This window comes from Colius striatus, chromosome 1 (assembly GCF_028858725.1).
Source record: "Colius striatus isolate bColStr4 chromosome 1, bColStr4.1.hap1, whole genome shotgun sequence".
Taxonomy (NCBI): domain Eukaryota; kingdom Metazoa; phylum Chordata; class Aves; order Coliiformes; family Coliidae; genus Colius; species Colius striatus.
This window is the reverse complement of record NC_084759.1, coordinates 87,210,971-87,348,245: the sequence shown is the minus strand read 5'-3', so window position 1 is coordinate 87,348,245 and position 137,275 is coordinate 87,210,971. Positions and strand designations below refer to the sequence as shown.

At 43.6% G+C, this 137,275-nt stretch overlaps 1 protein-coding gene across 1 annotated transcript; it reads right to left on the bottom strand.

Moving 5' to 3' along the window:
* Nucleotides 1–19,189: 19,189 nt before the first annotated feature.
* Nucleotides 19,190–124,145, bottom strand: TSPAN7 (tetraspanin 7). The gene is made up of 8 exons (XM_061988606.1): nt 124,064–124,145; nt 39,231–39,419; nt 36,237–36,311; nt 34,654–34,749; nt 32,683–32,838; nt 27,893–27,976; nt 20,515–20,587; nt 19,190–20,184 (listed from the first exon to the last, which is right to left on the bottom strand). The coding sequence occupies exons 1-7, from the start codon at nt 124,142–124,144 to the stop codon at nt 20,519–20,521; spliced, it is 750 nt and encodes a 249-aa protein (XP_061844590.1). The 5' UTR covers nt 124,145; the 3' UTR covers nt 19,190–20,184; nt 20,515–20,518.
* Nucleotides 124,146–137,275: the final 13,130 nt, after the last annotated feature.

The following is a 137,275-nucleotide window of genomic DNA, read 5'->3' as shown; positions in this document are numbered from 1 at the left end:
GGCATCAGACGTATCACCACGAGGAAAACTTGGCAGGTTTCAAGTCAAGTTGTACCACACCCTACAGGGTTGGTGAACTGTGAATAATACCAGTTTTAATTTTACATGCTAGCACAGGCTCTTGTGTCATCTACAATTCAAATCTTTACTTAGGAAATGATTGGATTTGCTGTCAAGAGAGAATAACAAAGAAATGTTTGAAGAAAATGTGCAGTGAGATCTGGGTTTCTGCAGATTCATGGCTTAAGGCTGAGCACCTAAGAGAGCTCTGTACTATGAATAGCAGTTATGCTCACGCTGTACCCTTTGCCTCAGCTGGGAATATTAACAGGGTCTTTTCCCGCTTTCATGCAACAGATGGGAAATTTCTATCTTGGACATCTTTGGCCCTCTGTCACATTTGGTTAAATTGCCCAGTGAATTTAAAGACTGCTGAGGTTACCTGCAGTGAAAATCAACCAATGGATTCAATTAGTCTTGCTTCCTTAGCAAACTCAGAGCTAATCAACACAGAGTTGGAGGGATGAAGACTTCAGCCTTCAACACAGGATTGAATTGAAAGCAGAAAGGATGACCTTTTTTTGAAGCCAGGTCAGTATTTTCATCATTATCAACAACAATGACTAATAAAGTAATAAGAATTGGCCTTTTATGTAATAGCTTACATCTCAAAGTGCTTTTCAAGCTTTTGCTTTCCGCTTTTAGAGTGATTTTTCTCAAAATTTATTACATTTTTGCAGCATTGCTGAAGTCCAGTCCCTCCTTGGATAGGACAAAGGCAATCACATGGGTCATAACACACCATCACATGTCAAAGGGAGGAAGAGGAAATTTTAGACAAAGACATTCAGATAGACTCCTGCTCTGACACAAAATGTCAGAGTTTCTTTTGTACTAAAGCAAGGAAGCCACGACTTGAACAGTAAATGTCTTGTTCAGTGTTTTCTTGGCTAGACTAGGCAAACTGTGAGCATTCATGTAGGTAAGACACCCCAAAGCCAATTTCTCATTGATACAAGGAGCAGAGTTCAGATCGGAGTAGTGCTGTGAATGCATGAGCAGAGATGACCTGATTTAACGAGTTGTGCAGTGATGTGCAATCATACAGATCCTATGAGACACAGAGCACGCACCAGTTAATGCCTTAGACCCAAACTTGTAAACACTGCTCTTCCAAGGACTTGAGTGCCAAAAATATGTTCAAAGGCAGAGAAGTGGCCACCAAAAAGTCTTTGAAATATTTTGTCTGAGCTGCAGTCCAGTCTAACTTTTGGGCCAGGATGGGCTATATTTGTTTGCATTCTTACAGAAACATTAGCTATGGAGTCTCTGTGTGTATGAGGGTATATACACAAGGAGAGGGAAAGAAGAAAATACTGAAAGCTTCATATTTTACTCCTTAGAGATTCTAAAGTTGGTGGTAGTTATATATTGAGAGGAAGCTGATCTCTCATTACTCACCTGCCACCAGCACACAGACATCAGTGTTTCCTCTACTGTTTGGCAAACACAGAGAAAAGGTATTGTAACAGTAATGAGTTTCTCCTTACAGTATTTCATTAAAGGTATTATTCTTCCAACCCTACCATTCTATGATTCTGTGATTATTACTGTTGTTGTTACAATTTTTATCCCAATGAGCATGCACAGAGAATGACTAAATAATCTGGACAGACGGAGCATGATTGGGAAAGAAAAGTGTTTCTAAGCACTTAATTTCCACCCATCCTGTTCCCTCCAGCAAGAAGAATGAAATCTCATGGTTTTCATGGGAACCTTGTGCAGGAGACAGGCAGCAAATAATTAAGCATTCCTTTAAGACAAGCCAGCTTAGGCCTTGTCTGCAAACACACAGATAACGCTGCTGCAGAAATGAGGTGCTGGCGGCTGCAGTAGCTTACCCATATGCCAGTATATGTAGAAGAGGGCTGAATGCAGGCAGCACTTGCTCCCTGAGCAGTGTAAGAGAGCCTGTGCCAGGCATGGCTAAAGCCTGAAAGATGCGTGGAAACAGCAAAGTGTAGTGGGCTTGTACAGGGGTCAACACCTAGACGAACTCTACAAGCATTAGAGGGATAAAAGATTGGCATATCTTTAGCTTTCCTTGGGTTCATATGAAAGCATGTTAATGACATAATCCACGTCCATCTCCCTGAGACAGACATGAGGACAGCTGGGAGGTGCTGGAGCGACTTTAGATGCAGTAAGCCTACATTAGCTGCTGGTGTTTTGTCAGCTGTGACATGCTGAGCATGAAGGTAGTGGAGTAATGTGCATGGGATCCTGACTATCCAGCTCTCTATCCAAATAGTCCCCTCTGAAAAAGGAATTTTGGATGGCTTCTTTAAAGCTCCATAGAGCCACAGAGGCTCAGTTATCTTTTGGAAGGGCATAGGATTAAATAATGGATGCAGCTGGAGGTGGAACTGAGGTGAAAGATGGGTAAAGTGAGGTTTCCTTCTGTATTGTATACATGCAAGCAGCACAGATAGCTAAACTGAGGTGTAGGACTTCAGAGAGATAAAGACAGATGAGAGAAAGGCTGAATTGCTTTTCAGAAGGGTTGAAACACTTTTCCATATCAGTAATGCTATGTCAGGAATGCCCCTTTTTTTCCCCCCAAAATAACAATATGTGAAGTTGTATGAAGAATGTTTGATAGGAAACACTAATTGTGTGTAAAGCTACTTCTGAAAGTTCTGTATATGAGCTTTTCAAGCAACTGACAGGGGTGAGAGGTCAATTTTCATTCAATTTCAATGGGATTTCTGCATCTGTTGTTTCAGTCTTGAACAAAATTCTATAGCTGTTGGTTCTCACAGCAGCAATACTTAACTGCTTTCTTCATACTGTAGTAAAAAAACATCAAAGTCCTTCAACTACAAATCGATATAATGGACAAAAATTACCATTTGAAAATTGTAGGCCACTATATTCGTTTAAAGAAAACATTCTTAATTTTGCTAATCCCTACTCAAATAAATCCAGCAACTATTTCAAGAGATATATAATGATCTAATGTACTCAACTGGCTCTCTGCCTCCTTGAATAACTCAGGGGAAGAAAACAAAACAAAACTCCAGCCAATTGCCAGACAGGGATATGGCACAACTTAGTAAACTGAAGTAAGATGGGAGACAGATGGAGGCCCTTTCAGAAGTCACATTTTGGTAGTTAGGATCATAGAATCATAGAATGGTAGGGGTTGAAAGGGACCTTTAGAGATCGTCTAGTCCAACCTTCCTGCAGAAAATTCCAGCTACCAATCACCCAGCACAGGTTGGACCTAAAAAAGCCATGAGTATCCAGGAGTCACAGCTTTACATTAACAGTCTGTAAATAGTTTAGTTAACTCACCATCTCTCCAGTGCCTGTGATATGAGTTATTTACACAGGAGCATTACTGGGTTACTTTGGCATGAGCATTGCTCATGGTGTCCTGATAACACAAGGAGTAGTGGGGATTTAACAGCACTGACCTGAGCCCCTCAGTCAGCTCCCTTGGGGTGAACAGCCCTCACTTGCCTGCCTTTCAGGGTAGACACAGAGGTCCTTCTCACTGTCCACCCCTGGACCCCAGGCTGTTTTCTCTGCGTTTCAAAGTCAGCGTGTGGAGTCATTGCAAAGCACTTTCCCACACTCCCCCTTGCATGCTTTCCTTTTCAGCATCGTGGGAAATACTCTGTCCACATTTTCCATGAATACTCCCTAAATGACTGAATGTTCATGTGGGGAATATGTAGGGGGGTTGATTACTCCATCCTTTACTTTGAGAGTATTTCCTCTTTGGCCATGTTACTTTCTCCAGTCTCCCTTTTTGGCTGAAGATCCAGTACATTAGGCTTTATGATGTTCACATGGAAGGCTTCTGCTTTCTCCAAATCATTTGACTGGATCTCATCAAGCTGAACACATTGACACCAGTTATCAGACTGGCTTCTATTTTCAGTCAATACTATTTTTCTTTCAAACTTTCAGCCTACTTCCAAAGGCACTCCGGGTTACCTGCCAGGGTTCTACTCCCTGCCTTTTCCTTTCCTGTGGCAATATGGTAGTTTAGGAGCATTTTCTACCAGGATGCTATAGAGCAAGAAGATGATGATCAAAAAACTGCACAGCAATTGCCATGACCCAGCGCGTCTTTCCAAATTGTGTCCCCTGTCCTTGTTGTGCCACCTGCGAAGGCACTGCTCACTACAGACCTGTATTTCTAGGGTGATGCACCACCTCTCCTCCCTTTAGTTCTACCTGTGGATATTTTGCTCTCTTTCAGTGCCTTTTTTTAATAAGTTTAGCAGCTTTTCAAAAGCAGAGACACTTGATCATCGTCTCAGCTTCACCAAGCGTGTTAAGTCTGTGCTGCACATCAACAAACCTCCCACTATTTGATGGATTATCGTTTAAGAGCAAAAATATGGCCATTCTAGTGAAATAGACACTTGTGAAGGTGGGAACCAGAGACCATGGAACATTTTACAGCCATCACCATAGCTTGGTAAAGTCGTCTTATTTATTTACAGCTGCACTTTGGCCTGTAGTATGAGCCTGATTGTAGTGGTTGAAGGGGGAGGAGGGGAAATACTGAGTGGTGTTGCTGGTAAATGCTACAAATCCTTGCTCTCAGTCTTTCTTTGTGTCCATTGTTGTAGCTGTCATATTTATTCTCTATATGAGCGATGCAGTTTCTTTAGTAAATGTTTGGAGTTGCATTGCTGGATGTGAACACACTGACCTACTTCAATCTCCTTTGCAATTTCTAAGTTTCCTTGTTTACTCTTTTAATTCTTAGCTTCTTCACTGCTGCTTCTAATCAGCACCCTTTACTGCCTTTATGGTTGGTTTCTCCAGACACATTTAAACTGTCCGGGATTGACATCTGGCTCTGCTGAGGTTGGGGTTGAATCTCCTTGGCTGCCTCAATGTCCTCCTTGATTTGGGATTCTGATCACCCCGTCCCCACATGGCACATCATCAATGGGTGCTTTCATTCCTGCAAGACTCTCTTGTATCTGCAATAACACTGTGGAGTGTTTCTGGCTCTCAGAGCACTCCGGAAGGTTACTGCAAGACTCAGTGTCAGCTGTGATGCCTGTTCTGCATGCTGGAGACTCCAGTGGGATAGCATCAAGCTACAGCGATTTATAAGGGTCCTTGTCCCTTTGTGGGAGGGCTGTGAGTGTTCCAGCGCTATTGCCTTCCCCCTCCCACCTGACTGCAGCTCTGATTTGGGGCATCCCTTGGTGCTTTATTGGCTGATAAAACCCCACCAAAGCAACTGATTTGTGGAAAAATTGGATCTCTTCCTGCTGCCAGTGATCTCACACAAGGGTCAAAGCAAGACCTATTACCTCTCTTGCCCCACTTCCTCTCCTCTGCTGTTGCAAAGCCTTCTCCTGTTTCATACGCTACAAGCTATGCTATCTGTGCTCTTCTGCAATGCTTCTTTTAATCCCTTAATTTCAGGTTTGTGTAACATTGCAGGTAGTAACAAAAGCAAAGCTCATCTTTTCCATGACATACCTCTGTTGTCACTGGGTGACAGCCCTCTGCCTTTCAGAGAGACACAGTTAGTCTCCCTGGTCCTGGGAAGACTTTTTAACAGCTATTGTAGCTTTTGGTGATGTCCTGGTCTTGAGCCTGACAGCTCATATACATGCATTCTCATGACCTGCTGCTTTTCTTTGTCAAGTTCATTGACTTTAATGGATTTAGTGACAGGTACCCAGTCTAGACATGTCCTTCATTGGAAAGTTAGACATTACAAGTTCAAATCTTCAAGTTAAATTTCCCAAGTTTCCTGGTCTCGCGATTGCTTGAGTGGCTATAGTTAGATATGGCCATTGCTATATGTTTTCACTAGTGAAACCCTTAAAAGTTGACAGATTGTCTTCACATTGCACTTGAACTTGCTTTTATCTTTCCCATACAGACCTTTCACCTCCCGGCTTTTCCCACTCTGAACTTTTTGTACTTGTTTCTAGTTGGAAGCCCTTGAAAGAATGCATCCAATCTATCTTGTTATCGCTCCTTGTAGAAAAGGTTTCAACATTTCCTTTGGATTTTGTATGTGCTTTTCCTCTGTCTCCTTTACCCTGGCATTTCCAATCATAGGTTTTTGGCACTTTATAGACATCATGTTACAAATGTGTTTGTTCGTTTCTGTTGTGGGCATGTTGCTTTGCCCAGTGTGATCTTTGTACCCATGCTGAGGCTGCCATGTATCTTTGCTTTTTATAGCCTAATAAGGAGACATTCTGCACACTTGCAGCATGTTAATTGAATATATGTTGAGAATTGATCAGTTTTGAGTTACAAGGTTTTTTTAATATGCCAGATTAACAAGGCTAATTATCCCTTTTAAGGTGGTTCCCAGTTTGTAGGATTTTTTATCTTTCTGAGTTTTTAGGCAGAATGATCACTCTCTACAACTACCTGACAAAAGGTTGCAGTGAGGTGGGGGGGGGGGGGGGTCAGGCTCTTCTCTCCAGTAATGAGATAGAACACGAGGAAATGGGCTCAAGTTTCGCCAGGGGAGGTTTAGATTGGAAATTGGGAAGAACTTTTTCACTGAGGGGGTTGTTAGACACTAGAGACATTTAAAAGATGCATAGATGAGGTGTTGAGGGACATGGTTTAGTGGTGGGCTTGGTGATGTGAGGTTAGTGGTTGGACTTGATTATCTTAAAGGTCTTTTCCAACCAAAATGACTCTATGGTTCTGTGATTTATGTCAATGTGTCGCCTCTGAAGTCACATTCTTCCCTTCTTACCATCACACTCAGCCTTCCAGCTCTAATCACCACTAAAAGCAATGTAAAGTGCCACGGTGTTGCTTCATATTTTCTCATCTAGATCAGGCCAAGAGGCAAGCCTTGATCTGATTTTTTTTCCAAGGTATCCTTCCATGTTCCCTACATTCCATCTTTTAAGCCTGAAAGCTGACCTGTAGTAATTAAGATTCCTAAAGTAAGCTCATACAGCAAGCACCCTTCTAATTCCAGCATGCTGTAGTCTGGCTTTATTCTAGAGCTGCTTCCCAGCTCTGTGTTTGTGGCACTGCAGAAGTCAACTGGAAACTTGGTGCTGCACAGTAACCTACAAGGAAATACAGTCACTTCAGATTTGCTGCTGGGTTCAACGCTTCGCTCTGTGTGCAGAGACTGAGCCTTACACTATGCAGGCTCTTCCAACTTGTACTAAATGAGATGTCCTTTATCTGTGACAAAGCAGGAAATTGTGTTTTTAGCAAGATTAGTTACTCTGATCTCAAGTAGGAGGGCAATCTATTAATTGTACCCTTCCTTGATTAGTCAGTCTTCTCCCAAGCACCTGAGCTGCATGAAAGTTCAGGTCCTGCAGTGAGAGCCCTTAATGAGCCCTGGCTGCACACTGCGATGAGCAGAGCTCTCCCTGGCAGAAGCTGGAGCTGCTTTGGGCTTCAGACACTGGCGAATAAGCTTGTTCAACAGCAGGAATATGTAAAACCCAAGTCTTGTGTCTGTGGTCTTGACTATACAATGAGAAACCTTTTTTTAAGCCTACGGTTTTGGTGCTGAAATCTCTGGGTTGAGTCCCCTTGATGATCAGCATCTAACTGTGTGTTTTGGAAGCACCTTGTTTACACCTGGGCTCACTAGTAAGAGTGAGGTTTGGAAGAACAACCACTGCTGGAGAGAGGGGGCTCCTCTCTACCTGAATTTATCTCCCTGGCACCTAACTGAAAGTGCTCCTGGGATAAAGGGAGTGGACCCACAAATATTTGGCATCCAGTATAACTTGTTTTTCCCTAGTCGATCTGGCAGACCAGTCCACGGAAACCAAACTGGGATTGATTTCAGGTGACTGTCCTTGGTCTCCAATTGATCTCAGAGATGTCTCTGCGACAGGCTAATGAAGGCTGCTGGGTGCCAGGTGCTGCTGGGGAGTACCACTGCACATCCTTCCCTGTGATTGAGCTGTCACCGTGTCACAAAGTGGCGAGAACAACCTTGATAACGCTCAGGAGGTGAAATGGCAAGTACAACTGTGAAGCTTGAAAGGGAAGCGCCAGAAAGCAGAGAATACAAGCTACTGCTTGTCATTTAGGAAAGACAAATGTGAGTGCAACCAAAACAACAGCATTATCCGATTAGCAAGCACCTGCAACCTGACTGGCGTGGGTCTGCAAAGTCAGAGGATCTCTCAGCTGTTGTTGCAACACCACCGAAGTGCCACAATGTGTTAAGTGGGAAAAAAGGGTGGTGGTGTAACAGGTGTAATTGCAATAGTGCTGAAAGGGACCCTGTCAGAGCTTGCAGACCTGAAATTAGAGCTCCTAATCTCCTGTGTGGGTGTGGGGGAGATGCAAAGTCCTGTTGCACTGAGGCTCTGCCTGATGGTGTCCGAGGATGTAACAGTCCTGCACTTGGGCACAGAGTTTGTGAAACTCAGCAACCCCTTCGCTCACGGTCCAGAACAACTGAAGGACTGTTGTGACTGGGAATACTTCAAACCAGGTGTCTGGTGCACCCATGCAAGGGACTACTCTGCTGACCTATTAAATACATCCCTGCTGCCCTGGAGAGCTACCCCTCAGAAATATGCATCAGCTTTAAAAGTACCTACTCACTTTTAACTTGTCCTTTCCCCGTCACATGCTCTCCCTTCCCGTAAGGCAAAAAATGTGTTCAATTTCAGTCAGAGCATAAGGTATACAGGTATGTATACAATGATGATGATGATGATGATACATGACATATTAATTTTTACACACATACGCAGATGTGAGTAGCACCACATGCTTACTTTATACTTCACAGAAGACACTCGGTGTATGAAATGTCACTTAAGCATGGTTTATTTGGTCGTATTTCTTCCATGGAGGATAAGTGGTAAAAATAAAGAACATTGATACATTGGAAAGCCCATATAGGGGTTTTTCATGGCTAGAGATTCTTCTGCTTATTAACCTGCAGAAACCAGAGAAGATATGGTTCACAGGAGAGGCTAGTGTATCATGCCCATCTTTCACTTTAAAGATTTTATAGGCTAGTTCAAGTTCTACCAATATATTCAGTTTAGTTGATCAGACCTTGATGTGCTTGTCTTGGGACTGTGCCTTAGCTGCGAGGATGTGAACCTTCACTAGGATTTTCCTTAGTTGGCACAGGAGTGCATCTTTCTCAAGGAATCAAAACATTGAGAATGTTAACTGAGGGAGAAAATCCAGAAAGCTTGGTCTGTGAATGCAGTGTTGAAAATTCCACCATTGGTACCAATATGGGGCCGGAAGTGACTGCCAGGACTGAGAAATGTGGCTTTTCTAGACCCCTGCAGCCAGGCCTGTGGGTTGTGTCCTCCACAGCATGGCTCAGGTTTAGTCAGCTAGACCCAACTAGCTCCAGCATAGCAGAAAAGCCAGGCCCTGTGCTATTTGCCCTCATGCCATTTTGGCAGATTTGCCACAGAAGAATTGCCAAATGTCTTTTGGGCATTGAGACCCCCCCCATACCACCACTAAGTGAAGCTCTGCTCTCCTCTAGCCTGTGTGTTTTCCAGGGAAGGGATGGAGATTCTCAGAGAGGATGTGAGCCCTCCCTGGACATTCACCACCAGGGTTGATGGCATAGGATGGGGCGAAGTGGGAGTATGGCACCCCATGCTACGCACAGCTGAGTAACGTGGCCTTATCAGAAGACAAATGAGGCCCTACCGAAGGAAAGGCCTCCTTATTCACCTGTTATATATCCTTGTCATCTTCAAGCAGCAGGAAGGCACTACAAAGAGTGCCTTATTACAATCTGTGTCTTAAAAGCCGCTTACTTTTCCCTAGAGAGATGAAAGAATCTATTGTAAGGTTCTGGACACCTGTGCAGCCAGCATACCTCCTTCAACTACTAACAGAGGACTAGTGTAGCCTTGGAAAACATACCCTACTTTTAAAGAAGAGGGGCTCCCATTATTCTCAAATACAAGATACTGGTTGGCAAGAGAGAATTAGGAAGTCTGAGGAACAGTAACAACCATAGCTTGCCCAGTCTGGGAATAAGCCAATGGCAAATACAACAGCTTATTTGTGTCCTGGCTAAAAATTATGGTGACTGTCATAACTGTGCAGGGTGTCCAGGGACTGAAACCCTCATGGGACAGCCACGTGCAACTGCCTTCAATGCTACAGGCAATATTATTGCAGGCAGCAAAAACATCAGCAATGATTTGGCCACTGGTTGGACAGGATGAGCTTCAAATTCACAACTGTCACATCACTGTGCCACTTCAGGCCAAGAGAAATAGATTGTGGCATTCCCAGCATTCATTTTTAACATAACCATTCTTCAACCACCCAGCCATAGAGAAAGCAAGAGCTTGGTTGTCAGGGCCTGAGGTCTGAAATCCATGGCCCAGCCAGCCGCTGCTCAGAGGTGGTTGTGATCTGAACTGGTCAGTTGGTGCTTGTCTAGGCTGGAATTTCAGTGCCTTTGGAGAAACACAGCCTGACTCCAGGAAAGAGCTCTTATTAATCATCTCAGTCATGTAAAGAGAGCTGCATTTGCCGTTATTTAAGCAAGTGTCAGTCATCTGCTAGTAAATAATAAAAAGAAAAACAGCAGAGGAACAGTTCAGGTTCAAAGGTTACTATAGTTTTGGGATTTTGTTGGGATTTTTTTTCTTTTTTCTTTTTAAGGATGACTGCAACTCCGTAGCTGTAAGGAGTTGAGCTCCTTACTCCAGCAACCTGCATTTCTCTGCATTCCCCACCTTACAGTCACTACATCCCTTTCTAACACGGAAACTTGGGCACATCACAATCACCTTAGAACTCTGTCACCTTAGTCTCTTAGCTTTTCTCTTGAATTGCTGCCATGCACAGCCATCCTTTGGAAATCTGGCAAAGCCATCAGATAGGGAGCCAGGGAGAAGACGAGGTGCTGGACATCTTATCCTGTAGCAGTGGCAGCATCCTGGTAAGGATGGTGACTACCCCACAGGCTGCCAGGGACTGCCAGACCTGACACAGGGGCTGGTGTGGGCCAGCTCATAGGTAAATAGTCATCCAGGCTTTACATTTGCTGTGCCTACCTGGGAGAGGTGACTTAAGTGCCATTATAATGAGAGTTTTTCAGGGCAGGTAATTTATAGGGAGGGTTTATGAGCCTCTCCTGTTTCAGTAAATACACCTGTGTACTGGGTCACAGCTCCTACTGAACCAAAACATACCCACTCTGTAACGTCAGCTGTTTTTCAGCTTGTAGTTGCTTTCATGTCTTTGAGTCTGACCTGTCCTAGCTGCAGATACTTAGCAGGTAGCATTTCTTGGCACTGTGATGGCATTAAAGGATACTTTCCTTTCTAAGCTTTGACCATTCTTGTAAAAATTTCCTTTCCTGCTATTGCAAGAAAAGGCATGATGGGAAACACAGACTTCAGCATGCTGTATGAATCCATAGGAGACCTAGCCCTGACCTTCCTCTGTCTGTAGCAAAAGCCCACCAAATGTTGATCCACTTTGTTGAAAAAAGCAAAAATCAACTAAAAAAAAAAAAAACCCAGGGCAACTCTATAAGAATTGAAACCTGGAAATAAAAATTCATTAATTTAAAATGCCATTATATTACCAAAAAACTTTGAGCCCAGATGCTTTAAATGTGGCTGTTAAGTGATTACTGATTCAGGTTTCACAGCTGATTGCAGCTACTTAAACTTCTGAAAACTTCTAAATTGGAAAAAAAAGAATGTTTTTCTCCCCTGTAAAACTTTCCCCAGAGTTCTGCCAATGCTCCCAGTAAAAGAGGGGAATAAAATTCTAGCATATAGTAAACTTGAGGACCTTTCATTTCTCTTTATACTAAAATCATGGCACTGCATGGGAGTCAGTCTCTCAAGGGGGCTGGGTGCTCTGTGTGAGCATTCCCTCAGCCTCCACTCTCCACAGCCCAGGCAGCTTTGCCTGCAGATCAGCAGCTGAGCATTCCCACCCCACCATTACACAAAGAGCCGGTGTGATGCAGCAAGGGCCCTGACCTAGAGACTGCAGCCTGCTGAGGATACCTGGTTATGGTTCCACATGAAGAAACTATTTTCCCACGTGTACTTTTTTTTTAAAAAAAGTTATTTCATCAAAACAAATGCGTGCTCAAGGAAGATTACAGCTGTGAAATCATGCATTCATAACCTACAAAATGCCAAATTGAGGCTGCCTTAAGCAACTGCTATGCAGCCCTGCACTCATTGCACCGATCCCAATAATCTCTACACTCCCCGATTCTCTTCGTTTTCTGCCCCTGTTTGTTCCTATCCTTACATCTACAGCCTTAGCTCCATGGCATGACTGTATTTCCTTGACACACTCAGTGTGACAGTGCTCTGATACTGCACTACCGCCTCCAGCTACTACCACAGTGCAGGTTAAGCAACATTTACTGCTCATCCGAGTGTTTTTATCTCCCTGCACACAGCGTGGAGCAGCAGCAGAGACATGGCCACCACAGAGATGTTTGGTGGAGCTGGCTCCAGGGTGTTTACTCCAGAACTGGCTGCCCTGCTTGCCTCTGGTGCTCACACAGTGTCCCTGGGGTTGCAGCACTGTCTCCTGTCAGGCCCTGTCCCAACACGGGCTGGAAGGTCATAGATTCATAGAATCAAAGAATGGTAGGGGTTGGAAAGGACCTCTAAAGATCGTCCAGTCCAAACCACTGCTAAAGCAGATCCACCTAGATCAGGTCACTCAGGAACATGTCCAGGCAGGTTTTGAAAACCTCCAGAGAAGGAGACTCCACAACTTTTCTGGCCAACTTGTTCCATCTGGTCCCTGTTCCCCAAGACAGCTCAGGAAGGGCTGGAAAGGAGGAGAGGCTGGAGGCATCTTTTTGCCTTGGGGTGGGAATAGGCTTCCTAGCAAAGAAGTGTGAGGGGAGAAGTGGGCAAGGAAGATCTTACCTGCAGCAGGTTTATTTGCTGCTGGCCTCCTTAATCAGCCTTCCCACTGCCTACTGTCTTTCCACAGGAAAAGCCCTGAGGGCCGAGCTCCCCAGTGTCATCCCAAACCACTTCTTTCTAATTCAGCAGCTCAGCTTGGTGGGAAGGATTCACCTCTTCCCTTGAATCCTCAGGTTTGTAAATGTAATGAGGAAGCTTTTAAAACCTGGCTGCAGGAAGCGATGCCAGCAGCCCCCTGTTCAGCAGCAACAACCTGTCTCCCCAGGCTTTCCTCTGAGAGGAAGCACCTGGCCATGCCTTACCACCCTGAAGAGGCCATGGTGACCGTGGATGGGCTGTCAGATGGACGAGCACAGTCACTGAATTGAGAAATCATAGTGATTTTCACATCTGCACCAACGCATTATCTTGCTGAAAATACCAACAATGAAATAGGAGCTACAGGGAAGGGATGCTGTCACCCAGCATTTGTTCCTTGCGACGCCAATGTGTTGAGCAATGAAGGGGAGACAGCAGGGATGTGTAACCCTCTGCCACTCAGCTGCCAAACACCTCTCAGGGCACTAAAATTGCCACATCCAGACAACCATGCAGCCAAGTCACGTTCCACTCTGTCAAGCTCTTGCAGACATATTCAGCAAAAAGTGGTAGCCAGCACTGGTGCATCTCTATTGGCTTGCTATGCTTTGCACTCAGAGACAAATGAAGCACTGGTCTGTCTTTGCTTCACCTCTTTAATTAGTAACAAGTCAAGTCTACTGCACTAATCCAAGCAATTTCTTAAAGGCCTTTCATTCTGAAGCAACCATCTCTGCTGTTCGCCAGCATAGGACTGCCTCCTCTTTGTGACCATCGTGCTGCCTGCATTGTCTGACAATGTCATTTTGGAACAACATTCATCTGGAGTGGATATTATTGGGTTGACTACCCCTTGGGGTGTAATGAAAAGCCTTCATTAATTCTCAGGGCAGGAGGGCTAATTACTTTTTTTATAAAAATAACATGCTAATTGCCAATAACTTTTTTATTGAATGGGTCTCATCGGGATGATTTTTATTGGCTTTTTGATTCCCCTTTCACATTGTTGTACTTGAAACACACAGTCCAAACAAGCAGGGAACATCTTCGTCATCCGGGTCAGTGGCAGTGCTCATGCTTGCTGTGGTTTGGCTTGCCAGGGTTTTCTAAGCCTCAAACCTTCATGGTGCTTCATGCTTCCGCATAGTGTGTGGAAAGCTGTTTTCTGTACCCCACTCCTCCAAGGCACGGCATGGATTTTGGCAGGTAGTTGGGAGTGGAGGGAGTGCACAGGGCCTGGGCTGGTTCCCCACAAGGCTGAATTCCACCTCACCTGCAGGGGAGAGGCAGTCCCCAGCCCTGCAAGTACCAGGGCTGCATGAAGGTAAATGGAGTAGCACACAGCAGTAATCCATGGGCTCAATGTACATGTTCCTATACTTGAGCTAAGGACCCGTTCACCTGACATTTGGGTGACACTGAACTCTAGGGTGAAGAAAATTCTGGGCATTTTTTTGTTTACTTTTAATTACTAATAACTACAGGGCTGAAGAAACCAAATAAGCAACATAAGCACCAACAAGTTCTTTTGAGTGACCAATAACTTATAAATGTGACCTGAAAGGTAAATCCTGCAGAAGCACCCATGGGAGCCAGAGTAGGACACTACCAGTGTCATCCTGCAAAGCCTCAGACAGAAAGCGATTGATGAGGCCCATGAACATCATTACATGTGTACATATTTCTAGCAGTCTGACACCTGGAGACTCCCACACAAGGCTGCTCTCACCATCAGAAGGATGTAAGAGGTATCCTGGCAGGCAACAGTCCCCTCCGGACTGGACTGAAGACGCTCTTGCCACAGGCCTGAGATACTGAGCCTGCTCAGCCTGGAGATGGAGATTCCTGCACTGCTCTGTTGGACACATGATCAGGTCAAAACGCTTCCTAATTCAAACTCTTTTGACTGAAAAAGGAGAAGTTTATGATATTTTTTTTCTCTTTTTTCTCCCTCTATCCCATCATAGAAGTTTTCCTAGGCATCAGCCTTCTCTCACATCATGTTTTCTGGTTGTCTCCTGAGGAAGACAACCTTCTCCTACGAAGCATGGCTTACCTGCACGTCAGAAAGCTGGCCTTGCTTCCCTTCTGGAAATAATTGCAATTAAAAAAATCTTAACTTTTTTTCTTTTTTTTTTTTTTTTTTTTTAGTAAGATGAATAATCTCCATTTTAAGAACAGATGGGACTTTCAAAAAATGACTTTTCACTTTTGAGTGCCCCGAGAGGTTTTGAAAGGGCTGGATTCCCTAAAAAGTAGCTTCCTGAAAGCTAGAGAATTTTGGAAATGCTTCCAGAGTGTTGCCTGAAATCTACTGCTTCTGAAAGCCTTGGCCAAGTCACTGTGTTATAAGAGTAAGGTGAATAAAAAAATTGCATTTTGGTGATTGTAGTAGTATACTGTTGTGTAGAGCCACAGGAGTGTTATATGTGCGTGTGTACACACTCCAGTTATCGATTACACAGAAAGACCACAATCTAAAATAAGTACTCGGTGTCACCTACAGATGGCTTCAGCAGAGACTAAAAATTGCAGTTACCACGGAGCAGAACAGACTCCAGAGCTCGAAGAGCTGCTGCCTCAGCATGGCTCGCTTTTAGTGAGCCCGCACGTACCAAATATCTCTGGTCACGCCGGACAAAAAAGAAATGTCCTCTGAATAAAATGTTGACCAAATTTTACATGTTTGGGCAGCAAACCACTTTTACTTACAAAAAGGGAGAAGTGTTATCTGTATGTCAAATCACGAAGATTCCTATTATATAGGTTCCTTCTAAAGAATCCCTAACTCAGTCCTGGTAGAAGTCTGACAGCTTGATCAATCCTGCCCTTCCAGTGGGATGTCAGGTACTTAATGCACGGGGCTTGGATGGCAGCAAATTAATTTGCTAATCTTAAATTATCTTGAACAGTAATGAGACATTGAAGTTAAGGGAGACAGGAGACAAAAACATTTTAGGGCTTGCATTGGTTCCTCCTAGGAGACACAGGCTGAAATCCCATAAGCACTGCTGCAAAGCCAGTGTCTTCAGTGTCTTCTTCCACAGCAATGTTCAGCCACGGATGGCAGCTGCCAGCAAGGCCCTCCAGCATGGCTGCCTTCTCCCAGAGCTGCAGTGGGATGGAAATGTGAAAAATCACCTTCATAGCAACACACTGTGTTCAGTTCTGGGCCCCTCACTACAAGAGGGACATTGCAGTACTGGAGCATGTCCAGAGACAGGCAACAAAGCTGGTGAAGGGTCTGAAGAACAGGTCTGATGAGGAGCAGCTGAGAGAGCTGGGATGTTTAGAGAGGAGATACAATCACTTTTCTACAACTACCTGAAGGGGAGTTTTAGTGAGGTGGGAGTCAGTCTCTTCTCCCCAGTAATGACTGTTAGGACAAGAGGAAATGGGGAGGTTTAGGTTGGAGATTAGGAAGAACTTTTTCACCTAGAGGGTTGTTAAGCATTTTAACGGGCTGCCCAGGGAGGTGGTGGAGTCACCATCTCTGGAGATATTTAAGATGTATAGATGAGGTGATAAGGGACATGATTTAGTGGTGGGCTTGGCAGTGTGAGGTGACTAGTTGGACTCGATGATGTTAAGGGTCTTTTCCAATCAAAATTATTCTATTCTATTTGTTTTCAGTATGTTTCTCATGTTTTTTAGTTCATTTTTAGTGAAAAAAAAAACCCTAAGCATACCTGCTAAAAAAGCTCTTTGGAATTAAAACATTTTATCCGCTCAGCAATGCTCAGGGCTGTTCTCCTCAGCAGAAGCAAGCTCTGTGAGGCAGCTCAGGGTGGGATACATGTGCCAGCTGGCCCACCTTGCAGCCAAATCAAGCTCACAGCTCATTGGGAACAAAATGGAAGTGGTCTCTTCTTTCTCCTCCCACAGTCCTGCACCATCTCCCACTCTCCTCATACTCCAGCCATGCCCCTGTTTCTTCCCACCTGGGAACCATCCAGTCAATCCACCATCCACTTTGGCTCCCAGACCTACCCATCTTTCTTTCAGTCCAGTGATTGTAGTGAACACAGCTTGCTGGGGAAGACATCAGGCAGCCAGAGCTGTCCCAGTGCATCAGGCGACTGGCCCCTCTGCTGCTGATTCCGTTCATGGCAGAGGATGGCCCTCAGCCTCTAAGGCAGAGCCCCCCTGGTACCCCCTCGAAGCTTCGCCTCCAGAGGGAAAATCCTGCATAGCTGTGCCCGTCTGACATTAATCCATACTCAGCAGCTTTGGCTTTATTTCCTCCCCATGGCCTCGCTTTCCCTCCAGGAGGGAGGCACAGAAACATGGGGATGCTGCAACGGTGCCATGTAGCACAGCCCTCACTGCTGGAGCTGCTGCTGCCTGCCCAGGGGGATTTCACTGGGGAAGCCCTTGGTGGGTCTTCCACCAAACCGATCCTCACCACAGCAGCTGTCAAGAGCCCAATTAACACACCTAATCTACACAAGCAGGAGTGCTGCTAGGCTGAGGGAAACAATTGAGCATGCACTGAAGGGCTTTGCTGAATGGACTTAATTCCACGCTTTACGCCTTAAAGATGAGCACATGCTTTACTGAATAAGGCTGGGCAAGCTGGAGCAGTTTAGGGGCCTGCTGACCTGTCACCCACCATCAACGTCTTCAAAAGAAACAGCTCTTGGCACAAACAACTCTTTCTTTCATGGAAAAAGAGGAAAAAAAAAAAGAAGTAAAGAAAACTGCAGAGAAGCTGGTGCTTTTCCACTCCAGAAGGCTGCTGGTGGCTTCTGAGGGATGAGGCAGCAGCCTTGCTCTCCCCCCTCTCCTCCCCTCCATGGTGGCAGGGGAGACCTGCCTGGGGATGAATAGGGGAGGGAAACTGGGGTGGCTGGTGGGCTGGTTCTGTCTGGTGTGGAAAAACATCTCCTCCTTCCCCTGTGATCTCCCTGTGCCTGCAGGAGAAGGGCACCGCTCCAGCGTGGCGTAGCCCCAGCAACCGAGCAAACGGCTGCGGCTGTTTCTCAGCCTTCAGAAGGGACTGCAAATGTGAGTGCTGCAACCTGTGCTGAGCGGCTTTATTCCCCGCAAAGGGCACGAAATGGCCCAGCATTTATATAAGCAGGACCTATGTGGGTGTTCTCTGTACGTAAAGGCAGCCTCCTCCCTCATGGCAGGCGCTTGATTGAGGGCAGATTTCAACTTGTGGACTGGCATCCTCTTAGCTCTTAGACACAAATCTCTGTTTCTCTTCCCTCTCTAAATAAAGCTGAAGATGCCATTGGGATTTTAAATCCATAGGCTCCTCAGGATGTGGTGCTGAAGACACTCTGCTGCAGGACAGCCCTCCCCAGGCAGAGGGTCACAGTGGCCGGGTGGGTAGGTGGACAGATGGCTGTGCATTGGGACACAGGCACTACACTGCTCCTCCGCAGCCAGAAGGCTACAGGTCTCCCCTCCTCAAATCTTCTTCGTCTGCCTTGGCAAAGTAAGGGCCCACTCCAAAACTTCCAGGTTTCAACTTCCGTGGGCTTTCCATCAGGTCTTCAACACTTCACGTACTCACATGAGAAAGAGATAGGTGCCTGTCTTTCCACGAACGCAGCAAAGACGGCTATTACCCACCCCTCTCCACCCCAAATCCCTCTCCTCCCCACTCTCACCAAAACCAGAGAGAAATGCTTAAGGCCAAAACCACACACAGTGCTGAGGAGGACGGGATAATTAAACACTGCAGATCATTATCAGTCACAAGGAAAAGAATATCACAAAGCAGAGGTTATGTATTTGTCACGTGGTGAAACCAGCTGTGTGAGGGGTTTTTTTCTAGGAGTTTTGAAGCAATTCCAGCTCTTTATCTTTTTTTTTTTTCCTTTCTTCTTCCCAAGGCAGTAACATCTTCCTGTCACAGGCAAATTAGTTGTTAAAATACGTATAAAGACACGTCACTCCAAGCTGTGCACTTGTGTTTCACGTTCGCTTTCCCCCTAGCCCCTGGAAGAGTTTTGTTACGACTAAAGAACCAAAAGGAAGCAGCTAGAAATCTGTAATGGTTCCATTTATTAATACGTATATCACAAATACAATATCAATGCATTCTCGTTGGCATGCTAGACAGAGGCATTATTAAAAAAGTCCTATTTTCTTAAAAAGGTTTTAAACTTTTGCTCTCCCCCAAAAATATTTCATATGCCTGGTTTTTTGTGTGTGATTTTGTGTGTGTGTGTGTGTTTATTTCGATTTGACTCGACGACGTTATTTGGTTGCTGCAACCTCAATGCAAAAAGAGAGAAAAAGAAAGAACAGGAAAAACAACAAAAAAAAATGAAGGCCGCAGTACAGCACAGTTCAATTAGTTCATAACTACCTAACAAAAATAAAGGAAGCAAAATTCCTGCCTTCACAGTAAGCAACAACACAGCTTAATAACAGTATTACACAGGATCAGGTTCAGAGGCAAAATGCACTAGACAAAGCCTACTGGGATACGCACTAGGCATACAACACTGAGTAAGAATCAAAGATGTAGGAGAACATCAGGAATATAACGGTTCCCTTCGAGTACGACATTTTAACACCATTTTTCAAGTATCTTTATGTTATCTTTATGATTCCTTTGTGTTTGGGGAAGGGGGAGGGGGGCAGGCGTGAGGGGATGGTGGGGAAAGATGGAAACCTTAGTAAAGCAACAAACGAAACAAGGAAATTAAGATGAAACAGAAAGAATATCTATTTCATATACCAGTTTATATGAACGTGTGCAACACTTATTAACCATGGTGAAAGGCTAATTACGCCCTCCAGTCACTACATGCACAGCCCGATCAACGCTGTTAATGAATTACCTTTGTTAACTTACGATGCAACTACTGTGTGACCGAGAACAGGGAGACGGTGCCGCCGTGGGCCTGGCCGTGGGCCTGGCCGTGGGGACACGTGACGTGGGTCTGGAGGCCCCAGCGGGGAGTGGGGAGGGAGGGAAGCCTCGGCTGCTCTCGGTGGCACTTCACAGAATGAAGGGTACACACTACGCGTGGGGCAGAGGCTGAGGGGGGGACGGGGGAAGGCGGGGATGGGGGGGCGGCTGCGCGCGCGCACGTGCTCGCTGGCGGGGGTGCGGATGTGCGTGCGGGCGTGCGGGAGACAGTGTGTGCTATAACATTCGGGTCAGTCTTTCTCCAACTCGGCAGCTCCGGATCTTCAGGCAGGATCTGAACTTGGCGCTCCTGAAAGACTAGAGAGCGGGGTGGGAGGGGGGGATAAATGAAAAGGAGCAGGTTGATTTGGTTGCTAATGGTGCTCATGGCAGGTATTTTGCCCTCTCTTTTCAAGAAGAAAACTGAAATGACAAAACATTTCCCCCTGGTTTGTTACGTTGTTTTCTTTTCTTCCCCGCCAGACAGAATATTGGGATGAAACCCAAAGCAAAGAATCCCCTGGGAAGACTTAATCCTTGATGAACATGCTGAGCATCTAAAACTAGCCCGCTACCTTCAGCAGAAGCAGCACAGCCATGACAATACGTCAGGGCAATACAATCGCAGGGAAAGCAGGGACAGCTCACCTCGTTACACCATCTCGTACTGGTTAGCAGTAATGAACCGGGACAGACAGCACGCCAGCAGCATCCCGATCAACTGTTGCAGATAAGAATAGAAGAAGTTAAGTTAAATGAGGGAAGAGGCTGTGGAGTACAAAGATTTCACTTTCTGGAGTCATTATGCAGTAGAGAACTTACTCTTGTTTTAAGCTCTGATCAGAAAAACAGCATTAAAATCTCCCCTTGGATCCTTCCCTTGATTTTTATCAGAGAGTATTTATTTGATAAGCAACGTGTCCTTTTGCTGCTTTTCAATCCCACTGTCAGTGCCTGGGCAAGTCAGAGGTGGATGGCTAAACTGTCAGGGCTACCAGCACAGTACCGACCGCGTTCCACTCGCCAGCTCCACCTGGGTCCCTCCCCGCCACCCTGCCACCACCCAGAGCTGCTGCCCACCTAATGCAGTGAACAGTGTGCAGGAGAAAAGCTTCCTAAAGCCCCAGAGTGCTTATGCTTTCTTTACAAACGATGCAGCGCTGGAGAAACGAGCGTTATAAATCTGGAAATAAATTTTAAAAAGCACCTTTCACGATTCCCTTGGCTGTCAGTCAATTATTGAAAACAGATCCCCAGCTTCCACTCGTCAATAAGCACTCAGTCATTTCAACGTTTTGCCTATTGCAGTTTGTTAGCGTTTCCTGCATACGCCAACAGCATTAATAGGCCATAAATAATTCAGCCTCGCTCTTCTCGTTTGCACTGGTCAATTAATTAACTCATGAGCATATCCAGATTGTTACAGCTCATCCATGGCTACAGGGCCGAGGCGAGAGGGCTGTGCCTGAGGACGGAGCGGCAGCCTTCCCTGGACCTGGTTCCAAGGCAGGGCTGCCCCAGCTGCTGCAGCCAGCCTGCCCGTGCCCCTGAGGCATCACCTCTGCCCGTCTCCTGCTCCTGCTGTGAAGGAGCAGTGTTGAAGCGGGGGGATCGCAACCTTCCGGCAGCAGTGGAGCTCCCTCAGGCCCTGAACAGCATGTGGCTGGCTGCTCATCCAAACTGGCTCCTTATTCTATTTCACGCTTGGGATTGTGTGCCCTTTCTCCGTGACCATCAGTGCCCCCTCTTAACATGATCATCATCACAAAATACATCTTCTTTACCAGTCAATTGCTTCATTTGGGCTGGCATCAGCCCAGAGCAAACCAAGCTGGGGTACCTCACATTCTGATAAACTGTTTTCTGCCTCTAAGTTGTCATATTCTTGGGTCAGGCCATGCTGCTTTTGCCAGAAGTTTGCTCCCTTTCTTGTTTCAGCGTCCACCAGAACTGTTCTGAGCATCTCAAAAGGGCACGGAGTTACCTTTAAAAGCAAGCTGTAACCTCACTGTCCCCTCTCCCCAGTTTTGGCATTAAACACCAAGGATGATGCTGCCTTGGATTGCAACTGGATGTGGGACACAGGTAACATCTCCTGACCAACCTACAACAAAAATGTAGCCTACTACAGTTCAGGGGCTGTATTTTCAGTTGCCAAAAGAGATGTGGGTGCTGAAAACCCTCCTCAGCTTTGAAAATATCCCTTGACACCAAGAAGACATTTTAGCCATCCTGTTGCCTTTTATACAAAACTTTTCTAGATGGGTGTTCAAGCAGGAACCTTATTTGTGTCCAGTTTTGGGCCTCTCTCTACAAGAAGGACATTGAGGTGCTGGAGAAGACTCAAAGGTGGGCTACCAAGCTAGTAAAGGATTTAGAGCACATCTCCTATGAGGAATGGCTGAGTGATCTGGGGCTGTTTAGCCTGAAGAAAAGAAGGCTCAGGGGAGACCTTCAGTTCCTCCCTCATCCCACAATGGCAAACAACATTCACACATTCAAGTTTACTTTCTTTTTTTTCAGATGCCTGTGCCACAAAGTACCTACTCTTTCCCATCCCAGTCACCCAGATTATGGCCACTGTTGTTGCGAGACCTGGGGCTGTTCAGCCTGGAGAAGAGAAGACTGAAGGGGGAACCTTATCAACACTTATAAATACCTAAAGGATGGGTGTCAAGATGATGGGAGTCTTTTTTCTGTAGCACCCAGTGACAGGACAAGGGGTAATGGGCACAAGCTGGAACTCAGGAAGTCCCACTTGAACATGAGGAGAAACTTCTTTGCTGTGAGGGTGAGGGAGCCCTGGTACAGGCTGCCTGGGGAAGGTGTGGAGTGTCCTTCTCTGGAGGTTTCCAAAACCTCCTGGAGATGTGTTCTTGTGTGACCTGCTCTAGGTGAACCTGCTTTAGCAGGGTGTTGGATTGGATGATTTCTAGATTGGATGATCTCCTATCATATATGTGATAACTGGCTTTTTAGCGTAGTTATTTTTCAGGAGCTAACTTTGACTGCAAGCTCTTTTGCATTACACACTTATTATATCTTATTATACAAAGAGAAGCTGAAGTGCAATTCTAAATTCCATTTTATTCTGGTTCTTGGTATCTTCACCACTTTTCATTCTTTGAGAGAATGTCTATAAATAGAAATATGTTGAACTAACTTGGAATTCACCAGCAGATCAGGTAAGCTGAAAACACATTTTTTATCCATCAGGGATAATTGTTTAGCCCAATGGTTTACCTTGACCATATTCTCAAAATGTAAACCTCCATACATTCAGGTTCCCAGGCTCTAATTCAGATGACAGAGAATGTTCAACATCACAAGCTGCTTACTTGGTTTAGCCTCCTATGCCATGGCACGCCTCTGGCACAGGTCCTGTCTCCATGCTGAATCCACAGTGGTTGGTCTTTAGAAGCAAGTCAGTCTTACACGAGATTTCAAGTCACATATTGGATCTTGTGATGGGAGCTGTGCATGCTCAACAACTGGCTTTGGATACATGGGAAGCATCTGACTTCACTACAAAGGGAATAATTTGCCCTTAACACTGCACTGACATTCTCCTACTTAGGGACTCTACTGCAACCACAATCTATAAACCCCTCCAGACTCCTCCTATATCTCTTAAGACAACGCCTGTGCTGTAGTTTTATCTAGCCAAAACTCTTCATCATCTATGCTGCTTGCATAATTTTATTCTCTGTTGGGCACAATTCTGAGATCATTTTGCTGCTCTGAAGAGCACCTGCTAAACTGAAATTATTCCAGCTGGAAGTCAACATTGGTGTCTGAGTCCAAAACCAATAAAACTGTATTTTATTGTTATTATTTCAAACCCAAGGAACAGTGCAGACTATTTCAGCAACACAGCATTCTTTTAAAAACTCTGACTGACTGGGAGGTCTGTGCCAGGCCTGTGAGACGTGCAATGCCGTGACACCAACTTTCCCTATTTCTGGGCATCAGCACATTCACCGTGCTAGTCAACACCTAACAAATCATGTGAAGGGAAGGCCCTTGAGCATGCTTTACTGTAGAAGAGCAGCATGATCTAATTTGTCTTTTATTTAGATTAAACCTATTCTCAATAGGAAGAGCAAAAGCTTGCCTACAGCTGGAGTAATGCCTGTCACTACTGCCAGCCATGGTTAACCCGAAATCAATTTGTAAACACCGTCCCTAATTGGGTCCAGCACAACAGAGTAGGTAGTAAATTACGACTGTCCGCCTTCTACTTTTCACACCCCATGAGAGCTGCATTTTTCTCCCCTGCATCCCATCTCTTCTCTTTTTTCCACATTCACAATCATCCCAAGCAGCAGGATGTCTGCTCAGAGTGCCCATCCTGCCAGCGACATCCCCAGGTGGCAGCGTGGGCTGCCAACACCACATAAAAAACATAACTTTGGTTACAATTACAACTGATGTTGTTTTGTCAGAGAGCTGAAAACTGGAATGAAATCTCTAACATGGGTTTGGTTTTTTTTCTTTGTGAAGTAGCTGGGAAGTTAGAAAAAGTCTAAATTATCAAAATGGTATTTCTGTGGTTGGAAAGAAAAAGGAACATTGGGGGAAAAAAAGGAAAAGAAAAAAAAAAAATCTGATATACAAGCCCCTCTTAAACTAACTGTTGGCCCTGAGGGAGATCCTCTATATGTGCATGTTCTGTTTACTACTTCAGATTGGTGAGACTGCACACAGGCAATAAGCTTGTATCGGGATAATCCAGAGGGGATGTATAGTACTATTAAGACTTAGTCACAGCAGATGAAAGAAGGACAGCTGTGGAAAAGGAATCACTCAGGAACACAAAGGAATACCTGTGTGGGATCCAAATACTAGTGGAAAATTACAGAAAGTGCAGTGCCTTCCTGCCTCAAGCTGCCTGCAGCCTGTCACCCTGATCTCGCCTTGTGCTGAGGGGCTCCCATTGCACAGGCCATTCTCTGCCCCTTCTGCCTGTCTGCCTTTGGTAAAGGAGCTCACAAACCACCAGTGGCCTACAGTAAACATCCAGACACGTGCCAAAATACCAACAACACCAGTTGCATTCTTCCTACAGTCTCCTTCCCAGCTGCCAAAATTTTTCAGGCAAGATAAGATGATGCTTTGCCTACTGTATCTATAATACACTGACTAAAGGCTTTCAGGTTGTACTGGTCCTGACTGAGGCATTTGACCCAGCAGTGTATGAACTATAAAATTCTACTCATCCCATTTTTCGTTTGAATAGTTTTACGTGAGGCATTTAAAAAGACACTTCATAGCCTTTCGGCTGTCTAGAAACTGAACTGAACTAAGAGCTCAAAGTCCTGCAGCAGTAATCAAGTCATAGCCAAGGCTGGAAAAGAGCATCAAGACAACCGTGACTCTTCAACAAGCACTAGAACAGCCTAGGAAACAAATCCCCAAACTGCCCCTGCTCCATGCACCAACAGCTCCAGACTGGTAGCATCACTGCTTCTGGATCCCAAAGACCTGACACCCATGCACATTCTCTAGGTGCCTGATGGTGTGATGAACCAACGTTTACACTCACACAAAATGGGCTGCAAGGACAAATCATGAGTTTCTCGCTCCTAATGCCTAGGCTACAAGGCACCAGGTTCCCAGATATGCCCAAGGAAGGACAGACAGCTGATCTGAGTCCAAACAGTTTTAGGGCTGCCTCAGGTTGTGCATACATTGACTGAGAGCATGTGGTGGCCACCTTTCACAAGGAGGACAGTTATTCTGAAGAAGCTGGAGGCCATTGTAACCACTGAGCAAATTAGTCCTCAGAGAGATGTAACTAAGACACTTTGCAGCCAAGCACAGCCTGATCACACAGAGCAGGAGGGGCAAGAGGGCAACTCCAGCCCTTCCATTAATTCACTTGCCCATCACCAGCGGCAGCACTGGCGAATCACCAGTTTCCAGTGCAGCACAGAGTAAACCTAAAGCTTGCCAAATGAATTCACAAGCTTTAAGAAACAAGTCAAATAATTTTTCCTAGTACCTCACTGTTTTTCAACCACTGGATAAACATGTCAATCAACAGATATATTCGTATTTTCAATGTTGCCTCAGGAAACAGATTTTTAATATCGTGTGAATGAAGCAAATGAAAGCTGCATACGACATTTGCAGTTGTACTATTGTCATGGTTTGACATGGAGCCACTTCTGGTAAGGGGGAAGGGGCTGTAAAGATGGCTCCTGTAAGAAGTTGCTCAAAACTCTCCCTAGCTCTGAGCCAGACCCACTTCTGGGGCTGAGCCAGTTAGATGCCTCCACGATCACTTTTTAAGAAGAAGCCAGAAGAGGAGGCTTTTTCCTGTTCCTTGTGCTGTTCTTTTTTTCTTTTTTTTTTTTTTTTTCTTTTCTGGCTGGTGGTGCAAGCAGTTGGAGGAGAGAGAGAAACAATCATGTGGACCCCAAGGTCAGTGATGAAAGAGAGGAGGAGCTGTGCTGGAGCAGAGACTCCCCTGCATCCTGTGAAGAGGACTGGTGAAGCTGAGATTTGTTTGCACTTCATCAAAGACCCTGAATCAAGGGTAGTGACTATGCCCAGAGGAGGTTATGTCCCATGTGAGGGACCCCATATTGGCAGAAGCCATAGCCTCTGGGAGGAACCCACACCAGAGAAGTTCCCGTGGGAGGAACCCCGTATCGAAGCAGGGGAAGAATGCTAGGAGTTGTCCTCCTCTGAGAAGACAAAAGCAGCAGAGCCCATCTGTGAGAGACTGACCACATCCCCCATTCCCTGCTCCCCTGAGCCGTTGAGGGGGGAGGAGGTAGAGATATCGGGAGCAGTGAGCTGGGCCCAGGAAGAAAGGAGGGATGGGGGAGGAAGATCTTAAAGTGCTGGTTGTAATTTTCTCATCATCCTGCTCCCTTTTTGCTTTTATTCCGTTCTGTTTCTTGTAGGTAGTAGAATAAACTTTCCTACTTTCCTCTCTAAGTCGAGTACTGGAGTCTGTTTTACCCTGAACCATAATTGGCAGCAAGCCCTCCCTGCCCTTGTCTTAATCCACAACAACCTTGCTTATCTTTTTTCCTCCCATTTCACTGGGGTCTCCACCATCCTAATGATGGTGGGGGTGGATGGGGGGCAGTGAGCAAGAGACTGTCATGTTGCTTCATTGCTGTCTGGGCAGAACCACGACAACTGTGTACTTCCCACAGAAAGAAGGCAGGTTGCCTCTCAGGTGGAAGCGGTTCAGGCATTACACACATTGCTGTTGTGTTTTGCTGAACCATTCTGCAAGCACTTTTGCATTGCCAAAGTTTCCCTCTGTCTTGTTTCTTGCATGTTTCCAGAAGAGTTCCTGCCATCACCCACAAAATAACTAGTATGGAGAAGTATCTTGTTGAAAGATGCAGGTACTTTCCTGCCCCCTTCTTGATCAGAAGATTCTGACCTTAGTTTCTCCAACTCCTGTCTAGGTAAACACAATTTCAATATCAGGCAGCAGCAAACACCTTCTTAGTTCTCCTCTCATCCCTCCCATGCCAAATTCCTTTTACTGCAGGCAAGAAGTTGGTTTAATAATCTGATTTTGATATTCAGTGTTCAGTGCTAAGTAAAAAAAATACAATGAAACTGGTCACTAAAACCAGGCTCCAGGTTCAGGATGAAGAAGCCTGAAGTTATACTATAATTTGAACTCTGAACTCTTTTAAGAAAAAATAAGAGTGCTTAGAAGATAGAAGCCTATCCAAACAATGGATAAACTGTTTGTCTTCTTAGCTGTTTATGCCCCATTTAAGCTAATGTTTTATTGGGTTAACCTCTATTTGACCCAGTAGATGGACAAGTTGTTTTTCCTTGAGCTAGTCATTAGCTCAACCGTAACTGATATTCCCAAGGAGAAACTTCATTTAAGTTGAAAAAAACAAGAAAATCAATGAACAGATGACCTCAGGACTAATGAGCACGCTGAGTTCAGTCCCTTTCCATAATCCCTCCTTCCCTGAAGCCCCGGTAAAGTAAAAGACAGAGAGGAAAAACAGGAAAAGGGAAGCATTTATGCACTTACCTGTGAGAATGCAATCCCAAAAGCCACTCCAGCTATGATTCCCATATTTGTCTCCATAAAACTGGTCACCAAGTCATAACAGCCCTGGAAAACAAACAAAATCATTCCTTGCATCGACCTTCCCTGCCACGAATGCATGCATACAACTCTCTCCTTCAAAATGGACTTGGGCTAGACAACATTTTTGCTCTAATTTTTAACAACAGCACCTCTCTATTTAATAGCTGTTCCAAGTGAATGATGGAAAGTGGTGGCAAAACCAGTTCTTTTTAGAAATGAATGTATTTTAGTACTTTTAAAAGCTAAATGTGGTGTTGCACTCATTTTTATAGGTCTTATTAAATAAAGTCAGTTTTACTTGTTTTAAAAAACAGTAATACAGTTTTGACCTGAAATCAAACCAGTAAAAGTATACTGCAATGCTATAATAAATACAGGTGGCAAAACTGAACGAATGATGCTGACTTCATAATACTCCAGATATTTAATATAAGCATGCTTCAGGTATTCAGTGGCACGTTCTGCTTACTTTCGTCTGTCAAAGGACATCAGCCAAGGTACTGAGTAGTGTATAACCTTAAACCATATAACAAAGTTATCAAGGGTTTTGTATGGAGTGCCTTGGTTGGTTTGTTCCCTCATGTGATCCCCAATTTTTTCTCTCTCTAGCATAGACCCTGACTCCATCAGCTGACTTGCTTCCTCTTGCTTCAATTCACAGCCCACACCAGGGCCAGAAGGTTCATGTACATTCCTGCCCTTCTCTTGCATAGGGTTTTTTTGAGATATCCCCCTCAATATGATAATTTTTACCAAGTTTCTCTCCTCACCTACTCTGCCCCTCGAAAAAGCATTTGAAATTGGCTGTCCTAGTTTATGGTGCCTAAATGAACCTGAACAAGTGACACAAAAAGAAAGATGACATCTATTTTTTCTTTCATTAATTCATCTGCAAACCAAAGCCATCCTTTTGCCATGCTTCCTCAAATGGTCAACACCACTCCCAGCTTAAGGCCAGTCCCAAGGCATTGTATTTAACATCACAACTTTATCCACTCTATCAGAACTTGGAAAAATAACAGAGTTCCCTGCCTCAATTTGGACTCGTGTCTTGTAAGACAGAGTGTTTCCACAGTCACCCTCCATCCACACACCTCTCACTCCTGCAAACGCTGCAGGAACTCTTTACATGAATTCAGGGCATTAGGTGCTTGTAAAAACTAACAGCTAGAAGATAAGAAGAATGTCCTTTGTTAGAGACAGGCCATTCATGAACTAGATTGTATCATTCCTTTAACCTCTTTTATAATTTCAGAAGCCATTTTCTTTAATCCTGAGAGTAATGAAGTGGCAAGCCTAATAGCTGAGGTCCAGCACAGCTGTAACTCATTTCTGAGATGTTTAAGTACACATATTAATCCTTAATTATGTCTTACAACAGGGTACAGTATGTCAGATTCAAGCATGCTTATTTAACACATCGAGCAACTATAGATGTGTGTGTTTTATACATGTTTTGAAATGAGATTAGATTTCTCAAGCCGTGCTTTCATTCCCTCTGACATGGCTTAATGTTCTCCACAGCTCTTCTGAAATCTGTTCTGTTCAACAGCCTTCAAGAGACGCAACATCTAACAGCAATGGTAATTTGAGACAGACAGAAGATCTCTTTAAAAATATGCAAATGAGAGAGTTTTGATCACTCTCTTCATTTGAAGACTGTTTTTCTAAATCACAACAATATGTTTTGTAAAGTACATTGAATAAATACAGCTTATTTGCTCAGTCCTTACTATGCACAGAGTGCAAGAAGCACCCAATGGTTGCATATACACTACCAGTGGTGTGTGAATCACTGCAAGCACACATCTGGGTGCTGATTCAGAGGACAGAAGTGACAATTCAGCAGGTATCTGATCCTTATTGACTCCACAAGTCTGTTCCTTTATTAATATTTTAGAGAGAAGTTGTTCTTCACGTTTGTTGGTAATGAACTCTGCAGATCAAAAGCACTGTATGAATATGAATTAGCTAATACTAATGACAGCTCTTAAAGTTAGTCATTAGTCCCACGTGAGATGAAGAAACAGACAGACTAAATGAATGATGTACCCTAAGCGATGTACCTGGACACTAAGCCAGCTAGTGGCAGAATTGGCAAAGAAAATCCAGGAATGTTGTCTTTTAGTCCTGCCATTAGCCCTGGAGATGTATAACAGATGTATATATGATCTGCTTAGGGACAAGGTTTAGTAGTGGCCTTGGCAGTGTCAGGTTAGTGGTTGGACTTGATTATCTTAAAAGTCTTTCCCAACCAAAACCAATTCCATGATTCTATGATTAGTTTAACACTCTTGGTTCAAACTGCTAGTAATATGATTAGCTCATAGAGAACTTGTCTTACTGATAATTTTGCAAGATCCACCAAAAAGATGCATTTCAAATATACCTGTCCACAGAAGTGGCAATAAAGTGTCTTCCACAACACAGACAATATGTACTTTTCTTCTCAACACACATACAGCAAAGTACCTATTTCCAAGATGAGCAAGGGACTCAGGTCAGAGACAATGACGTTTGCTTCCTACCTGAAGTGAAAGCCTAGGGCCACACAACATTTCCTTCTGCTTGCTTTTTCTTCTCATGTCCCTTTCAGAAACATCCCACCTTGCTCAAACATTTGGGACAACTCCGAGATCTCATAACTGCTAAACAGAAATCTTCACAACCTTTGACTACAAGCAGTTGTCTCAGAAAATGCAATACCATGTCACAGGACACATGAAATTCCCCTAGGTTACTAAATCAAGTAACTAAGTCAACTGCTTCCCGAGGAATCAGCAGTCCTTTTCTGTCTGGTGACTCATGCGTTGACAGGAGAGATGCAAGCATGCTGGGAGTTACTAGCTTTGGACCAGAACAAGCTCATTCATCCCCCAGCTGCTTCCTACAATTTAGCAGGCATCCTTTGCCAGAGGAACAAGCAAGTGGGCAGGGATTTCTCTGTGCATGCAAAGCATGCACAGCAAGCCTGGTACTTGGGAGAAACACCAGAGTGGCACTGGGAATGCAAATGGCACCTGCTCAGTTTTGCAGACAGGAAAGGTTCAGAGAGAGTGGCCATCCCAAACTGAAAAGGTGAGACCACTGGTAGAGTACCAGTCATACCACAAAGCTTTCCTGCTGGGAAGGTAGGCAAAAGGTGGGCAGGAGGAACTCTTTCACTGATAGGGTTGTTAAGCATTGAAACAGGTTGCCCAGGGAGATCATCCTTGGAGATATTCAAGAGATGCACAGATGAGCTGCTGAGGGACATAGTTTGGTTTAGTGATGGGCCTGGCAGTGTGAGGTGAGTTGTTGGACTCGATCTTAAAAGTCCTTTCCAGTCATAATGATTCTAAGATTCTAAGCAGGGGTTCAGCATGTGCTGTCCAGCAGGGACCCTACCTACAGCAGCTGCTGGCTGTAATGCACATCCTCTGGATCCATTCCATCCTGCTTTTCACCTTCTTTCCACTTCTACAAAAACTAAAAGTTACTACAAGTTCATGAAGGGCAACTGAATCCTTTATATCATGCGACCCAGCAACAATACTTTGCTGGTGGCAACTGTGAGTTTCTTAACAGACAGATGTCACAAACGTTCCACGTATGTCTGTATCAAGTGGCTCTCATTAAGCTATTACAGAAAAGAAAGGCTTATTGGAAAATAATCCTCTAGAGTTTTTTTATTTTTGGTTTTTAATACATGCTAGAAAATGTTGCCCACTTGACTGGTTTTAAAAGCAAAATGATTCAAGTTGGGCTCAGTCACCACTCCAAACTCCCGATTCACAGGTGACTGAGGTGAAAAGGATAGAAAACAGAAGACAGAGAGGCATTTTCCTGTTTCCTCTGTTATCTACTCAGGAATTTTATTTATTTTTTTACAATTCAACTCTGGAAACAGAGTCAGAAAAATAATAATCCTTAATTAGGACTAAGCTATGCAGCAACTTATCCACAATACCATTCCTGTCACCAGCAAACTGTTGCCTCTCTTGCAAACCTCAAGTGAGAAGAAAGAATTGATGACGCAGTAGACTTAAAGCAGTAACTTCAGTTGTATTTCTGCAGTGCAGTGTCTGCTATGTATGCTGTACTCTTTTATCTTTATTCCTCCCTCCCTCCTTTTCTTTGTATTTTCTGTATTTTTTATTCTGCAATTACTCTTTCTCTTCCTCTTTTCCCAACCTGCTTTCCCAACACTACCTGCTCCTGTAGGTCACCCCAGTGGAGGGAGGGGCCACTCATGCTGCCTCATGTTTTCTCTGGGATGATAGTTAAGTTCTGGCACCAAAATTACTGTTTGCATGTAAACAAGAGTAAAACCTTCCCTTCACCTAGCTATGTCTTTGTCCTCAACAAATCCTCACAGCATTCAGCAAGAGAGAGCAGAGAAGTGCTGACTGACCTAACCCTCAAGGGTAGCCAAGTGCACATGCCACTCGTGGTCCTGTGCTCAGTCAGCGTTGCCTCTGTGTGCAGTGACAGACCTCAACCTCTGCTGTGAGGAAGGGGAACGAATTCCTTCCTCATCAGAAATGCCGCTGCACCTGGTCATTTAAGAAAGGCCAGCTTAAAGGATTTGACAGCAAGTAGGAGCCAAAGCCCAGCCTTACCATCACTCCAGACCAATACACGTTACCAGCCAATCACTCAAAATGAAATGCAACTGCAAGCAGCCATATGCTCCATGGGTGTACCGGATGGTTTCTCAACAACTGCCTCTGGCACAACGTTACTGGTACCTTCTGGTTTACTTTAGTGGCAGCCACAGTCATGTTGCGCAGATCCTGAGTATTGCAGTCACTGGAGTTCATGCAACAGCTCGTAGGGATGCCGTGTTTGAAGAAGTAAGGGCTGGTGCTCCAGTTGGTGTAGCTCTGAATGCCGCAGCAGCTCAGCTGTGAGGAGCAAGAGGCAGGTTTAAAAGAAACAAACAACAAATAATAATTAAAAACAGTACTGAATCATCACTGCCCACTTAATAAGCTCATAATCAAAATAAAGACAGATTGTCTCCAGTTTGGACAAGCAGGTACCACTCCCTGACCCATTTATCAAAAAAGGAACAGGCAGGTCATTTACAGGAAACTGGAGCAGACAACATGCCCCAAAATTAAGTACTTTATGAGCAGAGCTACTGTTTGTAACGTTTGACAAAGTTCCTGCCATAAAGCCAGCTTTTTTTTGAGTTGCAAGTGATTCTGTGAAAGTCTGTTGAGGCTTTTTCATTTATTCATTTCCTTTCTTACTTAGTTATTCAATTAAAGATTTTCCTGAAAATTCCAAGACAGGGCCTCACAATGCGGTCAAAAGAAATGGCTTTAAAAACCCCACAGCATTACACAGAATTACATGTAACACACACAGGGTAAAACTAGTACAACTTGCTAAGGTGAAGCAACCCTCTCTAACCCACAAAAGCAATTTCTAGGAAAATTCACTGAGCTGTGAATAGAAAGAGACCATATGCTCATAGAATGTGTCTATGAAATCAACTTAAAACCTATAAGCTGGGAATGATATTCTGCTCTAGATAATGAGCTTGGAAGACAGTCACTCAAAGATAAGGACTACGTGCTGAATATTCTGCATGAAAACAGCTTATAAATGTAGTTCCTGTAAAAACAGAGCTACAAATGAAATTAATGTTTTGCTACGACAGAAACACCGAACAATTAGTCAAAACTTTGACTTGGTTTTGCCAACTCTAAGCAATGAGAAGGTAAAAATACAGGTTTATCACTAGGCAATCAGACAATCAGATGGCAGAATAAATTCACTTTCAGAGAAGCTGTGTTAGAGGCACAGTTTCAAACACACTGAGGGGCCCAACATCTAGATGTTCTAGGAGATCTGAAAGTCAGCAATACAATGACATTAAACTTTCAGCCATTCAGGAAGCTACAGTCATATGAAATGCAAATTGGCTCTTAGGCTGTGTTGTGAGCTGAAGGGATAGCTTCCTGCTACAGAACATTTTCCCTTAGGAATTTAAATGTGATGTGTTGTAGTTGGTAGACTTGGTCCCTTATGAGTGGTATCTCCAACTGGTTTGGCCATGCTGTGGCGTTTGCTCGTGCCCTGACAGAAGGCAAGGCAACCTTCTGTTGTCTTGTTACCACAACTCCTGGGTCAGAAAGGCTCTTCCACCAAGCACCTAACTCATCCCTCAAGCATGGCTAGACAACACCTTTCATTGCTAGCATCGGTAGCACATTTGCCTATCTCCTTTTCCTCTGGAGAAAATACACTCTGTTTCTTCCCTTAGCTCACTAGATCTCCTCTGCTAACCTCACATTGGACCTGTGAACAGAACTGTAGCAGTTTATCAATGATAGAGGATGATAGATTATAAATCCATACATCTCATCCAGCTCAAATTTACAATGTCTCATAATCCTGCAGTCCTTAAGAACAAGGTGTGTTCTTAATAGATAAAACTGGCCTCTAAATCTAATTCGAGATATGAGACCAATAACAAGGAAGTGGGACAGGGTGTGTCTTTTTAGACAGTTTGTTCATTAGAACTTGGGCATCTTGAACAAGCATATCAGTTGAAATTCTTTTTCTCCAGGCCAGTTTTGCCAGCCTCTAATTTTGGTTGCAATATACAGCTTGCAGATTGAGCCATCCACACTCCATGGGCTGCGATCAAACCTGAAAGTATGCTTTGTCTCAATTTACTCACTTTTAATATCCAATTTTAGACTTACACTCTCCTGTACGTTATCCACCGCATGGCTTCGCTCATCGTTCTTGTTGTAATTCTGGATTGCTTCAGTGTATGTCCTAAGGAAAGTATCCTTGATCTACGCGGGTGAGGAAAAAAGCCAGCCCACATGAGCAATGAAAAGCACAACAATAGAAACAGTTTTCACAGCAAGCAAATGCATTTCCAAACCTAGAAAAAACACACAAACTGTCCCTTCCCGCTTGCTTTCAGGTGTGTTTTCAGAGCTGGCAGAGCTCCCTCTTAACTGTCAGGAGTTAATCATGCCATTTTTCAAGTGGAGTCTACCTAGCAGATGCAGAAAGAAAACTAGCCCAGCAAACTGCTAGGTTTTAAAACCCAGGAAATTACTTAACAAGAAAGATACCCTTTGATGCTTTTTCCCCAAACACTTTGTTCCAGCACTAAGCCTGAAGGATATTATGTGCTTCTGTCTGCTCATGGATGCCTGGTGGGATTCGAAGCTTGTGCAAATGCCTTTGCAACAGAAGCCAGTGTTATCAAAAGCAGACATGAATTCCCTGACTGGGCAGCAGCCCTCATGCCCAGCACCACAGGCATGTGGGTAAGGAACAAGAGGTCTCTTGGTTTCAGAAGATCAGGCACATTGACTGGGTGGTAAAGGGGTTGGGTAGCAGATGATTTGGGCAATCCACATAGCTGTGACCTTCCCAAGAGACTGCCTTTCCCAAAAGGAAGCAGAAGTCTGACACTGAGGCTGCTGCAAGTCAAGCCAGAGGAAATAGGAATCCTTAGCAGATGGACAGGTATTTGAGGATCAAATTTAAAACTATCCACCACTTGCAAGAGTATGCACCAGAAAAACCTATAGAAAGGGAAATCTCGTGTCAAAAGAGATATAAAACCAGCTGATACAAAGAGGAGAGACAAGGAGGGTCTCTGGAGTTGTCTTGCTCCAGCACTAATGGCATGTAGGTCCATGGACTTAAAGCCAGAGATAGACCTGATTACAGTGGATAAAGCAGAAGTGCTACTACAAATTTAGACCATCACGATTTTTAAAGCTTCTTCCTGTCACAGTTTCCTACCTCACTCTATTTCTAATCTCTCCTTATTCTCAGGATAGAAACAAAATCCCATCCCACACCCCCCGTTCGCCTCCCACTCTCCCCCCCACCCCAAAGAAAAAGATTTACAAAACATTGAGTCTGGTCTGATGCAGAAGTGCTCTCTGCCTTATATAAACAAGAATTTGCCTGGCTGAAGAAGCTGTGTTTGAGAAAAGTGTTTAATCTATTTTGCAGCTCTCAGCATATGTAAAAGAGTAAAGAAGATCTTACATGATGGACACACAAAAACCCGATAGCTCCAGAGTAAATTATCAGGCAGCTGAGGCCAAGAGCTTTGGCTAAATCCCTTCATTTGGAATCACATCAGTTTTTAAGAGCTGCACATGTTATTGTTGCACATCAGCTGCATCCCTGGAGATGTGTATGGAGCTGCCGAGCTCAGCGACCTACACATTTTCCACGCTCCAGAGAACTTCTCAGCAGCTCCTGCCCAGGGAGGCACTGCCATATGCAAACACAGCACATTTCCACCTACCTCGTGGCGAAACACAAACCCTGAAATGCCAGCCACTAGCTCAGCCAGGAACACCAGGGACAAGAACATGGCATACTGAAAAGGAAGCAGGCAAGAGAAGTCAGAACGTGACAGGCTTTTATCTCAGCACAGGTACTGCTCAGTTATCACATAAAATTTATCTTCCCATTCTAGACGCCCTGTAAAGAAGTTAAGAAAACAAAAGTCTTTCAGAGGCGATACATAGATTCTTGCATGGATATATTACATGTGTTTATATAACTCACAAATCGTATGCCTTGTCTAATAACTGACTTTTCTGTTCCCACATTTCTTAGTGTTCTCATATAAATTAAAACACACTCACATGCCAGCAGTGATCCAGGTCGCTTAGGTTTTGATCTTGTGATAAGGAATACAAACAAAGCCTTCATTGTTTGCATGGCACTTTGCTAAAGTAAATAGGCTTCTCTGGTGTTTTGTTTTGTGTTTATCTGTCTCACTGCTATATTAGGATTTGCTGCCCGATTCCTGAAGTTTCTCCTATGAATGAACTGTACCGTTGACTTCACTAGAAATATTCTCATGGTAATACTAGACAGATGCCTCAAATGCTATGCTGAGCTGAGGCCTGTGTCTGGCTTTCAGGGCAACATTTGGATATGGAGCTAAACAAATCTTGAAAACAGTGCTTTCAGTGTAGACACTCACAAAGTATTTGTATTGGGTTTTTGTGGCAAGGCTTTGGTAGCTGGTACAGATGGCTACAGGGGTGGCTTCTGTAAAAAGCTGCTAGAAGTTTCCCCAGGATCTGTGGACTCGTGGAGAAAGAGAAGCCCACACTGGAGCAGGTTTTCTGGCAGGACTTGTGATCCCATGGGGAAATCACACTGGAGCAGTCGGTTTCTGAGGGATAGCAGCCTGTGGAAGGGATCCAGTCTGGAGTAGTTTATGAAAAACAGCAGCCTCTGGGAAGTACCCGTGTTGGATAAGTTCATAGAGGACTGTCTCCTGTGGGAGAAACCCCATGCTGGAGCAGGGAAACTGTGAGGAGTCCTCCCCTTGAGGAGAAAGGAGCAGCAGAGAAATGTGTGATGAACTGACTGTAAGGTCCATTTCCTCTTCCCCTACGGTGCTTGGGAGGGAGGATGTAGAGAATTTGTGAGTAAAAATAAGCCCAGGAAGAAGGGATGGGTGGGGGAAAGTTGTTTTTAAGATTTAGTTTTTATTTCTCGTTACCTGACTCTGATCTGATTAGTAATAAATTAAACTAATCTTCACAAGCTGTGCCTGTTTTGCACATGATGGTAACTGCTGAGTGATCTCCCTCTCCTTATCTCAACTTGTAAGCCTTTTCTCTTCCCTCTCCCCTGTCCAGCTGAGGAGGGCAGTGACAGAATGGCTTTGATGGGCACCTGGCATTCAGACAGGGTCAAACCACCACATTATTAAAAACGCATCTAAACACAAACAAAGAAGGTAAAGAAACAAATGCAAAGTGGGATGGTAAAATTTGAAGTTGGGGTTTAATTTCGTTGAGAGAAAATTACCTTTTTTCTCCACCTGCTAAATAATGGCTAATTAAAAAACCAAAACATATCAAATTCATTTCAATCCTATCAGGATTTAGTGGAAAGAGGAGAATTTATTTTTAGTGGAAGACTGTTGGGGAATGCAGGACAACTGTGAAAGCAGAAGTAGAAAAATCACTCTCTCCAATTAATGCAGCTGTCAAACCAGTCCTGGTACTCTGTTCAGGACAGAAAGAAAGTTCTTTACGTGTACAACGCAAATAAAACCATGCACTTGGAACAGCACATGCCATTCAGTGGTATACCTTTAAAAAAGTCACATGACTTACACAGCAACTAGCAGAGATTGATTTCCTATGGATTTGTATCATCATTCACCTTTACTCCTTTCCCATCTGGACTGCTGTAACTCCAACAAGCCTCTACACGTGCCCTAACAGCATATCACCAGCAAGAGACAGCAGTGGTACTCCAACAGCAACCTTAGGTACATGCTGACTGGCCACAAGAATATATCTGCTGACCCATCTGCAGCTGCTACCTCATCTCTACCTTGCCAGCAGTTGAGGAAGCTAAGTCTCTTTACAATGTCCTTTTTAAAAATATGGTTCAAACAGGAGAAGAATCATCCTGTTTCCTTAGAAAATCAGCCTTACAATATTTTAGCAGGAGATGCATTGTACTTTCAGGTCCTGTTTCACTATCTCAGTGCTTCACAGGTACTATTTCCACGTTCAAACCATAACATATGTGGGATTTTGCCCCTGAATATTCTTAGAAACACAGTTTGTTGTATAGATGTGCTTAACTTAGAGTTATTTTGACGTGCTCAAAAGCCCAGAACAGAGCAACTCAGGGAAGTTAAAACTAGACTGAGAGACAGCTGCTGTACCTCTGCTCAGTGTACCTTGAGCCCATGCTGTCTTTGAGGTGAGGACAAATACACTGTATGGAGCTTTGTTTTCTGGGGTTGACTTGTTTTATTCTAGTGAATGTTAGGAGAAAAAGAAAGACTGGTGTGCTTTTAAAAGGTACCAACTATTTTTTTTTCCCATAGATTTCACATTAGAGTATTAAAGTGACTCCTTTAAAAGATAATTTAAATGATTTTCAAATTTATGGTGCTTTGGACATTTTAAAGATTAGAAATATACCTGTCATCTCTCTCAGAAAACCAGAATGATTATAGAATTACTCACAGAGTAATTCACCAGCACCATTTCACCCTTTTCCCAACCACACACGGGCTTGTACGCCATGCAGTAGCAAAACTCATTCATACTCAATCACGGTTTTGGCAAAGATTTTTTTTCCTCTTCTTTGTCCAAAAGACACATGTGTTGAACATTAAGACCATGAAAATCTAGCTCGTGTGCCTAAAAAACCATATTAACATGTAATGAAGCTTGGCAGGGGGTGGAGCGAATCCCAATATATCAAAACCACTCTTCCCCACTTGCTTAAGGCACTTTGGCATGCTTACCAGTTTCAGCATCCATGGGCTGCCACGACAAGTGGCAAAGCAGCCGAAAAGCCCGAAGACAATGATTGTGGTGCCCGTTCCGATGAGCACATAGGGGGCATTGGTGGAGTTCTCAGCAATGAGAGAGATGTATGTGCCAAGGGTGAGCTTGCCCCAGACACCGACTGCGAGAAGTATAACACCTGTGATCTGCAAGGCAAAGAGGAGAAAGCTGTAAGGAGCTACCAGGGAAGGCATCCAAACTCAATACGCAGTGATCCTGAAGAGATTCATTGCTGCTATTGTGTTGCCAGAAGGAAGCCACAAGACTTCTACTAACTCCAGGGGGATGGAGAGAGAAAATTAATTTCCAGCATCTGGAGATGTTACATTAAGACTGCCACTGGAGGACACCTAGGACTAATCACCTCAAAGCTGACAATTGTCGAGGGAGGATGCAGTCTGTCACCTGCAGGAACAGGCTCTCTGTTCCTACAGCACATTGAGAGAGGTAGCCAACTCCATCACTCTTGCCAAAAGCCAACAATAACTGCTGGCACCTCATACCTCCTGAGTTTTACCACAAAAAGGACCTGAACCACGAAAACCTGCTGCTTGAAATCCCACCCTTTGTAAAGCCAAAGTTTCAGGAACATGAGCATCTCTTGTGGTGCATTACTCTGGTAAGCAAGCCTTCCCCAGGCTATACAGCAAATGACCTCCCTGGCTATGCAGAAGGTTTATGCCCTGACACAGGGTGAGAGGACACCAGTGGGCCCTGGGAGCTCCCAGCCTCTTGCCTGAGATGTGCAACTAAAGGCCACCATGCCACAGGGCAGCCAGGACATGCAGGAAGCCCATGATGTGCTGTACAAGGCCGTTGAGCAGTGGCCACAACTTGGATGACGCCCGTACTATCTGCTGCTTGGCACCTGATACTGACATGCCTGCTTCAAGGATGTATACACAGACCTCATTCCCACCACAGGGTGAGAGGTAGGACATGAAGGGCCAATCTTGACTGCCAGCTCTGTCAACAGTTCCTGAACTCCCCCAGAACATATTACTAGCTCCTCCTTACTAGCTACTGTTGAGGGGCAGGAGTAGAAATGTCTGACAGTATTTTCTTGTTTGCTTTCCAAGTTTTCTTTGGTCCGTATCTTTACACTGCTGTGAAATCTTGAAATTCAACATTATTACACCAAAGTTTCCCTGCAGTTGTGTGTGGAGTGGATCCTTCTTCACAGCTATGCCGCACCTAAAAAATCCCAGCTGAGCTATACTGTAAGATCTCTCAGCTACTTTTCATACAGGTTGATGCGAATTAATTCAGAGAGAGCATTCTCGAAGGAAAAAAGGAAAGCAGCTTTTTTGCTTTTTTTTACTTAGGCTAGCTCAAAAAGGATTATGCAGGGTGCATCCTCATTCACCGCCTCCCCTCTGTGCCCTTCCATTATCCTGCTGCTCCAGACTAGCAGGCAAAGGAGTGCATCCCCTGCTCAATCTGTGTCTGCAGCAGTGGCAGTAAGTGCTGCTCTGATGCAGCACTTCTCCCTCTCTGGAGAGGGAACTTTGTTCAGCAAAGCTGCTGAATAATCATAGCCACCTAAGGAAAATACCAGGAGGACAGAGGATACAAAACAGATGCTCTGATAAATATACAGTGGGAGGGATGCAGGGAAAAAGAAGAAACCCAAAAAAGAACTAAGACAGAAACAAGGAGGGGGGACCAGGCAGATAAAAGTAGTGTCCTCAGAGATAGAAGATCCTTTCTATACTAGAGAGAAAATAATCTTGCCTAGCAATCTGGGCACTCCCCAGCTCATCCCCTTCCTTCTCCCACATCTCCCAGAGCTGTATATGGAAAACGTGCCCCTACCTGGCTCCCACTCAGAGTGCACCAGAGTGCAGCACTGCCAGGGAAATCCACCACATCCCTGCTCCCTCTGACGGGCTATGGCAGAAGTCAGCATTTCTGTCACACCTCGAGGACAGGATTAGCAGGGATCTCTGCTCCCCTGCCCATGGTGGCAAGAGGAATAAACCCATCTCCTTTCTGTCTTTCAGTGCAACTGCATGAAAAGTACTGACTCTTCACTGTTGTATCCCACCAACTAACAGCTGAACATCAAAAAAATCACCAAGGAGCTTACCTACCACAGGCATCAAATGCCTCTGCTGAATCTGGTCACATCCACACACAGCACTATCTTCACCTTTCTCCCTCTTCTCCTTAACAAAAGCTTTTTCAGAGACTGCAGATTAATCAGCAGAGTCTGAAAATGAGCTGTGGGGGAGACAGAAATCCACAGAACAACTTTTGGTTTCTCGCCTGCAATTCGACAACGGGTTGGTTTCTGTGCCTGAGCTGCTGAAAGTTTTACCACTGTCCCCAGGGAGACATAAAAGCAGCCTTTGCTGCCAAAATGAACAAGCAGCGTCACATTTGAAAGAGAATTCAAGCCCTGTAATAAAAAGCATTTTTAGTTGGCTGTTTGAAACAATTACTAACCCTTTATTATGCGTTTTAAGAGTTTGGTTTCCCTCTGTCTCGGGGGGAGCTGGCCAATTTATGCTACATATGGACTCTGGAAAAAAGGAGGAGCAAAGCCTCTCCGTGGTTTAGTTTCCTTCTGCTTCTTAACAGAGCTCTGATTTACATGGACTTATGGAAATCCCTCAGTTCGTGGGGAGGTCTAAACGCCCATCAAGCTTGGCACTGTGCAGAGGGGATGGGACCTTTCCACAAAGACAAGCTGCAGTGCATTGCAGCAGCGCTGGCTGGAATTTTGCTCATGAAGAGCTAAAAACAGACGACTTCCCTGCAAACCTTTTCATGACCTTTAATTTAACAGAGCAAGAGCAGCAGTAAGGCTAACACTCACCTCCACTCAAAACCAAACCTTATTTCCTTATTTTCAAGGCACATTTTTTATCTCTCCCTCTACTGTATCATGCAATCAAGGGAACAATCAAGTGTACTGGTCTCTTGTTTGGTTTAGGTTTTAGGTTTGTTTCTTTAAAAGCAGGAGGGACAAGGGCAGATGGATGACCAAGATAGCACTGGCCTGAAAATGAGGCAGCAGCAATGCACACTGCTCCTTGCCACTCATAATCATTACATAGAATCATGGAATGGAAGGGGTTGGAAGGGACCTTTAGAGATCATCTAGTCCAACCCCCCTGCAGAAGCAGCTTCACCTAGATCAGGTTGCACAGGAACATGTCCAGGCGGGTCTTGAAGACCTCCAAGAAAGGAGACTCCACAACCCCTCTGGGCAGCCTGTGCCACTGCCCTCACAGTGAAACAGTTTTTTCATCATCTCTTGCCCCAACAGGCTGTCGGTTGTACCTGATTAATGAAATAATTTCTTGATTTGACCTGAAACCATCTCACCAGCCTAATTCTGTGTCCAGCGTGACCTGTGGGTCAAGCCCAAAAAGCCTAAGAGCAAGGTGATGTGGATCTACTTGCATCTGAAATGTCTACGAGAAAACTCAGACCACCTTCTGCAATGCAGTCACTGTTCAGTCCTCCCCAGTCCCTTCCCACTGTAATCTTTCCATTCAGACCACATCATATAATTCAGTGGCAGTATGCAAAAATATTATGAAATCATCAAGATAAATTGAGGCACATATATGGATATGATGGATACATCTTCTCCTGGAGACATAGAAAAAGATTTAAGATATCCTGGCAGTCAGAGGAGAGTGACTGAAAGCTTTTTGACTTTTAGAGCGCTCCTAAGCCAATATTCACCATCCAGTGCAGCTTGCTTTATAAACACCTGCAACAGTCAGCTCACATGGAGCAAGAGGGCAGCTGTCCCATTCCATCAGTGGACTTCTACAGCAAAACATGGCCTTCATGGAGCCCCTCCAAGAGTTAAGATTTGTCCTGGCAATGGTATGACAACTACAGCCTGTGCTAAAAACTGGGGCACAACTCGACGCCAGCTCTTCAGCAGACATAGAAGAAACGAACTACAGCTGCAGAGCTTATGATGCCCCAAATGAGACATCTGGAATGGCACAGAAAAACAAGCATTAGCAAAAGGGCAGGGGGGGGGGGGGGGGGAATTCTGCTTCTAAAGAAAGGAGAGAGTCTGCCCAAATGCAAGGACCTATGGCAGAACTGTCAGTAGCTCCTCTTTGGAGTGCTGGGACCTTGTTATCCCCATAGCTCTTGAGGGACAGAAAGGTCAAAGCAGCCTCTCTGAGCCTCAGCCCCATTTTACGCAACACCAGCTGCAAGGAGTGTGATGTGATGAAGGTGACCCTGGCTTTTGAAATCTCTTTCAAGCATCTCTGACTTCATGGTTTGTTGAGTTTTCTTGTATAATTTCAAGCTCAAAGTCCGAATATGCACAGAGGCAGCTGATGAGAGGAAGGATGCAGAGGGAAGGGCTGCCTAGATTGCTCAGTCATTTCCAATGTTAACCGGTTATCACGTACCACATCATCCCCTTGCCCAGTAGCTAATGATGAAAAGCAGGTCTCTGACCACTCCCTTTGTAACAGCACTGCGTCCCATGGGGGGCAGGGGGCCTGAGGCAAAGCCACCTACGTTGTACGCAGCCAGAGGCAGGCAGATGAAACACATCCTCAGCGCTTGTGGATGTTAAACTCACTTTTCCATGGACAGAAAAAAACAGAAGCTGTGATTATTATATTATGAGGTTACATGGGGTTTTTTGTACTGTCCTGTCCTCACAGATTTGTTAAGGGAAAGTGAAAGAGAAAAAACCCACAAAAATATCACATTCTGAGGCCTGTCACATGCTTTGACTCAGAAAAGAGTTCTGAAGTTTTCCTTGGGCTCCAAACAAACCTTGATTTACACAGTAATGGCCCACAGGTGGATAAGACAGTCAAAGCATGCATCCATCCTCAAACAGATGACATAATGAGCGACAGGTCTGTGTCAGGAGCCAAGGTAGGCCCACTTTATCTGTGTTCAGGGCCAGTCCCGTAACAAGCCCCACAAACTCAGACAGGTTTCATGTCCACCAGTGGGCTTGCAAGCAGTTTGTTCTGTCTTTTGTCAACTCTTTTTAGTGCCTGCAAACTGTCCTGCCTCTTGCACTACCATGACGAATGCTCCCTTTCTGCACATGTTTCCAGGCCAGAGTGCTTTTCACCTCCTGACATACTGTGCTCTCCTTCCATCCAGCCTTGTGCATGGCTGCTGTTGGGAGAGCCCCAGGCCTCAGAGTCCACCCAGCGAGGGAACATCCCAGCCCTGAAAGTCTTGTGCCCTGCCTGAAGCACTCCCCATCCCCGACATCCCTTCCAGCACCTCTTGCTAACAGCTGCCACCAAAGTAGTTCTCATTTTGCTTTGCCTCACTACCAGCGTTGCTGTAATGCTGCTCCAGCACAAGGGCAACCCTTTTTGACATGGGAGCTGCAGGCTGAGACCCCCAGGGCTGCTCTTGTCCACTGCCAGCACAGCACACCAGCACACTCAGTACCACAGCTGTCTTCTGCTTGCCCCTGAGTGGGAGAAGTCACTGTCAGCCTCAGGTTTGCAAGTTGCTCATACTTGCTCATAGGCTGAGACATGTCTAACTGGGAGAAGCTGGGAAAATTAAGACACTCCTTGATACACCATTATGGCACTGACCTTTCAACACCTCAAATCACGTATTTATTTTGGGGATCACAAAAGGGAAAAACAAAACAAAACAAAACCCATCCTACAACTTCTAGTTCTTTTCTGTGCTTTTTTTCTCCAGCATTCAACGTTATTAGAAAGCTATTTCATCCCGGATTTCATCAAAGGTAGATCATGTCTTCCTAACAAAAATTAACTGCAGTGAAACCCCGCAGACGCATATTTCTTCATCCAGGAAACTCGAGATGCGGTATTCAATAAAACATTATTAGGCCTGCCCTTTATTTAGGTCAAACAATTTAAAGGTTAAAAGAAACCCTAACATTGGAGATACTCAAGTAGGACAAGGGTTTTAAAGAGTACATATAACTAGAAATTGCATTGTTTTGCACTCACAGGACTCACGTATCATTGTGTCTGAACTCAGGCTTGGCAAACGCACCCCAGAAACCCTTGACTGACAGGATGGCAGGAAATGAAGCAGGTAGGCCACCTGGTCATTTTCTCTATGAAAAACACCACTGAAATCCAGACATAATGGTGAATTCTAGCTTAAAAAAAATCCGAGTAAAAATCAAGTCCCATCAGCCGTACCCTTGCTCTTGCCATGTGCATCATGTGCAAACCCCACTGGGTCTGTTCTGCCTGTGACAGTAATAGTAATTGCTGACTGGTCTCCCTGTCTTCATCTTGACCCATAAGCCTTTTGTTTTATTTTCTCTGCCCTGTTCTGTTAAAGTCAAGAAGAAGTGATTGAGCAGCTCTGGTGGGCATCTGGTGTCCAGCCAGAGTCAACCCACCACAATCACACATTTACTCTCAAATCTGAATGAAGTGAGGATTGTCAGTAGGACAGGTAAGACTGTGCATGGACCACCAAAGCATCTCTCCTTGCCTTGTCCTGTCTCTCCTCCAGTATAGTATCATAGACACATCCCACATGTCACTGATTTCAGTCAAAGGCAGGTTTTCTAGCTCTTTTGCTCGCATTGGTACAGGTGTTTCCAATGTTATCTGCAGTATTGTCCCCAGTTAGTAGATCTGATTGTGAAAAAGTTAGCATGCTATAGGCAGGCAGAAATATGATTGAACTGAATGCTAGGTCTAACTTCACTTGTCCAATAAACCATCTGGTTTTAAGACAGACAGATAAAGATATATCCAACAGCGTTAATACGAGGGCATGTGCTGCGGCTTTATAGGAGGCAGGGAGAGTGATATTTTGGTAACGCTGGACATTGTTGAAATCAGAACACTAAACACAAGAGGTTTCTCAATAAAAGGCAATAGAAAAATGTCAAATAATTACTTCTTTTCATATTGTCAGGACAGAGATTAAACCATCACCCCTCTCCTTCTAGGTAACAACAACAAAGTATATAAATAAAAGGACTCAGAGAAGAACACTTGAAAGTGCACTGTCTTTAATTCTATCAGAATTAGTCAGGAGAACATTATGTTCTCCTTTAAACCGAATGACACTACATCCTAATTGAATTTACTGTCAAATCGACCCCAAATCTCAGAGTATTGGCAGCACAGTATAAAGGGAGCTCCTTCTTTAACCTGAGATAGGAGATAGGAAAGCTACTGCATCTCGCATGCATTCAGGAGGCTTAAATGCAGAGGATCTAATTTATACGCAGGGCTTCCATATGGAACATTTAAAGTTCATAATTTACAGAGGTGAAGATGAATGTGCAGCAGTAATTGCTAGTTTATTTGTCTACATAATTCATGTCCTCCTGTTCATTACAGATGTCAGCTATTTTTATTCTTAAGCTTGGGCAAAATAAAACTTGGAACCAAATCCTGATTGATACGGAGCACTCAGCAATCCCAGCTGCTTCCAAAAGCAGCAGGAAGAGCTCAGCATTTCCCCAGACCAGCTCTTTATCCACAGAACTGAGATTCTGTAGGAAGGCAGCTTCACTAATGGATATCTCATTGTTGGCATAATTTTTCTTCTTCATTTCATATTTGCCACCTTGCTAAACAATTTTAAAACGTGTGCAACTTAAAAAGGGATCCAAAGTGGCAACAAAGAGTCGGATGCAAGAAAATCCATGTTGATGGTATTTTCAGTTCCTCGATTCCAATACTTCCCTCTCAAAACAAGAGTCTCTTTGCATTTTGGTAGAGGTATGCTGTCTCTGCACAGCTCTACTGTAATCTTCTTCTCAAACAGGCTACACAAAGTCTGAACATAAAATGGATGAAGTCAGGGGGAAAGCAGACAAGAACTAACGCAATCCATCTTGGCTGAAGTTGATAGGTGTAGCAATAGCTTTAGCAGGCTACAAGGAAATGAGAGAGGACCAAGGCACACAGCTAATTAGATCTACCAGACATTTCCCCAAAGGAGGGAAACTTTTTCATGAAGAAAACAGTCGACCTTGACTGCATCCAGAACAAATCTTGCATTAAAAGCATGTCCAGAGAGGCTTAAAAATAACTGGCCCACCTCTGGAAATTTTATATTTTTCCCCAAATAGGCAAAGGATCACATTCAAAACGTTTTGCTGTACAGCCTACCAAGCAATGGGAGTGGTTGGTTTTCAATCTGCTTCTGCCTCAGCCTCTGGGCTCTCACTAGGCAGGCAGTCGACTAAAACACACCTAAATCTTCCTTTGAGCTTCAATGTCAGCTCTTCACAGGCAGAGGGAAAGCAATAAGATATGATGTGACACGGAGACTTGTGTAAGCCAGCAACACAGCTGAATTCTGTGTTCTTATAGCTCGTGATCCTGACTACACTTACAAACCCAGTTTGGGTTACCTTTTGCACAGGATTGACCTCTGCTGGAGCTAGTAAGAAACGAAGATGTCATGAGCTGTATTGTGGGAAGAAATTAACTCTTTCCTACCCTAATTTTCCATTCAGGAAAGCTAACAATTGATGCCTATTGACAAAAGAGTCAAACACAAAACCATCACCAAAGGTGTAGTCACCAATGGTGCTGCCTAATGTTTCCACTTAAAAAAAAAAAAAAAAAAGAAAAGAAATGAAATTTTGGTGATAGACAGAAACAAATGTTTCTAGTAAAACTTCCTTGTCTGTTTTTAAGATCTTCTACAACTACAGTCTACTCAGTGAAGACTCCACTCAAGAAAAAGTTCTAAGTCGGTTAATAACCATTTTCAGACCATTTGTGAACTGAGAGACTGTAAAAGTCACTGTGTTAGAAGAAAACATTTTCAACAGCTATTCTGGTATGCAACTGCTCTAGTGCCTTCCAGTCTCTGACTTCACCATTTCTTAATACACACCCCACTACCTAACAATGTTTTGTCTCCTCGCTTTTCTAACTTAGGCTTGCCCCTTCTCTTCCTCTTCTTTCCTAACAGTTTCTCATTTAAATAATCCCTTTCTAAGAAAATACACCCAAGAGGATTTACAGAAAAACTGACATAAGATTCATTGGTTAGATGACATTCCTCTCTACAATCTATTCCATCTCACCTGGGTAGGCTCCTATTCTTTAGGTTCAGGGTTGTCTCTTCCTGTTGCACGTGCAGGATGTCCAGCCACAACAGGTCTCACTCACTGTGTTCCCCAGAAATCTATTTGAGTTATGATCCCTGCTGCTCAGCATCCACGTAGTACCAGCTGCTGTCACAAACGTGATTACCCACCACAACTCTTGCTGTTTCCATCCAAAACTACCATTCCTGTGTATTAAAATTACTGGCCCATGCCTTTGCTGCTGAAACCTTCATCAGGGATGCTAGCATGTGCAAACTACAGCCACAAGGTTGCTGCCTCTGCTCTCATGTTGCCACCTGGTCAGAGCTGAGTATCTAGGGCGCCCAGGTCAGGGGACAGCCACCAGATTTGCCCTGAAATACAGTGGAAGAGATTTTGATTAGACAGACTGATGTCAAGCGTAACAATTTGTTCTTGCACAATTACTTTCTTTAAGTGGACTACCGTCCTATTTCCTTTTCTAACATATTTTTAAGGTTCAGTGGTTTTCCTCTCTGAGACACTATTACAAGAATAGTTGTCCTGGTGAGATGACACCAGATTAATGTCCTCAGAGGTCAAATTGTAATGCTGGTAAAAAAAAAATATTAAAAGAAAATAAAATCCCGACTTTCAGATAGATGCTGAAGTGAGTACTAAGCTATCATGGAGTTAAACTGTCTACTCACCAACAACTCTGCAGAAAACAGAGCATGTACTTATGCTAACTTTAACAGTGCCTGTAACAACTACAAGGAAGTAGAGTTATGTAGTGGTTTTGCTTGGGACAGGTTTTTGGTAGCAGAGGGGCCTCAGGGGTGGCTTATTTAAACAAAGATCTGCCAGAAGCTTCCCCTGAGCTGACAGGGCCATTACCACTCAATTCTAAGATGGACTCATCGCTGACCCAAGACTGGCCAGTTAGTGACTGAAGTAACGCCTCTGTAACGTATTTGAGAAGGGGAAGAAGTTGCTGCACAGTTGCTGAACTGCATCAGCAACAGGGAGTGAGAATGTGAAAACATCTTTGCAGACACCAAGGTCAGTGGAGAAGGAGGGGGAGGAGGGTGCTTAGTTCCTGACAGAAAGACTCCCTGTGACCTGTGGTGAGGACCATGGTGAGGTAGCTGTGCCCCTGAAGTCCATGGAGGCCACTGGGAAACAAAGACCCGCTCGCAGCCCATGGAAGACCCCACACGAGAGCGGATGGATTCCTGAAGGAGACTGTGACTCCGTGGGAAGCTCACCCTGGAGCAAGTTCCTGGCAGGACCTGGGAGTCTGTGGGGAGAGAGGAGCCCAGGCCAGAGCAGATCTGCTGTCAGGACTTGTGATCCTGAGGGACACAGGCTGGAGCAGTCAGTACCTGACGGACTCTTCTCCCAGTGGGTGACCCACGTTGGGGCAGGGTGTGAGGAGCTGCCTCCGTGGGAGGTCCCATGCTGGAGCAGTTCATGAGGAACTGTAGCCCATGGGAAAGACTCATGCTGGAGAAGTTCATGAGGGACTGTCTCCTGTGGGAGGGACCCCACGCTGTAGCAGTGGGAAGTGTGATGAAGCCTCCCCCTGGGAAGAAGCAGCAGCAAAGTCCATCTGTAATAAACTGACCATAACCCCCATCCACCATACCCTGCACTGCTGGGGGGGAAGGAAGGAGAGTCCTGGGAAGAGGGAGGGGTGGGGGGAGGTGTTTTAAAATTTGGTTTCATTTCTCATCTCCCTGTTCTGATGGTTCATTAATAAATCAAACCCTTTTCTCCCCAAGTTGAGTCTGTTTTGCTGATGATGCTAATTGCTGAGTGAGCTCTCTGTCCTTATCTCGACTCACAAACCTCTCGTTTTATTTCTCTCTCCCCTGTCCAGTTTAGGAGGGGGACTGATAGAAGCACTTGGTGGCCACCTGGCACTCAGCCAGGGCTAAACCACCACAGGTTAAATGATCTCTGATAGGAAATTGTATATGTAATTCATCTGTTCTTCAGCACTCCCACCCATCCGTACACTAACCACAAACCAAGGTTTAATAACAATTTCCATCCAGGACAGAGCAGAAATGAAAACCAGGACTGTGTCACTTATTCTGTAGGAAAACCAGGTTATAAACCACACAAAGGTGATTTGAACCTTCTCCTTGCAACCAGGAAAAGAAAGCAATGATAATTTAATGAACAGCAGGGAAGAAAATATGAGAGTCATTTTGTTTGCTGCAGAATGAAGAAAAAGATATGGCCCCAAAAGTACTAAAATTGCTAAGAAAGAGTACAGTGTGTGTGGGGGGAACACACAGAGCATAGCTTCAAAAAAGCCTTGCAATGTGGATCAAACCTAATAATTTCTCGCTAATACAGAAGCAAATATCTATTCCTACTGATTTCTCCTATAGGAAAATAATTAATCACACATCACTTGTAGGAAGATTCAGGAAGAATAACGACAATAGGGACTTGATCTCCACAGTAAGAGCAAGTATATAATGAATGGTTATAACAGTCATATCCTTTTTGTGGAAACTCAGCTTTATTATACCTTGCATCTACAGAAAAATACTTGGAAATCTTAGTAAAATTATGCTCTTCCTCCTGAGACTTATGCTTATTTTTATGTAAGACAGTTCATTACATGAGAGAAAATATTCTGTTTTACAGTTTAGTCACCAGTGGCTCTATTAATTGATGTATCTTTTAAGTTGGCTGCAGACAAAAATGTGGTCATCTCTGGATAAAAATCAAATGCAGAAATACATTTCTGCTGGGAATTTTCAGACCTAATTTCTTGAAATGTAGCTTTAAATATGCATGACTGAACGTCAAAGGAAAAAGAACTTATAGTTTGGAGACACTGAAAGTGGCATCCCACTCTGACAGTTAAAGTGGAGAATTAGAGGAGGGAGGTGCCTTCAGCACCCCTCTTTAGCTTCTGGAGCATGGCTTAGAGCCCTATGGTCATTTGTGCTTCCTGAATACTGATTCAGCATGCGCACCACAGCTTCTATACCTGTCCATTGTGGTTGCTTAGGAAGAACTTGCACGGGTGGTCTGTGGCAACCAGAACAAAAATCAGGCCGGTAGGGGGCAAACTGCTTTGGACCACGCTTGTGATGGCACAGGCTGTTCCTGGGGAGCAGCTGGATGGCTTCCGCTTCAACCTGCTCAGCAGTCAGTCTCTGCAGAGCTCCAGCCTGCCTCAGGTAGGACCACACAGGTCAGGTGAGTAGCCAGCCACAGGTCACCTGTTTGTCCAAGCTGTGATGGAAGCAGCACCAGGCCTCACCTCCACCTGTTTGTCCAAGCCACAATGGATGCAGGACCAGGCCTCGCCTCTCCTTACCAGCACCTCCTCTATTGAGCTGTAGCTAGAGATGGCAGGCAGCCATAGCTTCCCTTGTCACAAATAGGGCTCACAGAGCTCAGTTTTTAAGGGCCAACAGCTACACAAAGGCTAAGGCACAAAGATGGGACCAAAAACACTGCTCAAGCTTGATATTGCACCAATAGGTGTTTCACACTCCCTGTCTCAATTCCTTCCAAGAGGTACATGACAACAGCAAATGTCAACCACGGAGAGTTGATGCAGAAGTGAGGCAGCATCTTTGCAGCATGCATCTAGTCAACATACTTCCAGAACATTCTACAAATGGCTGCACCTGCACTGCTGAAATCTCATTTGCAGCTAAGCTGCACTTTCTTTGATTTTTCTTCTGAATTTCTTTCCTCTTCTACGGTGTGTTTGGCTTTGAAGAGTGCGTAGCCTGTCTAGTGTTTGGCTAGAGATCTCGTGCCACCAAAGTCTGGATATGGCTCATCCATGAATGTCATCCAAACTCTTAGTGTTAACCACACTGCAACTGAATTTCAGCACAGCAATAGGCTAACTGATGAGAAAGCAGAGACAGTGTTCCAGTAGATGACAAAAGGAAAGGCAAACCTTCTGGCACTCAGATTAAAACTAATTAAAACCAGTCTTAATGTCTCAAGCAGCCTTTGGGCTAGATGGATTCAACCAGAGGCAATGAAATCACCTTCTAGATTTGACAGTGGGCAGAATGCACACAGAGGACTCCATCCCTGGCACTCTAGATATGGATGACCACAGAAATGGGAGCATACCATCTCACCAGTAACTCTGAGTTACTGCCTGTTTCATCAGAGAAGACATTTGTTCACATCTGCTTCTCTTAGAGACAACAGTGCTCATCTCTCTGCTTTTCTTATGCAATGCAGTGACTAGTTGACAAAAACATTGCCATTAGTTGAGAGTGTCCTTCCCTCCTTGCCAAAATTCTATGCTTTTAAAAATGTCAAAATCTATTTTTGAGGGATTAACATGGTATTGATAATTGCCAAGTCTTCAATCTGTTTTCAAAACCAACCTGGATGCATTCCTGGGTGACCTGATCTAGGTGGACCGGCTTTAGCAGGGAGGTTGGACTAGATGATCTTTAGAGGTCCTCTGCAACTCCTACCATTCTGTGATTCTGTGAGTATAGCATGTGTATATTGTGAGTACACTGTGTGTATACTGTGAATATAACATATATACTCAGTTCAATATCAATGAGAGAGCAAACTGCTAACCAAGGAAACAGCAGTTGTTTTGAAGGTCTAGTATGATATATATCAGAATAGAAGGAACTAACTGATCATCAGTAAACTGATATAGACAGAGAATATTTACCTGTGGGATCTGGAATTTTTTGGAAGTTTAAATACAGCAGCTATCCTTCATACTCACACTTTCAAATCCCTGCAGTAGCAATATACAAAGATGACAGAAATGTGGTTTACACAGCACAATATAGTTTGACCTCAAACTTTAAACAGTTCTCCAATTTTACTCAAATATAAGACTTCAAAAGGTAAAAAATGCAAGATAATCAATACTAGAGGTATTGAAACATTCCCCTATTAAAATCCTTTGTTATTTCTTAAAGGCACTTTTTGATTGTTTGTCTACTAATAAAGCCATGTCAAATCTAAACTTCTATAACCCCTACGTGAAGAAAGTAAAAGAAGATAATGAAGCACTCTGAAAACCAGCCCCTAGAGCTATCCATGTTCATCAGACTAGAACTACATTCAAAGCCTGTGCTGGCACAAGAATAATCTAGACTTCAGTGGAAAGACTCTGTTGTACATCAGGACTGACCAGGGTAGAGAAGATTTTGAGAGTCCCACCAATAAAGGAGTTTTGGTAGTTTCGGCAAATCAGTCAGTACAAGAATTCCTCCTTGCATGTGTAACATGGTGGAGTCACCATCCCTGGAAATATTTAAGAGATGAATGGATGTTGTACTTAGGGAAATGGTCTAGTGGTTGATAGGGCTGGGACAAAGGCTGGACTCGATCTTAAAGGTCTCTTCCAGCTGAAAGAATTCTATGATTCTATCAACAATCTTCAGATATGGAACAACTAACTACAGCATCATACTACACCATCTTAAACCCAAGCTAATCACCAAAACTTCATCTCTCAATAGGAATAAAACAAAAACCAAAACATGCAGTGAGCATACATTGGCCATCTAGTGCAGTTCATCCAGCCCTAGAGAGGAAGAAAATAAAACGTGGGCATCCAGAGCCAAATATACAGAAAAAAAAATTAGTCTTTTGCACTAGCACATGCTTTGTATGACAGCAGCCATCCATAAAAGTTGTCAGGATAGATACAGTCATCAAAGACTCTGCAAAACATCTCTGACGGAGAGTTGCTGCAATGCAGTTTAGGAGAGGAAGCTCCTTCAGGAAATTTCTGCACCCATCTAGCACAGGTGTATTGCCAGCACAAAGAAAAAGAACTGTCCATTGCACCATCACCAGCAATGTGTCCAGAGGGCAAAGGTACCAATCAGGCTTAATGGGCACACAAAAACTTTTTGGCAGATGCAGAGCAGTATCAGTCCAAATCCATCCTTAACAAAACACTAGTCTGCCACTGTCCATATGGCTATTACCTTTCTGTAATTATGACTTTGCTGATCTTACAGAGGTTCCTTCTGCATATAATGAGAGGCATTAATGACATCCACAGCATCATGAGACTCGGAGCGATTTCTCGCTTTGCTGGCTGTAGGAACTGGAGGAAAAGCAGAACTATCAGTGTTTATCTGCAGGTCTTATAAAGTTAAGATTTAGCAGTAAGAAAACTTGAAAAGAATTAAAAAGTGATTTACAAGCTCATTAGTCACTGCACACACCAGCAGTGGTGTGAAATTCTCTTGGAACCACTCTGAATTCAAGCATCTATGCTGCTAATAACCTTCAGAAATAGCAGAATGCGACACTGAAATGTGCAATAATAGATACGCAATGAAATTCAATAGCACTGAATTCAAGGTCATGCTACTGGAACCAGTGTCAGAAGTTTACAGATAATCATGGAGAAAAAGGATTTCTGAATGCCAGCTGACCACAGTGTTTACAAGGAAGCACTCATGACACACGCATAGAGAAAAGGGCACGTGCAACCCAATTGTGTGTTTCCAAAGGCAAGGAAGTGTCCAGAAGAGGTTGTACACGGGCTGCTACTGCACAAGGCACTAGTGTGCCCCATCTGCAACGCTGGGTTATCCCCATCCACAACAGGTACAAAGAAGGAATCCCATGAGAGAGCCTCTTGCCTCCCAGGAGGCAAGGCACGTGGCTTTCAAAGCCTCACATGAAGTAGGTTAAGGAGGGGTAAGGGGATATGAACCTGCCTCTAAGAGGATTACACAACAAGGATGATAGAGAGCTATTTAAGCCACATGACAAGTGTATTGGGAACAAAGTGGGTGCACGTTGGCCACGAATGCATTTAAGGTGGAAGTGAGAGGAATGAGGTTGGGAGCAGCCTCCTCCTCTCAGAAGAGCAGAGTGGGAGGGAAGAAGGTGAAACTAGGAACATGTTTGCTGCCTGAGAAAGATGACAGCTGGGAAGCTTTCATCCCTTCACCCACAGGCAGCACGAGCTGAGAGCAGGAGGGCCCTGCTAAAATCCCTAATTGGCTTGGAGCCTGTGATGAGGAAGCAGGGTGCCAGGAGGGCTCTTAGCCTCCACCTGTGCAGTGCCAGGCCACCTCTGCCAAAAAGGTTGTTGGCTGCTGCATTCATTTCAGTTCAGTTCATGCAAGAATCAGCTTGGGAGCATGTGTAATGATCTGATAAGGGCTTTGTTAAAAGTTAAAAAAGTATTTTATTATTGCAACCAAATGCCTAATGTACTGATCCCATTTTAAGGAAAATCACTGGTTATTTACATTCTCCTAATCATACTCAGAATGAGCTAAGAGCTGCCATTCCTACTGTGGGACTACTTTTTTGTTGGTGGTGGTTTTTTAAGAAATGACACATTTCTTTAGTAATTAAGCCTTCTCGTTCTTTCCTTTTCTCTGCTCACATGAGCACTGTTTTCCTCTCCAGCTCTTCCAGGCAGAGTGCTGCAGTGAACTTCTCTGGTGGATACACATAAGCAGTCCATATACAGTAGATTCCCACAATGTTACAATACAGCTCACATGGGCCATCACGAGGAAGCAAGTGTTCTTGTTTCAGAGTAGCCAAGTCCTTCAAAACCAATGATTTTTTTTTGATGGTTCTCTATAACTATCTGTATGTGCTCTCACCCACACCTTGGCTACTGCCCCTTCTCTCAAGCACAGCTTAGCAACACAGCCAAAGAAGCAAAAGAGGTAACAAGGCTAAGGAGGGCAAAAGTATGGTTTGTTCTAATCTAAAATAACCCAGTTTTGTCCAGTTGAAGTCCAGCGCTCTGTCTCTGCACTTACAAAACAGTGTTTCATACTGCTGTTTTTCATTTGCATGCAGCTCTGTTTTTCATGCGCCGGCCCTACTAAAGAAGCCAAAGTGAAAGCCAGAAGTTGTTTTTAATACTCAAACACTTCTTTAGAGAGAGGAAGGAAACATCTGTCCCAAATCCCAACAGGAAGGGCATTCTCATTGACCGTGGTGTGTAGATGCCCTGTACATTTTCCCACACTGCTGGGAGATGGATTTAATAACCAAGGTTGTTCTCTCAAGTCCTATCTTCCTAACAACTAAAAGGAGGAGGAAGGAGGCAGATGAAATTCAAATTTGTCAGTTCCTCCAGAGCCCACACAGGAGACAGACATGACGTGCAGCCAGTTCCTAACTTCTAAAAGTTTTTTTAAATGCCTAAGTGTGCACTTTTAGAATGTGCAATCTTTAATTGCCTACAGATAAATCAGGCACGCTCATCCCTGAAACAACTATGAGGATGTCAGAGGCCTTCTGTGTGAGATCAGCTGCCAGCTAGAGTACCATCAACTCCCTTCTTTGCAGGTTTAGCAAGGATACAATGTTTTAATCCGCAAGCAAGATGACTGCTCCATGAGCAGGATGGGGAGAAAGGGGCAAGTGACAACTTGGTAGATTTGAAGGACTGCAGAAGAGAAGCTACAATTCCCTAGCGTGCTCCTAGCATTTTATCACGAGACTGTAGTGAATTAGCCTTGCAGTACACCGTCTTAGTTTAAAAGAAAAACCACCAAGAATCAAAACTCAAAACAATCACCCTTTACACCTGACAGATTGTAGCTTATAAACACTATTTCAAAATAGTTTATGGCCTGTAATTTACCAAAATTCCCTGGCTTACATTAAAAGAAACAATTGAATTGTGTTTTATATTTCTACACACACACACGCTATTGCTTAAATGGTTGAGATACAGGAATGTCTATTTGTGAGTACTGCACTTGTGTCTGAAAATAAAGGCGTATCCATCACATATATGTTCGGGTTTTTTTTCTACTCATTGGAGTTGCTTAGTAAAAATCCTGACTTTTTTGACTGTGTTTATGACTGTGTGAGTTTTTTTGTTAAAGAAAAAAAGGGTTTTTTATCTAGCCTTGCACTCAAACTGCTAAATTCCACCTGAAACAGAACTGAAAGAAGTCAGCCAGATCAGGAACAAAGCTTAAAAAATTTCAAACCAGATGTTTGAAGTTACCAAGTTCTGTGGTGTTTTAAAAAAATATAAAAAGGCAGTAGAAAATACCAAACGATCATAATACCAAGTGACATCACCAGATTCCTAACACACATGTAACTATACTGCTGGTACATTAATGCTCTTTTGAGACACAAATCTACAGTTCTCTTCTCCATCAGAACTGTCAGGCCATCAGGAAAGCTGTTAACCATAGGTCTCCCACCACTTAAACTCATCCTATGTTCTGGTGTGGATCCAGAAGCTGTGGGACACATGCAGGATTCCCCTATCCCACCCTGAAGCTTTGCCACTGCTCCCATAGGAGCACAGGGACTGACGCCCTTGTGATTTGTGGCTGAGCTGCTTCAAGTTCCTTCAGAAGAGTCTCAGAAGGCAATGGATGCTGCTCCCATGTGTAGACAGCTTTTCCTCAGTCATGTACATCCGTCTGGCTGGTAAAATGTCCTTTGTCAAAACAAGGAAAAAACCTAAAAACTGAGCAGCAACACTTCTGCTGTTTGAGATGCAGTGTAAGATCTGCAAACATTGAATCACAGAATTATACGAATCATAGAATGGTTTGGGTTGGAAGGGACCTTAAAGATCATCGGTTCCAACTGCCTGCTATGGGCAAGGACACCTTCCACTAGACCAGGTTGCTCAAATCCCCATCCAACCTGGCCTTCAATGCTTCTAGGGACATGGCACCCAGAGTCTCTCTGGGCAACCTGTTCCCTCACAGTGAAGCACTTCATCTGAATACCTATCCTAAATTAAAATTTTAAATAAAATTAAGTTAATTTAAAATAAAACTCTTAGATTTTCCCAGCTAATACTTGTAGCTCACTTGCTTTTCTCTGGGTTTTCTTTTCTTAAAATAATGACAATGATGTCCTAAATCATAGAATCTTAGAATGGTAGGGGTTGGAAGGGACCTTTAGAGATCATCTAGTCCAACTTCCCTGCAGAAGCAGGTTCACCTAGATCAGGTCACATAGGAACATGTGCAGGCAGGTCTTGAAGACCTCCAAGGAAGGAGACTCCACAACCCCTCTGGGCAGCCTGTTCCACTGCTCCCTCACCCTCACAGTGAAATAGTTTTTTCTTATGTTTAAGTGGAACTTTTTGTGTTCCAGCTTCATCCCATTACTCCTTGTCCTGTTGCTAGCTACTATAGAAAAAAGGGATGTCCCAACCTCCTGACACCCACCCTTTAGATATTTACAAATGTTAATAAGATCTCCTCTCAATCTCCTCTTCTCCAGACTAAACAGCCTCAGTTCCCGCAGCCTTTCCTCATATGAAAGATGTTCCATTCCCCTGATCATCTTGGTGGCCCTGCTCTGGACTCTCTCCAGCACTTTCCAGTCCCTTAGTTTAAAGACCTCTTTATTAAATTTGCTAGTCTACTCCCAAATAATCCGGTGCCTTTACAGGAGAGATGAATCCCACCCCGTCCTATCAAGCTGTAGTCCCCAAGGAAGGATCCATTGTCAAAGTACCCAAAGCCTTCCCACCAGCACCAGCCTCTCAGCCAGGAGTTCACTTGGCTGATTTTTCCATTGCAAGCTCATCCTTTATCTCTAGTGAACAGGATAGAGGAGAAAATAACCTGAGCCCCTCTACCTTTTATCTGCTCCCCCAAGGATTTAAAATCCATCTGGATCCTGGAGATGTCATGCCTCATGACATCATTCATACCTACATGGAACACAAGTAGGGGGTAGTAGCCTGCATGCCTGACAAGCCGTGGCACTCTCTCGGCCACATCCCTAATCTTGGCTCCAGGCAGGCAGCACACCTCTCTTGACTCCCTACCTGCTCCACAGATGGGTCTCTCAGTGCCCCTTAGCAGCTCAGTCTGGGTGGATGCATTGACCTTTACCTGGGTTTTGTCCACCTGAGCCTTGGCTTTAGTCCTTAGGCAAGTGCTCACCATTTTGCTAGGTTGAAGCTGAAGCTGGGGCACTTCTCTGACTTCTGCTTCTCTACATGGGCCATGGGGTTGTTCCCTGCCCATCCTCCCTGCTTGCCCTGCCTGCACAAACTGCCGAATGGATCAAATTGTACAGGACTTTGGATATCTTACTGCTATGAAAGATAATTCCTTTTTAAAATACTTTAAGACTTCTATATTCCTATTCATCTCATCAGCTCTAATCAGATTTTGATATACCACTAACATACTTACTAACTAAATCTGCAATCAAAGCAAATAAATGAAGAAGTTGGATTGTTTAAACCAAAGGAGACAGGAGGACTTTATCACAATCCCTATCTCTGGCACACTTAGTTTCAGACTTGCTGAGCTGCTCAGAGCAGCCATTGGAAAGGCAGAGGTGAGTAGCCAGCCCACGGGCTCTTGGTGCTGCTCTTCAGTCCCCCAAGAGCCAGATAAATTCCCCTCAGTAAGAGAAAGCGATGAAGCTTGTTCTGCCTGGCAGCTCTTCCAAGTTCCCTTTAAAGCGCCTGTAACTAAGACAACTAACTGGCAAAAGCCTCTCCGTGCATTTGGTGCTGGTGCACTTTCAGCTTCGCTGGAAATAGGGCTAATAAAAAAAGCCAATGTTTACATACAGCAGAGAAGAAATATGTTGAGGAAGTAATTTCGTTTTCAAGCTTGAATGGAAGTACTGCAATTAATGGAAAGTAAGAAGATAAATATAAAAAGTAGGCATTAAAAACCCTGTTATATGTTTTAGAACAGCAATTAAAAGAAATGATTCAGTGTAGGATGCCTGTTGAAAAGATTAAAGAAAGCCATCTCTTTCTCGAGAAGAATTACAGTTTGAAGGGAGGTTTCATGCTAGTATAATGATTGTTTATTTACAGATAGTCAACATTTATCTTACCAGCATTCATATTAGCAGTAAGATAAGCTAATGTTACCATCGTTATACACATCATTCTGTTTTATTTCATTTGACTGGTTGTTGTAAAATTCATGTTTACACTGTTGCCAGCCAGTCTTGTTCAAGCCTCATCTGTGATCTTTAAAGGTTCCATTTTGGGGAGCCACCTACTACTGGGAGAAAATAGAAGGCATTAAAAGGCTGAGCGTGAGCCATATAAATTCCTAGTTGATTACTCTCTTACATGCATTTACCAGGCTTTCCAATTTTACTTCATCGGCTCTTACTACGCACTGGCAGCAGCTGTCACCAAGACCATACTGTGACTGGCTCCAGGCAGTGATGTAGCTCCCAAATTTGCCATCCTATCTGGCTACAGCTGATGTTCACTGTTAATTCAGAATGACACACCAGCAATGTGGTGGCTTACCAAATAGGGTACACTAAGCTTAAGGTATTGGAGCCTGGCAGCCCTGGAATGAAACAGTGGCAACATCAGCAGGAAAGGCAATAGTAAATAAAGTTACTATTCTCACTCACATATAATGAACCCTCCCACCTTTGACACAAAACACTATGGGAAAAAACCAGACATAGCTTTTCCACTTTATGTTGCCAACCACATTGTGAACACACAGTTCAGTGCTTTCACTTCCAAACTCCAGGCATATATACAAAAGGAGCATATCTTCCTGCTAATTAACGTGCAAAAATATAAAGACCTGCATTTCAGTATGGATTATATTAACAGGTGGACCTCATGGCTTCCAAGTATGCCAGGCTGTTGGGAAGCTCCCCTGCCTGAACACTGCTGAGGACAAAGTTAGGGAATCGTGTACATTTCCAGGATTCATAGGGAGAAAACATACAACAAAGGCTGCTTCTAGCTGTGATACCCCTGACAAACAGCTACAGTATGTTCTGCTTCTTCAGAAACATGTTATTACCATCTAAGTGTTACCAACAGAGAGTGCTCCAAGATCAGTCCCTGTAGAAGACAACACAGCCCAGTAAGTAATGTGAACTTCTCTGCAAGAATCTACATTGTCAGCTTCCTCAGCCTATAAATCCCTCATGGACTTCAAGACTCTGCCTACAGGTGTAGTAGATTAGCGTAACAAAACTCAGTGTAAGACTTAAAGGAAACAGAAACTTCAAAGCTGATTGTACTTAATCACATTCAAATACTCATAAGCACCAAGATGCACGTGTCCAACCAATGAGCCTAGCTACGATCACCTGCGTACACACACCACTGAGGTCAGGAGATGCTGACTGCCTAGTCCTCACAACAGCTCATGGGTTCTTCTTAATGGGACACAAAGACTGATTTGAGGCTCATCTTCAATATAATTTAAGAGTGAATATTGTACAGAAACTTCTGCCTCCTTGCTTTGTTTCACTCCTCTCAGAAGTCTCAGGGAAAATTCCTGAATTTCAAAGTTTCTACATTTTCTTTATCTGGGCATCTTATGGCTCCAGTCTTGCATCTTATCCTGTCTTTAGGTCAGGTTTTTCTTAATCTTTCTGCCATTCGGTTCCTTGAGCTCATACAAAGGGTATAGTATCATGCTGTTGCTTTAACCCTTTTTCTGCTCTTTCTTATGGAGGTTTCACACACAGACATTTCCATTTATACTTCACATTTCAGGTACAAGTTTCTACATTTCCAAGACCTGATGTATTTTGCAGGGCATTTTGCTACACTGCAGCTGCAGAGATGTGTTCATTATCAGCAGAAAGCATTCCAAAACTTGCCACATCAATAAATATGAAAATCTAAAACAAGAATGAATCTTTTTTGTGTGTGCCAAAGGGCCAAGTATTTCAGACACACTGTGAATTAAGCACAGAAGGGATGAAACTCACTGACCTGTAGGTTACTTAAGCACTATGGATGACATCAATGAAATACCAAACAAATGCCTTGTCAATTAAAAAAGAAAAGGTACCATTTCTGTAAGAAAGGAAAAACAATCTGACTGTTTACAGACTTCTTTGCACAATGCAAATCACAACTAACCCATTCTACCATTACACAGTCTCAGTATGTAATAAACCAGAGATGGGGACACCAAGTTCCTAGGCTCCAGGCTTCAGTTTGCCAGTTATATCTTACTAGAGAAATTGTCAGAGAAAGAAACAAACAGGCATTTTCATTGGAAAATGACTTGATGAACCTCTTTCACAAGCAGTGTGACATTGTCTAGTAGCCAGACATAGAAGATGGAATGATTTTGAGCTCTGGATACTCCCTCTGGTTTGGGGAGAGAAGCATACTTCGGTTAGAAGTAAAAAAACCCAGACTTATTTAAATATTAAGATGTGTGGCACTCATAAAAACAAAAAGCTATGGCTGAATGCTAAGGCACAAATAGATAAATGAGTGTTCAGATAAGAATACTTCACAACGGATAAATGAAGCCACTGCACGATGAAGCTGCCTACAAGCCGAGGCTTAGGCATGTGCATGCCCCAAAAGATGACTCCCCTTTAGTCAGAGAATTAGTTCCTCCAAGTGCAAGAGTCACAGCTCTGCAAAAGCAGAGAGGACTGACTCATGCGAGCAAGCACCGTGAACAAGCAGGCACCGTGCAGTACTTGTCGCATCACTACACACAGGGGAGTTTGACACGGCTTGGCCCTCACTGGGAAAAACTCATCAGCATATCCTAAAAAGTCTGAAAACAAACCTAAAATAAAACTGGTAAGTTTGGAATAGTTGTATTTGGTCTGCTCTTGGTACCTGCTCACTGAGTACACCATATATACAATAAAAAGGATGTTAAGTTCTCAAAAGTTAGTTTTGCTTTCACAAAAATGGTCCACGTAGATTGGGAAGTCAGAAGGTGAGAATGTTTTCACAATACAAGTATGTTGCCCCCACTATACATAAATATTATTGCCAGCTCAATTCAAGGTCTGGCACTAAAGTACTTAATGCCTGGGAAAAGTCTCACCTGAGCTATTTTGTGCTAGCTGACAGCACAGGAGAATAGTCTGTTACTGAGAGAGCTAGAACAGAAAGAAAATAAGTAAAGGAACACAGGAAAACATAAACAGAGAAAAAAACCCATAAATAACTGCAAACAAAGCAAATCCTCAAAGTAAATATGTTGTCCTGAAGAAAATTAGCTGGAGTTTGTTATCTGGCAGGAGCAGTTTTGGTATATATCTATACCCATCAATGAAAAATAAGCAAAACAGTCTTAAGGAGGTGCTGCCATATTTCTCTCATCCTTTTTCAACTGTGGTTGCTATTTTACTCCCTCTCCCATGTTTTATACTCCCCACAGGTCCCTGGGCATCTCCCTCTAGGCATGCCTGCTAGGCACTTGGGCTCTACAGCCCAGAGATAGGTTTGCTGTCTTCTAAATGCTAGCCCAACACAAATGGAAGCAAAAAGAACCCCATGGGGAAGCTGCCAAGTGTTTCAGTGGCTCTAGATCTCTTCCCTCCATGGCCTCCATGGACAAGCATTCAAAAACCACTTATGACCTGCCAGATACAGAAAGGTAGAACAGAGGGGCTCTTTTCCACTAGACTCTATCACTTACTTAGATCATATAAAGAATACTTAAGAGTATCTTTCAAAGCAAAGCAATGCCTAAACTATAATGAAATAATGTCTTTTTTACGTACTTTGCCCTCTCCCCCAACAGGACTAGTCAAACACAGTGAAATTATTCTTTGTGATGACCTGACAAAGCAAGCTGAACTTTGATGAAATTTGCTGATAACTTTGCATCTGTAAGGGCTTCTGGAACACATTTATATGTATTGAAGAAGTACTGAAGAAAACATTTTCAAATGGGTATTTTTTTGTCAACACAAGCAAACATGCCCCTGCTGCATCATTATACGAATTACACTAAGTAAATTGTCATTTTCACTGCCCAAGCTGATGAAGTGCCAACAGAAATGGAAAACCAAGCCTCTCCTATTGAAAAAAAATACAGTTTCTACAATTAGGCATACCACCGGGCATGAGCAGTTGCCTCCTCTTTTTGGAATGGCTGTTGCCTGGCAGCAAGCCATGAGCAAGGTATTATCTTCACTGTTATTCCTTAAAACTCATAATGTCCCATTAAAATGCAACAATATTATGAAAATGTTCCTCTCAAAACTTAAAACCAGGATTAATTTTCAAATCAAGATTGCTGGTGTACATCTTTGGCAGCATTGCATGCATTACTGCTGCTAAATGAAGCAAAAAAATGTTTCATTAATTTAAACAGATGTCCTTTTTAAACACACATAAAATATTTTTTTTTCTATCCAGCCCCACTTGCTTTGTCAAATGAAGGCACAGAGGTAAGTAGGAAGCGGGATAAAGCCATACAGCATGGCTTACTGAAGCTTGTTTTTTTGCAAATCAACCCAAATAACTCTTTCTGAAAAGCTGACTCACTTTCTAAACCACAGAAATACTGCTGGAACCATCTAAGTTCCCTTCAGTAAACTTGCTGACAAGGCACCATGGAGAAAACACAAAAAAAGAGAACTGTACAGAAACAGTCCAATGATAAAGGAGCTGGCAACACAGGGGAAGCTGCAGTAGCCTTTGACGATAGGAGTTATTAGAGAAATTCTGCAAGCATTGGAGCTTTTTTTATGAGTGCCACAAAAAATTAGGAATATCATAAGGAAAGTTTATTGGTGATGAAATTGGCCAACACTGTCACACTGAGTAATACTGTCACACAGAGGACACTAGAGGAAATGGAGGCATTTCACACGAACACAGAAGAAACACCATTAACTCTGTAATGTCCTCAGCATATGAATACAGACCTCTGCCACACACTGGTCCTAATGATCAGGAATTACAGATGAAAGACCTGTACTAGCTGCTCAGAAGGTGAGCATTAGCTACCAATGCAAAATGCAGGTGTGAAAAATGTTTGTGCAAATGATGTATTTCCAGTAGGCACATGGAAATACGGATGCTGCAGAAAAAAACACCAATTAGATCTCTGCAGTAGAGTATGGTTCTGGCTGTCCATGGTCAAATATGACATAATGAAAGCATGGAAGATCTAGAGAAGAAATGATCAGCTCTTCCACCTCTGATAAGCCTACTGTACGAGGAAAGAACAGAAGAATGTGTTTTCTCTGCTGAATGCAATACCTTAGGCTTAATCCAACTGTCTTTGAGCTCAGTTGGCTTCCCTAGTTTCCTTCCAGTGAACTGAATGAGTACAAACCCAGGACTGTATTGTTTCAGGATAAAATTAAGTGTTTAACTCCTCACACAAAAGAGTTTCTGAACCACCTTTCAACAGGGCTTTTGGAGGTAACAGCCTGTTAGCTCTAAGACAGCATCTGGTCAATACACAAAGGCACTGGGTGTTGCTACCAGTGGTAGTAAGCAGTCAGGTTCTTTCCTCCAGGAGGTGCTTCCCATCCTGCATTTCTACAGTTCTAGAAATACCTACATGCCATAAAATCCATATTCGTGTTAGATCTTTTTCAATGTTAAAATTCATCAATAATCAGACTTTTAACCTAGCTGGCTGCCCCCAAATCCTGTCTCTCTGAAAGGGACTTCTACTCTGCCTGAGCTACACTCTGCACAGAGCAGAACCTGAGCTCTGAAGTGGTCTGTAAAGTGGTCTCTAAAGCTTGAAGTGGTCTGTACTGCCTAGAAGCCCTGGTAATACTGCATTTGAGATGCACAGCAGTGAACATGCATTTCCTGGCAGCAAAACCTAGAAAGGGCAAAAAGGGGACACGAGAAAGCAAGCCCATATATTTTTTTTTCTTTAAAATCTTCATCAGAAGATTGAGGTTTCTCAAACTCCACTATATGACTACACATAAGGGTCACCAGTGCCTACAGTAAGCCTCCATAAATACCATGACCACTGCAGAAACAAGTTTCCCAAGCTGCCTAGTGTTTTCCCTGCCTTCATCCAGCGACAGCACGAGTCACACAAGTGCAAGGTCTAAGAGTAGTTTCCAATCATGCTCTTAACCCTTATTGCAAGCATGCATGACTCATGTGATTATGTGATCATGTATAAAACTGGCTAAACAGACAGTGTAGAGTTGGTCGTAAAAGAAAGTGTAGGTATTTTTCTGGGGCCGATCTCATTCTGGCTTACAGGTTTTATAATTCAACTTTGTAATGCACATGAAACTTTTAAGCTCTTACTCTGAAGCATCAAGATTATGGTTCTCTGTAAAACCACTGAGCATTACTTGAACATCTAAGCGACCATCAGCTCCTCCAAGCACAAAGAGCACTCACAGCCACAATACAATGCACCCCTGACTGTGCAGAAACACTGAAATAAAGGCTCAGAAGTCCCCACCCCCAGAGGCACTTGGTAGACTAGAGGTTGCAATTTTAACAGATTTTAGGTATCTAAACTCTAAGTCAGAGCCATGAGCTCTGATGTCCTCTATTTCCTTCATCAATCCCTCAGTCCAAAAACCCAGTGTTGACAATTGACTGTCAACGCTACTAAACCATGAGGAATGTGCCCAAGAAAGGCCATCACAGGACAGAGGATAAAATACAGAGACAGCATCTTTCATAACTACTATAAACCAGACTACCAGAAGTTGTAAGAAGCCCATCACATAAACAGGAAAACATTCAAAACCACCAAAATATTCCAAAGAGATAAGGCAGCAGAAAACAGGCACCCAATTTCCAAAGACTGTCTTTCATGAGACAGAGGTTCATCAACCACCCCATCTGAAAACCCCAGGACTCATCAGCACCTTTAAGTATCTAAACATCTTTAGAAATCTCACTCTACATAAATGTCACCTTTTCTGATGGCTCCCCTGCCTGCATTAATCCATCCCTTCTCTTGCATCCTGTGACATGTTCATTTATTTTTCATCTAATCCACTTTAGAATAACATACTGAAATATTCAGTATCCCAGCTCCCTATCCCTAGCCTTTTAACACAGACACGACATATTTACAGTGTATTTTTAAAATAGATGTGTAAGTAGAAATACCAGCAGAGATGGTTCCTGTGAGGAAAAGATCACATTAAATGTACTCTGCAGAGAACAAAAAATCAGTGACATTTTGACCATCAGGCCTCGAGGAATGATCTGTACTTCCCACTCACAGCGTGCTGGCTGGTGCTGGGCTGATGCTGAGCAGATGGCTGCAGAGTATTTTTTTGCTGGCACTGAGCCAGCAGCCTGTTTTTTTCTTGCTCATGAAGGTTGGGTAATTTATTTATTTACTACATGGCCTTAGACACTTGTGATCAGGGCGTGATGGAAATTTACACACGTGAACAATAATTATGTCACGGTTGTGAGGGGCTGTTCATGATTAAACTTTACTTTTCTGCTGCCAATTTACCACCTCTTGCCTAATAAAGCCTTCCCTATTGTCTCTCCAGCTTACAACTGCTAATGAAATGCTTGAGTGTTTCTTTGGGAGCTGATATTAATGTGTTTTTTGCTAGTAGTTTTCTTTCTTTACAAATAGTGACAAGGATGTCAGCAGATCTCCTCAATTGTTTTTGTTATGCACAAAGGTTAGGATCTCAAACTAACTGGCGTAAAGACAAGAGTCTTCAATTAAAAATCTGTAACAGTGAAAGATATTAAATACAGATGCAGCATTAGTAGATGTTAATCTTCACACAATTGTTCAGAAGATGCATTTATAATAACTAATAAAACATCCATTATTCCTTTCTAAACCAGTTGCTCTAAAAATGTTAAGTTTTTACCTTAAACTCTTTCCTAGCACTAAGCTTCTCACAGATGCTCTTGTTTTGACATCACTTTTGAGAAAAAAGCAAAACAAGAACAAAATACACATTAATTAAAGTAGAAATACAAACGATTTGGCTCCAAATTAAGATCCATATGAATGATGCTGTAGAGAATCAATAACCATTCAGCTTTTTGCGTGCATATTTAAACAGACTTAATCCCATACATAAAGGTGGCAGATTTAACAATTACAAGATAATCGTCAGGCAGACTTCAGATCAGCCAGATGTCCAGAAACATACTGTTAATCTCAGCTGTAGCTTTACCTCCAAATTCACTCTGTACTCTATCTTCTGGCCCCCATGCCTCATTTTTAAATCTTTCCGTTATTCACTCCATAGCTTTTTATTATCTTCCCCTTAACTCAGTGTGATCAGTTAAGTTCCAGTAGATGAACACATTCTCCCTATGAATAGGAAATCCAGCATAGCCACATCGCTGCCTCGTATTTACATGAAAAGTGGTAAATCTTCTAAGAAGAAAATTAAAACGACGTCAATTTATACTTTGCATTAAGTGGATCAGACCTCTCCTCTCTCCGTTCCCTCACTCCCTCCTACCTCCCGAAGCTTAAATGACGACAGCAGCACTTAATCTTTATTTTTTTTGCTGAAGGATGTTAACAGCACTAGGCTATGTGTACTGCTCCTCTAAATTTCTCGGTTATTAAATACTTTTTCTGCTTGGTTGCTTTCAGGCTTAGAGTCAAGTTAAAAATAAATGGATACAACGCAACTATTGATAATCGGTTCTGAACCAACTTTTAGCATTTAAGAGGTAGTGAGAAACTGCAGTAAATGTTTGAGCAGAAATTCTGATGAAATATATTCTCTTTATTTCAATTTAGAGGTGAAAGACAACAAAAATACAACATTTCTAATGACTGACTGGCATCATATAGCAGGGCAATAAAACTCTAGAACAATCTATGGAACCAACTTGCTTCTAAAAATACTTTAATCAAAACTAACCATGAGGCCATTCCCTTAATCCCACACAAACTCATAACTAAATCTTGTATGTTTTGCTCTGATAGTTTTCTCCTGCGAAACCAGAGAGGAGTATACCCAAGTGGCTTAAGCTCCTGCCTCTCTTCTGGATCCCAGTCTGCAAAACCAGAGGATGTTTCCAGTCTCCTTCCCAGGCTAGTTCCCAAAGAGACCGCATTTTTTTTTCCACAAACACTTCTGGGCAGCTCAGGGGAAGCAGAAGAAAACACTCCTCACCAAAAATTAACCATCCTCTTGGCAGTGCTGCAGGAAGCCCCCACCAGTCTGCTTTCTCCGCTGTCTGCCCCTTCCCTCTCCTCTCCCTCCTCTCTCCTGGGAAGGAGAGCAAGACAAAACAAGTACATTTCAAGCCTTGTTTCTTGGCAGTCTGCATCTCATTTGACAGGGAGGTAGGCAGAAATGGGGCAGTAGGAGAGAGGCTGCAACTGTACCAAGCAACACTTGCAGGGCACAGAGTTGCCTGGGGCAGCAGAGAGATGAGAACCAGATGAGGACCAAAACAAGCAGATCCTCCAAGCCAAGTCCAGTGGAGCTGCAGCTTGGGCTGCTCCTGCTGGAAGGAGTTGTCTTCTTCAAGTCATGTGTTGTCCCCAAGCCAAACAGATCTGACCAAGCCTTCACATCCTGGAAACTGGGGACTTAAATCAGGCTTTGGTGGGTTGTGTGAGCACACAATAGATTGCACAGGTATGGAGCTACACAAGGTGACTGAAGGTAAGAAACTGAGGTTGCGGCCCTGCTTGGGTCCCTGAGAGCACTGTGTAACACAGCGAGGCTACCATGGCACCACTGCTTGGCCAAGCGCCACTCATGCAGCTCCCACACCACTGGTTGCATGGGCAGATGAGGCCAAAGAAGCCAAGGAAACATAGAATGTCAAAGAGTAAAGTCAGAGGAAAGCTAACCTGCTGGACACAGAGCATTACTCTTCCCACCCTCCATCCTCCTTCCTCCCAAACAAACCAAACCAAAACCAAACTGGGGCAGGAAGAGCTGAGTCAACAGCCAAAGCCATGTAGGAGTGTCTGAGCATTTCTGCTGAAATTCTGCCACCTCTGCTTCCCCACCCAAGAGGCCCCAACTTCCCATCAACACTGGTTTCCTTCAGGCAGAGGTGGCAGGACCTGAATATAGGGTTCAACCTCTCACCACCCAGAGCACAATGCCCCAGCATGGCAGGGACATGGCACCCAGTCCATCAGAGATGACGGAAAGGAGTCTTGGTGCCCTCCTGGGCTGAGCAGGAAGGGAAGAAGAAAGGCCCCTATATGGGGTGAAGTGTTATGCTGCCCTTCCACCAGCGCAGGAACAAGAGACAACTGCCTCTATTCTCTCACTTTTAGGGGAGATGGGAGCAAGCAATGAATGAGGAAGGTACAGCATGCATGTGGTGTGGATCACAATCATATCTCAGGTGCCATGCAAACCACCTCACACCAACCACTAGTACCTGCTGGCTCCCTGGAAAAGAAAGTAATATAATTTGTACCCTGTCAAATAAATTCCTCCTTTTCTTTCCTAGCTATCTCAAGTGACAGACATTTCTCTTATCATAGCAAAGCAGATTAACAGAATGAACATTACCCAAGGCAATTGTGTTAATTTTTTTCGGAGGAGGAGCTTGCTTCAGAGTAGCTAGTGTGAGAGACACTATGAAGAAGGTATAAAATAGCTCCAGGGATGGCAAAGAGGAACCTGATGACTAACGGACTGCCCTTGAGAAGGTTTTGGGTTATTCTGTGAAACATAGCCCATGGCAGGAGGAAAGCAAAGGGCATTCAGCTTCAAATGAAGAAGGCAGGTCAGTATTTGTTGAAGTGACACATACATTGCCAGTCAGCTGTGTTGATAATCAATCATTAACCTTCACCCTCTTACAGATGCTGCTTTATATCAAATGCCATCTGTAAGCCCTTTACCTTGTGGCAAAGGACATGGAGAAAGATGGAAAGGACAGTAATCCACACGTCACAACAGACTGGTTTCACTCCAATGTGAGATTTGGTCTGAGTCTATCAGCTCCAAGCTCCAATTTTCCAGTAAACATGCAGGTCTCACGCCACAGTTCCCATGGCTTTGAGGCACCAACAAATTTCCAGTTGATCAGGAATGCTTAGAATCATAGAAGTGCAGCATAGACTTGACAAAATAAAGATAGGTAAAGATTCAGCTCTTATAGGATTAAAACACCTCTTTTCAGACAATGTGAAGTAAACACCTTCATGGTCAGGTTGTCATTTGCACCAGAAACACGCCAATGCAATGTGGTGTTCCTGGATGGATTTTTGTAGCTATGATCACTTTCTGATTTTCTTCATCAGAGAAGTGGAATAATTAAAATCTTTCCCGCATCTCCTCTCATGCCTAAGCTGAATTTTCTAAAAACTGCAGCTATGCAGCAATTCTTCATCTTAGGCAACTTCAGTAAGAAGTTTTGATATTCTTCCTCCTCCTTGCAAGAGAAAGCCCACATCACTGCTCCTGCAGGTTACCACAGGCTGACCACAGACACCACTGTCCATGCAGCATTGTCATCCTAAATTTGCTTCCTGACACATGAATGGTAATTCAAATGTTTTCCTAGAGGCCTTTCCTTCTCTGTTCTCTTTACTCTGCTTCTTCCCACTGGCATCCAAGTGCCCTGAATATATCACTGCAAAAAGATCATAATGACAGAAAAGTTCTGTCTTCTGGCATACCATCCTTTGTCAAGTTGTGGACTGGATTTTCTGCAGCTCCTGTACGACCAGCCTTACAAAGAATATGGACTGCTGGCAGGTGGGCACACTACTGCATGAACATTGACATGCTGGCAGGCCAGTTCCACTTGGAAATAACTTTGTCAACAAGGAACAGAGGAAATAGAGACTAACAAGACAAAAAATGAAGAGTAGTAAAAGTCAGATAGCAAATGAAGAGATGGAGGGAAATGAAACAACAAAGACTACCACAATGTTTCACCTGGTATTTTACAGCCCATCTGTGAAGCCCTATATGCTTTACTAGTGCATCCTTATGTAAGAAGAGATGTAAAGAAAACCCATCACTGATATGCAAATGCTTATTGCTGTAATTACAACTGGTTAATAGACTCTTTACACCTTTAACCTGTCCCTGTTCTACTATGAACCAATACTCCCCTCCAAAAAACTACGGTCAGCTACTTACCAAAGAAAATTCAAGTAGATGAGTACATTAGACAGCTCTCTGCCCCAAAAAATACACAAACCCTGTTGCCCTCTACAGACAGCACCAGTGATCTAGTTTATAGCCTTAAATGCCCAGAAGATTACAGATAAAGTTCATAATCCACCTTTAAGATGGCTAAGTGACAATTTTGTCCTCAGACGTTTGCATGTAATGTAGGACATCATCTGGTTGTGGCTTGACAGTTGAGGCCAAATCCCCTCTTGTGTTCCAAACACTAATAGATAACTTAATATAACCATGTAGCTCTTCAATTTAGGTATAAATTTCTAGCAGTCAGTGCTAGCTGTGCAGCAACCTGCAACTTGCAAGCCGGTCTTGGTGAAAAAGACTTTCCTGTGGCAGCACGGGTAGCTCCTCCATCAGAGGCTGCTCTAGCCCCTGGGCATGGAAAACAATCCAGGTGTCCTCATGAGCTCTGGTAAGCCTGCATGAGCTCTGGTAAGCCTCTGCCTAACCCTCAGGTTGGGCACATCCTGCAGTAGAGATGGATGGTGTCCCCTCCATTTGGGTTGGCTGGGAGGCGGGACAGGAGGACCTCAGAAGGAAGCACAATGGGTGGCCTTGGCTGCTCCCTGAGTTGAAGGGCCTCCTTCTGCCCATCCATTTGGCTCTCAGACCCTGCAGTCACAGGAGGCTGCCCAGAGCCACGAGGCAATTAAAGTAACAGCATTTCGTTTGGGCATGTTCAAAGCACTGTGCAAATAGAGGGATTAATTAATCCCCACAACAGCAGTGCAAGGTAAGGATCACTTTCCAGATGGAGAAAAATATTAGAAAGGCAGTGCAGAAACGCCAAGAATAAAATGCAGGTCTGTGTGCCTTGTCAGACTTGATTTGAGTCCCTCAGGGTGCATAGGAAAACATTTGCCTTTAAAGGGGCAGTGATTTACGATGATTTCAGCCTCAGCCTTGACCTATTTTTACAATCATCACTGGACAAGGAAAAAAAAACCTCTACCGAAAGTTAAATGAAGGTTTTAAATCAAAACATTCTATTACAATGCAGAGGCATTTTCCCTACAAAAGGAAGCAACTGCAAACCCCTCCTGGCTTGGTAGAGGTAGGTTCCTGAGTTTGTTTTGCCCAGAGAGATGCTAAAAGCAAGCACTGCTGGGACTTTTTACAAATAGGCTGTGCTACTGGCTCTCAAGTCACACAGTGTGTATGACAAGCAGCAGAGAGTTATCCTGTCACTACTCAGACCCAGCTGCTACACTGCAGCAAATGTCCCTAAAACACAAAAAAATCAGTAATTTTGTACAGAAATGACTGGTGTAACTACTCCAGGGATGCTACACAATTACTGAAGTTCCATGAAACAACTCCTCTACTGTGGTGTGGGCTACACTGCAGAAGAATTTGGAGCCACCGCACTACATGAAACCCAACATCTCAGCACATTACGTTTTTTCTCATTCACAGGAAAGTCAGCTGACAAAGAAGAAAGCAGAAAGTACTCTTTGTCACACAGAGGAGATGGTGGCTGATATGAAGGGGATACCGTTCTCCAAGGCAGGAGGTAGACCAAGACTACTCCAAGTTCACTGAAAACCTAAGATCTATGCACTTGCTCCTTCTGCACAAAAGAATTGAGCAGACTGTCATACGATCACTTATTCACTGGTGAGCAGGAAATTATTGCTATGTAGGTTAAGATTAAGTCATCTTGAACATAAAAGATTGCGGAGTGCAGTTTTATTGCTTGGGAGATCTCGCAGCAGTCCACAGGCTCGTATTGTCCTTCCTGCTGCCTCTGTCACCAACCAAGAGCTTCCTCTCATTTTCTCATTCAAATCATCTGAGTATTTAAACATCTAATCAAGTCTAGCTGTCTTTCACAGGGGGAAAAAACCACATATGGCAAACATTTTACCTCGTAAGCTATAATGGACTCTGGTGTAATTCAGACTACTGAACATCCTTGTAAAATGCAGGTTTTCATTTTTGAGGGCTTTTTGGTTTTTTTCTATGGCATGGGATGGCACACTGACATTATGAAAAAGGATTGAACATTTCTGTAACAGTGCAGCTAGAAAAAGGCTATATGGATATAATCACCAAAGTGTCTCTGGAAAAACACTTTGAAAACAATTACCAATGGCACAATAAAGCAGGAAGGGAAATACTAATTTGAGCACCTTCCTATGGTGTGATCTCTGGTAAAAGTTTCCAAAGCAAGCCACAAAGGATGGGGATGATGAGCTCAAGGTGTCCAGATGTAACTTTATTTATCTGCCCTGACAACTTCCTCTGAAGCTCTGTCTCTCAGGTCAGAGCCTGGCTCCACTAGCCAGAGACAGAGAAACAACATGCAACTGCCCTCCAAGATAAGGTGCTTGGTCCACAGGCACCGTATTTCCTACCATGCTGGCACAATTTTGTTCTTCCCAACACACCCTCTGTGATCCCATCTGTCCTGCACGGCTGGAGTATGTTATGGGTCACAGGGCTGGGACTTCCTGTTTAGGAGAAGGCAGAGGACTGTTGCAAGAGTTCATCAGTGTCAGCTCACCTAGAGCTTGAGCCTTTATTTCAGTGGTAACTGATGCTGTGCTTAGCGTGGTTGAAGCATGTTGCAGAAGCCCTGTGCCTGATTGCCATCTACACTCTTGTAACCAGCTCTGCTAGGAACAACTACCCGTAACCACACCGGCTTTCCACAGCCCCTTGGTGAAACCCACTGCTACCTGGACAGTAGCTTCCCAACAGGTTTCCTCTATCATAAGACATTTAACAATGTCTGTACTGTGAAGTTTGAAGCAGGTTTCAGCATCGTCTGCCAGTTATCAAGCACATTCAAAGCAGCCTGCAAGTCCATTGCAGTCCCTCTGCTTTGTGTTTCCTATGAGCTGGCCCAGACCTCCATGCATATTTCAGCAGGACATACATACACATCAGGGTTGCTGGTGAAATTCAGGCTGCTTCAGAACTGTCCTATCTGCTGAATATGGCCAGTCTTTAACAAAGTCTCTTCTACAGACAGTCCAGCCCTGCAATGCTGATAGACATAAACCTTGCTACTTGCCTAAGGTTTTTTCTTTGGGAGCAGCTGGCAGGGCTACTAAAGGAGCCATCCCTATTCCTGCTTTACCCTTGCCTCTGGGATGTCTAGCAACAAACATTGAGAACTGGAATGTGTGGCCATCTACTTTGTCAGAAAAGTCATGGTGATGAACAAAGGCAGACAACTGTGCTTGAGAAGTAAAGCTGGGGAATGTCTTAGCCAAAATCCAGAATGGAGGGTGCTTTGGAACAAGCAAGCAAAGAAACAAAACCCCACATTTTTTCCTAGAGAATATGAGCAGATAATCGTAGCTGTCAGCTCACTGAATTGCTAGAGAAACAGAGGACAAGCTGCTGATAATGCCATGCTGTTCAAATACAAGAACTGGCAAGATGGTATGGTGTGCAAAACCAGGAAGCATGGTGGTAAATCTCTTTCTTGAATACAGTGTTTCTCGCTGCACAGCTAAGAAGCTGTAGGGATTATGCTTCCCAGTATTAGCTGGCTGGTTTCTTATCTTGGGACTGGAGATTGGGGAGGAAAAGCAACATGGATTTTCAAACAGTCTGACTAAAATTGGAACGGGAGCACAATCTGCAGTATGCCGCACAAAATTAATCACTATCACTTTACCTCCCCACTGAGATCTCAATTCTCTTACCCAGCACGAAGGCAGAAACAGTATTACAAGGGGAAACTGTGAAAACGTTACAAAGCAAGCTGTCCATTCTATTAACAACATTCTGTCTATTCCTGTCACTGGTCTTCACAGAGAAACCATGTTATTTATTAGTGACAAAGCACCTGAGTATGTGGGGAAGGTTCACTGATACCTTCTTGGCAGCCACAGACAAACCTCAAGGCCCTGTGCTGGAAATGCAGTGAGCTCATATAGTGTTGCACCTGCCAGATACGTATGTGCATCTACCGCCCGTTTTGCTTGTGTTATCCTCAATTCCATCTCTACTCAGGACTTAAGAAGGGGAGAAAAGGAAAGGAACAGAAAGGACTCAGTTATTTCTAACAAAAGTCAAAATAAGTCTCTTTGTAGTGAAGAATGACAGCATAATTTTGTTTCCAGACCTGGAAATTTTCTCAGAACTAACCAGAAAACTTTCACTCATTTGGGGAATGAATTTGTTAGAGCAAGAAAATCTCGACAAGTCAGCCAATGGCCTTCACTACTTTTACAGCATTGCTATCATCAATCTTATGCTCTCTAAGCACCAAAGCTGTTCTTTGTGAAATTTCACTGGTAACATTTTAAATAAATATGCACCATGTTAATGCAAGCTTACCTTTTAATTTCCAATGTGATTATATATGTGGTAACCCAAGATATTGAAGGGTCTGGCTTGCTCAAAGTACTTCTAGAACACTTCTAGAAGTGTTCCCACCCATCGGGAAAAAGCACTCCAAAATACAATACCAAGAGTAAACTTCCTTTCTTTTCCAGCAAAGCTACTGAAGCTTTAAAAAGTAATGTCTGAGCTCCACTTAGCAAGATTTCAAGCAAATTAACTGCATTACCCGATGCTGCCACCAGATGTCAGAGAGCAATAAAGAAAAATTAGTTGTCGCTGTCCTAAGTAAAAAAAAAAAAGGTATTATAAAACAGAGGTAACAAAGTCAGCTTCAACCATGCCATCTCTGTGACGGTGATGTCCACATGATTCCACCTCTGTTTACTGCAGTATGTCTTTTCACACCATATTATCTTAGATGCAGCGAGTCTTCTTTCAACTAAACACCCCCAGGTTTTAAGAATGATGTCAGGGAAAGGAAGAGGGGGAGGGAAAGAAAAGGAAAGAAAATATTTTCTGAAGCTGGAAATTCAAAAGAAAACCCCTCAGGTAATGTAGAAGCATTATGTAGGTCTTAAAGGCACATGGCTGAGAAATGCTTCCAACAGTGAGATCTGCCCCGCTTTGTGAGCTTGTAACAATATTATTACAGATACTGTTAGAATCTTCTCTCTTTTAATTATCACGCTGCTAGCAGCAAATTTTACACACTTTATTCAGCTCCCCATCCTCTCCAAGTTCCCTGTTGGTGATGAATAAAATATAGAAGGATGCATTAGAGATTCTATAGCAGCCACACTCTTCCTGCCAAATTTGAAGAGCCCATTTAAGTCACTCTGCAGCGGAGTCTGGGAGTATGAATTGGAATATGTGACGGGGAAAGAGGGCATACAAGGTGATTGCAGCACGAGTTTGAAATCGTAGATTGTACACAGGTGGTAAAGTCACAATTGGGTTTGGATGGCAAGGCGGAAATGCTAAAAAAAGAAGCTACTCTTAGTCTCCGCTGCCCTGCACCTTCCATATGTCACCTTTCTGGAAATGCATCAGATGGTTTTTCAATTCCTATTCCAGATACTTTTGATATCCTTTCAGTATGACGGATATGGAGCTTGGAAGATGCTGAAGTCTTTTATATGATGTAAAATACTTAGACTGTCTTGTAAAGTGAGTGAGAAAGTAAAAATTGGTATCTTGGGCCCTTTCCAAGGTAAGATGGAAGTGTTACAAGTCCCAATGGAAAGGAAAAATTTCCACTTCTCATGCAGTGCAAATCTTGCTCCGGAGCACTTCAAGAATGAGATTAGAGCTACGGTTGTTAAAATTGTACCTTTGAATGCCTTCAAGCAGAGAAACTTGGAAGTCCAGAGGAGAGAAATATTTCTATGGCAGGTTGAGTGACTGTAAAAACATGTCTAACAATTCAAGACATTCAAGGACTGAAGCAGGGCCTGAGAGTCCACATCAGATGAGGAGAGAGAAGCCTGGCAAAGCAGCCAATAGCATATGGCAAGTTAATTATTTCCCTAGAAATTCTGTGCAGGGCCACCAAGATAACAGGGGACTGGAACATCTTTCACATGAGGAAAGGCTGCGGGAACTGTGGCTGTTTAGTCTGGAGAAGAGGAGACTGAGGGGGGATCTTATTAACATTTACAAATATCTAAATGGTGAGTGTCAGGAGGCTGGGACATCCCTTTTTTCTATAGTAGCTAGCAACAGGACAAGGAGTAATGGGATGAAGCTGGAACACAAAAAGTTCCACTTAAACATAAGAAAAAACTATTTCACTGTGAGGGTGATGGAGCAGTGGCACAGGCTGCCCAGAGGGGTTGTGGAGGCTCCTTCCTTGGAGGTCTTCAAGACCTGCCTGGACATGTTCCTATGTGACCTGATCTAGTTGGATCTGCTTCTGCAGGGGGGTTGAACTAGATGATCTCTAAAGGTCCCTTCCAACCCCTACCTTTCTATGATTCTATGATTCTATGAGTCTAGTATGTGGACATCAAGATGATGCAAGGACTAGAGCATCTTTCTTATGAGGAAAGGCTGCAGGATCTGGGGCTGTTCAGCCTGGAGACTGAGAGGGGATCTCATTAATAGTTACAAGTATTTGAAAGGTGTGTGTCAATAGGATGGGGCAACACTTTTTTTTCTGTAGTGCCCAGTGATAGGGCAAGGGGTAACAGACAAAAGCTGGAACACAGAATGTTCCACTTAAACCTAAGAAAAAACTTCTTTCCTGTGAGGGTGAGGGAGCCCTAGCACAGGCTGCCCAAGGAGGGTGTGGAGTCTCCTTCTCTGGAGGTTTTTAAAACCCACATTGATGCGTTCCTGTGTGATCTGATCTAGGTTGATCTGCTTTAGCATGAGGGTTGGACTAGATTATCTATAAAGGTCTCTTCCAACCCCTACCATTCTACGATTTTATGTATGATTTCATCCATTTCATTAGATGAATATACATACACATCTAAATCCAAGTACAAAAAATCTACGAAGCTGTGTTTTGAAGGGGTAACTTGCCAGCCCTTAGGATGGGGTTATTGGGCAACTCCTCACAGAGTCCATCCCAGGACCTGAGTGATACGTGAGAGGACCAGCAGCTGGGAACACAGCTGATGCCCTGGAAACCTGCGAGCAGATGGAAACCGCAACGATGGATGTCAGCAGGGGAAAGGCGCGGGTAGCACTTTGTTCCGGATGCTTCGTGCTGAACATAGGAGATTATCGGTTATGTGAGCAGCAGATATATGGGCAATAGCTCCAGCTACAGTGGATGCTCCGTTTCCCACCCTAATCCCTCTCCTAGGCGATGAGGGCAGCAGATGCAAAGCTTTCCTTTGCTATCTGGAACACAGCACGGTATGGAGTACAAGGTAAACAGAGCATCAACAAATTGGTTTCTGCCAGCTTCAGCATAAAACACTTAGTACATGAGGCACATGGCACAGTCTAATGAAAATTGCTTTGGAGAGTTTGAGTACCAAATGTCTCAGTGAGGAGATGGTCCCATCCTTCTGTTAAGCCATAACACTAGGGAATTCCTGTGACACTGAAGAGCAGTTCTGCTTGTTGTGGTGTATCTGGCTGTTATATGCTATAAATACAGGCACTAAGGCTATACATTAACTCGACAGTATGCCAGGCAGCAAACAATTCTAGTATCATACACTGAGGGCAGTACTTCCTCCTACAAATTCCTGATCTGTCCACTGGTTCTTCAGATTTTGGCAGTCTGGATGTGAAGCAGGTTCTTAGTATTACAATGTTGTTATCTGACGCCAAATGCTTTTTAGAGCTATCTTTTGTACCAACCAAATTTACTCTATAAACAGTATTTGCAAAATCTCCCAAAATGTACTTGCATCCTTATTTATTTATGAAGCAGTGAATAATTCATGAAAGAGGGTAGACAAAGGGAAGAGATGGGAGAGACAAGATGCTCAGGATTAACACATATGTATGGATTTGAAGAAAAAACCCCAACACATATGACTTTAGAAGATAAGACTGCAAAGTTAACTGATAGTGTCGGATATAAAGCCTTATGATGTCATTTCATGCTTCCAAGTGCACATCAGCAACCACAGAAGAGAAGAATGGCTCAGAGCCACACCACAGAGATCCAGGCACAGACCTGCTGAGCTCGCTGTGTGCTTTTTCAGAGGAAGGGCCTTACCCTTGCGTAAGAGAGCAGGAAAGATGAGACTCCATGCAGACCAGTAACTTGAGTTAGAGGCAAAGCCTGGAGAGCTGTGCTCTAAGGGCTGATCACAGCTGCAAAGGAGGGCTGTCAGGGCACAACTCAAATCCCACAATAAGCAAACCTGCACTCTTTATTTCATAGAATCATAGAATCATAGAAAGGTAGGGGTTGGAAGGGACCTTTAGAGATCATCCAGTCCAACCCCCATGATAAAGAAGGTCAACCTAGATCAGGTCACACAGGAACACATCCAGGTGGGTTTTGAAAACCTCCATGGAAGGAGACTTCACACCCTCCTTGGGCAGCCTGTGCCAGGGCTCCCTCATCCTCACAGGAAAACAGTTTTTCCTTATGTTTAAATGGAACTTTTTGTGTTCCAGCTTCTTCCCATTACCCCTTGTCCTGTCACCAGATACAACAGAAAAAAAGGGATGCCCCAACCTCCTGACACCCACCATTCATACACTTGTAAATATTAATGAGATCCCTCTCAATCTCCTCTTCTCTAGACTAAAACAGCGCCAGTTCCTGCAGCCTTTCCTCATAAGGAAGATGCTCCAGTCCCCTGATCATTTGGTGGCCTTGCACTGGACTCTCTCCAGAAGTTCCCTGTCCCTCTTGAGCTGAGGACCCCAGAACTGGACACAGGACTCCAGATGAGACCTCACCAGGGCAGAGTAGAGGGGGAGCAGAACCTTCCTCGACCTGCTGCCCACATTCTTCTTGATGCATCCCAAGATGCCATCGGCCTTCTTGGCAATGAGGGCACACTGCTGGCTCATGGTTAGTTTATTATCAACCATGACTTCCAGGTTTATTTTATAAATTAAAAAATCCCCAAACCCCATTAAAAAAAAGCCCCCAAAGGTTGTTAGCACCCACTATGCCTCCAGGCACCATTTGTCCAGCTCTCTAACCAAACATAGGGCAGGCTGATTGTGCCCTACAACTGCAGACACCAAAAGGAGTTAATGTTTCAAGCTCTTGCTGTTACCATTTGAGTTTGATAGAATCAGGTCAAAATCAGTCTTGTTCAGTCTGATATGATACAGACTTCTGGATCCTGCCCTGCTCACTAAGAATATGTGAGATCTCATTCTCCTTTCCCAGAGTCATGTTGTTAAAAACTGCCAGAGAAGTGCTAGTGCTGTAGGATGACACGCCAGCAACAAAAAAAACCCTACAACCCTTAAGTACAGTGAATGTTTTCAGAGAAGCAAAGTACATTTCCCACCATCACAGAAAAAATAATGGAAATGGGTAACATGTCAGATGAGGCAGGTACCAAACCATTTAGGTTAACTACAGCCCCCAAAAAACCTATTAAAAGTCAGTACAAATCCTGATGTACTGGCCTATCATGTCACAAATAAAAAGAAAAATAGAGTGAATGGGAGGTGATCTCTTCCTTCCTTAGCTTTAGCTCCTTCAAAACCAACATTTGTCAGTGTACACTGTCATGACTTCTCTGTGAGATAGACTCAGGCAAATGGTACAAGTTAGAGAGCTGGGGGCCACATAATTTTGCCCATCCATCAGTGCTGAAAACAGCCTTAGCTGAAAATGACTTGGGATCTTACAACATAAAGAAAATGCCTTCAGAGAAAAAGGAGCCTCCAACCTTGTAGGAGTTCTTGTATTCCCAAGAGGGTAAAGCAGAGCAGACTAACATGGCAAGGACACAGTTTACAGAGATGAACTGAGACTGTCTCCAGAAAGATATCTGCACATATTCCAATCAGTGAGGTCTTTTTATTAGACAAAAGCTTAGTATAAATCGAAGGGGTTGCACAGAAATGTCAATAAGGCCTCTTAATGCTTTGACGCATCTCCTACCATTTACTTGGGGAAAGCAAAGACCAATTTACTGTTGAATTACGAAAATAAAGCCACAAATCAGCCTGCAATTCATGTTAAGAAAAGTCAGTTAGTTTTGCGCTAGGGAGACCCTTACAGTTATTAAAGCAAAAAACCTACAGCTCTGCGTATTTACTGCTTCAGACAGTCTGAATCCCTGTGACAGAAGAAAGCAGCCACTGATTGCCACCAGCTAATTATAGCACTGGTCTCACGACAGGGCTGCCTCTGCCAGGGTAGTGTGAAGGCAGGCAGCTTCACGACACATTCACCAGCAGCTCTCCAAGAATGACCCGCTCTCGCTCGCCTTCATTTCACAGCCACCATTTAATTGCTGTCTGGCGTGCAAGGAGATATGTGGGGGGAACAGTCTGCAGTGGCCCATTTCTGCTCCTCTAGCCTCATGTTCTGCTAGCTGTGCTTTGCTGACAGCAGGTGACATAGCGACAGATTCATAGCATGGTAGGGGTTGGAAGGGACCTCTAGAGATCATCCAGTCCAAATCCCTGCTAAAGCAGGTCCACCTAGATCAGGTCACACAGAGACCTGTCCAGGCATGTTTTAAAAACCTCCAGAGAAGGAGACTCCACACCCTCCCTGAGCAGCCTGTGCCAGGGCTCCCTCACCCTCACAGGAAAGAAGTTTTACCTTTGGTTTAAGTGGAACTTTTTGTGTTCCGGCTTTTATCCATTACCCCTTATCTTATCACTGCACAGTACAGAAAAAAGTCTCATCCCAACCTCTTGACACTCGCCCTTTAGGTATTTATAAGCGTTGATAAGATCCCCCCTCAGTCTTCTCTTCTCCAGGCTGAGTAGTCCCAGGACTCTCAGCCTTTCCTCATAAGACAGATGCTGCAGTCCCCTGATCATCTTGGTGGCCCTCCACTGAACTCTCTTCCAAAGTCCCTCATCTCTCAGAGGCACCTGGTCCTTTCTCAATGTTAGTAAACTCTGGGCTAGATCTTATGTCATGGGGAAAGGAGTATTTATTTCAGTGCACTACAGACCTGAGGAGATCAGAGAAAGTGGAGACAGAGGTGTTAGAGCTGGTAGGGCAGCTGCTGCCAGCAGCAGTCCTTGCCTGTTGTTTCCATAGGAAGGCAGATGACCAGCAAGCCGCACAGCTAGGAGGTTGCACCCGCTTCCCTGGGGCACTGGCTATGAAACAGTAATTGCTGCCCATTTTTTTTTTTTAAACCCCCAATGTTTCACAAGAATGAAAAGCAAAATAAAGCTGGGAGAGAGTACTCCTAAAATGTTTTTCTTGACCTGGAGGAAGTAATAGCTTGCTAGAAATCTCCTGCTGGTCTACCCTTGGTCAAAACAACCAAAAGAGCTGCTGCATGTATTTCCATCTCAGAGTTGTTTACAGAGTTTTGCCCTTCCCTCAGGCATTTTCCTTTCCATGATTAGCAGCGATGTGTGAAGATACTTTGGTATCAGTACCCTTTCCCTGGAAGTGTTCCAATCCACCAGCCCTGAATGACTGCTGTGAAGGGCAGTGTTAGTCCCAGCTAACTAACTGCACTTATTCTCTACAGGTCCTCCAGCTTTCTTCCAACACAGGTGCAAGCAGACAACGAGGCACACACAGTTTGCTCAATAGGTAGGTAGATTTTCAATTTGACCCTGAGAGAGCATCATTATAAGACTCATATATAACAAGACAGTTTTCCCTGTACTTCTGATAATCCTGCAAACAAAATGATGACACATAACCTTAAAGACTGCAGAAGAAGTCAATTGTAAGGACATATCTAACACAAAATCAGTGCAAAGTAGATAAGGAAACAGAGATGGAGAAGGAATGAAAAATAACGCTGCAAAAGAGTGTACTCGGTCATATCACATCTGTAGTTACTTTTCAGTCAATGCAAGCTGCCTCTTTTAGAATCAATTCCAGTTGTACCTAAACTAAATTTGATCAAAGTTGTTGTAATTACTTGTATCCTTAAAGTATCAACTCATCAGCAAGAATGAAACAGAGTCAGCTCATCAAATGTTTCTCATTATTGCAGTCTTTCCCAGCAGGAGCCTGCATTTTCCATCACTACAGACATCTGCTATTACCACCAGAAACCCAAAGACAAAGTGGTACAAAGACTCTCTTTTTAAGGATTATTTCAGTTTGAGCATTTGTCAGTGCCATGCACACTGTCTCAGTTCTCCACAGCTGTCTCATCTAATACACACGTAAAGAGGTGCAAAAGTACTATGAAAAGTACCTCCTGTAAAACCCACGCCTTGGCAAGGGATTTGGGCATACATGTAGTACTTGAATGTCCATTTGCTTTCAGTCTATGAAATAAATTAGCTTTCAAGTCTAAGGGGTCATTTAACATGAGGGCTTTCAATGTCAGTCTTTCCAAATGTCAGCATTTAGTTGCATGTTCTTGAATATTTGAAGCCAGAAATAAGGCCATACATTTGCTACTTATCAGGTTCCAAAAATCTCTACATTTATGGCTGATTCACATTTCAATGCATGACTTTTATCTGAAATTAAGATTTTTCCAGTGAGGAACCTGCACTTACACCATTTTGGAAAACCACTGTCGCAACTTGACTACAAACAAACTTAAGAGACAGACAGCACATTAGCATCCAATGAGTTTTCACTTCTGCAGGAAAGCTCCAAATTCCTCCATATAAAAATATTTTTATATTTTTTGTACTAGTATAGCCACACCTCTTTGGATGCTGCAGCCATGAGTGTTCCCATAAGCAATCAAGGAAGCACAGTCTTGATGAAACCAGCAATGAATAGAGGACCCATAAGTGTCATTGATGGGTCATTGTAAAAGTAAAAAGATGTCAAGTAGGTTTCCCCCTTTTTTTTTTTTCTCTTGATTCTCTTAGACACTGATATTAGGGAAGGAAAGGACCTGCTTATTAAAATGTGCAGCACACAAGTCTGTAGGGAACACAATCATACCGGAGGAAAAGATTATATGAGATTATTTCATCATTGGAAGACATGCTTCGAAATTCAACACGTCTAGGACTACAGTTATTACACACAATCAGAAACAATCCTCTGTACAAACTGAGGTTGAGGAAAACTCTTCAGACAATAACTCTTCTGAGAAAGATTTGGGGTCTAACAGATTGTAAGGTCAACAAGACTCAGTGAAGTCATGCTTTTATGGAAAGTGAACATGCTGGGGTGTATAAACAGGGCCATGTCACCTACAAAATAGGTCATCCTTCTGCTCTGTTCAGTTTCTTAAGGCTCCAGATGAAGTATTATTTCCTGTACCAAGTACTTAAAAAAAAAAAAAAGAGGGACCAAAGGAAAAGAGGAAGAGAGGTCAAAGAACAAGAATGATATCTAGAAAATATAACTTGCAAGAAGACAATAAAGAAAATTGTGTTACATTCATCTAGAGAGGAGAATGCTATGGGCACGGTACATACATAGAAACATGCTACAAAAGTCAATAGAATGATCTGTTCTCCACAACTACAGCAGATAAAGAATAGTGGGCTGAAACTAGAGCAAGAACAACTCAGATCAAACATTTTAAAAACTACAAACTATGATAACAAAGCACAGGAACAGATTTTATGTAGAATTCCTCAGTTACAGGGTAGATTATTAGCAGTGATGAATGACTGAAGTACCCAGGAACAGGGAGAACTTGATCATCTCTTGGCATTCCATCTGCAACCCATTTTTTTCCTAGTTTTCCATGAATCTCAGCTTTAAAATTTTAAGCAGTAAGATCTACAGTGATATTATAGCCATAAGTGCTATAACAAACTTCAGTGAAGTTACTCTATTACAACTGAAAATTCAGTCACAGTCTGTGCTGTCTGGTCAATGTGATGGCAAGGAAGTGACTTTTACTAATGGCAGGATTCAACTGATGTTAAGTTTAGCAGAATGAGACAAATTTCATCCATATATCACTCTCATCCTGCAGTAGAGGCAACAGAGAGAAACACCCGTGGTTAATGCCTATGTTGGGACAAAGTAGGCTGTGTCAGGGGTATGCTCAGTGCTGGCTTCGCAGTTAGTGTCAAGGCTAGCTCAGGGCTTAGTTGAAATCCTGGTATTTATTGTACAGATGACAAAGAAAGATTTGTGCACCATAACATTTACCTGTCCACGCTCCATCTCACCCAGAACTTCCAGCTATTCCCTGATGAATGCAGCCAGCCTCAAAGAGGATGCTCTACAGCACCAGTACATGAGATCTCAAATGCATTTGAGGTTTCTCTTAAAACATTTTGGCTACATCCTTTACTACATAAGGGAGGACAGCACCTCAGCATGCTTCAAGGTTCTCACTGATCTTAGTCTGTACAGGACATCTGCATATTTTTAGATTAACACTTCTCTGAAAACTGTTAACGTTAGTCCGGGCTCTAGAGCTGTTGTTTTTTTTCAAAACCCAACTTAGGACACTAATGGAGAGGAACGGTTGATATTATATCCTCACTGAAACATCAGGCCTAACTTCTTGCAAGTAAGAAAAGCATAACCTTCCAGATTTCATTTCAGGTTTGGGGTCTGCCCATTTTCACTGATTTTCTCCTGGCGGGGCCTGGCCTCTGTGGAAAACATTACAAAGGGGGTGCAGTGTTGTCCCACAGCTCATGGGCTTTTTGTATGGTACAGGAGTTGCTTTCTTAAGCCACAGCATTTGTTCCAACCTCATTGGGGCCAGGAGGGCAAGGAAGGCACACACAATTCCCCTACTGTGGAGAACAGAGATATTTTTTTTTCTAATTAGAGAACTTCAAATATTTGAAGTCAACATTCATTATTATTCTGGAAACTTCATACGGTAATAGCAGATGAGTTGATTCTGGCAAAATTTCTTCATAACAAAGGAACATTATCAGGCAAGCACAGAGACACTTTCCTGTTTTTCAGTGTGATGACACAAACAGATACATTAGAGCAGGATTTCTACCATTAGGCAGACAGCTCAGCTAGTTCTGAAGGGGAAAAAAGGCAAACTTTAAAATGTAAACGTCCCAAACAAAGTGCATTCAGATATCCCCTCTCCCCCAACAGATGAGGCTGTGAAAAAGATTTCTGCTAAAAAAGGCACAGAATATCAACTGAAAAATAACTGTGAATTCATAGTCTACTGTGTCTTTCAGATGCCAACACAAATAATATGACTTCTCTTCCCTGAAATGGCTTTGGGCGAAAGGAGAAAAAAAAGAGAAAAGGGAAAAGAAAAGAAAAAAAAAGAATTGTACTAGAATTCACTTTGGGAACAAATGCAATGTCAGCTGGAAGAAACCCATACTGGGGTTGAGACAGCATTTTGCTATATTCAACTGTACAGATTTGTCTGACTGGAGAAGGCTGTGCTCAAGGACATTGCCATAATAATCGGGAACATGCTGACATCTGCATCAGAGGCTCAGTCTAGTCAGAAGTCAAAGTATAAGAAAAAGCTTGTGAGATAACCCTCAAGAGTCTTGAAAGCTTGTAGTCAGAAGAGCACTTTTGGGGAATATTACCTATATAGTTCCAAAACGTCTTCCTAAGCCTGCTGAAGACGATGCAGAACAGAGAGTCAATCTCTTACTCAAACAAATGTCTCAGAGCAACTCCAAGCTATACTTCACTTGATTAAAATGTAGTTAATTTGCAAACTTTGCTTATCGAGTAGCACAGACTACAGCTGTTGGCCTATTGCTAAGACTCATAAAGCAAGGTAACTGCTTTACCTGTTTAACAGTTATGCATATGCTTAGTTGTGGTTGAAAGATTAGCTTTAAAATAGCAAAACTTCTACGAGAAAACTAAAAGGCCTAAAAAGGCACAGTTTGTGAGATATTGCTCGTCAACTCAAACCCCTATATGCTGAAGGGGCCAAAAGAAATTAAACTTCCAACGAAAATTTCAAATGAAAAATGTCCAGTCACCGGTACATAAAATTACACTACAAGAAGTGGTATTTCCAGTTGCAGACTCTGTTCTGCTTAGACAAGTAAAATCCATGGTATTCCTCTTCCCCTCAGTGTGCAGTACACACATGAACGGGAATTGCTGCTGAAGAAGTTCAATTGCTCTTGGGGTTACAGGTGATCATGCTCCTCCTAATTACACAAGAAAATTCCATTGACACTTTGACTGCCAAGACAAGAATAAATTTGTAATGCATGAAAACAGCAGTGGTTTGGGTCTTCAACAGATCACCCTCCTCTGTTCAGAAGATGCTGTGACCTGTCTTTCTGATACTTGATTCCAAATGAATCACAGACCAAACAGGCCTTGCCTTGCTTTCTGTGATGTGGTTTCCTTTCAGTTTGCCTCCCTGCATCCATCACTGATGTAGAAAAAGAGGTAACAGGATTTTACTTTCCATCAGTAAAGTGGTGCAAAGGAGTAATGCAAGTTATTGGACAGGAGTTGTTGAGAACATTGCATTGTTGTTCTAGATCTATATCTAGGACCCATGTCCCTGCTAGGATACAATGATTAACTCGTTTTCTGACTGCAACAGCATTTGTTTTTCTCTTTCCAGTCATCTTTGTTTTGAAACTAGAAACCAATTTTATTCATTCAAAGCCCGGAAAGATAAGAGCTTTCTCTGCCATCACATGTGATTGTTTAGCACAGGTACAGGACACATTATTCGTTGCATTTGTTTGAACTTCCTTTTGGTTACCAGGCCTTCATCAAAAATGCTCTTCAGGAAGAAATTTCTTTTTTCCTAAATCAGCAGCAACGTAACCAAGATCCTGAAGCATTCACCATATCAAAAGCTGTTGAAACTCAGAAAAAAAAAGCAAGACTTTTGTTTCCTGTAGGTATCAAAGGACGAGTAAAGTGGGACTGAAAAATCAATTTTCTTTGGGAATACACCCAGGAGCTTTTACTGACTTTGACTTAACTTGTGGTTGTCTAATCTAGAATTAGATCTTTGTCTGCCAGGACAGGCAGGCAGATAATGAGAACCTCAGAGGAAATTAAGAGTACAATACAAGAAACGGGCATCTTCATTCATGTCAAGGCACTCACTCTCTGGGATACTAAGGTATCACAGAATCAGAGAATGGTAGGTGTTGGAAGGGACCTCTAAATATCATCTAGTCCAATCCCTCTGCTCAAGCAGGTCTGCATAGATCTGGTTGCACAGGAACATGTCCAGGCAGGTTTTGAAAACCTCCAGAGAAGGAGACTCCACACCCTCCCCGGGCAGCCCGTGCCAGGGCTCTCTCGCCCTTACAAGTAAAGAAGTTTTTCCTTAGGTTTAAGTGGAACTTCTTGTGTTTCTGCCTTTGTTCATTACCCCTTGTGCAATCACTGGACATTACAGAAAAAGGGCTGCACTATTCCTTTGACATACACCTTTCAAATACTTTTAAGTATTAATGAGGTCCCCCCTCAGTCTCCTCCAGGCTGAACAATCCCAGATCCCACAGCCTTTCCTCATAAGGAAGATGTTCAAGGAAGAGCTTTGTCCTGTTCCTAACATGGCTCACACAAATGGTCAGGCACTTGCCCTGGTCAATGTCCAGCAACCTCCTCCTGACCTCCATTTCCCTCACTTGAAAGGGTTGAGCACTTTATAAGTTTAATTGCAGAGACTGTTTGTAGGTAGCCATGCAGATGACCCTGAAGCAATCAAACGCAGCCATGGACCTTGCCTCAGCAAACTGCATTTGCTCTTGCAATGTCACATTTTCTTTGGTGTCTCGATCGGGGACTGATTTGACTTGATGTATGTGACCTGCAATCCTCATCAAAATTGCCTTTTCTCTGTTCTGCATTTTTCCCTCCAGGATGACTGTTTGATCTGGCTTTTACACAGGAGTCTTCAAGGGCAGAGGGCAAAAAGGGAGATGCAGGAAGGATGGAGGTGAGAAAAATCACACCAGGATGTGGACAGCAGCATGGGCTGGAGCTGACACCAAAACAGACAGGCTTTTCTCTTGCTAGTGGGGACGACTTGTGTGGCAGAAGGTGAAAGTTGGTGCCGTTGAACTTTACATGAATCGTGGGCTCCTGGGAGATGAGCAGCAGTTGCCTGAGCCCTGTCAGAGCAGTGCACAGGGACATTACTCAAGGGCAGCTGGTCTCTCCTTCGATGGCGATTTGCTGCATCAGCAGTCCCGAAAATGAGACCATCGCAGAACAGACTTGGAAAATGCTGCAGTTAAAGCAAGGAAGGATGACAGCATATAAAACCAGCACCCTCCACTCTCCAAAAGACCATAGGACAAAGCCAGAAGACTTTTAACAAGACAGTATTCAAGAATTCTCAAGCAAAATTACCTCATATTTTTGTTAAAATGTCTTTCCTCCTCCCTGAAGGCTGCCACTGTCTCAAGCAGCAGAGCAGGCAAGGACATCGTGCTTTGTCCACACATTACCTCATCGTCAAGGATGTATCACTGCATCATTTTAGGAAAAACATCCCATATTAGCATGTCAAGTCTCAAACATGCAGCCTTTTAGATTAAGAGCAAAAGCAGCTCTTTCAATTTAAATCAGCAGCAGTTTGGGAGCTTCTCATTCATGAGCTTCTAAGAGCATGTGCCGTTCCCTAAAAAGCTGAATTAGCTATTGCTTCAGAGGCAGCTCTGCACAGGCCACACTCCCACAAATATACTTTGCAGTTCTCTGCCCACACGAATCTCCCCGCACAGCCAGGGAAAGGGCAGCCACCAGATGCTCTCAATGCAGCTTTCTGTTTCCTCATGCTGCATTTCACAGCCAAAAATAAACCAGTCCATAACAACCCATTGGTTTACAGGTACTGCAGATCCTATCTGTTTCATCATCTAAAACCAAGCTCCGTGTTGCAGAAACAGCCACACTTGGAAAGAGAACAGTTCACCGAGGTAAAGTAGTACAAGGGAAAATTAAAGAGGGCAGAGGCTCTCATAAGGAAAGCATTCTGGCACATCCCTTCCTCAGTGGCTCGGTCCCCTGAGCAGAATACAAATGAAAAGCATCACTGACAAGCCAGTATAGCATCTCAGTCCTCTTTACAAGTCATCCATTCGGCTCACAGCACAGAGACAGTGCAGGCATTGTCAGAAATACACTGGTCGCAAACAGAATGAGAGGGAGGCCCACAGACAAACATCACCCTTTTGAGACTGAACACAGCCTTAAAAATATACTAACAGATACAGCTATTAACATTCCTGAACAAAATGGAATATGGGCACAGCACTCAAAAGTGCTTGTTCATTCCTTATCCTCCATTTCAAGCTATAACGTCATACTGTAATTAGCTGAAATAACCTCTATTCTGTTCTGCTTCTCTACTGATGAGAAGCTCAGAAGCAGCATGAATCGTTAGGAAAGGTTTAAAAATACACCAAAATTTCACAGCAACAGCAAAGGAAATAGAGCACTTACTTTGTGTGGTTTTTTTTTCACTCTTTCAAGTGCTGATTAGAAAGGATATCACAAGTTTGGCTATGCAAGCTAGTTCACAAAACTTATGTAGGAACAGACTTCTCCTAAGGGAGAACAGACTTTTCAAAACTTTTCCAGTTTTAAGACAAAATGATCATGCCGTTGCTGGGAATGTTTTGGACATTTCATTCTTAAACAAAGGTACATTGTAGACTCCAGAAATGTCTACCTCTAAAACAGATTGAGGACAAAAAGTCTACTATCAAGGTAAGAGAATTAACACAGCTCAATTTCCATAAGAAATAAAAAGTTGAGGATGTGATATATTTTATGGGCTGATCATCCTTGCAGAAAGACATGGGTAGGAACTAAGTGTGGGCAAGTAAGAGAGCCTACATTTCAAATACAGTATTATTCACAAAGTTGTATTCCCACCTCTGCTACTCCGTGAACACTTAATTCACTGGGCCTTTTGTGTTTTTCCTTTAATTAAACATTTCAAGTCATTCACCACATTTGACTAATGAACCATACATATTTCATTCTCATTTTGTGTGCAGATGGCTTGTACACACAACTGTGAGCACTGTGGTCTACGAAGCATAAAAACCAAATTTGGATTTTAGAAGTTAAGGAAAAAGCCTCCACTCCAATGCAATTTTAGAAGCTTGGTAGAAAAATATAGTCTGAGTGCTGGGGAAGCTCAGGCTGTCAGAATGCCAGGAAAACCTATGAGATTTATGTATGAAGTTGCAAAAGATAAATATATTATGATAACCAAATAATTATATGCAGGAATTGTTTTTGTAAAAGAATAGTAAAATACTCTTGAGCCAAATTTATGTTCTTTAGGTGCCACATTTATACAGACTGCATTAAGAAAGGTATGCTTAATTAATATTTTTATTTTAAGAATGTGTTAATAAAAGATGGAAAAGAAAACTCTATATCTCTGGTACATGCTTCCCCTTTTCTTAGCTTCACTTGCTCAAAAATTAAACATAGAGAAGATCAGTTTATTGGTTGGAACATAAAATCAATTAAATAAATAAACAGCCTGCTGCTCTGGCCTCAGAATGATTCTAGTGGATTTTTTTTTCCTAGGAAATCTATTTAGGGAAAGTAGTAAACCATTGGGAAGGGCAAAGGCCAGAGGCATTAAATGAAACCACCTGGAGACACTGTGCTATTTCTGACATTATTGAGGATTTTTGTTTGCTTGCTTCATCATTACAGGTGACAAATAGTAATGTTGATTCTCAGAGATAGTACATTCCACACAGACCAGCCAAAGCTGGACCATCTGTTGCAGAGAAATGGCAATGGGGGTGAAAAGAATTGCCCTAACCAGCTATGCATCAGTATCAGAGCAGGGACCACCACTCGCACGTCCTACATTTGCCAGTGCATGGGCTTGGCCCACTGCAGATTGCTCGTGGCCAGCAGGTCATAGCCAGAGCCAGTGCTCACAGCCAGCACGGCACTGCTTGAAAGAAATGAGGGAGCCTCACATCCTTTTTTAAGCAGCCTGCATGTCTGGGGAAACAGAGGAAAGTCTTCCCCTCCTCCTGCCCTGTGCTGAAAGGGGGATGGCAAGTGTGAGTAACAAGTGGGGGCAAAATATGCCTCATGGGTGTCTGAGCACTTGCTATCCAAAACTGGTGGGAGGAGCTGAGGAGCCCTGGGGAAGGAGCTTGAAGGAGCTGTATGTTACAGCCCCCAGCTACAAGAGCAGCCCACAGTTCCCTGGTGCCAGAGTCTCACCTCACCTTCAGCGAAGCAACCACACAGCTGTTCCCATCCAGCTATCCATAATGGTCTGTGGGGCTTTTCTTCAAAATGAACTTTTTTTTCTCTATTATTTCACTCCTGATCTATACAACATAAAGCTGGTGGAATTGCTCTATAAAGATACAAACTGAGTTGTGCTTAGGCTTGATGAAACCAAACCATTGCCTTGCTTCACTTCAAGCTGCATCTTAACAAATCACCCCTGTGAAAAGGTGAGAACCAACTCTCTTCTGCTTCCAGATGAAACACCAAAGTGGAGAAAATTACTACACACAGTGTAGAAAATGTTTCCTTTGGCAGCAGTTAAGAAAATGCAATTCATCCTGTACTCCTGCTCCTTTAGCATGCTCCTACATACTAAAGAGAGCAACTGAACAGTCTTTTAAGAAGTTTACTGGGTCACATTTCTCCTGGACTAAGGCCAGCACTCCCATTATTCCCCTGTGTTGGCTGCACATTGCATAAATCCTTTACTGGTCTCAATCCTTGTTTCTTACTGATGCTGACAGTGTCTGAAAATAGAAATATGAACCTTGACATTAATGATAAAATAAAACATGCTTCCAGAGGTTGTTTAGGGCAAATTAATAAACCTGCTATCCTTGGACAAACGGCCATGAGAAGTGGAGCCTGTGCACTTCAGTGTCAATCGGCACGGGTTTGTTCCCAGTTAAAACAGCACACGCTGTTCCTTGGAGGCTTGCATGACAATAAGAAGCTAAGTAAAATACAGCGAGGGGTCGGATAATGTGAGAACTTGATGATACATGCCATTAAAGTTAATGGCACTAGTCATATGAGGACAAATTATGTCAGGGAGTATGGTTTTGCAAAGAAGTGCACTGAGGATAAATTGTACCTTCCATCTAGACATCCGTACAGCTTTCTGAGGCAAGCGAAGTGGTCCTCCCTCCGCCACACTCAAGGAACCACGTTTTCCAAAAAGCACGTGATGCAAGATGCTGTGGGCAAGGGCCCATGCAGCAGCACTGCTGTTCTCTTAACAGATGAGCTCGATGCCTTGACACAATCACCTACTGTATTTGGTGGTTCTTCAGAGAACCAACAAAACAGAGACATCAGCAGTTGCACAATCAGTGTATGGGGCTCTCTAGGCCCACTGGAATTGCCAGTAAGTCATGAATCTTTTACAAAAGGAAGCAACTTCTTACAGAAGAAGGTGACAGAAGATCTCCCAAAGCAAACACTGCTTCCCCTCCCCCCCCCCCCCAAAAAAAAAAAGAAAAAAAGAAAGAAACACACAGGCACTAAGGAGAGGGAAACTGAAAGGGAGTTGGAGACAATGACAAAGAAGCGTCCAGTTTTTTGCGTCCCCTTTGAAGAATGCTGTTTGCTGCCCTGGCTGTGATAACTCATCCACCCCTGATCAACAGTGCTGCAGCTCTCCCACTCCTGGCACAGCAACCAGTGTTGCACCCTGCCACAGAACCAGCTACCCCAGCCTCCTCCCCCACATCCAGGGAGGAAAGTGGAGGTACGAGAAGGATGCTGGATACCTAACAGACTACAAAAGAGGTACAACACCTTCCATTCACTAATTAGATTCTTCTATATCTGAGCACGTAAGAACTACAAAAGGACATAGAAATTAATAGGAAAAAAAACCCAAAACCAAAACCAGAACAAACCAAAGAACTATTTGTTTCCTTCTCCTTAGCTGTACTATTGGATTTCCCACCTGTTTAACCAATAGGTCTTCCAGAAAAGTTATTTTCTCTGGGCTTTCTTTTTTTAATGATTCAAAATTATTTTTAAAATAATTTAACATTCTGGTGCTTTGGGTACTGGTATTTAAGCAAAGCCCATCACGAGCTACATTTCAACAAGGGTTTCCATAAGCTAAGGGTAATAAAGGCACAGGGAAAGGCCTGTGCACACTAGGAATCAACAGCAGTCGCACACTAGAGGAGAGCAGGAGCAAAGCAAAAAAGTCCATCAAACTTAACCTCTGGTTCAGCCACATAAAATCAACCTTCCCCTGCACATTATCACAACTGTGCTCACTCTGGGCATTGTGGGCTAAGGAGGCACTGCCGAGAGAAGGTGCAACACAGCTTGCTCAGGAGCATTCTTTACAGCCTAACAACTTGCAAAGTGCTTGGTTTAGTGACTTTGCAAGGTGAATCAGGTTCTGACAAGACCTCAGATCTGCCCCGTTGGTGACTGTCCCTTCATGAGCTGATGGCATGTGGGGAAAGTGAAGACTCTACAGGATATTTTTCCAAAGTCTGACCAAGAGTTTCACTACCCATTCCCATTAGACCTAATGATCACAAGTGCCAGGAGATATTTTCTACACTGCCCAGGTTTAGGCAGTTTGGGGTAATTTTGCTCAGAAGGTCCATCTGGGGCAACTTTAAACCATTTAATATCTAAAAGCATGAAGGCAGAAGTGAGAGGGCAAAAAAACAGAAAAAGGGAAAAGAGCCTTTGAATCTCTCCTATTAACAGTGCTAAAGAGCCCAAATAGCTCAATTTCGGGCCCATGACCTAATTTACGATGTAGTAATAGCACTGTCACTGTACTTAGCAGAAAGACACTTTGTGTTGTACTAGTGAAATATGCCCTTTAAAGCATTACCGAAAAGCCTTCAGAAAAGCCTCACATTCTTGTTTTTAAGAAACTTTCAGAAGTTGACCTTTTTATTGAGGTAGCTACACATAAGCTTAGCAAAACTATGTGCACTCTTTTGCTGAGGCTCTTGTAAGGGCTGCAAGTCAGCAGTGTACATAGTTGCTTACCACCTCACCTACTACCAAAAAGGCAAACAAGCAGGGTTTTGCTTCCACAAGAGGCCACGAGTCTGTAAGAGCAGCAGAGCAATGTCCTACCTACAGCAGTGCTGACAGCACTGGACAGCACTGAGCCCCCCAGCTCCCACATTGAGATGACCAGAAGACAGGATGGGTCTCCTTGGCATCACCCTTCTCAAAACCTCTTGGCTTGGGTAGTTTAAGAAGCAAAAGGCCTCAGTTTCTGTTCCCTGCACAAGCAAGGAAAAATAACACTTGTAGCTGGAGCTCCCTCCCAAAAGTACCCCAGAGTTTGGATAGTTCATCTCCAAAGAGGTACCCTCCCAAAGAGATCTATAAACAGACATTTGTCCAGGCAAGAGGCGATACGACAGGTGCTTCCTGGATTTTCTCATTGCTCCAAGTTACATTTAAGTCTCCTATAAGCCTCCCCTGCTGGGACTCCCACCAAAAACTTGGCTATGAAGAGACTGCAGCTGTGCGAGACTGCGCTGATGTCTGGCAAAACCCCCAACTCCAGGGCAAGGATGTGAAAACCAGATGGCAATGTAGACACTGCACTATAGACATTTGCAATGTGCCATCGCTCCCCTTCGCTTAGCAGCAGTTCAGTTCTCCCGTGCTCCTACAGACATGCCAAACTGTGCCGATACTCTCCTTTTCTGCCTGTCCATTGGTACAACCCAACAGCATTTCTGCAGTATCATCGGCAGTACAACAGTTGTCCCTAAAAGAAAATCCAAGCTAGCTCAACAATTCTGACATGCTTCCCACAAAAAGAGGTAATTTTAACCCCTCTGGATATGCTACAGGCAACATTTATATTTGCACAGGTTTAAATGAGCAGAGTTCAGTTTTCAGTACATGTAGATCAAGCTGTGGTAAAAATTAAACTTGCGACACTTGTAGGAAGGAAGGCTGGGCTAGTGAGTGGTGACTCAGACAAGCTGGCACTGAGGAGCAAGCTGACAGACATTTAATTAACAAATTAACTTTCTACTCTCTTAAATAAGCATTACAGTCTTGCAAACATTCAACAATATAGCATTCACTTTCTACCTGGAAGGGTACGCTTGACATTTTTCCAAGCCTCATTTCCCAGTTTCCATTAAAAACAAGTTTACTTACTGCATCATCAGATGTTCTGCTGACAACAACATTTAGCTCTGTATGCTTCTTTGTAGCCACAAGACATATTAGCCAATTCCTCTGAGTCACTTCTAGCAGCGCCTCACTCTATCAGTAGCACTGATTTGTGTGAGGGCTTGCTTGCTTGCTTGGCTGTCCTCCAACCAAACCAGCTTTTCCGACTAAATCTCCTGGTCCCTTTCGGAGCAAATAAGAATCAGGAGGCTTGCCTGAAGTCTTATTCCCATTGGGAAAGGGACTCAGCAACAAAATTTTGACAATCTTTTTCAGAACTGATTTGGAAGGAGGAAAGAAAAATGGACAGGAGCAAGCAAGATCTATGTATCTCACCATAATAGTCTTACCCCTTTATAAAAATCTCAACCTTTCAAATTGGGGAGTGTGTGGAGTCAACTAGTGCCAATATTGACAATAAGAACATTTCCAGAAAACACACAATTCTGAAGAGAAGTGGCCAAAGCTACAAAAAAGCATCTTCCTATGCTAACGTGATCCATTAAGATACTGGATCAAACATCTGCCCAGAAGATTTGAACTCCTGTCCCCCTCTTTGGTCCCTGACTTTTGCCCCATCCCCCACACAGCCCTTGCCTCCTATGTTGGGAAAAAAAAAAAAAATTACCATTAGCAAATTTTCAGAGCTTTTAAAACCATTTTGGCTTATGTTTCCCAAACTATGTCATTCGCAAGTTCAAGTGGACTGGAGCACGCCCTCTCTCTTTTTGAGCATCTGCTCTTATACCAGCCACTCCTCAGACACAATAGTCCCAATTTCTACAGCAGACACCATTCAGGTAAAATAATGAGTGTTAACTGCTTAACCAGCAGATGGGACCAATGGCTCCAAACACCATTCAGGCATCTCCCTTGGGCCCGGACCCTTCTGTAACCCTTGCAAAAGCAAGCCATCTATTACATACTTACAGAAGGAACCAGTAACAGACATTTAATGGTAATTAACAGTTTGCTGAAGGAGGCAGTGGTAGCAGGGCTAGAACACAAAGGAAAGGGATGCATCCCTTCTCTCCTGGGAGAGAGAACAAGCATCTCTAGTAACTTGAAAGAGTAAGCAGCGGCCAGCTGAAGTGCCCTGGGGAGTCTTAGTGTAACGAGAGAAAGACTTTTTGGCCAGGAAAAGCAACCTGAGAAGGAGAAACTTCCCATCAGACAAAGCTAATCCCAAAAGCCCTAATGGGCATGCAGAAGGCAAGTGTAGGAATCAATCCCGTCCCTCCTCCATTTTCCCCATGGCACTCTTTCCATCCTCACCATCTCAGCACACAGTGAACACTTCCTCCCTGGAGCTACACGGTTACTTACTGCATTACCATCAACACAAAAATCTGGGTTGCTTATTGTCTCTTTCAGGGAGGGTGATCCTGTATTAGGAAGATTAAGGTCAGCCTGTAAGAGTGTGACATGATAATCTCCCACATGCACCAAAGGGACTGTGACAGAAACGTGGCACATATCCTTTCCTGGCTCTGCACCCACAGATAGCCACCATGCCAGCCAGCCCTCGAGCCAGCCAGCCCCCATGCAGCTCCCACATGCTCAGGTCACTCCTTGGGTGCTGCTGGCCAAGGCATACCTCTCTAGTCACCTGCCATTAATATCACAGCAATGCCAACACTTGCAACCTCCACCCAGAGTCCTGCAGCTCAGCTGCCTGATCATGCAGCACATGCCCATGGGGGCTGCATGTCCTGCACAGGCTGCTGGACTTTCCTGCTGCCTAACCCTCCCATCTTCCCCATCAAGACACAGTATTTTTGCCAAAATATGCCAGCATTGCTTTGGCATCCCCTCCATCTTCCTAGCACTACACAATATGCTCTCCTGTACCTCCTGAACAGCTTTCAAGCCAAGCTCCTTTATAAAATGTTAAAAAAAATTACACTGGGAAAGTCATGAATTATTCCAGTGAAGTGGGGAAAAAAAGAGAAATCTTTATTTTCTGAGAACAGCAGCTGTTATTTCCCTCCCAAAGGAATAAACAAGTCCTCTTGACATTTTGGGAGAGAAGGACCAGGACTTTTAAAAACTATTATTTGCCTCACAAAACTAAATGTGTAATTTAATTTCACCACGAGCAAGATAACTAAACATGAACAATGGTTTAAAACACAGCAGCAGCAGCAACAGGAAAAAAAAAAACATAAAATCCCCCAAAACCTCAAACTTATTTCTTGCCTAGAATATCATTTTACTGCTGACTTAGGAGAGAAATACTAAGCAACTCTTAGCAAGCTTAGTCAGAATAGTGCTCAAATCCTGCAGCTCGCAGGGTTTCCAGTACTCCTCAAGCAAAGCCACAGACTTCTAACTTGCGTGCTGTCCTGATGGGAGGCCTTACAGTGCAAGAGCTGCCTGACATGCAAACCAGGCACACAATAAGCAGGCAACACAGTGTCCAGTTACCCACCGCCTGAATCCCCTCAGTGGTTGTGGTTGCTTTATTTCTCTGCTAACTGACGGTCCCTACCCTACTTAGATCAACCTCTTCCTTATGCCTTCCCCTGCTGCCTCCATTTGCAGGGGAGACTCCAGCCCGTAGCTCTTGTGCACCCAGGGGACTGCAGCACTGATTTTTACGCAAGCATCATCACTCTTGCTCTCGTTTTCATGGGTGAGCAACAGCGCTGAATGCTTGTCTACCCTTCAAACCCTTAATTGCTTGATGTATTGAGAAACTACCTCTTAAAATTATTACACAGCTCTGTATCACTAGACTTCCATCTCTCAGCATCAAAACCCATCACACACAATCACAGCAAAGGAATCTTTTATTGTGGCATCACAAGAGGAGGAGTAAGATCCATATGGATTAAGAAAACTGCTCTTAATGCAGCAACGCAGTTCAGAGTGGTTGGTGCTTTTTGTTTCAGCCTTTCTTCTTAAGATTCAAAAGCATTATTGCAGACCTGCCTGGTACTTATTTTCCACCAGCACCTCAGGTGAGGAAATCACCATGTTCCTTCTCAAAAGCTTACCTTTACCACAGATTTTATACCTAATGTAAAGAAAAAAGAAAACAGTCCTCGATGTGGTTTGAAATCAATGCAATGCAGGTAGTATTTAAGTAAGAAAACCTTATTAAGTAAATCTTTACGTAAAGAAATCCAATCACTTCTAATTCCTCTTTTCCTTGTGATGGAGTACAACAGTTGGCGTTTGGTGTATGAAAGTAGCCCCTCCAACACCAAACCACTCCTGTTTCCATGGGCTGTGGTAAAATGCTAGATATACCAGCTATCAGCTTAGCACTCATCTCAAGGTCAAATTTTCTTTTAAGATCCTCTTCCTCCAGAAAACGATGAGTTCCCTCAACCAAAGGTAACTCGAAATCCATCTTCACTACGCTCAAAAATACAGGGGTGTCAACTGAGAAAAGGATTGGAGCCCCCTTGAAGAGAATCACAGCGACTGCTGAAATATTAATGAAGCTCTTTATTTGAGAGAGTCTAAAAAGGACTTTGAATAATGCATTGAAAGCAACGGTACATCAGCAGTGGCTTTTTTATGCGAGAGGCAGCTGGCATTTAAAAATAGATAACTTTCAACTTGATGGGGGTAGATTACCAGTAGAGGAAATTATCTACCAGTGAACCATCATTTAAGGGAATAAAGCAGATAAACAATCAGAGCACAAAGAAAGTTTATTAGTATAAATATTCTGATGTGGTCCTCTGCTGTTAGCACAGGCTTGCCCACCATAAGCACAGATTCCCTGTTATTGGGTGTCTCAACATATTCTATCCCTTACTGTCACCAGAAAAGTCTCTTTTAAGCTACTCTGCAATTGGCATGGTCTGGCAAAGATCTAATGATTTTCTTCTGTAAATTAAATAGATGTTCTGTCCCCTCTAGACAGCTCCTGAATTCCTGAAATTTACTTTTAAAAAATGGGATTATTGACAATAATGGCTTTCTCTTTCTATTTCATTGGGAGAAAAACGAATCGTAATTGGATGCAACATAAGACTCTTGGAGCCTGCTCAGCTGTACAGCTAATGACATGTGGGGTCCTTTGGCTTTGGGGTTACACTAAAGGCCTCACTCGCACAGCACGAACACCTGTAGCAGTAGCATATTAAACAGACACATGTGATGTAGTGAGTGATCTGCTCAGGGGTTTGGTTTGGGGGTTTCAGTGTTTACACTTACTAACAGCAACATGACTGACAGACCAAGATGTTGCTCTAGCTGGCTTTGTGACCAGTCCCTCAGAAGGTGACCTAAGTTCTTGCAGCCAGAGATGTTTTCTAAGTATCCTCAATATGCACTCCCTTTCCATATGCAGACAGGCTTTAAAATTTAGTCACATGGGCATATCCAAAGGTGTGGGGCTTGATTTAAAGGCACATGTGCCCTCGTAGTGGGCTCTGTCTACACATTTACGTGGCCAATGGCACCTTTCTTTTTTTTGTGGAAGCACTGTGAATCTCAATGCCACCAAGTGCCATGATATTACAAAGCTACTTGGGAAAGGGGCTGACAGGAGTTCTGCAGCCATAGGACTGAAGGTTTCCCTCCTTGCCCTCTCTACCACACTGTGTCCCCTCCTTCTTTTCAGCCCCTCTTGATTCTGCTGCTGAGACTCACCTACCAGTAAAGGAATTTTAAACTATGATGGCATGTTGCAAGGCAGCACACAGATGTCTTCCCCTTCCCAGTCCCAGGGGTTCTTCTATCCTTCCGAAACCCACTGATGACACAGATCAGTCTGCCCCCACCCCATTTACCCCCTTTCCTCTCCCCACCAAAGAGCAGAGTCAGCAGGGACACAGCTCCCCACACCATAGGATGGGAAACTGAAGAGTGAGTAGAGAGGGGCATGAATCAGCCCTACAGCAAAGGCTACATACCAAGTGCTACAGCATTTTAGAGATGCCTGGTAACTTGTACAGACAGTATACAGCAATACTCCCACAGTACTGATATATTGCCTATCATTGCATATATATAGGCATGCCACTACTGAGGCAGGCAACCTTAGGCAAAGTGAAATGTCCCAGAAAATAAAATGCATGGGGCAATAAAACAGCATGCCCTACCAGCCTCATCTCCTCTTCCATCTGCCCAATTTACTCTATCTAGCCACTTATTTATTTTACTGGCCGTCAAATGACTGGTTGGTCGCCTCAAGCATCAGTTTCCCCTTGCCCTTCTCCTCTCCATTAACTTTTACCTTCCTCCTCCATATGTTCCCCTCCTCTCTCTCCATTAGCTCACCCTTTCTGCTTTCACATCTTTGCCTGCACAACCAAATTCTGTCAGTTGTTGGTGTACACATTTCACACAGCTAGAAAGAGGCAGCTGACAGCACTGACATCCACACTCACTCCTGGTGGGTGAAGGTGTCTGGAGGAGGAAAATACACAGGAAAGGAAGGTCAAACCCCTGTCCCAAAGTCATTACATGCTATCATGGCCTTAGAGAAACCCCCCAGATGGCATTAGGGGGTGAGGGGCAGGGACTCCCGATGCAGGCAGTCTCCTTGTTCCCACCTCGCTCAATAGGTATAACAAAGGGCTCCTCCCCTATCACAGCTCCACGGCACCGCTGCCTGACATTGGAGGATAACGTGTGTGCACAACATGACACAACCCTGGACTCAACTTGTTTGTTTTCAAACAAGCTTTACCTTGTTTGGGCATGGAGGGAGACATTTGGCTACTGCTAACACAGCAGGCAGCCTGCCTATGCCACCACCACTGGATAATACCTTGGTGGTGTTGACCATCCTCACATAGCAAGCCAAATTTCATCTATTCACAGTGAGAAAATACTGCACAGAGGGCTTAGTTGTGAATGGGATGACAAGAAAGCTTTTTAGGGCTTGCAGCTCTGTCTGCACTCCCAACATCTCTGTGCACACCACTGCCTCATCTGACGCCATACTCTCCTGCGTCAGCACACATTGCACCACACTTTGCTTTTTCATTCCCCTTCACACTTTGTTTTTCTATTTTTTCACCTTTCCTGCTTTTCTATTTTTTCATCTCTCCTCACTCTTCCCTCTGCTTATTTTTTTAATGCAGTGCAGCCTTTTGGTTTGTTTTTTTCTCCTTGAATGTAAGCGTGTAGGTAAAAAACCCAACAAAAGACCACAATGCATCTCAAGAGCAGGGACCAAAGTGAAAGGATTAGCAATGTGAACAGCCATATTGGGAAAGCATTACAAATCCAAGATACAGCTGGCATGGGATGGATTTAGCACAGCTGGGCTATTCAGCATCGGCATAAAACCCTCTTGCCCTGTGGCTGGACCTCCTGACACCAAAGTGCAGCTGCTCCCCCTCCACCTAAGAGGCAGATTCTCTCCAACACCTAACTCTAAAAATGCTGAACAAGAGTACAATCACAGGGAAAGCAACCTGGAGTGAGGGCTCAGACCTTCAGGATGTACCACAGCTTAAAACCCCCTGCAGCATTTCTATTTTTGAGGAGCTGGGTAGAGTTTCAGATAGAGAAGCAATCAGGTCCATCTAAACCAAGCCAAAGACACGTTAAACCTTCAATCTGGGTGGAGGAAAAAAATAATAAAAGAGACAGGTGATTTCACCAGGAGTTTTTAAACAAAAGGCAACATAAAAGTGCAAAAGCAGATAGTGTTTAGGATGATGCATTCTTTGTGGACCAGGTCTCTGCAGCCTCAAACTAAGGACAAGACAGGAACTGGCAAAAGGCAGAGGGGAAAAAACAAAGAGAAGTTAGAATAAATTATCCTATCTCAAAAAGACATAGAAAAATAGGGAACCAGAAAAAAAAAGTATATACAAGATGGTGGAAATCTAAAACATGATGCAGACTAAAGCTGAGGGGATTTAAATGTTTAGTTTTAAATAAGGATGCCATCAGACTAGATGCATCAGAAACCTTGTGTAAGTGAGGTAGTAATGGAGATTCTTTAACAAGCTACTTGTTATGTAGGAAAGAGACTGTATCATATTGATGGGGCAATAGAACATTGCTAAGATGGGGTGACCAAAGGTAGCAGTGGCCACCAGAAAACCCAAAGAAGTTCACTACCCTTCTCCAAAGGAACAATCCCAAGGCATGGGAGCCTGTCTGAAAGGAAATTAAAGAGAACAAGCAGCTGCTTGTATCACAAGGTGATACATTTCAAGGATATGGGAAGATTGCTTAAACATATCCATCTGGAAGTACAGGGCAAATAGTACCTGCCAGAGGAGGCCTCAGAAAGACACAAGGCAAGCTGTTTCTATGAAAGAGTGGTCTGATCAACCTCTGTGTCTACCCTTAGATCAAAAGACAAATACAGCAGGACCATCCCTCATGCCCTACTGACACCAGGGCTGCATCCCAGGCAAGCTTCATGGCAGCTGTCTGGGAAGGGACCACCTCATGGCACAGAGGAAGCCTGCTGCTTAGCCAAAGAGAAGGAGGCAGAATAGGATAAATGTTTTACTGTTTTATTCTACTAGAACATAAGCTAGAGGCATCAGAAGTAGAACGAATTTGGAACTTCAAGATCACTTCCAGGAAGCTCAATAGTGTTGCTGTTATTATTATTACTTAGGTTAGCTACACATATACATACCATTGTTTCATTAGGCATTTCAGGACAAACTGTTCACCATCTTGTCTTTCTATTCCTGAAGCTAGGAGCCCCAAAGGTGCAACCCAGGTGGGCTGTAGAAACACTGGCAGGTATGTCAGGAGCAAAGACTTCAGTAGTATGATATTTGTGAGTAAATGTGGCACTTCATAAAGAGAGTTTCAAAACAAACGATGACAGAGTTTTTCTTCCTTCAAATACCTTTCTATATCATCAGAGATCAAATTACCTAAGTTCTTCCCATTTTTCTAGATGAATCATCTTTCACATATTGCTTGCTAGAATACAAAGCAATAGTAAAATCTTCTGCTTTATGGATCATCCCCACTCCCTCTTCCCAATTTGAAATATGTATTAGTAATGTGAAAATCCACAGTGACTTCCTACAACAGGACCCAAGTGCAAACGTTTACACTTTACAGTCATCCTGTGGTTTTCTCATCAGTTTCAAAGTCAGGTCTTTTCCTCCAGCAGTGCTTGCCAAGCCCACATGAAAGGAATCTGCCAATTTCTACCTATCTGCAAAGCTGACTTATGAGGTCAAAGTATTATTATAACAATATTTTTGTTTGGCAGCTTGTGATACATAGACACATCTTCAAAAAGTAAAGAAAGGTACTACATTTAAACTCTAGTGTGAAGTTTTAGAAGGAAGGAGGTTGCTGCATCCAGAATCTGTGTAATCTACACAGCTCTTATCATCATTTCTTAGGTAACTTCTTGTCAAGAAGAAATTTTCTACATAGCAGCCAGTGTATGAGCAGTAGCCAAATGAGTATATGATACAATAGTGAAGCATCTTCCCTGCCATGCAGCTCCTCATCTCCCAACCACAACAAAGAAAGGAAAGAGCAGGCTCCTGACTGCTTTACGGGAGACCTGACCTGGACCAAATTCATTTGTTAGTGGTTCTCCACCCCCTCCTTTCTCACCAGGCTGCCAACAAATTAATGAGCTATTTATCAAGAGCAGAGCTTAAGGAAGGAAGCACAAGGGACAGTTACCATTAAATACTTTGATCCCTTCAGCAGCTGAGGTAAAAAAACCAAAAGGTCCTCCTTTCTTTGCTTTTTCCCAGAAGATATGCCATGGCACTTGATCACACAGCTAAGAGAGTATAGGGGAGCCAGAAAAAACTTAGCTTCCACCTCCATCAAGGGTAAGTGCCTTTGACCCTTTTGCAGAGTCATGCATTCTGTGGCTCCTGGAGCAAGTGGGGATAAGCTCATACTTGCGTCTCCTGAAAGACCAACAATATATTTCTAGCCTCATCTCTGCAAATGAGACCACTGGTGAAAAAGCAGGGAATGGGATTGGGGTGACCATTTGAGTTCACGGCTCTGAAAATATCCTGCAGCAGTTCTAGCTCCCACAAGAGAGGCAAACTCATCTGAGTTCTTAACCTGGTCAATTCATAAGGGAAAATAAATTCCCAGAAAGAGCTCTGCAATAACTCTACACTGTGTCAAACACTAGCTGAGGGATTCTGAACAAACTGCAAAAAAAACCCCCAAAATCTCAACAAAAAATGTTAAAATCCCCTGATTTGTTAGATATAGTATAGCATAATTTTCTCCTGAAGAGGAAAGAAAAAAAGTGTATCTACATAGGAATACCCATCACCCCAAACAGCTGAATATTGCTTCACCACTCCTAAAAAGCACTGCAAACTGTCTATGAGTGCCTTCACAGAATTCAGAAGTTCACACATTGAGGAGAACTTGGATGAGGGACATCTAAGGCACATCTACAGTGCACAATGCAACACTGTGGAGTCAAATAAAGCCAAATGTGTGCAGCCCTGGTCTGCAGCTAGGGAGCTCTCCTGAGAAGCAGGGAAAAGCCCACCTTTAATCATGACCATATTACTTCCATGACCCAGGTACCTCTGAGCAATAATACACTGTGCTTGGAAGACAGATCTAGCTGAGACACAGCTCCACTGCTCTACTTTACAAAGAACTAGGCTTAGCAATTCTGATTCCTTTCAAGTTTGGACCTTCCATGTATTTGATCTGGTTTCTGCCACACTAAGAGCCTAACACAGAATTACTCTCCAAAAGCTGTATCCAGAAATACAGCTTTGCAGATGTACTGTACAAAGACCATGAGGTTGTCTTGCATCCCCAGATGGAAATGCTCCTAGGCGGACAATGGAGGCTACTGTTTTTCAGACAGAACAAGCATTGAAAGGACCTTTCAGCTTCAGGCCAGCGAGGTGAAAGTGAAAAGATAAGGAAAAGACTGTTAAAAATGGTCATTTTTTTGACAGTATTGCCCAGGGGACTCACATAATTTCAAAGAAGGGCTTTTAGTTCACCATGAACAAAGCCCCTCTGACTTTCTAGTGCTGAACATGTGCAGAAGAGTCTTGTTACCACAAGCAGGCAGGTCTGGGAAGAAAGCTGACAAAAGGAGAGATCTTTGTGGTGGAATCCAGTGATCACCTGAAGAGAGATTTCTAAAATATCTCAGCCCTTCCTTGGAAACTCAGTAAAAAGCAGTATGGTCAACAGAGTCCTGAAAGCTATTCGTTTCTAATAAGCTGAAGTGAATGCTTCAAGGAAAACAACCTTCTATGGAAGAAGAGTTTGCAAACACAGAATGGCACAAAGAAGGCTTTAATTGCCTTTGAGATTACTTTAATACCAAATGAGACAAAACATGCTTTAAATGGAGAGATGGCAGTTTCCAAAACAAGAAGACTCACACTAATTTTGCAAGAGGCTCCAAGGTACCACTTGAATCTACTTCTTGAATGACCTGAACAGCTTCTAAGAGAACCCATGCAGAAATTTGCTTTATCCTAGACTGAAGCAAGTGTGGGGCAGGGGGAGAAGAGTTTCCACTGCCTTGCTTGGTTTCCTCTTTCCTCTCAGAGCAATTTGGACGCAGTCCTCATGGATTGTTTTGTAACACGTTGCCAGACTTTTCTGATTATGCTCAAAAGACAGATATAAGACAGCAAGAACTTCTGTCATTGCATTGATGTAGCATTAGGGAAGTGTAACCTTTGTAAGCCAAAATGAGGCGAATGCTTCCAGGCGACATTGAGGAGAAGGGTCTTCCCCTTGGTGAGCTGCCCAGGGATAAGGTCTCAGCTTGATAGGATCACCTGAGGTCATCCTCCACAACATTCTCTGAGCACTTGTAATGTGTTTTACATACTATGGGTTATTATTCTACTGTTGAAAAGTCAGAACATTACAGGATCCCATGGTTGACGTAAGCTGTAGCTACCCTACATGAAGCAAGGACTGCTTAGCCTCTGTCCATCCAAGTGGAAGGAAAAGAAATAAAGTTCAGAACTGTGTCAGGAAAAGAACTGAACAAAATGCTATCTTCTAAACTGGATTTGCATGGCAAGCTCCTAGGACAACAACATCAGCAAAAGAAAGAACTCACAAAGTGAAGATTTTCCTATGTCTGATGGAGAATGTTTTAGTAAGAAGTTTCTCCTATTTTTATTCATGAGAAAAAGTGCAGTTTCCTGCCTCTCAGATATATAGTTTCTCAGTGTCAAGAGGAGAGAGATACCAATATATACTGTAAGAGCCTTCTGAAAGGCCTGATCTGCCAAATCATGATCACACAGACACATCTAGAAACTCTTTTTCTATGACTGCTGGCACCTTGACAAACATCCAGTATAACACAGTACACAAAGCAAACTGTAATTTCACTGATTGTGGCTAAGCCTTAGCCACCTTAGTAGAATAAAAGATTTACCTCCACAGACTGTGTTTAAGATCACAGCTTTTCTCATCCATGCTTTTTCCCTGCCCTCTTAGACATGTGCCTACTGTTACATCTGAAAACCAAGCTGGAGCATAGAGTGTGCTGCCAGATCAGCGTTAAGAGGAGGCATCCCCAGATCAGGAGCTCTGCAAGGCAGTCAATTTCTGACACATCCTCCTCTCCAGTCTTTTGCCCATCATGGCATACCAGCATTTTAGTGCAGGAGCAAATCTAGCAGCGAAAAAGAAGTGGACTGAAATGTCTACAATTAATTCTGGTTTTCCTGTTTCAGTTTTGCATTAGTTACTACAATTTTAAGGCCATCCTGTCCTACAGAATCCATGGAGGCAAGATTACATAATGGAACAGGCTGCTCTCTTCCATATACTTTTGCATACAGTGCTTTTGATTATAGGATAAGCCAAAAAAAAAAAAGACAGAAAACCAGCAAGTGCAGCAATTTTGTCCAAGAAGAGGTATAATTTCAATATAGTGCAACATCAGTCACCTACGTTATTTTTCAAGTATGCCAAGATTAGAAATAAAGAACATCAAAAATCACATTTCCACAGTTCCAGTGCCAGCTGTGCTTCCTCCTGGGAAACATTTATGATACAATTCAAAACACATATGTAGATGACACTGGCTCCTACCCCTATGATCCTTCCTGTCCTAGCTAGCATGGGCCTTCTGTTACTGCTTAGCAGCAGCCCCGCTAGATACTAGGTTGGTACTACTTACATTAAAAGGATGAAATAAAGTGCCAGCAAAAATGGCATTAAGAAGTCTTTTCTAAGCAACTCATAATTTACCATTTAAAAAATGTAATTTAAACTGCACCAAATAAGGTCATAAAAGGTACCAAAGCATGAACTAAACCACAGGACAGTCTCTGTCTCTACATGATACCACTTATGGAGAAGTGAGAAACAGAAATCATGCTGTAGTTCACCTGAAAATTCTCTTTTTCCAGGTAGCAAAGTCTAGGAATGCCAGATAAATTAATGACATTTTGCTGAGTCCCTGCTGAGCCCTTTCCCCTATGTTCATCCATCTATACAAGAGGATAAGAATAAAACAGTGACTGCTCTAACATATTCTGCTCTGCTCTCAGCCTGACCAGCTAAGCAACAGCCATTACAAAAGACATTAGGATAAAACTGCACAGAGACTATCAGAATAAAATCATGCCTGACATTCGTTCAAACCCACTTAACTTCAAGATGCCTGATAGGGTGAGTGGTCAGTTCTTTCCATGAGCTGTCCCTGCCTACATTCACCAAACAACAAAATACACCATAATCTACAGCTAGTGAAAAACCTTAACCTAACTCTGACACAAACCCACAGGCAGTCAGCACTAACTTCTTCCAGAAGGACTCACTGGAGTGTGGGAGAAAGCACAGATCTACAGTACAGGCTACAGAACAGGCTTTCAGCATGAACAAGCTCCCTTCTTCTTGAAGAAATTCTCAAAGTAAATGCTTCCTCCAAGCAGTAAGTTACCTGAAACCCCTACCCTCACAACGTGTTCTAGCCTTAAATGACAGCTTGGGAAGCACACTCCGTCCTTTCCAGCACAACTCAGCCTCAGCCCCAGTAGGTGCACTTTTCCTGCTCTAAAGCAGACTCCTGAGAGCTGCCATCCCCATGCAGACTGTACTTTGTAGCCATTCAACTAAAATTTAGCAAAAATGACACCTAATAAGTCTTCACAGCTGTCATAAGATCTACTGCCCAAGTAAATTACAGGGAAGTGCTTCTTTAGCTAAGAAGGTGCAGTAGTTTTGCCCAGGCCAGGTTTTGCTAAGGGGCGGAGAGGCTACAGGGATGGCTTCTTTAAACAAATTGCTGCCAGTCCCCTGTAACTGACAGGGTTAATGCCAGTCAATTCTAAGATGGACCCACAGGTGACTAAGGCCTGGCCAATTAGTGACTGAGGTAACACCTCTGTGAGTAACATATTGGAGAAGTTGCTGAGCAATTGCTAAACTGCAGCAGCAACAAGGAGAATGGGAAAACATCTCTGCAGACACCAAGGTCAGTGGAGAAGGAGAGAGAGGAGGTGCTTAGGCCCTGACAGAAAGACTCCCCTGTGACCTGTGGTGCAGCCCATGGTGAGGCAGCTGTGCCCCTGCAGTCCATGGAGGCCACCGGGAAGCAGAGATCCACTCATAGCCTGAGGAGGACCCCACGACGGAGCAGGTGGATGTCTGAATGAGGCGGTGACTCTGTGGGAAGGTCACCCTGGAGCAAGTTCCTGGCATGACCTGGGAGCCTGTGGGGAGAGAGGAGCCCAGGCCAGAGCAGGTTTGCTGTCAGGACTTGTGATCCTGTGTGGGACTCAGGCTGGAGCAGTCAGTACCTGAAGGACTGTTCTCCTGGTGGGTGACCCACGTTGGGGCAGGGTGTGAGGAGCTGCCCCCGTGGGAGGTCCCATGCTGGAGCAGTTCGTGAGGAACTGTAGACCATGGGAAGGACCCACACTGGAGAAGTTCATGAGGGACTGTCTCCTGTGGGAGGGACCCCACAGTGTAGCAGTGGGAAGTGTGAGGAAGCTTCCTCCTGAGAAGCAGCAGCAGCAAAGCCCATCTGTAATGAACTGACCGTAACCCCCATTCCCCATCCCTTGTGCAGCTGTGAGTGAAGGAAGGAGAGTGAAGAGAGAGAGGTGGGGGGAGGTGTTTTAAGATTTAGTTTTATTCCTCATATCGCTGCTCTGTTTGGATTCTTCATTAATAAGTCAAACCCTTTTCTCCCCAAGTTGAGTCTGTTTTGCCCATGACACTAACAGCTGAGCGATCTCTCAGTCCTTATCTCAACTCACAAACTGCTTGTTATATTTCCTTCTCCCCTGTCCAGTTTACGAGGGGGAGTGATAGAATGATTTGGTGGCATCTGGCAGCCAGCCAGGGCTAAACCACTACTGAAGTTAGCCCAATTCCTAGAAGCACTTGACAATCTCACTTAAAAAATCTGTCAGAATCCACAAATCACAAAATTCTGCATACTGGTCTTTAATCAGAGCTCTACGCTCTATACAAAATCCTTTTCTGTATCTTCATGTCCGCAGCAAGGTAGAAGTAAGCAAATGAGCTTATTCTAGAGGTCAACACTTAAACTTGATCCTGTTTGCCACCCTTGGTACATACTTTGGAGATAACAGATCATAGACAGTACAAAGAAGATGAGGATACTCTTAAGCAAGCACACCAGGATTCCTTCTTCTGGATTAAGACTGTCAACATGTTTGCTTCCCAGCCAAATGATCTTTAAAACAGAGGTAGATATCCATCTACAGAAATGGATACATCTCCTTGAAGGAAAACTATCCCTCTACAGCTTGCACGATGGGAAATTACATTTTTTCACATAAAAGTGCTTGCCTGGATCTATGAAGTGAGGATTGCCTAGATCCTTTCCAGCTGTGGAAACCCACTCACCTGCGGGCCTGCTGGCATGCACCGGCATGCTCTGCTCCCTCTCCCAAGATATTGGGTAACCTGAAATGCTTTTTTCAGTGCATTGTGTATACAGCTTCAGAATAATGAAGCACCATGGTTTACCAATTTCATAGTTCAGATACGTCCAGCTGCTCCACCCAGGAATTTCTTTCCACAAGCAGTACTTGTTAGACTTCTCAGAAATATTCCCATACTCTACAAGCTACCTTAACATCAGGTAAAATGTAATTTATGTTTCAGCTTGTTCTTCCTGCAAATGAAATAAGATGACAAAGTGAGTGCTACAATGTAATAACTATTACAGTCACGGAAATAAAATAGCTGATTCACAGCTGTGCCAAATTTGACCAAACTGTTCCTTACACATACTGCTAGACTTGCATCAATGTCTCCATCCATAAAATGAGCATGCCAACTATCACTCTTTAAAGGTCTATCACTGGTAAATAAATCCAAAGATTTAGCTTTCCAGTAAGTAATTACACAGTGCTTGTAGAACAGAGAAAATATAACACATAGCTGCTAATGTTTTAAAAAAGATCCACCTTATCAACATACATGAGTAGCCTGCCTTCATTTTTTTCTGAATGCAATTCAAACAATGTGCACTTTGCCATGCCCTCTGATGCCAGCCCTAATACTCAGCATTTATTCATATATCAGCTGACTCACGTGTGATCTCACAGTACACTATCTCATCAACACATGTACAGATCGAGCATTTGGCTTTCACATTCTTTAGTTTATGCTTTGTTTGTGCAGAAGTTGCAAAATTTTGAACACAATTCTATGTCTTTTGGGGTCCACCTGAGACTCGGTGGAACCTGCTATGCTGCAGAAGCATACGCCTTCTTGTGAAATGAAGTTGTGCTGAAAAATCAAAGAGAAACCAAAGCAAGTCTAGAGACAGGAGGCAGAATTTAACAAGTCATCTGTCTTGACAGAAGAAGGGAAAAAAGGTTTATCCTGCTGAAATATCCAGCACAAAAATAAGTGATAAACCTTCTTAGTCCCAGCTCTATGGGAATTCTGAGGGATCCAAGCCAGAATAACCTTCTGTTTCACCAAACCTGAATATCAAGTACAGATGAGTTTCAAAAACAAGCACTTGACTGCATAATACCGTCTGGTCATATATGGTTTCCACTGGTTTTAAGCAGAGCAAGATGACCTTGCAAGATATTTTATACATTTCATACCGAAAAAGTTCAGTCTATGCACATGTACTCATCAACCTCAGCTGATTTAATTCTTCTCAAAATGTCTTTTTCTATCATATCTTTCTGCTTACCCTATCACACTAACATATGATATAGAGCAAATATGCTTTCAGAAGGCAAACGTTACTGCCACACAGACTCACGCTTGGATGCACAACTGATTGGCTGGTGAATGGTACAGGAAAAAAAACCTGGTTAACTGTCTGTTTCTCACTGATGAGGTGGCTCCAATTTTTGTATCATTATTAGCTTGATTACTTGCCTACAAGCAAAGACTTGGTATGAAATTCTTCTCCATATCCTTTAGATCTAGAGGTCTGCCGTCTTATATATTTTACATATTCAACAGTGCTGGAAAAAACAGGAAGTCCTTTTGGTTGAACACCTGGCATGAAACTGCAAAGCCAAGCACTCCGTGAAATTAAAAGAATGAATCAGCTAAGTTGTTTGCAGCTCAGTTATATTCTTGATCATTTGGAGACCATACTGCTCAAGGAAACAGCCTAGTTCCCAGCTTTAATACTGGATATTCTTGAGGGTACAGGGATTAATCCTGTCTGGTCCTCTGTCAATCTGAGGTCAGTGAGCAAAGTGGGGGAGGGAACAGTTTAAATCTGATACTTCTGTTAAAAAATAGCTATGGTGCAGCACGCTCAGGTTTCCGTATGACAGGGACAGGGTTTGTTTTGTGTTAAAGAGTTTATGTTTCTCTGCGTAAGTACTGCATGCATATCATGAAAGCTCACAGAAACTGAGGCAACTTTTCCATTTAATTTTGAACAATTTCACAAGCTGAAAATTTTCTCTCCCACAGATGTGCCTATATTAAGTACAACCACCTTTCGTGTCAGAAAGCAACTAGCTGTTGCTTACAAAACACAAAACTCCTGGAAGTGGGAGGTTTTATTTTTGTTGCTAGTTTCAGTTGAAAATAGCACCATTGCTGGATTAAATACTCAGCTTATTACCACACTGGTTGGTCCAGCACATCTCCTGCAGCTTGCAATTTCTCAGGCAGGCAAGCACAGCAGGACAGCCTGCCCCATGCCTGCATGCCCCAAGGCAGAAACCAGCAGTGCTCTAATCCCAACTGGCCTGCTGCTGGCTGACTCCCAACTAGGGGGAGGGACCACCTCAGACAGGGTAAGGACCAACAGTCCTGTCTTGCATGCTGCTCTGGTGAGTTTGCTGGTAAAGATGGCCGAGGGTGGGTGAGCTCAGCATCTTGCAAGGGGACAGAGGGCACTAAGCTGCCCTTTCCATGCTAGGAGGACGCTCAGTGAAAGCATCACCAAAGGGTAAAGATTTAAAAATTAGTATTTTTCCATAAGAAAATATTTGCCAACAAGGCCATGGGCAGAGACAACAGTTGCCTCATCCTGCCAGCAAAAGTTTTGTACAAAGATGCAGTATATACTCAGCAAATCCAGCAAGGTCCTGCTGCCTTCTAGAAAGGCTGTACATGTCTCTGGTCTTACCTGCCATGACAAAAATAAACACATCATGCCATCCTCATGAGCTACTCTTTTTTTCTTTTTGAAAGGAATGACCTTCTGTTAGCAAATCCTTTGCACCATCTCCTGCTATATGAGAACAGGCAGCAAGAAACATACTGAGGCTTGGCTTGTACATTCGAGGTAATAATACTGAAATTCCAACAGCCAGCTCTCCAACATCTTGAGGTCCTGGTTCTTTATTCAGGAGTTTCTAAATTGCACTCACATGTTAAAAATACTTAAAGTCTGCAGGTGATGCATAGATGGTCTGTAAATTGTTCTGGGAAAAGAGAGATCATAGACCTCTAGGTCATTTGACCTGCATAATTTAACTCAGCAGTTTTTCCTGAATTATACTAGAAAAGGAAATTTGGTCTCAGATAATATGCAAGCTGATCTCAACATTAGGTAGCAACTGCAAACTGCGTCTGCTTCAACTGATTCAAAGATGCAAAGATACAAAAAAAAAGAGCATTTCTAACATAGTATCAGTGACCTGTAAACCAAAAGAAAGTTAAAGAAATCTCTGAACATGCAATAAATAAATCAGCTACTGGTTTCCTAGAAAACATTATTTCACAGGTAAATTGAATCATACTCTGGTTGCAATCAGTAGAGGCCGCAGAGCACTAAGTCATACACTCAGATCAGGGCATCTGCAACAGTAGAAAACACCCCAGCAATCAGATGCAGCAGTCAGGAAGAGTGCCAAGGTATAGAGGGCTTCCGTTTTCAAAGGGAAAGAGAAGTGACATGCACTTCATCACGTTAGCATTCCCAGCCTAATTACAGCCATTAGATATCAAATGCTATTGAAGCAAACCATACAGGAGGATTGAGTTTTCATCTTTGTTTCTGTTAATACCCCTCTCTTAATCTTAACCTGTTCTTGGAAGAATAAAAGCCACAACTTTCCTGCCACAGTGCCAGTGTTTTGATTGTCTTTTGATGCAGTGGTGGCAACAAGAAGTTGTAATGAAAACGCTTTGGCCAGGAGACTATTAGGGAACACAACAGAAATCACTGGACCTTCGCTTTTCCCCTTCACCATAGGAAATCTGTGGCAATCCTTCACCTAAAATAGCTTTTGGAATTGATCTGGACATGTTTCCATAAATTGTATACAATGTCCTTCCCATTTTCTTTGGTGAGGTCCAAGTAGAGCATTTGGACAATCCCAGGCAAGCTGCACACTGTCATGCACCTTCTAATATAGACAAAAATCCCAGTCCACGTGTATGTCCTTGCAGACTGCATGGGCCCATAGACTCTGCTGTCCCCATCTCTGCTACAGGCTTCACCTCGGCATGGGCCCCAAGCCCCAGAAATGACTTAGAATTCAACACACTTTACAGATCCTCAAAAGGGCAAGCCTTGGTTCTGCCTAGTTGGACTGAGTCAACACATGTCTTGATGTCATAAAATGTCCTAAGTTTCAAGTCCAGCTAAAAAACAGAATGTTGGTGTTACCTGGTATAGTCAGGAAATTCTTGCTTCTTTGAAACCGTTTTTTTTAGGATTTCCCAAATCACGGACAGTTTCCATCCCAGAGACAACTACCTCCACCAAATATACAGTTTTCCATCCCAGATACAGTTCTCACTTATTTTTAGAAACATATAAAATGAGTACTTTTTCATACTCCATTGCCAAAAATGATGAAAGCAGATTTCTAAGCACTTCAAAGTTGTTGCCAGATAGAGGCCAACCCAGTGGAAATGCCTTCCAAAAGATAAATGTTTTTAAAACTTACTAAAAGATTAAAGTAGCAGAGTCTAGTTGAAACTTCCACTGGAGGGAATGTACTTAGGTCTTCACCATAAGCATAGTTTCTCTTGTGCTAGGAGTGAGTTGTAAACATTCTTTGCTGATGGTGTTCAGTGCAATTTTCTCTTCTCATGTTCTCTATTCTCTGAAGCACTACCCCTGATTCGGTCTGCAACAAAATCGTGAAGAACTTGTTAGCTCTACTGATAACTTCAGTCCTGTGACATCAGCAGGTCTGAGCTGCTCATTTCTATTCAAAGGTGTTAAGGCACTGAGTGGTTTTATAACTATCATACAGCAGAGGCTTCCTTCACTTCCCAGCTTTATGGAAATGTAAGTGATCCTCTTCTGATTACATTTACAGGCTTTCACTCTCTTCTCCTTCACTGCTGTACCGTATAAGCACATCAGTCTTTTCCTTAGGTCTGCTCCTAAGATCTATAGACTTTTGCAGGTTAAGTCCATCACCTCGTTATGCAAACCATCACATTGTCCCAGCAAATAAACTCTTAAAAAATCCTGCTTGAATGTAAAACACAGAACATTTCAACCTGATCCATCCAAATCCACATGCACCCCAAACCAACCTTTTCTCAAAGCTCACAGCAAATAACTCCCAGAGGTGATGACAAGACAGTTTCAGCCTCCTGCCTTGTTGTGCATCTAGCCTGGCCTCAGGGAGGGGGGTCACCGTGGGCACCACACAGTGACCAGCCATAACTTGAACTCAGCATAGCAAGCCAGGGAGATAAAGAAAGTAAGAAAAGCAGAGGGAAGGATGCTGCTTGTTTCTTTTAAGGATTTTAGCACTGTCCTCAGAACCATGACAGAAAAAAGAACATCTGGAAAACATCTCGCAAAACACTGCATGGCAATTACAGCAAAATTAATGCTAACAGCATCACTTCCACTCTTTTATTTCAGCTCCTAAAAATCCTGTAGCCTTCTCCCAGAGCTCACAGAACCAGCTCAGCTATGAAATAACAATAATCCAGTAAGACATGAGCGTGCCATGCTTCAAAGTCCCTTTAGTACATGAGAAATTTAAATGCTTCTTTCTCAGAACCCAGAACTGCTATAAAGACAGAACATGTAAGCCACCTGCCCACCACAGTGAAAGAGAGCTAAGATGGAAAGAGGTCTGCTCTGCTGATGTGAAGGTTCTATTCTCTGAGAGACGATTAAATGCTAATTAATAGTGATGAGCTTAAAGAAATGACATTATGCAAATAAAACCAGCCCTACAGTAACTGTCATCTGCTCCCTATAGTCACCTCTGGAGTCTTCTACTTTGTTCTAAAGATTCAGTCACTGAAGTCCACAAGACACAGGTCAACAGGATTTTTACCTGCAAATTTGGTGGATGCGTTAGACTCAGTGCAACAGTAAAGCTAGTATCTCTCAAAGACCGAGGAGATGTTTCTGCAAGCTCATGTGCACAAAGAGCCTTTCTAGATATTCATCTGTTAACTCATTGGCACATAAATTAGTAGGCCAGTTGCAACAGTCAAAGAAACAATGATCAAAATCCAGAGATGGAGACAACGAACGTTACCAGCTAACCTAATTTACGTCGCTGACAGCACAGGGAATTGATAAATAGTCACATAATCAGAGATAAAATCAGATTCTTGGATCTATTTTAAATTCCCTTGGTTTACTTACAATAATTGCTTCTGATTCCTTGACAAGCAAGGCTGATATGAACCATCAACCAAGAAAAAGGGCTCTACTGCCTTTTCAATGGAAAGTGCTAACAAAGCCTCCCCAGCACCCTTCCCTAGACTTTGTATTTACACAGTTTAGGCCACACACCAGGTTCCTTAAAGCAGGAGTGAACACTAAACAGCCAAAGATTTTAATACACGTACAGCAGCACTCTGCCACACTCCTATCCCATCACCTGTGAAAGAGTAAGGACTTATAGTACTGCTTGTTTATGAATGCATCCTATGACTTCCCAAATATAACTGAAACACTTTGAGTCACCCACTGTCCTGCCTCACCAGTCCAAAACAACTTGTTAATGTGAAAAAGTTAGCATACCTAAGCTATAGAACTGTCTAGATACAAACTCCAAGGTCAAAGTGTAGCAGGTATTTCATCAAGACTAAGCATAGTTACATAAACAGTATGAAAAGAGGGAGCAGTTAACCCACGGCAAAGTCAATTACTCCCTTAAATGAGGTGTACAATGCTAATTTGTACCACACATGCACAACTTCCAGAACATGAATGGGCATCAGCAAAAGCTACATCGACTTGCCAAGTCCTCTGGTCCAAACTGACTATACGCATACAACCAATTCCCTACCAAGGACAATGGCATGAGATCCTCGCAACATCTTAAGGCATAACCAGTGCCACACAGCAGCTTTCCCTCTGTGCCATTCTAGCCACGGATGACTCCGATGGACAGGCCCAGCACTCGTGACAGGGCGCAAGCGGAAGCCACGGCTTTAACTTCTGTGTTTACTCGGACTCAGCGGAGCTGTCCTGCTGGCACTGCCCTCCTCTGTTAGCACTGTCATTAAGGGGCTTGGTATCACAGCTGAGAGAAAAACCTGCAAACTAACCCAAGTTGGGTAAGTACTCCAGCAGGGAACTTACAAAGCTGACTCTGGAGCTATATTTTTAAACACCATCTAGACTCTTTTTTTTTCCCATCCAGTTATTTATTTAGCCAACAGATTGTTTCACCTTGGGCTATGCTCACAAGAAAACACCATTATCTTTAATCTTTCACGTATGCCACTCTAAGAACAGAACAGGAAACAATTGACTTAAGGAGGCAACTGCATGAGGTTTGTCCCTAAACAATTGAGCACTTCAAATCCATCATGATGGGGATATTGTGCATTTTTGAGGGTGTAATTTTTCCGGATTTCAGGTAACTACGTATGAATCATAAAATTTCTTTCTACAAGTATAGCATTGATGACTTTGCAATCAAAGGAACCAGCAAGAGATTGAGCAATCTAAGCCACATGGGAACACTAAAACATTTCCCAAAATATATCCTTTAAAACCACCCACTAACAGATTTAAAAAAAAAAAAAGAAAGAAAAGACGTAAGCATGGTAATAAGTATGAAAAAGAAAGCAGATAGATGCAGAAACCAATGCACAAGCACTGGAAAGAAGTTATGGGGTGAAAAACAGTAATTCCAGCAACCAGATGGACACTTATAATGAAGATGATTAATGCCACTAGTAACTCAGAGGGACACAATTTTAATCCCATACTATAATACATGGCTCAAATGGCTGCATTTGAAGATGGGTCAGCAGTTCAGTCATATATTTATGTTATCGAGCAGGCCATGGTTCTTGCTCTCTGTCTTGGGCATTCCCCAGAAAACAGTTTTGTGAGCATCTGAAATGGAGGGCAAATGCCACCTCTGCCATAACAGTGCAGTGTGAGGACTGGGGGCTGCCTCCTCAAACACTGCAGCTGCTCCCAGCCCCCTGCCAGTGACTTCCTTTTCAGGGAAGCCTGAGAGAAGAGGAAGACAGTAGGGGTGCTTCTGCAAAGCAGATGCCATCTCTCCCCACATCTCCCATCAGAGGGGGCCTGATCCCCTCGTCCTTCACAGGGTCATCTTCTGACCACCTGAGTCCCCCACACCAGTGACACTGCATTTTTGTGGCCACCAGAGGAACTGGCTAAAAGAAAATGAATGATATGGAGACATGCAATTTCCAGTAGTTTTAAAATCACAACACCAGCTGTGGCCTCACAGCCAAATGACACTTACCTGCCCTGCCACACTCCAGTGCACGGTTCTCCTGCCACCTGCTAACCTCCAAGGGGTCACACCACAGTGCACAGGCCCATTTTCCAAGTGGTAACACCTTGGAAAACTAAACTACTGCTATTGCAAATAGGTATCTTAGTTCTGATTTTATCACACAAAAGACAAGTTCTAAGAACCTAATTTAGTAATTTAACATTGATCTTGGTTGGAAGATGCTCTTCAGATTAGCCCATCTTGGAAAAAATATCTGAATGGAAACTCTACATAGATGCTTTTGTTACACTAATCAACAGCAAGAAGTCCCCCATACCAGCAGGACGGCACACTCAAAGCATTTGTTTGAGTGCCTAGTGTTTCACAGGGCCTAAAATCAGAAGCTAATGACTTTGTTATCCTGATGACTGGGGCAAGAACAAGCTTTGCATAGATGATCAAACCCATTTTCTGCAGCCCTATAACTTTAGGACAAGTGCAGACACCCTTGAAGCTTCCGTGCAAAATATGCTGAGGCTGCCTCTTAATTTGGCAACAAAATATATTTCAAAATCTACAATGAAATATTAAGTATACACACATTTTAAGACATGAGATCACTTAAGAACTAGATAAATATAAGGTATTGAGGGGTGCTTAAAGGTTTCACTCCCCTATAAAAAAATCACTTTGAATTCTAATCTGAAATTCATCTTCCCTTAAAACAAGACAGGTTATCTCTCAGATTTCTATGCAAGCAATTTATGATACCCAAAAGGGAAAAAAAAAAAAAAACCAAAAACCTGCTAAGAGCCAAGCAGTGCTTTTATTGCCTTTTTTTAATCTACTAGTTCCAAACCAGCTGCATTCAGCACAGAATTCTGATTAGGAAAAAAATGGCTTTTGAATTTTTATTACTACATCCCTTAAGGACCAAAAGCGGTAACCCTAGGCATTTAATGTGTACTATGAATAACAATACATATGAGCACATAAAAAGCTTGTTATCTCTGTTTATGGAATTTTTTTACCGTGTTGATACATTTATGGAAAGAATTTGGGAAGTACGGTGAGGGGGAGGAGAGGAAGCCATCAAAATAACAAATACCACTAAATAAAACCAATTTGGAAAGGAACAAGCTACATAGTACTAAATTTGAATGAACCATGTCTCTTCATTACTGCCCTGCAGCTCCCATGTAGTCGGTGGAGCCTCATTTAACGCTTATACTAAAACCCCCATCTAATACATCTTGCCCATTGATACAAATGCAATTAATATTTAACCCTGACAAATAATCATTCATGACAGAAGTGTTCTGCCTGCACAGATTTTCTTCCTTTGTAAACAATGTAAACACAGAGAAGTCCTTCTGTATGTTTCAAAACAGCTCACTTCAAAGAAGCTTCTTCTTGCCCTGTCCCCTCACATCACGATCTATAACCAGATGGCCAGAGGGTTTCCACCTCATACCTCCCTGTCACATGATCACTTTCCTCCCTGTGTTATACTGCAACTCCATCCCACACCCATGAAAAACCCATACAAACCGCAGCTAAGCAATATAGTGTTTTCTCCTTCAGAAATCAGCTTATAACTTTCCCTAAAAACATGGGGAAGGCATCAGAATAAAATTCTACAAGTTTGTGGCTCTTGCATGGTTTTCTTCCGGTATCTAGGTAACTCCAAGAAACAAATTTTAAAATCAGTTTCTCCTCCAGAATCTTTCCTGAATTTTCAGCTGTGCGAATTCACAGGGACCAAGAGTACACAGCAGCTCGGAAAATAATGGAAGGATGCTGAGACAACTCCACACATCCCTCAACTCTCAAACTTACCTGTAAAAAGAAAATGAGGATATGGTCAGAGCACAAAGTGTTACTTCTCTGCTTATGGCAATAGGTGCAGCCTTGCCCTAATTTATACTAAATGGGCCGATTCAAAGCCCAGAGGAGCCAAAAATGTGAATTAGTTTTTGTTCTTATGCGCTAAAAGGAAGAACAACTGACAAAGACTTAGAGTTTGCTGTCAACTACTCTGGACCTCTACAAAGCCCTTTGTTGCCTTCTCTCATTGAGATCTGCCTAGGTTTCCCTAGGCTGATGCCTTGGAAAACCAGAGGCAACAGCAAGCATGATGGAAAAGAAATTTGTTCTCTTTTGCTCATAGTTGCAGGATTATGTCTCCAGCCGTTTGTTTTATACCTCCTTTTCCAGGCTCAAGCAGGAGGACAAACAGACAAACACCCAGACGATTGTCAGATGTTCAGGTGACTGGAAGAGCCACATTAGTGGGATGCTGCCTGACAGACAGTTCAGAGGAAAAGAATTCGCGCTAAAGCATCCCACCAGCACAGACGCATTGCTGTGGCCCAAACTGGAGCTCAGCTGTGTTATTTACTCTATGAGATCCCAGCTGTCAACCTAGCCTGGCATCATGACAGCCTACAGTGCAAATGCCCTTAGCCAGCTGCTTGGCTCAACATATAGTCCTTTTTTAATGAGATTAGCTGTCATGAAATGTGCCAGTGCGATGGGCATGCCGATGTTAAGTCCTCTATTTATTCAGGCTAGAGCAGATACAGCGGTCACTTTTAAAAAGACATAATTTGAAAATGTACCACGAATTCACTGGAGCTCCTGTAGTTGCTTATTAAATACGGGAAGCTGCATTGAAAACAGAGCACTAGAAAGGATGAATCTTTAAATTGTGGCAAGTGTGTAAACTTAGCAACCTACCTCCTTGACACTAGAGGGAAAGACCTATTTGCCAATAACAAAAAAAAAACCAACACAACAACAGATGACTCTGGCATCCTATCAATTTCAGTCACCAGACACATTTGCTGTGGTTACCACCAAAATTGTTAAAAAAAGATTGGTGGGAGGGGGAGGTGGTATGTTAAATGTTGTCGGGGAGAGGGTTCAATCATGCAGAGGTACTGCCTTAAGCATGGATTAACAAAATGACTTTTGGTTATGTCTTTTATATTAATAAAAAAAAGTCTATGAAGTTAAAGTCAAAACAGGAAGAATACGTTCACTACAAAGATGTAAAACATTATTGCCATGAATAAGCAATTCTTTGTTCAGAATGCATTTTTAAGCAAAACGATAAAAATTTGAGTTACTCCATTTGACAGACACTTTTTCACTGCCTAAAGCTATTGAAACGGTCTGACACAATCTAGCTTCCCTTGCTAGCAAGAGACAAATTCGCTTCAGCGTATTGTATCAATGATGTGCAGATGACGATCGCTAACAGTACACAGTGGGGCCATTATCATATGTTGTCACCATGTACCATAAAAAGGTCTTTAATCTGCAGATTGCCGTCACAATACGCTGCTCGTGCCAGCGATCTGCTGAGTAACAGGCCAGGACGCTGCGAAAAACCTCCAGCCTCCGGGGTCTCCTGAAACACCCGGCTTTCCGTCAGTCAATCACTGCAACTCCATTAATGGATCTGGGTCACACAAATGGTTTACGGGAGCCTGAGCCGGGTTACGAAACGCGGATATACCGGGTGGCGGTAGGAGGTCAGCATCCACCGGCAAGGATGGCGGGTGCTCGGGGAGGGGACATGGAGACTGCACCCGCCGGGACCCGCGGCGGGACTGGGATGCGGTAGGCAGTGGGGAGATGGGCGGCCGAGCCGCCCCGTAACCTCCCACGCCTCGGTGCAGGCGGCTAGGGGGGCGGCAGGGAGGCGAGCGGCCATCGCGGCAGCCGGCGAGACCCCCGCAACTTTCCCCCGCGGGGGCTCTCCTCAAGAAGAGCCAAAAAAAGAGAGATATACATGTGCATATATATATATGCGTGTGTGCATGTATATGTGTGTGTGCGCGCATATATTGCGGCATGAGGAGCGCCCCGTCCCCGCACGGTGCACCGCTCCATCCCGGCGGAGCCGCGCTGCCGTACCCCCGCAGCCCGCAGGCGACCGGCCCCGGCCCCGCCGCCCGCCACGGGCAGGTGGGGGCCGCGGCCGCCGCGGGAGTCCCGGGCCCTGCCCGTTGGTCGCGGAGTGGCCGCACCGCGCCGCGCCGCACTCACCCAGAAAACGAAGGAGTAGATGATGAGGAGGGTTTTCAGACACGTTATCACGGGTTTGGTCTCCATTCTCCTCGATGCCATAATACTGAGATCCCGGCTGCAGGCTGGGCGCGGGAGGAGGGAGGGAGGGAGGGTGGGAGGAGGGAGGGGAGGCGGGCGGAGGGGGGAGGGCGGAGGGAGGTGAGCTCAGCGCTGGGCTCGCCCCGCCGCGCAGCGCCGCGGCGCTCGCTTCGGTCGGGCTCGCCGCTCCGCTCGCCTCGGCTCCCCGCGCCGCTCCGCACCGCCCGCCGCCGCCGGAGGGAGCGCGGCCGGCTGCCCGCCCCGCCGCTATGGCCGCTGCTCGCGAGGTGCCGCTGAAGGGAGAGGGCGGGCTCTCAGGGGCTCTGCGGGGCAGGGGCTGCCCGGCCCGGCGGCTGCGACCGCCGGTCAGCACCGCGGAACTCGCTTAAACTTTGTCTACCGGGGGTGATTGCGGGGCAGCGGTCTCGGAATAGCGGCTGGAATGTCCCAGGAAGGGTGGGGAGGTGGTTGAAGAGCTCGAGGTTTTGAAAGACGAAGTGAAAGACGTACGCTCACACCACCACTATCACCCCACCACCGGCGTCTCCGCTTGTGGTGAGGAGAGGATGTTCACAAGCATTACCTGGGCTGCTCAAGGGCTGGAAAGTCGGAGCTGGACAGCGTATTGCCAGCACAGGAGAAAATGTCTATCAATGTCATCACGAGAATTCGCGTTCGTATGCAAGCTGCAGTGGTCTGTGAACTGTAGCAAGTTCCTCAGGTTTAGTGGTGCTTTGCTCAACGGCCATTTAATGTGGGGGAGCCAGGTTGTATCTGAAAGCAAGAGCTCTGCACTGAATCCATGTGAGGGGCCAGAGCTCCTCCAGCTCTGCATCTCTGACATACCTTTCTTTGGCAGCGCTAGAGCAAGGAATTGAGTTGAGACAGTAGCAGTTATGAATGTTAGAAGAGCAGGTCTGAAGCTGCCTTCTGGAGCCTGATTACTAACTTTGGCTTCACGTCAGCCTTGAATCTGAGCTCTGCCCTAAAATTAATATGGACATTGAATCTGAGCCTAAACTGAACAGAAACCTTATACTTCTATATGTCTTTGAGACCCTGAAGAGAGAACAGAGCTCCGGAGAGAGCCTGCTTCCCATTATTGTCACTGCAGCCACCACCCCACTGTCAAGTCCAGCAAGGGAAGGACAGCAGAGAAATAACTGTTAGTCTAGGAATGACGAGGAAGCTGATCCTACAGAGCCCTGGCAGCAGAGCAGTGATGTGGGTCTCGCATACTTCTTCTTGGTAGGGATAAAAGCAGCTTGTGTTTTGTCTGCCTTCAAGAAAACTATGTCCAGAATGAATGCACTCATGTATCTCGGTAGCCTGAACTGCTGCACAAAGCCCATGGGCAGTCATGGAGGGAATACTTTCAGGTTTCCCTTCTGTAGTTCATGTTTTGGAGGAGGGTACATGTTTATGAGAATCAACGCTGGGGCATAGCGTGTCCCTTGTAAACGGTGTGCCTACACACTCCCCAAAGCAGTGCTCCAAACTGAACCTTTTACCGCATTTAAAATCGAAATAAGGTCAATGCTTAGCAGGATATCGCCCAAGCTACAAAAATAATGGAGTTTGTGCAGCTGAGACATATCAAAGTGATAAACCAGGCATCACCATTCAAGGGACAGTGTTTAAAAACAGAGAGAGAAAAAAATGGCCCCTGAGCTTTTGCAATATACAGAAGTTTTGCTATGAACACTGCCGCAAGATTTTGCTGAGTTTGACTTATGACTTTAAGAGTTGGTTATTTTAATAGATTGCCTACTGTTTCCCAAAATAATGAAGGCGTTTTAAAGGATGCTTGGAGGGGCCATATTTTGCAAGAGATACTGGGTTTTTTGAAGCATTCACCACTCTGTGGAAAATTCAAATGACAGGTGCATAAATCTTTATTGACTTGGCTATTAAAATGTAAATAAGTGCAGTAACTGCAAAAAATTATATTGACACTAACAACAGTTATAAATATTCACTGTACAAAAATTACACAAAGATTTTTGACAGAAAAGAGGTAAGCAAGAGCAGAAAAGACTTTTCTTCCTGCCTTTCACACATGGGCTGTAGGAAAGATAAATGCTGCTGTCACAGGCCAGGGGACAAGTAACCATTTATTTCAGTAGCTGTGGTTATACTTCCCGTCTCTTCCAGGTGTTTTTAAGAAAGTGGGAAACAAAATATAATATCAACTATCATTGAAATATTCATCCAACAGAAAGCATAGATGACTGTTTTGGTAGATGCCAATTTTGACAAAGACTTGCACTATTTTTGCCAATAGCACATGATTTTAGGTCACTCTGTCTTGTAGTGCCTAAGTTGACACACACAGCCTCTGAGAGTTCTTACAAGGATGTGTTGAGGATTTAACCTGCACAAATGCCTACAGAGTCTCCCTTTACAATGTTGTTAAAACTCAGAGGGGTTTGCATCAGGCAATCAGAGAGAAAAGTGAGGTGCAAGAGGAGAAGTCCACATCAGGGAATAAGGTTCATTCTTCCATGACTGTCAGTCAGAACCACAGAATGCTAAGGGTTGGAAGAGACCTCGAAAAATCATCTAGTCCAACCCCCCCTGCCAGAGCAGCACCACCTAGAGTAGGTCACACAGGAACTCATCCAGGCAGGTTTTGAATGTCTCCAGAGAATGAGATTCAACAACCCATCTGAGCAGCCTGTTCCAGTGCTCTATCACTCTTACAGTGAAGAAATTCTTACACGTATAGGATTATCCTTTGTGGATTCATAAATAAGAACCAAGGAGATGATGTCATGAGAACTGAGAAACAGAGACTTCATTTTATCTCCACTCGAACCTGCGGTCTCCTGCTGAGGTCTAAGTTCCTTTTGGACATACAGTCAAGCAGCATATACTTTATTGGACGTACATGCAAATTTGGGATTAAAAAGGAGAATGTCTGAATGGAGATGGACATATATCTGCCTAGATACAGCAAATGCTATCAAAATATGACAAGAGCACCAAAACATCAAACATTTTGGGTTTAAATGGGATTACCAAACAATTGCTAGCCTTCATGCATGTGCTGGAAACACACTTACCTTTTAAAACTACTTTATCATATTTTTGCAAATTTGAGAGTACAGATTTTCAAGTATTTGTAGAACAAAATCAAAGCAAGCCTTTCTAAAGCAAAATACATTTTCAGTTCTGTAATCCATGTTTGCAAAGTTGGGAACATAATTGCCTTTCACATCTCCCCGCAGAGCGAACATTTTGTTACTCAAAACAGGGCATTTTTGCCTAGATGTGTCATTTGAAAAATATTTCTTTAAACCACTGGCAGTTTGCAGGGGATTCTTTTCACAATCGGTGCCTGCGAGCTCCTTTTTCATCATAATGCAGAGGAAATGTCCTCTTTCTTTGTAAGTCTATCTGCTGACCATTGGTCTAGAAGGAGCTTCTTCATCCCATGATAAGAGAGCACTGTATTCGAGGAAGTGAAAATGAACGCTTCCATCCGTACCTGGAGCTGACATTGGTTATTTGATGGTTAAATAGAAACTTTCTGGGGAATGTGGTGGAAAGGTATAAACAGCCATTGTATCAAGTGTGGTAAGGTCTCGCTCTCTTCTTGAGTTATAGCAGGTGTAATGAAATGTGGTGCTTTATTCTCTTCATGCCCCCTCAGGCCTTCCCTAGATTCCCTGTGGAGCTGTTGAAAGAAAAGGCTGCAACCTCTGCTGTCCTTTATTGGGCATTCAGGCTTATAAATCTGTACTTGCTTCAGCCTCCCTGGAGAGCAGAGGTTTCAGGGTTTTTTTTTTCTCCTTCTCTCATTTCTCCTCTTTCTGTGTTGTCTGCCAGCAGCTGACCTCAGCTGGCAGTACCTACAGCCTGCATCAGTCCATTGCAAAGACAATCTTCTCAGCAAAAGGCAGAAAGCAGAGGGGAAAAAAAAAAGTCTGATAATTCTGCTGCACTTGTATGTCTCAGGTGAGCACAGGCAGCTCTGTACAGGTCCCACCAACACCTCCACATGGTAATTTGGCTCAGAGAAAGCAGAGCTATTGCACGGCAGCCAATTCTTTACATGGCTGGCAGCTGCATGCTTTTGGCAAGCGCATCAGTGGGACCAAGCTGTCAGGCCTAGCCCCTGAAATGTGTTTTCTAAGGAAGCCTCGAGCTTTATATGTCCCCAGGGTAGCCATAGGGAGTACAGAGCCAATTTTGGAGAATGATTTCACAGAATCACAGATTCTCAAGGGCTAGAAGGGACCTCAAAAGATCATCTAGTCCAATGCCCCTGCCAGAGCAGGACCACCTAGAGTAGGTCACACAGGAACTAGTCCAAAGGGGTTTTGAATGTCTCCAGAGAAGAAGACTCCACAACTCACCTGGGCAGCCTGTTCCAGTGCTCCCTCACCCTCACAGTGAAGACGTTTTTCCTTATGTTTCTTTAGAGCCTGTTATGTTCCAGCTTGTACCCATTGCCCCTTGTCCTATCATTGGACATCACTGAGAAGAGCCTGGATCCATCCTCCTGACACCCACCCTTTGTATATTTGTAAACATTAATGAGGTCACCCCTCAGTCTCCTCTTCTCCAAGCTAAAGAGTCCCAGCTCCTTCAGCCTTTCATCCTATTTACAAATATCTAAATGGTGGGTGTCAGAAGGTTGGGGCATCCCTTTTTTCTATGGTATCTGGCAACAGGATAAGGGGTAATGGGATGAAGCTAACCTAAGAAAAAAATATTTCACTGTGAGGGTGAGGGAGCCCTGCCACAGGCTGCCCAGGTGAATTGTGGAGTCTCCTTCCCTAGAGGTCTTCAAGACCTGCCTGGACATGTTCCTGTGTGACTTGATCTAGGTGGACTTGCTTCAGCAGGGGGGTTGGATCATCTAAAGACGATCTTTAGAGGTCACTTCCAACCCTACCATTCTATGATTCTATGATCATAAGGGAGATGTTCCTTTCCATCATCTTTGTGGCCCTGTGCTGAACTCTCTCCAGTAGTTCCCTGTCCTTCTTGAACTGAGAGGCCCAGAGACCCTGTAAGGAGGCTCGTGTAGTGTTGATGCTATCAGCAGAGGTATGCCCATTTACGACAACCAATGAAAATCATTCAGTCTGCTGCGGCACGAATGTAAGGCAGCAAATCCAGACATCAGCTTTAGGAGTTTATCAACAAGTATGAATTAGGACAAAACATATATTCAGCGCCAATTCAGGAAAAGGGCTGGTGGGATGGATCTGCAATAGTGAGAACACACTGCCAGCACAAATTGGTGTGCTAGCAGTATGTATTTATTTACAGAGGAAGCAGCAGTCATACTGTTTTCTTAGACCTTTTCAGTCTTAGGCTGCTTTAAAGGAATGCACATCACGCTTTATTAATTATGCTCAGTAAATTAAGGCTTTTGGCTTATGTTAGACTGAAAAGAGATATCAAGGGAAGAAGAATCAAGAGAAGTAGTTTTAGGGGAGAAAATTGGTAAAAGGAATGAACTTTATATCTCTAACACCACAAATTAACCAGTTACAAGGTAAAAGTGGTAGAGAAATTAAGAAAGCCAGGGTAAAAGTTAGGCTCTTGTCTTCCTGGAAGCTAGACGGCATCTAGGTATATCCACTTATCACATTTGTTTCAATACAGTCTTATAATAATTACTATATGATAAATTAAGGGCTCTTCCATGCTGTGATCTTCCTTTGGCTCTGGGTTGTTCTTTGCTGCAGGGACAATTATATTCTTGAATTTTTTGCAGCTTTGCTCCCAAAGCTTGAACAGCTTTGTCTGAAAATCCATCAAACTGTGTAGAGATGGGAGGGAGTGTGTGGGGAGGATTGTCCTTTATCCTGTTTCCCTTCAGAGCAGGCATGTAATGTGTGGCTTTTATCAGTAATGTCGATACAAATATGCTTTTCCTGACTTTTTCTATTTCTGAGCAAAATGCTTTGATTTAAAAGGGAAATTTCTAGCTGCTTTGTAGGTGGGCATTTCTGATGGCTTGTGATGACTTTCCTGATCACTCTAAAGCTATGCAAAGCATCCTCTGTGAAAGGAGTGGAATAGAAATAAATTTGTGACCAAGTTTGACAACATGTGTTGCTGTGTGTCACAATACAACATTTTTCTTGCTGTGTTGTGACACACAGCAAGAAAAATGGAGTCATGCAATTTTATAATCTTCATCCTTAGTAATAAAGTGACAATTAACCTTGCATGTTCTCTAAGACATTCCAATTGGTTTCTCACACTCTATGTTTTCTCTTTTTTAAAAATTGTTTATTTTTAGTTCTGAATACCAACACCAGATTCTTTCTTGGTGGACATTTTCTTAAGGTCAGTAGGTAATTTACAATTACTTTAGGAGGAATTAGATCATTTCTTCTTCTGGAAAGATGAATGTGAGGGGTAAAGAATCATCTGTCCATGATTTTCTGCTATTTAGCTTCAGTTAAGAAACGTGGTGAAGCTGCTCTTAAAATTTGAGCACCATGCCATTCCATACTGTTTCTATTTCCCTCCTTTTCCTTTCTTGGCTGTGCTGTGATTTGTTTTCACCAGATTTCTCCTAAGTCTGTCCTGAAGCAAGTGAAGGCAAAGCTGGAGAACCTGGCCTATTCTCCAGCACGGCCAGAAGTTACTTCTTGTCATCGTAGGTTCATAAGTGTTCATATAAGAAGTAGGGACAAGCAAGCAAGTTACGGCTTTTGTGTTATAGAGGTGCAGCTCTCCACTTATGTGAGTGACAGATGCAGACTCTTGGCTGCTTATTTTGCAGATATTTTCACGGACTCTTGATTGTCCTCTGCTTACAGATAGAAGGACTGGAAAACCTCAGATGTCAGACAGGTGATGGTCTATGGACAACCTGGATGCTGCTGAGGAAGGTCAGGATGTGGAACTTTCACTGCAGTGGAAAGTGGTATTATGGGGATGCATCAAGAAGAGTGTGGGCAGCAGGTCAAGGGAGGTTCTGCTCCCCCTCCACTCTGCCCTGCTGAGGCCTCATCTGGAGTCCCGTGTCCAGTTCTGGGCTCCCCAGCTCAAGAGGGACAGGGAAGTGCTGGAGAGAGTCCAGCGCAGGGAAATCAAGATGATCAGGGGACTGGAACATCTTTCATACGAGGAAAGGCTGCAGGAACTGGGGCTGTTTAGTCTGGAAAAGAGGAGACTGAGGGGAGATCTTATGAATATTTACAAATATCTAAATAGTGGATGTCAGGAGGTTGGGACATCCCTTTTTTCTGTTGTATCTAGCAACAGGACAAGGGGTAATGGGATGAAGCTGGAATACAAAAAGTTCCATTTAAATATAAGAAAAAACTGTTTCAGTGTGAGGTGATGGAGCCCTGGCACAGGCTGCCCAGGGGGGTTGTGGAGTCTCCTTCCTTGGAGGTTTTCAAGACCCACCTGGACATGTTCCTATGTGACCTGATCTAGGTGACCCTGGTTCTGCAGGGGGGTTGGACTGGATGATCTCTAAAGGTCCCTTCCAAACCCTACCATTCTATGATTCTATGTTAGTGTGACACAACAGCGTAGGATGAGGCAAAACACCATAGGAAGAGGGTCATATCAGGGACCTGATAATTCTGTTGTCAACTTCTGGGTGCAACTGTCAGGATCTGATTCCCAGTGGGAGGACAAAAGAAGATACCCCACAAAAGACTTAGCTCCATCTCAGAGGCCCAGCTGTTGTTTCTGGAGCAGGCTCCTTCCCTGTGACAGCAGAGGAATGGAGCAGATGTGACTGCTCACTCAGATGCTGCTTGTTTCTTGGATGAGCTGAGAGGTGGGTGAGAGCAGCTCTTCTTCGCTTGCAAAGGACTTTTTGCTTTGCACGAAAAAGCCATGGAAGAGCAATCTCAGCACTAGTTCCTGGTGATAACCTTTTTGTGTCCCTCTCAGGTTTCTTCAGTGAGCAACTTCATTTCTTCCACAGCCATACAACAATTTCCTAAGCCATTGTGTGAGGAGTTCTGTTCCTCTAAACACAGGAGCAGCAAACAGTCACAGACTCAATCTGTGTCAGTCTTATCGCCATAACGGGCCCTGCCTGTCAGGCCCCTAGCACACCCTTCTGCCCTTCCCAGGCTCTTGACTGCTTGAGCTCAGGGACAGCCTAGCTAATGGGTACAAGTCCCATCTTGAATCAAAGTAATGTTTGAGAAAACAGTGTGAGAAGCCTCCATCGGAAAGGCTGCCCTTCTCTCAGAAGGTGCTTTTAAGTTGGGCATTCTTACCCATGCACTCTGCCTGAGCCACACTGCAGCTACACTGTAGGCATGCCCATGCCCATTCCCATGCCAGTGTCCCAAGCTAGCCACCCACTGTAGATGGGCTCAGGCCAAGGAATGCAAGAAGCCTAGCACAGCTTGTTCACAAAGTCTCGCTGGCACTGGAAACAAAGCACCATATGCTTGAGCAGCAGGAGCAAAAGGATGAGCTCAAGGCAAAGGGAGTTGAGAGTAGAGGGGCAAGGAGGTACATAGCAAAGGCTCCAGTACATCATCCTTCATGGTCCCCCCTTCCTCTTTATAAGGCACTGGTGGATAACACACAGCTACCTCGTATCCCTGCAGCTCTGAGGGGATTGCATCTTCCACCTCGCTTTCTGATATCCTGCCCGCAAGGTAGCTGCTGCTTATAGGCATCTTCCCCTCTCTGTGCTTTTGGGCATCATCACCTTCACTTGTGTTTGCCTTACAATCTCTTCTAGGCCCTTCCTGTGTTAGCTGTCTGCTCAGCCCACTGTGCAGGTGAAACCAATAGCAGTATCAGCTGCTAGCATCGTTGCCAGGAGGTCAGTTCCTGTGCCCATTTGCCCCAGCACAGAGCATGACAGGCAAGCCCCAGTATTTGTTAACATTTCTTTTTCTGGGAAGCAACATAAGTACACCTGTTTTAGAACCCGAGAGAAGTGGTTTATTGACTCATTCGAATGATTTTTTACTGATGCAAAAGCCACTTCTATTCAATACTCAATCTCATACTGCAAAATTAAACGTTAAAAAAAGCTGTATAAACATCAGCACTACAACACGCTGTGGAAATTATCCCAGAAGACTTCCCTACGCTGTCCGTCTTCTGGGACTTCTGACCTGGTGCTCAAGAGTTGCTGATCAGCACCAAAATATCCCTTCCTGCCATCACGCTTGCTTCAAAGATGAGGGATGCAAAGTGAGCCATCAGTCCCTGGGAATCACTGCAGGCATCCCAGGGACACTCAGTGAAACAGTGTGAACATCCCTGGTATGGAAGAAGAACTCAGCAAGTTTCTTATTCTTTGCTTTGGTGCCTGAGAACCTACAGGCTGTAGTAGAGGAAGTAAGTTTCTCTTTCTCTACTCTTTTTATATTTCAGGGAAGCAATTTGCTTGTTTTCCTTCCACCTTGCATGGTACAGTCCTCTCTGAGTCCCAGCCCAGCCTGCAGATACGTGCAGATCTTTTATCCCACAGGCCATCTTTGGGGAAGTTGTCACATGGCAGCTGCACAAACTATATAAGGTGAAGGAGCCACATGAGCTGCACAAGTCACATGACATCAAAGTAAATTATATATTGGGGGTTTTTTTTGTTAGGTTTTGGTGGCTTCAGAAGCACAATAAAGGCCAGTCTAATACTTACAATTATTCCTGTGCAGGAGCAGGGCAAAAAAGACACACAGTGGGCACACCACGGAGGTGGTACCATAGGGAAAGAACTTCACTTCCATGCACGAATGAGAGGGGCAGGTACACCTTTCAGGGACATGTTTTGATGCAGGATTTGGTTTTTAGCACCGAAATAACACCACTGGCATTCACAGCATTGCTGTAGTCAGTATAGTATGAAGTAAAATGGAGAGTTCTACCTTTACTTTCTCCTGAAGATTTTCCTGTCAAATTGGGTCAACATTTAAGTAAAGAAAGAGAGCATTTTAATCTGTCAGCACTGCAAGCCTAGCCTGGCATTTGAAAATTACTTTTGTGCTTAGAAATGCTGTGGACTCTGAATTTGGCAAGCAGTAGTGTTGGTGCATGGTATATAGTAGTATATAATCCAAAACCCGATCCTTTGTGCTTTGCTTAGCTTACCATTCTTTTAGCATATGTTTGCTTTGCTGGGTTTTGGGGGTAATATGAACAAATGTAATCTCCATAAAGATGTTTTTGGCCAACATCGAAAATAAAAAATAAACAAAAATCCCCCCATTTTTTTTTTTAGCAGTAGCACTTGTCACCTTTATAAAAAGACTCTATTACAGACATGAAAGCAGATCATAAAACTGCTCTGGCTAGATCTGCAGGGGAATAAAACAGATGGCAGAGCCCACTGCTGTTTGGACGAAGATTTCGTAGCTAGATATGCAAGAGAATAGTAAAGTGGTTTCAAGGTCAGCAATGAGGTGAACACTGTGGCCAGATTTTCTTCAGTTAGGAGCGTGTGCATCCTTTCTCATGCATTTAAAGGAAATTTCTTCATGAGCAGGAGCAAATGTCCTCGATGCAAGACAGTACTGTAACAGAGGGAGAATTTTGCTTGCTTAACTGACTGACATTTTTTTAAATGTATATTCTGCATGATTTTTTTAGTTGTGAAATAATATTAGCTGTGAAATTTGGCAACACAAATGATTCTTAAATAAGGGTTATTGTTATTCAATTATTTCTAGGCCCAACACACATCTAGAGTTGTTGGCAGCTGATTTTTTTTCCTCTGTGCTCACGTCTTTTATGCCTCCACAAATCTCTGAATCGAGTAGTTACAGCTTTAAATGGAAAATTTCCATCCTGATTTGTTGTGTTCTTTTAAAAGTAAAACCCCCTAGCAATTTAGCTTATGATATCTATCAGGCTCAGCTACACAGATCTGGAGGCTTGTATTTCTCTCTTGTTTATGCCATTAGACTGATTTTAGTTAATTTTCACTTCCAGATGTCTCTTGTGTCTGTTTTCTTTCTGGTTAACAGGATATAAATTACCCTGATAGGCCAGGGATGTTTGCTCTGTTTTACTTGTTTGATTTCTGGGTAAGTTATACAGAGCTGGATCCCTCATCAGCACAAAATAGCTTTTACTGGCTTACAACACAGATTTGACTACAGTTATTTCAAGGTATGAAATACGCACAACTGACTGAAGAATCGAGCTTGTAGCCTTGAGTTCTTGTCTCTTCTTTTATTGACGGTGCATAAAAACCTGCAATGGTGAGGACTGGATTCAGCTGCCAGACCATGAGAAACAGAGAGACTGTGGTTAGTGTTACTCAAAGAATAGCTGTGTGGGTTCCTCTTCTGAAGGATGACCACTGTTTGCTGGTTTAAGATATTATCTTTGGAAGACAATGCTAAACTGCATCATTTTAGCATCTCTCTTCCATGAGATACATTGAGTTTGTCTTTACTTGTTATCGGTGAAAGAGATGTACAGCAGCGTTAGTGGCCCTGCAGTAGGGTTACTGCCAAGCAAATCAATGCTGCACTCCTTTGTCCTCTGTGTGACCTACTTTAGGTAGTCCTGCTCTGGCAGGGGGTTTGGACTAGATGGTCTTTTAAGGTCCCTTCCAACCCTTAAGATTCTGTGATTCTGTGATTCTGCTGAGTCAGGGATTCCCTTGGAGGGAGTAAAAGATGGTGTCAGGGTCTATGTAGCTCCTCCAGGATTTTTTCTGCAGAGGTTTCTGAGGAAGAGTGGTCGGGATGAAGTGATGTCAATTATACCGTAGTGGACTTGAGCAGTTCCTCAGACACTTCACAGTTTTGGGTGGACTAGATGCCTTTGCATATGGATATTTAGTTGCTGGTTTATATAATCAATATATAATATATATTATATAGTCAAACTGCAGCAATCAAATACTTCCTGTTGCTTTTTCCAAATAACTGCTGCAGGGGCACTCAGGCATTGCATACAAGGATCCCAGGGCACCTTGTATTTTCTCCAGAGGCTTTGAGAACTTAGAGGTGATAGAGTGATCTTAGAAAAAGCCTGAGAACTGGTCATCAAAGACTAAATTTCAGTCCTTCAACTATAGGGAGTAAGAAATAATATAAATGCTTCTAAAACTTTCCAAAGCTTACAAAAATATGAAGAGCCATTACTTCTTCGCTAACCAAAAAGGCCCTGATTCAGGGGCCTGCTGTTTGCAGTTGGCATTTCCAGACAGTTCTTGGTAGGACAAGTGAACTTACAGCAACATTTGCTTCATTTAGGGTCCAGCTGCAGGTCTCTCTTTGGCACCTTCTTCCTGCTGACCAGCTTACCTGAATAGAGGTTGAGAAAAGCAATCACAGAGCAGTCAATGCACATGCTGTTACTGCTGAGGTAGCATATTAATTATTATTCAGACTTGCATTGTCAAATGCACTAGTTTTGGGTTTATACTCATCAGCCAAGGTCTTGAGCTCATGCTGATCAAGGATCATGAAGGAGACTATGCAGCAAGCCAGTGAGATTTGTATGCCAAAAGTCACTCGTGCTTTGAGAGCCTGCCAAAAATAATGTTTCAGAGGGCATGTATAACACTGCCAAAATCAAACTGATGAATGGCTGTATCATTGAATTTGGATGCAGAATGAGGCTCAAGTTTGGAACAGCCTAGCAGTAGGCTATTCACACAAACTAAGCAGGATGGGACTAGGGCATTTTGTAATCAACACTTATTAAACCAAAGTTATATAGGCCTGCTTTATTCTAAAATGCAATAGAGGAAGGGCAGAGGAAAATAAAATCTGGAAGGCAGATGACAAAGCAAGTTTAGGGCCATATAGTGCCAACTATAGGGGAGTCAACACGGATTCACCAGAGGGAAATCTGGTTTGACCAACCTGATGGCCTTCTTTGAGGACATAACCAGCTGGCTAGATGAGGAGAGAGCAGCGGATGTCACCTACTTTGATTTCAGCAAGGCTTTTGACACTGTGTCCCATAAGATCCTCATCAGAAAGCTCAGGCAGTGTGGCTTGGATGAGTGGACAGTGAGGTGGATCGAGAGCTAGCTGAATGACAAAGCCCAGAGGGTGGTGATCTATGGCACAGAATCAAGTTGGAGGCCTGTGGCCAGTGGAGTTCCACAGGGATCAGTTCTGGGGCCAGTCTTGATCAATATATTCATCAATGACCTGGATGAGGGGACAGAGTGTACTCTCAGCAAGTTTGCTGATGACACCAAACTGGGAGGACTGGCTGGTTCCC

Bases quoted from the DNA above. Each gene is read 5' to 3' on its own strand.
- TSPAN7 (XM_061988606.1), bottom strand. From the start codon at position 124,144: ATGGCATCGAGGAGAATGGAGACCAAACCCGTGATAACGTGTCTGAAA. The intron at 34,750-36,236 runs GTAGGTGGAAAT...TCACCCGCGTAG, and splicing joins GGTTTGTGTTTCGCCACGAG to ATCAAGGATACTTTCCTTAG. The intron at 27,977-32,682 runs GTACCAGTAACG...TTTGTTTTCCAG, and splicing joins CCACTAAAGTAAACCAGAAG to GGCTGTTATGACTTGGTGAC.